General features: G+C 36.6%; 2 protein-coding genes across 3 annotated transcripts in view; both read left to right on the top strand.

Annotated features, from left to right (window-relative positions):
• The window catches only part of LOC149797324 (uncharacterized), a 10,347-nt gene extending 270 nt beyond the window's left edge, over positions 1-10,077 (top strand). Inside the window, exons 2-4 of one of the 2 annotated variants that reach the window (XM_089960393.1) lie at positions 3,613-3,726; positions 7,387-7,562; positions 8,322-10,077. In XM_089960393.1, the coding sequence (XP_089816519.1) occupies positions 3,613-3,726; positions 7,387-7,562; positions 8,322-8,339 (308 nt within the window). In that variant the 3' untranslated portion in view covers positions 8,340-10,077. Of the gene's footprint in view, positions 1-3,612; positions 3,727-7,386; positions 7,579-8,321 lie in introns of both variants that reach the window. The other variant, XM_089960391.1, reaches the window with a different exon arrangement.
• Positions 10,078-49,448: 39,371 nt separating this feature from the next.
• On the top strand, positions 49,449-118,782 carry LOC149797323 (uncharacterized). Its single transcript, XM_089960746.1, has 10 exons — positions 49,449-49,562; positions 51,524-51,578; positions 55,155-56,372; positions 58,442-58,659; positions 64,413-64,816; positions 65,572-65,817; positions 100,065-100,243; positions 104,106-104,219; positions 115,990-116,181; positions 116,924-118,782. Exons 1-10 carry the CDS (start codon positions 49,539-49,541, stop codon positions 116,953-116,955), a joined length of 2,682 nt encoding a protein of 893 aa, XP_089816872.1. The 5' UTR covers positions 49,449-49,538; the 3' UTR covers positions 116,956-118,782.
• The last annotated feature ends 25,397 nt before the right edge of the window (positions 118,783-144,179 follow it).

The following is a 144,179-nucleotide window of genomic DNA, read 5'->3' as shown; positions in this document are numbered from 1 at the left end:
TATGGAAATATTTACAATGTTGAACGTACCACCATCCTGGAGCCAATGTCTTTCACACTCCCCTCGTCGCAAACTTTACCATAATTCACAAAAATTATATAATTTAGAAAATGTATGTGTGTGTTGTGTGTGTGACTCAGAGTTTTAACGTAGCTTTAACAATTTTCCAGTCATATCGCTACGATATCTGCAGTGGCAGTTTAGAGTGATGTCTAGCACTGGGGCATTATGCCGCATGCATGTAGCATGATGCCCCACCCAGTCACATTAACCTGACCCCAGACCGACCAGTCCTAACACTAAACTCTTAATGCTGAGCGTCTAGCGACACAGCTGTTAGTACCATTTTGGTAAGTCTTTGGTATGACTTGGCCGGGGTTCGAACCCACGACTTCCCGCTTACGAAGTGGACACTGTAACCACTAGGCAACCGGAGCGGTTAATTTAGAAAAATATATTTTTATCAATAGAGAACTGGAAATATATTGTATATATGCGAGTGTGACTTGGATTTTTAACATAGCTTTAACAATGTTTCAGTCATATCACTACGATGCCTGCAATGTGACAGTTTATAGAGATGTCTAGCACTGGGGAATCATGCCGTAGACATGTAGCATAATGTCCCACCCAGTCACATTATCCTGACACCAGGCCGACCAGTCCTAATACTAACCTCTTAATGCTGAGCGCCGGGGATTGAACCCACGATCTCCGAGGCTGCAGCCCTAAAAACTAGGCCAACGGAGCGGTATATCTTGATATAAATTCGCCTACGTTGAAAACATCGTATATAATGTTAATAGCATCAAAACTTAGACATGATGGCAGACAGAGAAAGAGACAGAGACAGACAAACATAAAGAGACAGAGAGAACACTGGCGGGGGAAACTGTAGGAAATGTGTATACATGTTGTATAATGCATGCATGATACTATGTGCAAGTAGCTACGTAGATAGGTTGATACATGTAGGCCTATACATGTTGTATAATGCATTAATGATGCCATGCACAAGCAGATAGTTTGATGCATGTAAGCAGGTATAATATATACTTTAATAATAGTCTAAACAAACACTGCAATCGATTGTGGGTTTTTTAGTTCCAAAGATTTATTGCTCTACACCTTAAAATGAGTATTTGTATTTGAGAGCTAAACGGTCCATACATTTTTCATTCATATAGATACTGCGTGGAAATATTCGAGATACACAAGTACCGTACTAATCCTTTAGAAAGTAAGACTATGAAACCCAAACAATAATACATTATACTCCACATCTTTATATCGGATGATATAGTGTTTACAACTCAATGATATCAAAATATGGAACAGAAAGGTAGAAAACCAAGACGTTTTATAAAATTCAACAAATAATTTATTTCCCAGGAATACAAACTCAAAACTTTATAAAGAGCTTATAGCATTGTTAATTAAATCCCAAATAAACCTAAACGTTCTAGCACAAGTTAAACTGCACGAAGTTCCAATTAAATTGCAGTGGTAGTCCAAATAAATTCCGATACTGAAACTGTTGATCTGCCTGTAGTCTTGAACATGCTAATTTTCCAATGGCCTCTAATATGATTATGTGTTAAAAGTATTTTGATGTATCAGAATAATATAATCCAAAATGCCATCGTTTGAATAAATTATAATTCCAAAATGATGCTTTAGTCAATGAATAATATTGAGCACTTTGTAATTCCAGCGAATAATACTATGAATAAATATATCCACCCAAATTAAAAAATGGACACAACAATAACACTGATTCTGATTCAGATGTTAAGGACGAATTAATAATCCCAATGTAAATAAGATTATGTACCTTATACTTTACCTGGGTCACAGTTAACATTTTTTGAATACACTCCGACAAGTTAATAAGAAATTTCTATTCAGGAAGTTTATAAGGTCAGAATCAAGGTTTTATCTTTAATCCAAATTGAAGTTAACATTTTTACTACTAATAATGATCTAAATATTTATTATATAGACGTCGAGAAATATCAGCTATGTATTATGCTGTTAGCTAGATAATGTAATTGGTCAAGTACAATATGACCTTGGTTTTGGACGTGGTCAAGTACAAAATACCGATCTACATTACATATAAACACTGAAAAAATCCAACAAACAATACAAATTAAATGTACATAACAATATACATCAAAGATCTTGCTGGTTGTACGGTTAGATTATTTTTCTCGCCAGAATACGAACTGCTGGAAACGTTTGTTGACACGGAATAATTTGTATTCTTTTGCCTTAGTTTTCACTTATGCCTAAATGGATGTTATGTGGACACTTAAAAGAATCTGTTCAGAACCTTGCAGATTTTTAAGCATGTAAACGTTTCGGAAACCAGAGTGGTGATGCAGACAATTAAAAATAAAAAGATGATATTATCTTACCTGCACCACCCTCCCCCATCCTACACCAGTCCTTGAGTAAAAGGTAACTGGTGGGTAAGAATAAGGTATAGTCAAACATACTTTGGAATAGACAACCATTAAAGGTATTAGATGTATATAAGCTGAAATACTGAATTATACACAAATATAAGATTTTGCATGGGAAATAACGTTTCATGACTCGATAAGTGATACATCTTTATGCGCAGCTCTTCAAACAAATGGTAGCTGTAAATGTATCAAAATTTACTTTCTACACGAATAACAACCGGTAGATCATCTGTCTGCAATATGTATCGAAATTTCCATTCTACAGTAATAACAATGGGCAGGTTATCTGTCTGCAATATGTATTGAAATTTCCATTCTACAGTAATAACAATGGGCAGGTTATCTGTCTGCAATATGTATTGAAATTTCCATTCTACAGTAATAACAATGGGCAGGTTATCTGTCTGCAATATGTATTGAAATTTCCATTCTACAGTAATAACAATGGGCAGGTTATCTGTCTGCAATATGTATTGAAATTTCCATTCTACAGTAATAACAATGGGCAGGTTATCTGTCTGCAATATGTATTGAAATTTCCATTCTACAGTAATAACAATGGGCAGGTTATCTGTCTGCAATATGTATTGAAATGTACTTTCTACAACAATAACAATGGAAAGATCATCTGTCTGCAATATGCATTGAAATTTACTTTCTACAACAATAGCAATGGGCAGGTCACCTGTCTTCAATATGTATCGAAATTTACTTTCTACAGTAATAACAATGGAAACATCATGTAAGCAAAATGTATTGAAATTTACGTTCTACAAGAATAACAATGGGCGCAAAGCGTACGCAAATTGGATATATCATTAATCAATATAAGTAACTTCAGCTATATATGTTAAAGTTATTTATAGGCTATTGTATTACTGTAGTATTACTTTGTATTAGATTCAACTAAAGCAGGGAAGATATGTTCCAAATTTTGAAAAGATATTGAACTGGGGTTTTACATTGAATTAGCTATTTTTCTATACAATAGGGTCGAACGTTGATACACTATTTTTTAAAAATGTTTCTAAACTAATACGTTCTGTTTAGTTAACTGATTGTTCTGTAATTATTTCGAAGCATTTGGCAGCTTTGTTTTGTGTGTTTACCTTACAAATTGGACTTTTCCGTCATTTTTTAGGTTACGAGTATTGTGATATTAACCCGTGCAAGCATGGAAGTACGTGCATAAGTTACGGCAACAGCTACACCTGCATCTGTAAATCCGGGTATTTCGGCGTTAATTGTCATTTAGGTAAGACTAAAAAATCTTGCATTTGTCAACAGGTGGGGTCAATAAATACATGCTTTAAACTAAATCTACGTTAACATTTGGACCACCAGTTTAATGGGCCATAGTAGTGAAACGGACAATATTTTGTAAATCAACATATTTTCGCAAACAATAAATATTTATTCATTTTGAGAGAATTTAATTTACTGTAATCGCACTAAATATATTCAATATATGTCGAGCTAATAAGCGATAAAAAAATAATATGTTAAGAATGTAAATCTTTAATGACCCTAAAACAAAAAAGCCAATGAACTACAAAATATACTTTTAAACAATTTTCCAAGGGAACAAAACATGAAGACAAAGTTTGTTCAGGGAATATGGTTTTCCGGCACGAAATTTCAAGGCTTTTCAGGAACAGAAAGCATTGACTTCTTTACAAAATATACAAACAATATAATCAATAGCTTGAAGGCTTAACATAAGCTTAAAGACTGGAATGTGGAAAAATCTCACTCCAAAAGAAGCCGAAAAATGGATTGAACTCTACCAAGTTTTGATCAAGGGGATATAATAACAATAATCACAGATGAATACCCGTGGTTGATTCAAGTAAAGAATAAAATGTATCAATTTTATAAATCAATCTTACAGGTTACACAGCAGTATTTAAATAACTACTAACTGAAAACCGATGAAACGGTAAGAATTTATAAATATTAGATAATACGGCGACCTTCCAAACTTTACTGAGGTAATATTGTAAATCAGGAAAGAAATTTTATATGATTCAATCGTTTGTAAACTGGAAGCGCGACGGAAAAAGATACATATGGCATATTGTACGAACAGGATAAGATACCAAGTTCACAAGATTTTACAATCCCTAAAAACGAACTGTAACGTAACTACCTTTCAAATTGAGTGTATTTGACGAATCACTGAAAAGGTGGGAATACCATGATCTGATGTTTGACTATCTTAATTGGCTAGGACTGTACCGTGAATAGTATGGCAGCCTTTGGTGTTGAACATCAAGGACTACAAAAAATAAGGCATGGACCCCTCAATTAATGGTGATATCTTTAACTTGTAAAAATAAATCTACTTGGACACTATATTATTATCTACATCATCACAGATTATGTTGTGATCTGCTACTTTTTGTGTTGCATGAATGAAACGCAAACGTTGTTGGCCTGAAAGCATATTTTGGAATGTGATACTTCTTTAACTATCATGGGACCGATTTAGACAGAATGTTATTCCAACGTAATGGTTCATTTTATCGTCATCAACTAACATGTCAATCGTGTCAAACATCCGTATTTTAAATGTCCAAATATGGTATGCAGAAAAGACGTGTAAGCTTTCCATTATATTATCTATTTCGCCTCCACTTAATATATTTAGAGACGTGGTATGATGTCACACAAACAATTCTCCATCGTGTTTGGTTTCTTTATAAGTTTCGTCGTTAAGTATAATTAATGTTGAACAGAACAGAACTGATTAATTCTTTCACTGACCTTGCATTCAAGTGTTTTTGTCGTCATACAATCTTATATAAATTCATCCCTTTAATAAGAAATCTGTTTAATCTATGACTACTGCTACGGGTTTATTCACTTTTTCTATGGAGAAAATGTATCAAACTTGCATAAGCTACTGGTACGAAGCAATTTACCATTCAGATACGTGGTGTATTCGTCTACTTCAAACATCGAAACACTTATTTAGATTTCAATGCTTTGCCCATTTTATTTATATTTACTAACGTATTCCTAATACATTGCACCGAGACTGATACCTTTAATAAACTGGGACCCGTGTTATAACTTCTTAACATATAGCTAAAATAATACATTGCATGTCTTATGCCATGTTGTTCTCGTCAATTAATTTAAGACATTACTGTCCAATGCATTTGTATCAGTTCATAAATAATATTGCAGTTTTTACATTACTGTAACCAGTATATCTTGGATCATTACATGGTTGCCTTACCCAAAATTATCAAACATGTGTTATATGTTACTCCAGACGATATTCATATGTACATCATTTTTTATTCTTCTTTATTTTTGGAAAGAGAATTGTAAATATGTTTCTTGACCTTTTTTTTTGAAAGGTCTTTTCGCATTTGTAATATTTGCCCAAGGATTCTACACTCTTCTCGTGCTCAGAGATATTATCTAGTTATCCCTTAATTATCTTTTCTCCCTCGTTATCTGATTGTTCGGAATTTGTTTATTTGTGGTTTATTCCTTTCTAATCAAATTTGTTTCTTGTATACACTTTCCTTCAGAATTATATCAGTCACTTAGGAAAGTTCTTAAAATCTCCTGTTTGTTTCTTTTTTATAAGTATGTGTGACAGGGTCGTTAAATCTTGTTTTCATTCTCTTAAAACATGTTCTAAACATATAAATGATTCCTTATTGTTTTGTCTTATTCACTGAATCCGGAAGATACAAAAAAATTCTCATGCGTGAACTTCGCAATATATTAACACTGTTCTGGCTTGGGGGAAACGGTCACCTTGCATAGGAGATAAAAGTCTGTTGCCAAGGTGAACGCCGTATATTTTTCCTGGTTAGAGCAGACGATTCTCCATTCGGTGTGTATTATAACACGTCATCAATTAAATGGGAATTACTTGAATAACATTATATTTTACATGATAGTCTAACATTCTGGGAGAAATAAGCATTAACATATACACTCTATAAATGTTTCTAATTACTAACTGTATAATCAAGAAATAATAGTGGAAATAAATCGCTAACTGTGTCACTGAAATAAGATATGCAAAAAAAGCATAGTTAAGGTGCCAGGTGGCTGTCCGTAAGTGACAAATTCTGTTGATGAATTATTATGCTCTGCAAATGTTACAAATCGCTTAGCAAATCACAAAATTACTTAAATGCTGTGATAGATACAAGTTTAAGCATGAACTGCCTTACCGGTTAAAGTCCTTAAGTGTCAGTCTGAAATGTCCGGCATGATCATTTTTGTCTTCGCTAGAAAAAGTTAAATTCGTATATTGGTGTTGCTGTATACGAATGGGTTTAGTTATTAAAAAAACTATACATCCAGCTACACTCCAATATGATTGTACTAATTATCACTTTTTGCATCCAATCCGTGTGGCATGTGTGCAAAAAGGATGTAAATAACACAGGTTAGACTTGCCAGGTACATATTGTAGGTACTGATTATATATGTAGTTCCGCCAGCTAATAAAACTGATTGCTTATAATATTACATAATGGTAGTCATAATGAAAACGTGATAGATCATTTAGATCTAATGGTCAGATACTTATGTAATTGTTAGTCATTACTATTCAACACATTGATTTCCATTAGTTATAACGTTGATATTTTTCAACGCATTTTCACATATAAATTTATATGAATATCATGACGTCTTTAATTCTGATTTTCTAAACCTAGTATCACTCCATTGTCAGGTCATTAGAAACTCCATGCTTTCATAAAGAAGAGCCTGTGAATTATAATTAATTCTGTTATCGCATCATCTTGATCGAATACTTATTGAATTTTCTAGTCTCCGCAATGATTTTACAACTTTGATTGTACTGTTGTCTACTAATGTCTGTTAACATGTATCACTGGCATATATCATAGTAATCTACAAATAAATATATTCACAGATATAAACGAATGCGCGAGCAACCCATGCCAACATGGTGGAACATGCTTGGATCGAGAAAATGGCTATATCTGTGGATGTGAACGGGGATACAGTGGAATTTACTGTGAAAAGTTTACCTCTTGGCAATATGCACTTAAATACACACAAGCAGGTGCTCTATATTTTCCAAAACGGGTGAGAGTATGCAAAGGTACACATATATGTTCATTTAACACCATTATTGATAGAAATAATTAGTAAAGTAGACAGAATATGGGAACTTTTTCTCCAGACTTATACAAATTACACAATGAATATGGAGAACTAGGTTAAAATTAGGTTAACATTAGGTAAAAGATGTGTCCATAGCTCACGTGCACATATCAAACCCTCTTGTGGAGCGTATTTTTGAATAAACGATGAAAGAGACACAGTATAACTGATATAATGCAAGTAACAATAATGAAATATAGACAGGAAACAATAACTACAAATTATATATGTCATTTCTATTTTGAGACAATGCAGCACACGCATAATCTAATAACACACTAGCATTTAGTATGTCGTATCTCAACAACAATTGTGGCAAAATAACTTGTTATATTATAAACCTGATTTAATCACACAACGGAAATGTTTGGGACGCAAAGCAAGAACAATTTCATTCATACATGCGTAGTAGCTATGGCAGCGAAACTCGTTAACACTATACCAAGGTAATAAAGGATAAGTACACACAAAGTATATTAGTAGAAGCTTAGTAATTAAATTAATAATGCGGTGTATTCGCTACATTAATATACAACTCATTGTAGAGGAACTAATTGTAAGCACTTTAGAAAATATGTGTATACTAGTACTACTTCTACTAATACTGCTGCTGCTACTACTACTACTACTACTAATAATAATAATAATAATAATAACAATGACTTATACTTTACCTTTCAGATAATGTATGCAAAATAGAATATGTAAAGTAGTTACATCGACGAGTGTGAATTCCAGATGAGATTATTGCCTTTATGTGATTCAAACATTGCAGCTACAGATGTGTGTGCAAATATTCTAAAGAACACGAACTATTCGAGAGAAGACAACATTGGATTGGCAACAAGATAAAACGTGAAAAAAAACAAATTAGCAACTGTGGTGGGACTGTCGATTCTACTTTTTAGTGCTAGATTGAGCATTAGTAGGTAGGGAGTGCATTTTCGTTGATTTTTTATTAAGGAAGTTAGAAATATGTGAAAGACAGGTTATTCAATATGTATCATTAATTATATATAGTTAAAACTAAAGCACGTGCTGTTTTTGCTCTATTTTGAACATTTTCAATATGATACAAATTACTATATTAATGCGATTCAGGTAAGAATCTTAGATTCACATGGTGCTTTACTGCGAAACAGCTGAAATCAGCAGATATGATGAATGTAAATAAAAATTTCATTTTGTAATAAATATAATGTATTGCAGTACACTCTACTGTAAAATTAGAAATATCGAGGTAAATTTGCACCATTATTCTCGAAACCAAATAATATGCGTAATTTTGTATGGCAACCATTGTGCCCCAATAGAGACCCATTATGCCCGATAAACTATATTTTTTTTGTGCCACATTGGAGTACGTCGGTGGCTTATGCGTCATCTTCTTGGATGACATTTATGTTAAGATATTCATATTAAGTTATTAATAAATATTTATTTGCACCAGTCAACATACATTAACTCTCTCTCTCTCTCTCTCTCTCTCTCTCTCTCTCACACACACACACACACACACATATTTATATATATAATTTCAAGAAAAGGCTTTCAACTGGATTAAGATACCTCGGAACTCATTGTTGAATATTAATATCACAATTTATCTCGACAATGAAATCTTCTTAAGTAAAGCTACATATAGATATAATCTGAACGAATCATGATGTACTACTACCCGGCGTGTTAGATTATGCCACCCTATGTCTAACAATGACAATTTTAATTTATCTAGTAGGACTCTTAGTGTGACAGGATATCCCTAGCTAAATAACGGCTCTCACTGTGCCGTCACTGTACGGGAGTCGGCTGAGCACAAAACGGTGCGACTGGTGCTCACCCAGAGGATATTGCACTGTATTGTAAGTTTATGGCGGCATGGTTAACGCGACACTCAACTAAGATGTAGATATTGTGCTCAGATTTAAGTTTTACATTGCATCAAGATCTGCAATGAAAGTAATGAAAAGACTAATATCGAATTCAAGTAGCGGCATATTTAACTCGGGAAGAAAATGAAACTTGCTGATTTGGCTGTCATGAAACCAAAGCTTATATAAGCGAAAATGAAAAAAAATCTCTCAGGAAGATATTCTTATAGTTAGTGAATCATAAGCTTTACAGAACATGCAAAATAAAGAAATATATTTAGAAGGAAAGTAAGGTATATAAAATAAGTGTTCCATAACTATCATTAGAGGCATTAGAACACGCTGACACACAATGAAACTTGGGAATGAAATGTACGCTGCTTAAACATTTGCTTATCCCTACAATCAGTATCTTCTGAGATGATTTATTTATCTTGACTTGGCTTCTGGCTTAAAATGTTAAGAACAGAAGCAAAACTTCTGTGAAATATATTGCTGTTATGCAATGTCAGCTTTGTGTGAAATTAATTTTTTTAATTTTGTGTAACTTCATACGAAAAATAAACCAATGCAGATTTTGTTTTAACCTAGTTCAGTTTGTTGCATTCTTCTAGAGTGAATACGATATTCTGTAATTTCATTTACCTCCGTCGTGCTCTATTCCGTTATCCTTATATTTCTCAACGTGTCTATAAATATATACTGTATGTCTAAAGGTCATCTTGACTAAGAAATATGAAATATCATGCTAAGATATTATTGTTGGCTTTTGTACAAAATATGTTGCAAAATTTGGTTTAAAGCAATTATGAATGTATTTAGTAAGCGAATTTTAAGTCAATTATGTTTCTTTGAGAATACTTACCCAGTCACATTAGGTTAGAAATATTAGCCTGCTACATCGCGAATTCGCCAATTCCCCCCCCCCCCACTACAAGACGAAAAATCGTCTTTCCCTGTCTATATTAATCGACAAAAGGCAATATATCTTCCTTTGGCACACTTGCCAGTTATCTCCCCTTGACACCGCCAGGTGACGTTAGCTTTAAGTTGCGCGAGATACTTAGGATGCTCGCCTGGGAGAGGTGTTGTTTGGTTGGGAGGATTTTTTAGTAATGTCATTGGGTAAGTATTCTCGGAGAAACACAGTTTACCAAAACAATTTGTTTGCTTTCTCCTTCATATACGTTCCCCCAATCTCATTAAGAGAACAAGTAGTAGGAGAGGGATGCTGAGCATCCGACCTCTATCTTTGGTATCCTTCATGGGAAGAATAGTTGAATCCCCCTTCCCCTTGCGAACGTTAACCCGTTCTCCTAATTATATAAGAAACACAACCTGGGGTCAATTGACCTTTGACCCTAACAATCGTTTAAGAAGATGATTATTGAAATCTTTCCCGCAAAATGTCACCAGCGAAACGAGCAGTGTTGAGTGATCTAGTTGGGTCTTATTGCCATCTGTGGTTCCGCCACTGGACCTACCATATTCGAGATTGCCACTGCGAACCCAAAACTCAGAAATAGAGTATCGATAAGTTTGTCTCTGGATTGCAGCCAACATCATATAAGTTATATCTTGGAGCGTTCGAACCCGAGGATCGCAAAGATTGCTCAAAATCTCTGAGCAATAACATACATTAGGTGACTTTGTTTTGGTGATACGTTAGAGTACACTAAGTGTACGATCCACATCAGCCACGAACAAAGGGCTGGAAGCGTCATATCCCATGTTTCGGCTCCCTCCGGAAGGAAGATGCGTTTGTGCGTGCTACGACTTATCTCTGTGAACTTCAAGTTAGTGCTTGAGAGTGCAAAAGACCTTATATAGCTACTGTTCTCGACCTGACTATGGGAGCAATCGAGCGAGTGACGAGTCTTTGATTATCGACACATGGTAAACTATTTTGGTCTGCGAAGCCATATTGTTTCAAGAGAACCACGAAACCGCAGTCCTGAACGTAAAAGAGTTAGAGTAGACATAAAAGACATGCAGTTCTCTAACAGTGCATGTGGGAGCTAAAGCTATCAGTAAGCCTGACCTGTATGAAAGTGATCTTAGCGAAGTGTAGGCTAGAGATTCGAGTGGGTTCGAATGGAGCTATGTTAAACCCCAGGATTGGTTCCATTTGGAAACAAAATGATGGATTTATTTGTCGATTGTAACCAATATTATGTAAAAGATACGATAGGTTTGTATTTCACTAAAAAAAGCTGTTTACCTAACAAAGAGCAAGAGAAGAAGTCACGCAGAGGAACGATGTTGTTTATATGGCTTCATTTTCTGAAAACACGCAACTTTCCCTCACAATCTGTCTGAGTGGAGGGTCTTCATGCTCTCCAGATTCTCTCCACAATCGATTATTTGAAATTTGAGACTCGCAAGGCTGTCCGAGTAAGAGCAGAGCGTGTAGAAGAAGATGAGCTCCGGAAAGGTAAGGACCTCCCCATGACAGTGGATCCTAACGAAGGTTCGGGTTGGCCAGAATTTTTCTGGGCATATCTGTCTCTAGAAGGAGTAGAATTCTGACCCAGGATTTATCTCATCTGAAAGGGGCTATCAGAAACATCTTGCCATTCAGACCCCATACATTCTGGATTATTTTCGGATTCATCCCCTAGTGAGGGCAGGCAAATGTCCTCAACCTCTCCCGTTTGATTGGCGGTACATCCATGGCCAAAGCTTTTGGATCTTGAATTGGAGAGACGAAGTTGGTTTGCTTGTGATTTCAACTTGTCGCCAATAGGTCGATAATCAGACGTCCCCGAAGTTCAAAAGTCTGTCAGAAAACCGATTAATGGAGATACCATTCCGTCTGTAGGCCTTGAACACTTCTGGATAGAGAGTCAGCTAAGGCACTGAGTCTCCCCGAAATGTGTCTGATTTATGTGCTGTTATGGAGATTCTCGTAACAAAATTGAAACTGCCAGATCAGTACAAAACAGCTTGAGTGATTTAGTGCCTGCCTATTTGAGGAGATAGGTTATATGACAGAGGTGGAGGCCTTAATTAGGTCCTTTTTATCCACAGAGTTGATATTTTCATAAGTTAAAGGCGTTGATGACATCCTTCACTTCTAGGTTGTTGATGTATAGAGGCCATTCTCATAGCTCCCACGTGTCGCTGACGGTAGTGAACGTATTCAATAGGTTGGCAACCCCACCGTCCGTAATGTCGACGGTACCTACCATTATTTCAGCTAGGGGTTTCTCTAACAAGATTCCCATGGTCAGTCGATCTGGTTTGCTCCACTGGCGCATGAACGATCGAATCTCGGGCATGATCATAACTGTTTGATCAATAGTACTTGATAGAAAGCCCCGTTGGGTTGGCAAGGTCCGCATAAAATAGACTACCAAGCAGGGTCAAGTCCGCTGAAGCATTAAATAAAAATAGGAGCTGACAGAACTCTTTCGCTGAAATAGAAGTCTTGTTGGAAACGGACTCGACGAATTCGAAGATTTTGGTAACGCGAATAAGAATCCGCACCATAGTATGGTTGGTTAAGAACTTTATATCCATTTAGACCAGTTTCTTGGATGGACGTAGGTCTGAATTTCCAGTATTATAAAAACATGGAAGATCTAGAATAGAAAGAATATCGTTCCTGCCTGGAATATGATAGAACATGCCATATATGTCTAAAGAATGTCGAGGTATACTGCCGTCGTTGTCTTGAAGTCGACGGGAACAGGGCGCCGACTCAATCCATAATCTGAGTAAACACCCAAAGTCTTATGTTGAGGCCAAAGAGAAGAACGGTGAACGGATACACTGTGTCGCTGTAAGTAAAGAACGGAGAAAACGTTTGTGTCGAGGGGTGGATAGGGATGTAAAAAATATACGTCGTTCTGATCAAGACTGACTGACGGCATGCTCGTCCCATCGAACGGACAGTCGGGTTGAATTTGCCGTCTCCATCTTGAATTGGTTTTGGTGAGTTGAGTTGATGGTGGGTCTTAACTTGCTGTTTGTTTACCGAACAAGAAACAGACATGAGTAAAACACTGGATCGTGTGTGCTCAGGCATTTAACATCGTCATTACCAGCAACGTGCAGAGCCTGCAGACCACCGGTGAACTTTGTCAGTGGACGGTTGTTCACAATGTGTGACATTGTCTTTAGAGCTCCACAGCAACAGGAAGTGTCAACAGCCTAACCCCATCGGACAAGATTGACTGCACAACGATCCTGTCCTGTTCGGAAGCGGTTCAGCGTGGTTCACAGATGGGAGGAAGGGTGAAACCAGGAGGGCAAACAGATAGCTCAGGTACCAGGTTGGACGTCTTGAAGTCAAGCGGACTGCTCAATGTGAGGTGGTGTCCATGTGGTGTGGAGGTTTCTTAATAGCATAGACCTTAGCCAACACGTAGAGGAGGAATGTTTCTGAGTACCGGCAGCCAGTAGGACGTAGTGCTCAATATATTATGTACATTGTTGTTTTCAGCTTGACGTAGATGTGTAGGTGGAATGTTTCTGCGTACCGGCAGCCATCGTAAAGGGGTCGAAAGTAGCGTTCCGGTGATTATGTGCATTGTTGTGTTGAGCTGGACATCACTTAACTTGGTGTGGAATGATCGAGCCCAGACAGGAGCGCAATACTCGGCTGTCAAATAACAGAGGGCCTGTGCTAATGTCCTAGGTGTTCGTTCACTAGCGCCCCAGGTTTTATGAGCGATCGTATCTCCTGTTGAAGGATGTCATTCTTCTCTATATCTGACGGAGTCGTCGCTAATAGGGGAGAGAAGGAGGGCGTGTGATTGTTGATGAACGAAACTCGAAGCACCTCCGAGAGGCCTGGATCACCCAACAACCCCCTTCTGATGGATTATGGAGATCCATTGAGCGAAAAACCGTTTTCATACCGCTTCTGTACCTTAATTCCTCGAGATAGATGTTGGTATACATGTGATTTAAAAGATTCCTTGTCCAGAGACACCTTAACATCCTTTCACACTCATTGAGACTGAGTGGTTTTAAACGCCCGTGTGTGTTGAGCGGTGAGTTGGAGGTGGAATTCCTGAGCTGCTTGCCTTTTAACTTGTCTATTCTTCTTCCAAAGCAACGGGGACCGGAGCAAGGTCGTCTGTAAAGAAAGGGAGCGTATGATAAGATTTGAGCAATGTGGATCGCCGACATGTGACACATCATGCCATGCGTAACTTCTCCTAACCCATCAAAGTACTGGCCATGGTATTGTGAGCTGCAATGGTCATTGATCTTAGAAATCCTACCATTCTGCTCCCAAGCCATGCCGCTTCCACGTGTCTGCGACTATATCACTAATCAACTCTGACGAGCACGAGGCAGATTTGTTCGCCCTATAAAATAGACGAGCGTACTTATGAACAGATACTACGATCCTCTCAAGTGCTGAGAGTTGAGTTCTGAAGGAGTCTGTCGCCTTAGGTCTTTTTCTTCCTCCTCATCAAGATCTACCGATTTTTAGAGTATCAGTAAGTGTGGAGGATATCCTGAAGTAGCAAACACCCTACATATATCCTCAACGACGGTTTGACAGCTAAACTTTAGTCCATTCCATGGTCGGATCTGCATAAAATGTAAAGGGTGGTGGATTTGAAGGAGTTATGTCTCACTTACTGTGCGTCGAGGACCAAACTGGGTCAACTTGCTACTTGCAGCGCTAAAGTAAACATACCAAGTGTTACAAAGACAAAATTCCATCCCCATAGGAACTTCACAAGAACTCTCTATTTGTGGACAAACAATGAAAATATGGAAGTACGGCACTGGCGGCTGGTTTACCTGGCAAATGGTGAGCCTAAAAAATGGTGATTTAGAAGACTGTCAGGCTATTACCGGTACCAACCGCCCCAAAGGCCTGGCTGGATAGACAGAATTCTCACTGAAAGCTCCGTCATGGATTGGGCCTGTCGCCGACGGTACGTTTGGACTGAAGGACCTGTCACTAAGATCCCCGTACATGATAGTTTTCTGGACCTATTTGATGAAAATATCCTCATGTTAGAACGACTGTACCGGCGCCGAATGTGCATTAAATCCAATAGAACCCGTGTTAACGGCATGTTGTCTGCTCGGATGCTGGTGGTATATAAGAAGGACCATCAATTGACGGTACCGTCGCAACAAATGCCTGGCTGAACAGACCGATATATTCGGTATATGATATAGTAATGGTAAGATCTCGACAGCATTGATAGACGGACAGATCTTTCACTAAGATCCCCGTATGAACTATTTGGCTTCACCATTTCAACGAAAATGCCGCCATGCTTGGATGGCTTGAGTGCCGGTGTCGGCTGAACGGATGGCGATGTCTGACTTACAGGCCCGAAAACCATGCTTGGACAAGCGGGTGGACTTACCTATCGTGAGCTGCCTAAAATTGGGAAATAATCTCGAAAATGATTACATATCGCCAACAACGAATCGTAGGTAGTCTTTCTTAATTTATAACGTCTTTCCTCCACTTCAATGCCAAAAACGATTGCTTTGAACGTGCATTTCATGTGCATAGTTAACATTTCTTTGAAACGAAACAACAAGAGAAAACTAAGCATAGATTAGCAAATGTGTGACTAACTGGATACTAGCATAAACTGGCAAATCAATATATGACTAATTCGCTAAAACAGAAGCTGACTTCCACTGACTAAGTATTGCAGACGCTGCATATTATAAACTGTGCATATATATAATAAACTAAACAAGAGTTATGGTAGTCTTCCATGCTCTGAAGTTACATATAAATCATTTAAAATGACTTTCTGCTTTGAAGACGCAAAAACACAAAATAAGCTGAAAATAGTAATGTACGGAGATTAATAAGCCTCTAGTGTACTGTCATAACTAACAAAGCCGTGAAAGTATTGGATCAGAGACTATATCCAGTTATGAACACAATGCTTAGTTAGTAATTAAACCATAATTATAGCAAACCAGCGTGAACTACTTATGAACTAAGCATAAATTTCAAGCAGTACTTCAGAATGTCGCTAATAAGAGCTCTGTAACGGACGGACTAGGCTAACGTCGTCAAAGGTACCGTAACTCACAATGACCTTGAATAAAATCAATGACATCCTGGTGGGAAAGTGGTTTTAAAAGACGAAGTCCCGAAAGGTGACACAGACACTCCAAAATTGGCAGAAACTGTAACACTAATGCATACAACCTGCAGTAGATCGATAACCCCACACAATAAATCCAAAATAAATTTTGGATAGGACCATAGGAACACAACAACTGCTGTTGGAAGGTTAATTATACAGTGTATGGCTAGTACAACAGTGAAGCTAAACACTAACGACACCTGGCGGTGTCAAGGGGAGTTAATGGACAAGAGTTACAGCCTTTTGTCTATTAATACGAGTTTTGTCTTTTAGCAGGGGAGGATTTGCTAGGTAGCAGGCTAATATTCATAACTTAATGTGATTGGGGAACGTATTCGAAGGACAAACGTACTATTAGCCAGAAACTAATGATTTTTAACATAGAGTGCATGCATAGTCTATCGCATTATTTAATCCAGTGGTTGTAGAGACTGTTCATGACAAATGTGAAAGAACCAACTTGGGATGTACATAAGCACTATATTACAAGTGAAGATATTTCTAGTTCATTGCTCTTCAGAACATGATTCAAGGATAAAAAAGTGACAGAAATTTATGAATTTCTAAAGCAGACTATGTACATTTATTTAATGATAGGCCTTGAATTACAGTGTGTTTCAAGATAGGTAATTTTGATAAATTCACTGGAGCGGAATACAGGATATACCTTTTTCAAAACAAACACCCCCAAGTATCAACACATATGGATAAAATTAATACCAAGACATTAAAACTATTTTGATATGCTTGCTTGCTCAAGTGGTAAGTAGGGCCGCCTCACATCTAACCGAATAAAGTTCAAAGAGAGCAAAGTGCTTTTCCTTTCTCTTCAGTATTTGTATATACTGTTTTACCTTCAATTAGGGAGGATAATTATGTTACCACTGGTATTCTCTGCGCGATTTTATAAAAACATAGCGAACGTAAATAGTAAACCGGTATACTGGTATCGAATGCATTTGAGCACAATTTGTTTTCTTTAGATTTTGTTTGGTTCGTGTAAATAACGAATATATTTAATCTCGTGGGTCACAAGCTTCAGTATTTTTACCCTCTCAAAGACAAATGTTTGTTGTTCACTGTATCAAATAAAAAATCTCTTTATTCAAGTTTAAGTATTTAACATTGTTTCAAGATAGAGAAATAATATAAAGAAAACGTGTACATATATAATTATTTCCAAAGAGAGAATGTTGAAAGTAATATGCATAAATGCATATAGGTAAAAATCCATATGCAACTAAAGTATATTATTCCCCACCCCTTTTAAGTTACCCGGTATTTGAAAATTCTTGCATCATTTTATTTGTCTTTAAGTCTGAGTTTGTCTGTCCATAATTTCCTTCATCCATCCGTTCGTCAATTGCCCATCTATCAGTTTACTCTTTGCTTTACTTCCGTTTGTGCTCATCTCATCGTCTGTCTGTCCTTTCCCTTTGTGCTCATCTCATCGTCTGTCTGTCCTTTCCCTTTCCGTCGCTGTAGACCCAATTCTTTCCGTCCAAAATATATCCATTTGTTGTGGCATTTGTCTGCCAGTCTAGACAACTGCATGATTGTCTTGTCAAAACGTTCAATGATTCTGTCTACTTTAGATATTTCTGTTCAAATAGAACATGTATTATAAAATAAATGCACCACAAATGTTTGTCTTCTTTTCATGTTTGCACACCTCTTCCTTCTTCCCTTTTTCGCACTTTCAACGAGGATTGTTACACGTTTATTCAGATGAACGAATTTCAAAGATGAAGTTACAATGATTTCAAAGAAAGAGTTGTTTTTCTTTGCCGTGTGCACTCTTGCTTACCAACTGAACTACCTACCAACGTAAGCTAGCAATACATGCCTGAAGTGCCCATTTAAGGAGGGGTACAGGGGGACATGTCCCAGACCCCCTAATCAGGAAGACCCTCCGGCAAGTTGTCGTTGATAAAATTATATGTGTTTAACAAAAGAATATACAATTCTAAGCCGTCAAATAATCAGTCTAATATAGCTAAAATAATCATGCATATATGAAGGACATTGTAAGGACTGCTTTCAGGGTGTAATTGAATATCTATATCTTAAAGTGTCCAGCCCCCACCCCCAAAGCCTTAAGCGGCCAGTATATTTAGTGGAGCAAGAATCAGGAAAAGCTGGGATAAAACCATCCGACTCACACAAAGCTACTGGCTAGCTTCCTTATGTACCCACGTTGTTTGAAATAAGATTCGAGCTCACACAGATAGAGGTCAGATGTGCGAGTAATCTGTGAAAGCAAGCTCCTTCAACCAGTTGTATTTGGGTTTGAAACAAGATACATATTCAGTCATATCATATATGTTCCTGTGTGTGTTGGTGGGGAATATGACCAAATAAGTGCAGTTAATTGAAAGGATTAATACTAAACTTTATAAAGACGTGAACAGATTTGTGCTCAGTGATCTTAAAGTATTGGGTATTGTTCATATCTTCATCAAACGGGTGCACCCGTACCCTCAAAAGGGTGCACCCCACCCCCATTTCTCTCGGCATGTTCCCTCTTGCAGAACATGTACAATTATATATATTGTCGTGCATAACATAATGCAGATAATCAAAATCAAAATCTCAATTAATCAAAGACACAGCTTAGAGTTCTTTCTAGTTTTATTCATAAAAAAATCATTTGTCCAGATAAAAGCACGTGTACAAATTTTACTTTGCCTATATCAAATAAAAGAAGAATCATCCTGGTTCTAAGGGATATAACTCAATTTTCAAGTAACTTATATTCTTCTTTATTCTTCATAAAGGTGATATCGACAGAACAAAGCATATAAACTAAATTATTGCTTGCAAATGTATCAACTAAATGCCACATTAAATCCTTTGCCATGACAAGACCTTTATTTCCTTTAATGGAATTACTTTAGCTGTAAAAGAACCAATTACTATCAGCTTTCCAAGCCCGAAATCCCAAATACAGTCTAAGGGAGATGACTCAATTACCAAGTTTCACACGAAGAAAAGCATGTTAACTAAATTACTGCATGGCATTTTCTAGACTAAGTGCAACAATTAACCCATGTACATAACACGACCTTGACTTCTGTATTGACTTTTTATATCCGTTTCTGACATTGTACCTCACAAATTATTTAAAACATAACTTTCCTAATGCCAAACCGATATTTGTTTATTGTTGCTCAATAGGGAAATTTTCAAAAGAGCAGAGGAAAATAAAATTTAAAACATATCGGAATAAAGCTGTCACTGCAAGATATATCCGCTGAATTTGCATCAATATCTTGTGGTTTCTAATGAAAAATGGCATTTTTATTACTAATGTTCACCATAAGGAAATCAAAATTATCTTACTCGTTACTTTATGATTGCCTTTATTAGCGTTACTTTCTGTTTCTATGTGGAACCGCAATCTGTATGATCTGTAAAATGTACCGCCATCTTTAAACCATTTTTAATCTACAGAAACCCATTCAACTGAGCAGCACGCAAATGAGGAAAGTACGTAGTACCAGTAGATAACTGACATATACCATTAATATTAACCGAAAGCATGTCGATGTTTTTCAATATATTTTATAAAGACTCACTGACCCGGATTTACACAGATCACGTACGAAGTGAAATATAGTTGAGTATGTTTGAGAGATTTCGCTAGTATACCCTCATTAATTTACCAAAGTACCCAAGACAGCTTTGTTCATTTTTCTGACTAATTGTTTTTGGACCTTACTAATGCTACTTATAGCACAACGCAATGATACATTTAGACCTATGCCTTGAAAGATACGCTGGATCAAAGTACACAGTTACAAATGGAACCCAACTTATTTGTTAAACTTCAATGTTGCTATAGATACGCAGAGAAGCAATTATAACAATGGTGCAGCTTGTGTAATATGTTGACGACATCACCATACTGATTAAGTCTTTCATCTGTTATTGAACACTGATGTAGTCCCCAATAAAGTCTCTAGTGTTTTGTCTCTCCTGGAAAAGGAACGTTACTTAAATTCAACAGAAAGCAACACATTAAACATTATACCAAAAATAATATTTATTGTATTTAGTGTCAGGATGAAAATACAGTTAGGTGGCTGGCTTTGTAAATGTCACTTGAACTAAATCTGGTACAAACTTTATTCGGATAAAAACATTTTATTCAATAGTGTTTTAATCACCTTTGGGATTCTGCTACGGTACAAATAGAAACATGAAGTTGGATCCAGTTTTCTGTGTCTGTGTTGATACGGGAGTAACGCATAGTCTCTCTTCAAATGAATTATTACTGCAGATGTGTATTAACCTTTTCCTATAGAAAAGAGTTTGTTCTGTCCATTCAGGATGATAAGACAAATATTGGCGCTAACTCTGATGAATTTACTGATTTGTTACCTCTGAAGACAAAACCGTTTGGATACATACGGGAATAGAAATCAAGATTCGAAATGAATTTATAATACCTTTTCATAATACTACAGTAAGGCAACTATGGTGATATGTTAAACACTTAGAAATTGGCCACTGATCTCAAAACATTTTTTTATTTTGCTTACGTCCACATATGTCAAATACCTTCTTACGATCCATCAATTGGTAGATGAGAAATACAACGTAAAACGTTTGGGTCATTTTAGTTTAGACACACACACACACACACACACACACACACTTTAAATATATATCTAAATTAAATACAATTTGACTTCCCCATTATTTAGTAAAACTATCGAAACGACCCCTAAGGGAGCAGAGATGCCTCAATCTTTCATAAGCATTGGTTGTAAATTCATGTGTTTGGATCTGACCTTTGTCCTCTGTTGCATCAATCGACACTTTACATTATGTGTTTGAACCTTACATTTGTCCTCTATTGCATCACTTTACACTTTACATCATGTGTTGGGACCTTACTTTAGTCCTCTATTGCATCACTCGACACTTTACATCATGTGTTGGGACCTTACTTTAGTCCTCTATTGCATCACTCGACACTTTACATCATGTGCTGGGACCTTACCTGTTTCCTCTATTGCATCACTCAACACTTTACATCATGTGTTTGGACATTACCTTAGCCCTCTATTGCATCACTCGACACTTTACATCATGTGTTGGGACCTTACCTTTTTCCTCTATTGCATCCGTTTACACTTTACATCATGTGTTTGGAAATTTCCTTAGTCCTCTGTTGCATCACTTTACACTTTACATCATGTGTTTGGAAATTACCTTAGCCCTCTTTTGCATCAATTTACACTTTACATCATGTGTTTGGACATTACCTTAGTCCTCTATTACATCACTCGACATTTTACATCATTTGTTGGGAACTTACCGTATTCCTCTATTGCGTCACTCGACACCTTAGATTTTGTTTTTGGACTTTACCTTTGTCCTCTATTGCATCACTTGACACTCTACATCATGTGTTTGGACCATACCTTTGTCCTCTCTTGTATCACTCGACACTTAATATCATGTGTTGGGACCTGATCTTTATCCTATATTGCATCAGTCGACAATAACCTGGCGAACGACGGTAATTACCAAGCTTTAAGAGATTGGACTTTCCTAGAGCGAGGCACAATCCATTGATCAAGACCGACCTAGATGGCGGAAGACGACTGCAGCCTGATGTACCAGCCATGATGAATAGGACGAACTAAGTAACTAACTTTATTTATATCTAAAAGAGGGAAAAAAGAAAAGAAAACGGATGTTGACCAGTGCGCGTTTTGGTGTTGTGACTAGAAATCTAGCTTTCTCTTGATTGTGTTGTTCTTGTGTGCTGATGTCCCTTGGGTCACCTTCACTGTTTTGTTCTTGTGTGCTGATATCACTTGGTTAAGCTGGAAAGAAACGATTGATGTTACAACTGCAGCTGACCCATACTACCAAAGCGGTGTTTTAGGGTCGACCATATTCCTTGTCACAAGCGATAAATCACTACCCAGACGGAACTGTCGCTTTGAACTTTTACTGGAAGTAAGGATTAGATCACAAAAGAAAAAAAGTGTTCCTATCCATTGTCAGGGCCATTCTTTACTTAATTAGACTGCAGGCTCCTTATAGATGTATTACATTTGAAAACATTATCTAATGACATTAAGAACGCCCATACGAGTGAAATATAACGCAATAACATCTGAATCGACGATAGTTACAGTTGTTATTTACATTATTTTGCCTTAATCCAGTTCCAGACCTATCCCTTTTTCTACAATGATGGTTGTGTGAAATGTGAATGGCATATACATGTTTTTTTAACTAGCATGTGTGTCGCTGGTATAAATCCATCCACTTCTCTTTACACGTTTCTTTACGACATTATTCTGTCGTTCTTTCAAAATATCCACCACTACCCAACAATCCCCCAAAACCAAAATTTACTCCATTTTGGAGGTCATATATTCTAAAGAATCAATAAACTTTATACTCACGTGAAAATACTCCATTATGAGATTTTTTGTATGTTAAATCTGGTAGATGTTTGGACAGGAGTATCTGACAAAATGTTGTCGGAAGCTTTTTCCATTTGCTTCCAACAATGGTCAATTACTGCTGAGATGTTTGAGGTAAAGTTACCGTCACTGTTCTTCTATAGATACTTGTAACGACCATCACTGTTCTTCTACAGATAGTTGTAACGACCATATTTAATGGCGGATTGACACTAGTTCGATAATCTGAAAGGCCATGAAGCCATTCTCTCAGATTAGTTGGCATTGTCTTGTGCATTAATTCACAAACTATGATCGGTTTCCTTTATTTTCAGTAGTGTCGACAGTATTTGATAGAAAATTCATGTCATTTTGTACTCCTAACCGTCCTTTATACCAAAACGCATTCGTCTGATTTGAAAATTCTGTCTAGCGGCTTCTAAAAGAATGTGTTTAAATTATTTTCTACTTTTTATCAACTGTCACATGCTTGATCACGCCGAGTGGTCTAAAGCGCTCAATGTTACGGATCATTGCCATGTCATTTCTGTCTGCGTAGGTTCGAGTCTCGGGCTCAGCCAATGTGGGTATGTGGGAAAGCTTGCCGGTAGCTTATCTTGGGTCGGTGGTTCTTTCTGGGGTTTTCCCGGGTTCTTCCTCCACTATTTTTACTGGCCGCCATGCATATCATATCTTGTGCTGAAAACTCGTGTTAAATCCTATCACAACACAACAACAACAACATGCTTGATCGCGGATCACCATCAGTTATAAAGACTCGATTGCTCTTTATGATAGGATGCTGTACATTATTTGATGAAGTTCTATTTTACGTTTTCTTTTTAAATAAAAGAAGTCTGCAAAAAGTTACATATCTCTTGCGATTAAAGAGAACTTGTTTGCTCTGCCGTCATTTGCATTCTTGATTGTCCCAATTTCACCGTTCTCAATATTACTGTCATAGTCTCACCTGTCTCAACATTACTGTCCAGTCTCAGCTTTCTCAATATTACTGTATAATCTCACATTTCTCAACATCACTGCAATATAAAATCTGCATTCTTGAGAGTGTTGAACTGTTTTCAATAATGATGGCTTGAATTATTTACGTACTATCAAACAACTAAATGTAATCTTTAAGTCTAAGCTATCTTTTCAAATCAAAGATTATTCATCGTGTCTACAGGTTAAACGTACGAACACGATCTTAGCAATGTCAACAAGACGCCTACATTTCTAGACAAAACTGAAATGTCTTATCAGATCGGTCAAACTGTATTTTCAAGACAGTAAGATAAATATGATGGACACTTAGGAAATCCATTTACTAAGGTCACTTTGAGCAATAAACTACAAGGATTTCAATTCAGCGTCTTGCTTTGAAATTAAAAATAATTCTAATTATAATTTTAAATCAAACCTTATTCGCAAGTTCCTTTTTGTTTGCTTAATATAATGTTGACCATAACTAACCCTTTCATCAGTTGTGCAATACATTTCTTTCTCGTCCTAAACTTATATGAGGTCCCAGTGAGTCAGTGACCCATGCATTTTAAGGGAATGAAATATTCTTTGTTTGACACAAGTTGTAAATGGATAAAGTTACAATGAAAACTTCATTATAAATAATGTCACATGTTGTTCAATCAATGAACAAAGAAGAAAGTAATATAAAGCAAACAAATGAAACAGCGTATAGCCTTGTTTTATGTATTGATTATCTCCCCTGCATATGACTTGCACGAAACAACGACACAAGACTCATACAAATGTGATAAGTACGTCTCCATACGAAAGCATGGCGGTGCAAACAAAAGAGTATACACATATTAACTGGAGAAAAGGTTTCTGTTATATAAAGTGATTGTAAAAATAAAATTATTTGGGTTTTGTTTACTCTGAATTATAGTCAGAAATCTGCAAGTCACATGCACCCAGCGCTTGGAAACTTTCTCTACATACTTTTTTCGAGTCAGGTTGTGTGTTGTGCTCATAATATCCTCCGTATGTTTGTTTCAACTAAAATAGTTTTCAAAGTAATGTTTCTTATAGATGCTATAAGTTATAACAAATATTCATTATAAGTACCTTGATACTAATACAAACAACAATTATTAAGCAATTTAAAAAACTTACTTGAAATTAAACACTAATCAAATTAGAAAAACCTTGTGTATTTAATTAATAAATTATCGACAACCTTTGAACAATAGCACAACAACGAAAATATATGCTAAATATTTATTAGTATATAGTGTTCTAATGTGCAAATTTATACCTTTATTTGAGTATAATGAGTTGTGCAATTCGCATCTTTTTTATAGCAAAATGGTTAATGACGTTTTTATTTTCAATGGCATAGCTATAGAAAAGACAACTTTTATTGTAAAGCAGTTAAACATATGGTCTCTGTGAAGAATATCTCAATATCCGAAAGGTTTGGCTGAATCATATAAGTATTTGACATGGGGTTTATTTTCGCTTTTGGCACATGGAAAAGGTTTGCATTTCTATCTCCTACAACAATAATGCTTAATACAATCTAAACTTTAAGATCCAAATTTGTCAATATTTCCCTGTACGCACACACTCACCCCAATATATATGGCAACACACCAAATAATCTGAACATAATCTTTCAGACATGTTCACTGCATCAGAAGAAAATAATTTGTAAAGAATTTCTCAAATCTGTCTGATAAACCAAAAAGGAAAGTAGATTCACAGAAAATGTACATTCATCTGGTTTAATATTACACTCAATTTTTAATATTCTGCGCAGCTAGATCTTGCTTCTATGCTACAAATCCCATTAGCGGCGAAAAACTAAATCGACTGCATTGTCCGTGAGAGTCGATAAGTTTGAGACTATATGACCGGGGCATGTCATTTCTACACAATTTTCAATCATTTCTTTTGTGCATTTTTCACATAAGCCTATGATAGTTCGGTTATTAGCAAATATGTAGCTCTGTGCATTGTGGAGACAGTATAAATCCTTATTTAATGTTGTTGACGTTTGTTGAGGAAGGCTAAATTCCCTTAATCCTAACATTTTGGTTTCTACCTCTGTGACATCATAATCTTTGAAAATGAAGTTGGAATTGTTTTATCCTTCATTTCAGTGTTTAATTAACAGACCTTTATCTAATTTTTGAAAGTTCGCTTCAGATGAAGATTAAGATCCATACATGTGATAGTGTCACCTAAACCTAAGGGGATATACCTCTGGACAGCTATTCCTAAAAAAGGATCGAACTATTTATGTGTGGAACTTAATTCACCGGCAATGGGGACAATTCATTCTGAATGAAAACGCAAAGATGTGTATGACGATTCACAAGAACATTTACTAGCAGATGCACTCTGCAATATCAAGAACAACGAATGATAAAAATATGTGTATGACAATGTAAACAAAAATGAAAAATGTATGTGGCTCGAAGTTGATCACAACAACAACAAAAACAGAAACATACCTACAAAATTTATATATGCACACCATAGTAAATAATTGGATTATCACATATGTGTCACGTAATAGTTATAAAGAGTTTTTTACGTTTAACTGTCAAGAAAAGAGTCACGATAGTTTTCACTTGTTTATCGTCGCGTTAAAGATATGTCAGGGCCTGTCTGATTGGCTGGCTGGGCTTCAACGCCCACTTTACTAATATCGCTTTTTGAACTTCTGACCAGGCGTTCACTGCTGCGCTGACATGAGTGTGAAGATAATTTCCACTTACGAAAATATGCGGAACACACAATTCTGTTCTCTATATCCTACAGGTAATGCTAGCAAAGTGGCTGTCTGATATTGGTGTTCATAAAAAACTGAGCAGTCAATAAATGACGGACAACACAAAGGTGAATACAGTTTTCTGAGTTACCGAGATATAGATAAATACGGCAATTTTTGAGTTAAGTATACATTAGATGTATACGGCAGTTTATTAGTAACGTATAGATAGATGAATATGTCAGTTTCTGACAAGCTTATCGCCCCTCCTGCTGATAACGTATAGACAAATCAAGGGTAACTGACGACATTGCCGAATCGAGGGAGCGATGCTTGCAGACCTACTGTCCTGTGTTAATGCTGTCCTATACTTGCATACATCTGCTCTGGCAACATCAGCCAGGCTTGGTGAACAGTTTAATTTTAGCAACACAGATTATTACCTTGTCCTTGATACATATCTAGATATCTGGCTTTGATCTCTCGCTGCTCTTAAAGGATTCATGGTACTAATTCAGTTCACATAGTGAACCTGTGGAAACACCATGATAAAAAAATCAACAACTTTAAATTTCTGAGTGCTCATGATCAAACCTATATTTAACATTATAGATGAAACCAGATGACACCGTCCGTGTAGAGGAATACATATGAGCCGCGGTATTTTCTGGACCTACATGTGTTTGAAACATGTGCTTTCAATTCCGCACCAAAGTCTCATGTGCTAATTTCAGTAATGAGTGTTCCAAACTCAAGACTGTAAAAGGACTGAAATTCTATCAAGAAATCAATGTCTCTATTTTTCAAAAAGTTACTACTAGGATAAGGTCTCAAAAGACTCAACATGACATAGTGAAATCTACACACTCTGCACTCTGCATCCCCTCCTCCCTTCTGGGCAACACATGGTATAGCTAAATATGTGTTTAATATAACACTGAAAGTCATTCTGTGATTTACAAAAGGTAATAGGTTTTGCTTGTTATCCACAAAGATAACAACATGATTGCATTTCCTGTAACGTTAATTGAACGTGCATATGTGGAGTCACTGTATTGCTCTAGCTGTTCATAGTACTCGCGATATTAATTCAGTTCCCATATTAAACCTATGCAAACACATAAATATTACAAATTCAGTAACTTAAGATTTCTGAATGCTCATGATCTAACCTTTATTTATCAGTATCGATGTAACATGGATGACAGCTTCTGTGCATATAAATGCATATAAGCAGCGGCATTTTCTGGACCTACATTTGTTTGAAACATGGGCTTTCAATTCGGCACCAAAAAGCCAGGTGTCAATTTCAATAATGAGTGCTACAAACTGAAAACAATTAAAGGACTGAAATTCCATCAAGAAAACAATGTCTCTTCTGCCTGAAGTTACTACTAGAACAAGCACTCAAAACATTCTTTTTCCTACAAAATAACTTCCATTATCAACAAATCCTGGTCACCCTAACCGATACATACTCTATTTTATGTTCAACAATTTCCAGGCTGGTTCCCATTTTTCCATACAATTAGTACCGTGTGTCCTAAACTGGCTTAATATAGCATCAATCTTGAATTTCCTTCTTCTTCCAATAATGTGCTGGGTTCCTCTGGAACATACTCGTACACGGTGTCTATTATATATGTGGTGGCAGGTCTACGTGCAACTAAAACATCCCTGGTCTGAAATTTAGAGATCACCATGCCAACCCCAGCTCTGACAGCATCGATGGATTTTGAGTTGATGAGGGTGACTGATAAGAAATTCCAATGGCGGGTTCCTAATGGGAAGACTGAGTCTTTGTAAGCTTTGAAGGGGACGAGAAATCTGCAAAAATGTCTGTTGGAGATACGGTGCTGTTGGTTCGTCAACTAGCTGGTGAGCAATCCGGCAGATCATAACAGCGTTTGCTTGTTGGCGTTATACTATTGGTTCGTCAATATTCCCCAATAGTAAAACTTGCTGCCCTTCGTTGTACTGCTTCAAGTTCCGCAATGCTTGCTTTGGTAGATGGGTCCAAACGGTCGACACATATTCCAACTGTGGGCGTACTAAGGATTTATAAGCACGAAGCCTTTACTTGTTCGGGGCATGTAGATAGACTTCTACGAAGGAACGCAAGGGTGTTGTTTGCCTTCTTTCTAACAGAGTCAATGTGGCTGTTCCATGATAACGTGCTATCGATGATGACTCCAAAATATTTGGCCTTGGACGTCATCGCGAGTTTTGAACATGCACGGTATATATGTCTGGGACACTCAGTCACTTATCAATGAAACAGATGACCTCACATTTGCCAGTCTTTTTCCCATCGTTGTAGCCGGTCTATATCTGCTTGTAACAGTTCTTCATCCTGGTCCGAGTCGATTTCTCAGTACAACAAGCTATGTATTATATATAATAACTGTCCGACGTTTCTTCTAACATAACAAAGAATTCACTTCTTTCTATACGTTGGTATATCTTAGCTTCTGATCAATTGTTCATATACACTTCTAAATCCTTTCATTGTTAATAACAGTATCCTCAGCAATATTTGTGAATTTACATTTGAATATCTTTGCCGCTGTAAGTGTGCTCTGAACATCTATGAAAAAAATTTCAAAAATAATGTGACAGTACTTCAGCCACTTTTCAATAAGATAAGTGATGTACGCAATTCTAAATAATTATATTATGACAGTGTGGGATGAAACATCACACGTAAGGAAACAAGGAAGATTATATACTATTTTTGTTATCTATATACAAATTTTAGTAAGCATATTTAGCATGATGCGCCAGTGTTAGACATCATTCTAAACTGCCACACTGTACTTGATGTCAATAAGAAACAGGTTTAAAATTATCAAAATTTGTACAGCAACCATCCCCATGAAAAACACCATTCACAAATTAATGTCTTTCTGAAAACCTGGTTTTCAATGCACCATTTTTTCACATGTTCAAACATAAATATTAAATTATATCTCTGTTTCTAATAATTGTTCAGGTGTGACAATTCTGAAAAATCTGATTAATTATATAAATGTTTCAATAACCTCTTTCCAACACAATGAGATCCTTTGCTGACTGCATTAAACAAATACATTCAAAATGAAATATTTGATTCTGAAAATTGTACCAGACATTCCATTTAAAGTACTCAAACATCAATCTTATAAGCCGTGTAATACAAAACATTTAAGCACAGTTTAAACTATTAATCCTAATTAATAATCTCCCATGATAATTATTCATAGTAAGACTTTGTTCAATTGTTTTCATTGCCCAATGCCATACAACAATTGAAAATGAATGCATTGTGTTGATTAAGAACATCTATAGACGCATTTGGTAATGACAACACAAGATGATTAATTCTAGAGAGAGCTAAACATTTTATTACTGTTATCTTTCCAAATCAAATTTTAAACCTTTTCTTCCAATGAATTATTACGTAGTTCATTTGTACAGGTAACATTTTTATCTTTTCTTATCTTTTGGGCTAAAATCACATATTTGATAAAAATGTATGGAGAGAAAGGATCCATATGTATAATTTTGGTTAGCCCAGCTTTATTCTTCATTACAATACGTACAGAAGAAATTTTGTATAATACATTTAGAAGTGAATTGGGTCTCAATTTTAAGATACTGCTTTGATTTATCGCCTTTTTGTAAACATAATATTACTCTTTTCTTCGTGCAACATAATTTACCGATGTCATTACCACAATAGTGCTTACTAGAAATTGCCCAATATCCTTTCAAAAACATTAAAAAATTCAGAGATGAATTATTTCGATCCTGGAATTTTCTGAATATTGGTACATTTATTGAATGTTCCTGTAATCATTCAGTCATGTAATTTCAAAATCATTAAGTATCATTTCAAGTTCGACAAAATCAAGTGTTCGTTTTCTATTCTTTCTGGCTGTTAAATAATTATTGCTCTAACGATTATTACTGACGTAGTTTCTATTTTCTAAGTAATAGAAGTATCTGATCACTTTCTCTCCTTCTTCAGCTTGTATAGCTTTAGAGCTAATCATGACAGCATCCATCGTTGTTTTTCAATTATCTTTTAATGCTTTCTTTTTCACAGCTTTGGTGATTGATTTGCACTATTTCTCTCTTCCAAAGTGTATATAACAGAAATTAGTTGTTTATTTCTACGGTTTTGCAATTGTTTTTCTAATGCATGCATATGAAATCCATGTACCTCGAATTTCGAACGAAAGCTTTTGAAAGAAGCGTCCATAGTTTACAACTGGTCTGAAATCAGATATACGTATGTTTTAAACAATATATGTCTTCATAGCATACATAGTGAAGTTTAGCTGTTAAGATAGTTTCTTTAACTCCTTTAACATATTCAGGATATTCCAAATAAATGAAATAGCACCTTTTCAGAATGTTTTTCTTTCAATTTCCGTTTGGAAAACTGTCTTCTTTTGTACGAAAATGATCAGTCCTATATCCTGGTTCAACACTTACAATTTGAATACCTGCGAATATATTTTCTGATACAAGCAATATTTGCAGTTTTGTTTGCTTTTACTAGGTTACTTTTCCTACAGCTATATCTTTGTATCCCTATATTATCTTCTTTCCATACATCTACTATATTACATTATATACATATGTGGAAGACAGCTTATCTTGCTCTTGAGTTTTTTTTACAGTATTATAATTAAAGGTAACTATAACTTGATCCATCACAAGATTGGAATCCCCATTTAAAACAAAATTATTTTATAAATTCAAAATATCCTTTTTATCTCAAGGCAATATCTGGATAGTGTCTCTTTGGTCCATAAATATTAACTACTGTAAAGATGTTGTTTCCATCGGTTATGTCCGAGATAAGCTTATTACCAGTACTAACTATTTGTATTCCATGGAAGTTGAACTGAAGGTTTCTTATTCAATAATAATATATCTACACATCGGAAATTAGTTGAATAGAAACTAAAACGTACAATATGAAATTCTTCCATTTTAAATAAGTGGGTGTCTTGACGAAAATAAATGGAATACGTTTTATTCATGAGAAAAATAACTACATCTCTTCTTTTTATAAGATACCCAGTATCTGACAAAAGTCTGATAAGTCTAGAGTGTCCCTAGCCATGAAAATTGTCCAAGAGATCTGAACCACTCGCCTTTTCCGATCACTACCATCTCACCTATGTCTGCATGGGCCTGAGTCTCCTTGATCAGTCAATGATGCAATGTGAGAAAGCTTGCCAGTAGCTTCCCATGTGGCGGTGGTTCTTATTGGTGCGTCCCCGGGTGCAGAGAACATAACAATCTTGTGTGAAGTGGATTATGTAGATAAACCATGCTCACTGATGACGTTTAACAACGGTGCTATATAGTGGTCAATATCTAGAATACCGCCAAAATGGTTGATGAAGATGTAGTATACCAGTCAAGATTTAGATACATCATAACATCATGACTGTGGTGTGTATTAACATCATGGTATGTAGTACACCAACCAAGATTGAAGTATGTCAGAGCATCATGGTGATGTGTTATGGGAGCTAAAATTGAGGTGTGTCATGGCATCATGGTGATGTTGTATAGAAGCAAAGACTGAGGTGTGTCATAGCATCGTGGTGATGTGGTATAGGAGCTAAGACTGAGGGGTGTCATAGCATCATGGTGATGTGGTAACGGATCTAAGATTGATATCCGTCATATCATCATGGTGATGCGGTATAGAGCTAAGACTGAGGTGTGTCATAGCATCGTGGAGATGTGGTATAGGAGCTAAGACTAGTGTGTATCATATCATCATGGTGATGTGGTATATGAACTAAGACTGAGGTGTGTCATAGCATCATGGTGATTTGGTATAGGAACTAAGACTGAGGTGTGTTTTATATAATGGTGATGTGGTATAAGAACTAAGAATAAGGTGTGCCACAGCATCATGGAGATGTGGTATAGGAGCTAAGATTGAGATGTGTCTTAGCATCATGGTGATGTGGCATATGAGCTAAGATTGAGATGTGTCGAAGCATCATGGTGATGTGGTATAGGAGCTAAGACTATGGTGTGTCATAGCATAATGGTGATGTGGTATAGGAGCTAAGATTGAGATTTGTCGAAGCATCATGGTGGTTTGGTATAGGGGCTTACTCTGATGTGTGTGATACACCATGGTGATGTGGTATAGGAACTAATACTGAGGTGTGTCATAACATCATGGTGATGTGGTATAGGAACTAAGACTGAGGTGTGTCAGAGCATCATTATGATGTGGTATAGGAGCTAACATTGAGATGTGTCAAAGCATCATGGTGATGTGGTATATGACTTACTCTGAGGTGTGTTTGTATCATAGTGATGTGGTATAGGTACTAAGACTGAGGTGTGCCACAGCATCATGGAGATGTGGTATAGGAACTAAGAATGAGGAGTGTCAGAGCATCATCGTGATGTGGCATAGGAGCAAGGATTGATGTGTGTCAAAGCGTCATGGTTATATGGTAAAGGAGCTAAGATTGAGATGTGCCATCAGAACTAAGATTGGGGTGTGCCAAAGCATCAGTGAGACGTGGTAAAGGGACTAAGACTGAGGTGTGTCATATATCATGGTGATCTGGTATAGGAACTAAGACTGAGGTGTGCCACAGTATCATGGATATGTGGTAAAGGAGCTAAGACTGAAGTGTGTCATAGCATCATGGTGGTGTGGTATAGGAGCTAAGATTGCAGTGTGTCACAGCATTCTAGTGATGTGGCATATTAGCTTAGATTAAGGTGTGTCATAGAATCATGGTGATGTGGTATAGGAGCTACGACTGATGTGTGTCATACAATCATGGTGATGTGGTATAGGAGCTACGACTGATGTGTGTCATGCAATCATGGTGATGTGGTATAGGAGCTACGACTGATGTGTGTCATACAATCATGGTGATGTGATATAGAAGCTAAGATTAAGGTGTGTCATATATCATGGTGATGTGGTGTAAGAACTAAGATTGAGGTGTGTCATACAATCATGGTAATGTGGTATAAGAGCTTACTCTGAAGTGTGTCATATATCATCGTGATGTGTTATAGGAGCTAAGATTGATGTGTGTCATATAATCATGGTGGTGTGGTATAGGAGCTAAGATGTGAAAACATCATGGTGACGTGGTATAGGTGCTACGATTGAGATGTGTCATAGCATCATGGTGATGTGGTATAGGAGCTGAGACTGAGGTGAGTCATAGCAATATGGCGATGTGGTTTTAGAGCTAAGATTGAGGTGTTTCATAGCATCATGGTGATGCGGTATAGAAACTAAGATTGGTGTGTTTCATATTATCATGGGGATGTGGTATAGGAGCTAAGATTGAGGTGTTTCATAGGAACATGGGTGTTGTATATGAGCTAATACTGAGGTGTATCGTAACAGAATACGGTTCAAGACACCTACAGAAAGCACCTGACAAGAGATTGAAGAAATAATATGTTTAACATAAAGTAGATTGAAAATAAGATGAGAACAAACGACCATAATAACATACATTTAGAAGTACCTCGTTGAAAAGAACCAGTGATGACATGTAAAAGCTTACTGTAGAAAAAAGAACAAGTGATGACTTAACGAATCAGAAGGTGCAGCATGGTTGGCCTGGTGTCAGGATAATGTGACTAGTCAGGACATCATGCTACATGTCTGCGACATGATGCCCCAGTGCTAGACATCACTATAAACTGTCAAACTGAAGATTTCGTAACGATATGACTGATACATTTTTAGATCAAAGCTTCATGTTTTGGTAACGATGTTGCTTTTGATCAATATTATATTTTGGCTTTATTAGGTATAACCTTATCTAATGATGTAACACTGCTAGAAACATATCTTTGACAATTTCAAAATAGAAAAAATAAATAAATATATCCTCTGTTACCCTACATGTCCAATATGCGAGGAGTATACAAATTATATGGACAAGAATGCAAATATTACGATATATTGCAAGAAGAAAATGGCCACTGTTTAGCCACATATATATACATGCATTTGCATAAATTCTCTCTCTCTCTCTCTCTCTCTCTCTCTCTCAGACACACACACACACACACATGCAAATTCCTCTTTTTATACACCATATATCAACGAGTCGTCATGGACTTAAGATTTTACATTTAAAAATAAAACAGAGATATGAGTTGACTAAATTTTGGAAGTAACAAATTCCGTAATAAGAAACCAAAACTGCCTTAAAAAATCACGAAATGGTTTTTTTTTTTGATGATCCACATAAATAATGCTGAAACTTTGCTGCACTTTTATAGAATTATGTCATGCACTTGTAAACATGGAGATTTCATTTACTCCAAGTTTATTACTAATTTTCTAGCGTAGGCAACTTTACAAAGCTGACGCCTGATATCAATATGCAGACATTATCGTATAATAATTGCACCCATTCATCTGAGTAACAAAGATATATCAGTCGATTTTTGCAAACAGATAACGTGTACAGGAGCTCAAGCAGGTGATATTGCAGCGACCAACCAGAAAATATATAACAAAGGATGGTCCAACAAACCTGAGACACTATCCAAGGTCTAATGATTTCCATGATTCTTTTTTGATTGGTGGACAACTCAAAACATATTGTTCTGTTATAGTGAAACCACATAATCATACATGTATACATATTTATGATCAAAGCACAAGCCAAAGTGTATGTAAGATGTTGATATGAAAACCGTTACACAGTAGTTCAAAATATATTGAGATAAAATTCATATCGTCATGAGTTGCAAGTATACTGCGAAACACACAGATCCAATTAACAAATATACATTAACAGGTAGGATACTTTGAAAGAATTGTATGCGTTCCATGCTTGTCCAGCCAAAGTCTGAAGTATTTGTTATATCTTCAAACATCTTGTCTATTCCTGCAAAATAAATTATATCGACAATAAATAGTTTATTAAATTTGACCGCAGCAAACTCTAATAGGATTGGGCTGTTCTTTGGGAGATATATACATGGACTTTCTTCTCTTCTAGTAGAATTAAGCTTGCGTCCTTCTTTTGATGATCACCGTTAGGTGAAATGTCATTATTTTCATCTGTATTAAACTCAGTCAAAAACGAAACCAAAGCAGTCCGTACAACTTTTGACTTTGTGCACTAAGGTATGACAACAGCTTCACAAGTATTTATCTCTGATGTGGCATGCGCGTTGACGTTTTCATGCTTCAGCAGGATTTTGTTGCTTTTTTCTTGTTTTGCAGTTACATCCGTCTTCTGACGTTTAAAGTTTGCACGTGTGATGGTAACACTCTTTCCAGATTTCACAAGTTGCTGTAGAACCTTGGGCGCATCAATATTGTCCAGGCTTGGCATTTCGTTCTCAGTAAGAGAAAATAAGCTCTGTTGTCACAATGATCTCATGATGAGATAGTTTCCTATTCGCAACGTTTTTCAGTTCAAGACGCAGTCAGACAAAGGCATGATTTCATATATATTCTGTGGTACCTGTTCTTCATTTGTCGGTAGGGCGCCTCTTATAGTTGGTATTACATGTTGTATATCTCTCTCAGTCACATATTTTCCTGGAAACTGCTTATATAATGCATCGTCCTCATTGACTGGACATATTTTTGTGTTACTTTCTGAAACCGATTATTTTTCCACTTACTATCTCTATCACTTACATTCTTGGAGCAAAAGTTTTTTAAGCCGCTGCTAGTCTGAATGCTTTCATGGCATCGCCATGATCCATTTCATGTTGCGAATCCGGACTGATGTTGATATCACTTCCACGATGTGGTGTTGAGAAAAGTGAGGCTTTGAGTGAAGATATCCAGCACTAAAATGCTCACATAGAAGATGGATAGAAAATTGGCTAAATGACAAAGCAGCATTTACAAATGCAAATGGCAAGGATGTTTTGACGTTGGAAAGTAGCAGAATATATCCCTGATTTCTACTAATTCTCTGAACTATCGACAGTCCAACAATTTCATCACAACACATCATTACTTGTACCTGAATCAGGAAGATTCCATGGCTACCACAACATGCATCAATGAATTCAAAATATTTGCCACCCATTTGCTTCAAGAGCATCCGATGACATCACTGCCATGTGATGTATCAGACTTTTTGCTGTTGGTAGCTCAAGACATTCAACAAATCCAACGAATATTGCAACATGGAGAGTTAAAGATAGTCTTCGGATATTTCTTATTTCTGTTTCAATATGTGTTATGGTAACTAATTCAGTCCTCTATGTTTCGTCCTCATCGTCCAGAAGAAATTTCAGGAGATGGAATAAGCCACGTCTTATAAGCCCTAAACAAGCAGGTAATCTTGGATTTCATGAGGTGTAGAACAGGAAATTAGGGAAGGAATTTCCCGTACTTCACATGAATGAACAAATTTGATGCAATTTTCATATCTGGAGCAGGTAAAATACGGTCTTTTTTACTTTGTTCTTGATCAATCTGTCCACGTTTTACAAGAAAGTCATCAAGTATTTCTTTTAGTTTACAGTTATCGTCATCTTTTCCGATTACTGGAGGTGGCTGTTTGCAGAGAATGCATGGTGGGTGATATTTCTTAAATAGCAGGGGTTTAATTGACTTTGATGGCTCGTTACTTTCTTCCGCTAAATTGCTATCTTCGTTTACTTCAGAGAGACTGTGATCTTGGTCACATGTTTTGCTGCCTTCAGCAGATATTGCATGATTTTCTAAAAGGTTCAGGCAAGAAATTGTTGAAATATTCGATTGTCTTCATAGCGAACCATCTAAATGAACTGTCCAATCTTCTTCAGGTTGCGTAGTTGACGTTTGTGGCATGATGTAAAAAGATCTACTTGCCTGAGAGGAACTGCTCGTGTTTGTTAAATGAATTCTTTTAAATATCAAAACGTATGCATTCAAAAGTTCTTCTCATTCTAGTTTATCAATATCATCTTTAGTGGTGTTTGTAGAGAACAAAGAACTCTTTGTGGCAGCGAAGAAACATCTACAGCTGAGCTACACTATGAGCAAATATATCCGAGAGTTCATGTGAATATTTTTTAAGTCATACAATTCAGCGTTCTCTTCATCACTACATGACTGATGTACTCCTTTGGTGGCTGAGTATAAGGGATCTTCCGTAATACTTAGATCTTGGAATGAGTTCTATATTGAAGAGATCTCATTGCCTTTGATGGCAATGGTAGATCGTTCTAATTCATCATTAAGTAGTTATTCCAATGTAGATGAAGCTGTGATGATAAATCCAAAAATATATTTTTGGTGAACAAAGACTGCATGGCTGTTTCTTCCTCAGATAGATTGAACATGCATCTCGCCATATCATTCTTGTTCAGTACTATCCGATCTTTGCAACCACATTTCGGATCACATTCGCATTCTTCCAGATGCCAATCTAATGGTACCTCGTTGTCTTTTGGAAGCCTTTTCATTGTAATCGGTAGTGTGCATATCTGTGTTTAATGGCTTTCATTATAATCGGTAGTGTGCATATCTGTGTCGTATGGCTTGAGCCACGATCAGGGTCTGCTCTTTTCTGCAGGCTGACAAGGTTGTCAAGGAGCAAACTCAAGTGGCATTCGTGTAAGCTGACCAGATGCAGACCAGACGCAGCACTAGTCATTGATTTGTATAGCAAGAGATGTTTTCGTATAAAACATTCAAATTAACATTTCTTTGGTTCAGCCATATTATTTAACTACTTTTCAGCTGCATGAATAAAAAGAGTGATGTCACAGTCCTGTGTTATGCCAAGTACACATGCTGCATTATGATGACTGTTAGAATTGATGTATTTATCTCCTGCGTAATACCAACCTGCTTCTTATTGTAGGTGTTCTATATAATATCATAAATTGTTTGAAGGTGTATAATCTTTCAGGCAATGAAACTGGTCTGATTGTTCTATTGCCTGATACTATCAGCGTTGACAACTCCATATTCAAGAAGATAGAATGGCAAGAGTACGTTCAATTGCCATTCTTGTAAAGGATCATATCCCTTCACTCTTAATGAATTATCTATGTTCTTTTCATATGCCTAGAAACAGATTTTGCAATGTTTTCCATCTAATGTGTCGTTTAAAATATCTTCATCGTAAGAACATTTCGTATACATAAATTATTGTATTGTATATTTCCTTTGTAATGTAGAGATCTCTGAGAATATGACGAGGTGTTTCCCCTAAGCTAGCTCTAGAAATAGTGCCATGTTCCAGCCAGACAATTTCAGGTAAATAGACATGATCTTTAAAGGAAGTTTGCACAATGAGGGAAATATCAGAAAGCAGTGTTCGTGGGGTTTACACACCTTCTACTTTACAAAATACATGAACTCCCATTGAATGTCTGCACAGTTCGCAGCATCCCGCACAAAATATAGTTTTGTACACGAAGTTCACTTTTTGTGTGATCTTATTTCTTCAAGAGCAGAATATAAACAGTTCTTAAGATACTCAGTAAGATGATTGATGTCTGTTTCTACAACAACACCATCTATTGCAGTAGCAACACCTTTCCGGTTCTTTATCGAAGAACAACATGTTCTGTCCAGGCTTTCCCAGTATTTTCCAAGATTTCAAGATAGAACACATACATTAACAAATATAAGTTTCTGCTTAAGCAAGTTACTGGTATGTCTGTTCAGCCCTGTTTCGCTCTTCACCAATGTTGGCCTGAAATTATTTTTCAAATTCACATATTCTGAGCCACTGCTCCTCTGAGAAAAGACCTCGAATGGATGGTAAATATAGCGACGTCTAGTTTTTTCAACATGATGGATATTTTAGGATTTTGATGGTATCGAAAAATCTGTTTTAGCTATGTCTTGATACAAGCCCAGCAGAAAGTCCTTACCATGTGTTCTGTACAAAGAAAATAGATCCACATGTTTGTACCGAAAGTAAAGTGTAAGCTTCACGGGGTTAGCCATTTTGCTCCCTTTACAATACAGTCCAATGCTCTCATGATTATTTCAAGGTTTCAGCAATTTTATCAAAGTGAGGAAAGTATTTATATATCTACTTCTTTGTCTTAAAAACAGGGCGCAAACCGAACATTTCTTGCAAGATATAAAGGTGAACATGTGTATAAATGGGGGGAGTGTGCCAGTTCAAAATCAAACTCTCTTAATTTCAGTTGCATTTCCCTTTCTTCACTCTCCGTATGCCTCTGTCTCTCTCCTTTATATTTCTCTCCCTCTGAATTTGCATTTCATTCACTCTGTCTTTACCTCTCCATTTTCACTGAATTTGTATTTCTCTGTCTCTGTCTCTGTCTGTCTGTCTCACTCACTCTCTCCACCCCCACCGCATCTCTCTCTCTCTCTCTCTCTCTCTCTCTCTCTCTCTCTCTGCAATGGCATTTGCCTCTCCTTTTCCTTATTCTGAATTTTCATTTCTATCACTTCTTTTGGAAGCAGCAGTTTTGATCATTGCAATTTCAGCTGAGTAATACCGTTAGTTTCCTATAAACATCAGAGACAGATTTACTAATCAAACCCAATGCATTTTTATCAAACATTCCTTTTCCAAGAAATATTGTACCAAAATATTTTTCAATTTATACGTTGCCAAATATTCTTTTACTTCCAAAATATTGAAATGCCTGGCAAGCTCAAGCAACTCGTCCGTTTTCATAGACTCTAAACCTTCCAGTGTAGGATTCGAAACAAAGTTCACTGCCTCCGATGATCTTGTGAATCCTCGTTGGTTGCACTAAAGCTTTCTAAAAATTATGTGAAATTAAAACCAATACTAAGGTACTAAGATAATTACGAAACAATGTCAATTTAAATTTCAAACGCAATTTTACTTTCTCTACAATATTTTAATGAAATTCAGATCCCGGAAACTAAATCACATGAAAAGGAAATTCAAGACCTTTAGTAAAATTCAAGAAATAATATAATTCAGATATAAAATGGAAATGTAAGAGGAATTACAGTATAGTGAATTAAATCCCAAATAAACCTACAAATTACCTCACAAGTCCGAAAGTACAGAGTGTTCAGAATTAATTATAATATTGTCTAATGTGCTGATGTGCCACATGATGTAATCGAGAATGTTTTTGAATGAATTCACAATAATAATGTTAGTCCAGTCAATGAGCGCTTTAGTAAATCCAATAATAGTAAATAAGCCCACAGATTGTTCGTAAGATACGAATGAATAACGTTTGTGTACCTCTACTTTATATGAAACCCTTTGGCAGAATGATATGACCTGGATGTGTTTCATAATGTTGCTAACAGAGCATTCTAAAGTCAAATGGTTATATCAACACTTTTGCTAATTACATAATCTTAAAGTACATTATATAATCATAGACAAACGTTAGCTATCTAAAAGTACTGTTTACAAATGACCATTAACTTAAACTTCAACATACAGTCATGATTCAAACTTAAGCATACGGCATCGATATGCATAACACTTATGCAGTAATTCCCTGATGGTATGGGCTTATAACCACTTCATATGATTGGGTATATGACATGTCAACGGGTTTGCATGTTATCCAACCTCCAATGGTTGTCACCATGTTGAGCTAGTAATTATGGTTTGGACGTAGGACCATCTCAGTAGTTTAATAAATTGTGTGGCAGTTCAGTGGGTTTATTTCCAATATTTATCGCCTTGTGTAGCGAGTTCAGAAGTTCTGGGCTTTGGACCACATTATTCTGTTTTATTTCGGTGAACAGGCTGTGTGTTATATTGTATTGGTTCAGAATGTAGACATCATTTATTTCCGCGTTAAACTAGAATGGAATTTAGCTGATCTTATATTGTTAATTTGACTATCACCAGTGAAATAATATGCATTTTGGGAGCCATTATGCCTGTGTTTATGTTGATTTGCAAGCAAATACCTTGATATTTTGGTGGTTAATTTAAGATCACTAACATGTACATTTTTATTTGTAATACTTTTCAGATCAATCCAGTTGTAATAGGCGTCAGTTTACTAACTGTTGACACACACATTCCTCATTATATGTGCTTTATTTATTCATCGAAGGCATACGTAGTGGCTTTATAAACTGTTGTCTCAATCGAAAATCCAGATAATAAACCATATCATATGATGTGCATGATTTTTTATCTTGTTTGTTATAAATCGTGTATTTTCTGATCTGTTAAATCATTCAACTATCTGTCAGTTTTTGTGTTGCAATCATTCATGCGTTTATTAATCTTTTATCGTATTGCTGAATTTCGTTAATCGCATCCCTATGGGAAACGGTTCTAGTTTTGACAATAAAGTGCCATTTCCACCAGTGCTGTTTCACTTTTGCCAGCGTCACTTCCAATGGCATCTATTCCACTGTTTACCTTATGTTCAATCACTTTTTGTTTGAAACAGTGCCAACAATACCTAAATCCTCTGCTCTTTCGCTGACAATTTTAACTCATTTTGAACAGGTACTGAGCTTCTAAAATGTTTTCTATCTCCATCAATATTTGTTGTGGCTCTGAGCATTGTCTAGCTCTTTCAATGCCACTCAGTTTGTTTATTGTCGGTTCGTTCCCCGCACGTCTTAGTGTCTTTACGGTTATTCCCACTGCATGCGATTTTGTGCCCAGTTATTAACTCATCTCATTACAAATCTTTATTTATCAGTCATTCAAATTGACTATAGAGTTATTACTGAGGATTAATGCACTGTTATTTATTTGATCTTGTTTTGCGTCTTTTTCATTTGTCTTAAACCTTAAAGAGCCACATGAATCTTAAAACCATGCTTATCCAAGATTTGTATTCATTTAACACGAGAAGAATACGTCACATGTATACCGTGAAAACCTATTTCTTTGCTATGGTCATTCTTGATCCCGATTCTCAATCTGTTGATGGTGCCCATCGGTAATTTCAAGTACTGATCCAGGAAACATTTTTTCTTTAAACAATTTCTCAGCTCCGCTTATCCGTTTTCTTAGTATATAAATAACGAAAAATGACTGAATGTGCTGGAGATTTTGAACTTAAGGAAATTTGAAGATCATGCTTAAGAAGATGACAGTGTTGTGTATACACACTAATAGATGTTGATAATACCCAAATTCTATCAAGTGACTTTTGAACAGCAGTTTATCGATTAATTGGTTGCTTAGAAATGATTTTACCCGGACCAATTGGAATTTAAAGTAAACGATGATCAATATGAATTGATTTGCGATGACATTATCAAAACATATCAATATGACCCTCTATGATGTAAACTACTTTTATGTATACTACTTCAAACATCGATGAAAGGGGACATTAGAACAGCACACGCTCCTAGAGCCAAGTCTAATAACAGTGATGGGTTTACAGTGGGTGTTGGATTGGTTTAGTTGTTTAATCATATTATTTAGGGCAGGGCCTCACGCAAATATTGGTGTTACCTATGGAGAATAAGATGAGCCAACCAAACTGTCATATTGAACCATCATGTGCCAGTAGGCAAACAAAGCTGGTGCATGTGACCATCGACATGGAAACAATAGACACAAAAAAAGATTTTCAGAACAGTTTATGCAAGTAAAGAGCAGCTTTCCTCGTGGAAAGGAAAAAGAATGCACGCTGGAAGAGTACATGGTGTAGAACGAAACTTGATTTTAAAATATGGAAAAAACATATTGAAAGTTGAAAATGAGTATCAGTAAGGAAAAAGACCCAAAAGAAAACCCTTATGACAAGAACAGTTGCAAAGGCTTGAACACAAAAGCCTACTTTACGCAGAGAGAATATCGTGAAAGAACGAAACAAACGTAAAGAGCAAAAACATGGAAATTAGGTAATATGTGCCGTTTTTCTTTCTTCTACTCCGACAATTTGCATCTACTCTTCATCTTTATACTCGAACTATTCCTGCTCTCCAATTTCACCTCCCCTTCCTCCTGCCCAAATTCCACCTTCTGTCTCTTCCTTACCCCTCGTCTCGTCCAGTTCCAGGTGAATTACTGTCTGACATGATCAAATAGTGCTTGCGAAATGTTATGCATTATTTGATTGCGATAGCAGAATCAGAAACCAGATATTTGATTGGAACTATTGATAGGCACTAAGTGTGAAAGGCTTGTCAAATTATGTCCATTAGGCTGAAGGTGTTACGCTACTTGTTTTAAACATTACTGGGTTTATTACATGCATTTGTGGTCAGAGGTATAAACAAATCACAAGAGGTAAATAATAGATTTGAAAGGCAGCCCATAGCAAATCCAGATGTGAGTATCAAAATAAAAGAGTGCCGATTACGTCGCGATCGATGTTGGTTTTTTTTTTTTTGGGGGGGGGGGGCGTTACTAAATTGTACTTTGTCCCCACTTCATAATCATGCTCTGCATGGACTTTATTATACTGTAATAAATTTGGAGTATGCTCATTTGGTTATAGCGCCCAATTTTATGGTATTCTTAGAGTTGTGAGGATTAATTGTCTGATTTTTGGAATTCGGTGCAATAGAAATATTCCTTTGTCCGACAAAATTAGCCAGTTACTAGGAGTAAAGTCTTAGTGAGTTTATATGATGCCATGGTTCAGTAGTACTGGATTCAGGTCCAAACTGAATGAGTGTTCATGGAATAATAAAGTCCCTACTAACATCTAGTGGTGTACATTGGTAGTGTGACTGCAGTGGTAGTATTTACGGTAGGAAACCGGTAAATTACATAATGAAATCAATAAGAAGGGGCTCGACAGATACCGTTTATGTCGCATTGGTGGCAAATGTAGTGCATTTATACTGTCGGAAAGTGCCTGGAAACCATAGTTTGACTGGCTTTAGGTGGCGTAGTTAAAATAGTTCCCTGTGTTAAGGGACAGTTGCATAGTTTCTACGACGAGAACTGCTGAGGGTAATGAAACCTAACGAAGAGAGGCCGTGCGGAGATGTCGTTGGTGGATATTTGGTACGTTGTGAGATCTGTGGTCTTGCATTGATTAGAGTAAAATTTATGTATATAATAGACACGTCGGGCTTTCTAATTTACAACTTAAGTTGAATGGAAGTCTTTGGAAATTTGGAGTAAACTTATGACTTCTAGCGGGAATCGTGCCAGGGTTTGACACCGTTCGGTCAAGTAAAGAACCCTGGCTTGTAACAATACCAATGCGTCACAGAGTCAGAGGCAACTTGTGTTTGAGAAACATTAGAAACGAGGTCAATCCGTGGAGAGGCTTGTGTAACAGAAATATAGTCATCATAACCCCTAATGTATTACAAACATGCATCCCCTTTATCTTCATGTTTGTTCTAAACTGTTTTTGTCGCTTTGGTGAAAGCATAATTGTGTAGTGATATTCATATTTGACAATGTATTTAACTTTTCTTTAAACACACACAAAAATATAGAAAGCTAACCGGAAGCTTTCGTCCTTACGCTAAGGACTTCTTCAGCAGACTGGTGTGATCTCTACCGACTGTCAACATCCATCGATGGATTGGTAAGCGATGTTAACAGGCCAAGTTCAAGCTCGTATGAGGTATCACGGCACATCTACAGTATTTGCCATGGCCATGCTATAACTTGGAACTAAGTTAAAATCCTAGATCGAGAACAAGCCTTGTTCGATCGGTGGGTCTAGGAATCGATTTACTTCCATGCGTACAAACCGACCCTGAACAGGTACGGGGGCCGTTACAACCTGTCTCATATCTGGAACAATCTGTTAACATCGCTCACCATTCCATCGAGCTTCTAGCAGACGCCTGCACATGGGTGAGACCAGAGAGGTATTCTGAACCAGAGGCAGCCAACGAAATGTAACATAGTTAAGCTATTTTGCGTTTGATCCTAATAGGGACAGGTCATTCATGGGGTTTGTACAGAAGTGAGGCGGGATGGTTAGTTCATGGCGCGCTAAGAATAATCCCTGCTGCAGTGTTTTGGATTATTGGAATTTTTTTCAAACGATAGAGTGCTACAGTAGTCTTGTCTAGACAGTACTAATGAAGACACAATGGCTTTGTGATATCAACTGTGAGAAGATTGCGAATAGTGCTGATGCGTCTCATCTCCAGAGTATGCGACTCAACGTGTGTCCAAGACATGCTGCTGCGGTGGGTGGGTGGGGGGATAGAGAGAGTTATCAAAAGGAGCACTAAAATTCTAAGTGATTTTCTAAATTTAATTGGAATGTCACTGATATTAATTGATTCTGCGAAATTATTTGGGAAGCAGCAATCATGGCTTTTTCAGTTTTATCATCGTTCATTTGGAGCTTATTGCACCTCATATATGACATAACATCTGAGATGCACTTCTCTATGCTACAGCAGTACTGTGGATGCCAAAAAGTGCAGCAGTCGGTGAATTAAGATATCGTGGCCATTTGACTCAAAGGCTTCGGATAAATCATAGAGTGTGAGACCTGCAATCTTACCATCATCCATAGGAGAAAGAGTGTCATTAGTAACGTTTAGGAGAGCAGTTTCCACGCTGTCACAGGGCGATAAGCCAACTGAAAATTAATGAATAGATTATATAAATTTAAGGGAGATGATATTTGAGACAGAAAAACATACATCCATCTTCCTCTTCCATTAATAATTACCATTCATATACATTTGCATATAGCTTCGAATTCTAACTAAAGGCATATCCGGTCATGATGTGTGCTAGTTTTCATTTTTTAATATAAATGTTGTTCTAATAAATTTTAGTCCATCATCATGGGGTAAAATTATTTTACATTCAGCTAGCAGTTTATTCATCTGGAATTAAATTGATCTAATTTTGTTGATATTTTATTTAAGCTTTCATGCCACGTCTATATCTTTTCGCTGATTAATTACTATCCAGTATTTGTTAAATTGTTCAGTGGCTAGAATGGGAAATATTTAGTTTCAGTGTTGTACATCTTTATCTCGTTAACTTCCTTTGCTATGTTAACCAGGCTAAGATGAGCTAACCAATTTAATGCAATAAACTGAGTCAATTAAACATGGGTTAAGTGCTGTACTGGTTAGGTCTTGAATCTGAAATCAATATATCTAGGATAAGCCTACACGTATTTGTAAATTATACTGCCTTTTTGTACAGCATTGATCCTATCTTTGCTGTTTTATTTTCACATTCTCGTGTAATTTTCTTTCTATTTTTGACCTTAATCTGCTCATTTTCTCACCGTAATATTATAATAATCTCATTTGTTTAAACAACCATTGCATGTCATATTTTCGGAAGTTCTTTCCTTCAATGCTTATAGTTGCTTTACTATGTGGCATTTATGACATTTTACTATGTTCGTCCTATTGCTATTATATTCATCGTCCTCTTTTTTGTTCAAAATCACCTATACCAACTTATTGTCGGTTACCTTGGATTTGGCATTTAGCTGTTTTGAAATATAGTTTGTATCAGCTTCATATGCTGTAATGTTATCTCTTAATTTCTAATTTGATGTCATGTATTACCAGCTAGTAAATTGTTAATAATCTGGCAGCCTTATTAAAGTTTTCATAAATAGCACTTTGTTGTTTAACTGATGTGTTTTTTTTTTCGACGTATTTTCTTGTTCCCCTCTGGTTTCGTGACCAACACAATTTCTTATGACGTACATGTTTTAACTCCATCAATTTCTAATGTGCTGTTTTACTACATCTTTAACATTCCGCTAGTTCCCAACTGTTAAACAATTTATCATATCCCTTTCATTTTATCAGGACATCCTTTTCTCTTTCAGTATCATGTTCATTAAAATTCGTTCAGCTCCGCATATGTCCTCCTTTCGTCATACATATATAAATATGTTTCGTAGAACATTATGTCAGTTATCATATAAATGCAAATAAATGATCGATAATTTTGACCTTTTTTTCTTTGCTTGTTTCAATTGGAGTCAATTCTATTGATATATGAACGATTTTATTGTGTCATTGAATTTTCTTGGCTATTTCCTAGTTTACTGTTGTGTGAAAAACTTTTATTTTCTAGTTTAAACTACTTTATATTATCTTTTCATTACTTACTTTTTCTTCGCCGAGTAAAGTACTGTGTTTTTCTTGTTCGTTAAATTCTTGACTTTTTTGTATCTAGTCGATTTTTTCTAATTTAACATATATGTAAAAGTGTCATGGTTGTCATCTCCCTTTTTGTTTGATTTTAATGTTTTAGCCCATCTGTATTTGAAAATACATCAGTCACTGTCAATATGAATTTGTCTCCATTATTATATATTTGATTCGCCTACATTTCAATAGTGTCTGCTTGACACTAGTTATCCATTTGAATAACACAGACCCTACATTACGGGATCTTATTTTACATTCTCCGGTTAACCGTTCTGTAAATTAGTCATATTTCATTTTAATTTTGTGCCGCTTAATTTTTTGCCACAAATTATTGATTATTGTGGAAGCAAATGGACTTTCAGGACATGATTTTAGTAAATATACCTTCTTTACTTTTTTCTTGTGTCTGCAAAGTCCACAATTGATATAATTCTGCCTTGTACGACGTCATTTATATTAAACGATATAAAGTTATCCAGAAAGTACTTTAGGCTTTACAAATTGTCTTTTGGCGTCATGAACAGTCCAAACAGAACTTTTATGTTTAGCAACGTGCAGCATTATGTCAATAGCTGCAAACATATGAATGATTTCAGAGCCCTGTCCAATATTGGTCGATTCAAAATCAGTAACTTTATTGACTGAGTCACCATGTGCTGCTTTATGTCTGACTTTATTTTTGAGAAATTCAGTCTTTTTTTTAGCATATCGTTGTAGATTGTCCTGGTAAAGTCTATCAGATCTTCGAGATGTGCCATACATTTAGCCGGATGTAAAGTTAAGCATTTATGTACAATAAATGCTTAAATTATTTTCACAATCCACAGGATTGTTTCGTTGATGCTTAGGGGTCGGTATTTCTAGTCTAAATGTTTTCATCATCAAATGAAATCCTTTCCTTAAACATTACAGTGCATCTTTTTCCCTTGAAATAGGACACAAATCAAAATTTTTGATTTTCTTTGGCATACAATTAACTTTGAACACACATGGATCTCATCCAAACTTACAAGCAAGTATGCATTGTATGTTGATACTAAGATTGTTGTTTTCATGTTGAACTCATTGAAAACGTTTACCACTTCTCTAAACTTTTATTAGTTCGTCACAATGTATATTTGCTGCATCGTTTATCTTGTCCAATAACTTTCAAATTAGTTTGTGTTTTGATTTTAATGTACCACAGTAAAAGCATTATATCAATTCCATTTAATCTAGTAGTAAGATCTGAATATCACATTAGATTGGAAGTATTTCAGCAGTGTCTCAAACAATTCAATAATAATGATAAGGATCCATGGGAAAGGTCTCGGAAGATTCTGATAGTTTTTATCTTCATGCAATAGTAAAGAAAGTTGTCCAGCACGAAGTATATGACTAATGGGAGATCGTTGGATTCATTTGTTGTGTGTGAGCACAGCACACGACAAGAAATGTTTACTAATATACCTTTTAACGGTGGTCCATATTGAAACTAGCCAACTACTGCAGCTTGTCTAGATGGAGAAATTACACGCCGAATTATTATCTACACATACGAAAATTCCGAAGTCGCTAGAAACTTAAACTTTGCCTCAATGATAAAAAGAATATATTTGTTACGCTGAGATAAATCACCACATCGTTCAAGTAGTTATTTAAAGAAATCATAGCGTTGTAAAATCGTCAAGATGAGAGCACCAACCAGGTATAAATCTCCGTGTATTTTATCACACAAGGCAAAATCCACGAGTATTCCACCGATGCTAAACATTTCATAATGGGGACCATAAATGTGTTTGCGGTAAGTTCATAGAGAATTCTAGTTTGTTATGTAATAGTGTAATGTTTCCTGAGTTGATGTTGTAGAATTTTTGTGAATCACTTTTGTTATTTTTTTATCCTCGAGTAAAATTAGAATGTTATTATAAATTGGAAAAGGATCAGTAACCAGAAGAAGTTGCTGAAGGTAACTTTGATTCTTCTATTAGTTACATCAGGCATGGACTGGTCTATAAAAAGTAACATTTTATAACTTTTATAGAAGGGTTTAATTTGATATTACACATATAACATTGTAACAGATTCTTCTATAGGTTATATTTCATGCATGTTTTGTATGAACTTTTCTGTATGATCAATATTCCAAAGTCACATATTTTAAATATAATTTGTCAGCATCATTTCTGCTTTCATAACATTCATTTTAACATTGTATCTGAAATAATATCAAATGTATATTTTATAACAAATATGTATCTGGGTTTTCATGTATGTTTGTGTGTGTGCCTGTGTGTGTGTGTGCGTGTAATTGAAAATGTTTTCAATCATGAATGTTGTTGTACACAATGCTGTTTTGCTGAATTCATACTTGATTGCTCTTGTGAACACCAATCCATTATACCATTTTGTATTATGATTGTTTCCCAGCAGTATTATGTATTTTTCTGCTCTTTTCTGGAAGATAATTTACAAAAATATCTACAAGAGGATCGGATAACCAATCATTCAACCTTTCATCATGTGCGTAGAAAAATACCCAACACGATTTATCTTTTGTCTGGTAAACGTCACGACCTTCATTCAATTTTCTGATTGTTCCTTTAGGAACTTTGAGACAACTTTCAGCATAGTACATCCAGTTGAATTTCCTGATCATTTTTTTTGTTAGATTGAAACATATAGTTCTTATATGTTTACCACCAATAGCCTCAAGCCAACCGCATAACCAAGGTTCTGGAACTGCTACGCCTGAATCAAATACGTTTTCGTCAAAACAATCATCATCAGACATTTTGTTATAATATTTTATATCTAAAAATAAAATCAGAACGATGAAGATTCATCCTAACAAAACCTCTAGTTTTCTATCATGATTATTTTTTATGTCCGAAAAAACAGATCTGTAATCTCCCTGATGATATACGCTGAAAGAAATATTATAATTTAACAAAAACAGGAGCAGCAGAGGGGGTGAACATCCGGTTAAAAAAAAAATCTTGTGAGTAAACAATGATACTAACAAAAGTTCGGTAGGAAAAAAGTGACTTAATTAGAGAAAAAAGGAGAGAAATTCTCTAAATAGTTCAAGTTTTTTTAATGTCTCTCGAATGAGGTTTCAGTTTAGGCAAATGACATTTCAAACAAGTGGTATGTTCGCCCCTCTGCTGCTAAGGGATTTAACTCTTAATTCTCATCATTATGGTAATTTAGGGAATTATCTGGCTGTTACCTAATAGGATGAACTACGTCACTCTGTTGACTGAATAAGATCAACTCGTCCATAGTGTACGCAATATGGCGCCGTGTTATTATGTAAAGTCCGTTTAGCATGAAGGGTGAACAGGATACCAGTGTTATGGCCACTCCCGTCACAGTCGGGTTAGAAACTGAAAATCAATGAATGAATTAACTAAGTTCTGTGCAGTTTTTATCACATTAAAGATTTTGGTTATTGAAATTAGTAAGGAGCTGGTACATACAAACGGGGAGGTATATTCATACTATATTGATCTAAATTTTCTAAACATATCATCTTGAAGCTAGAAAGAAAAACAAATAAGATGGTACAAGACAATATTAAAATATTAAAATCCCAATCTTAAGCTTTCAAATTCCCAAAGACATTTTAGATTCATGTACGAAAATGGAAAATTATGTAAATACTGATTAAAAAGTCACAGTAAAATAAGAATTATTGAAAGGTATCGCGTAATTTGATTTTTTTATACTTATTATCATAAATATTTATATTTTTACACCTAGGTCTTCGCCAGCTGCATCTTTATCTCTGCTAATGGTGTATCGATGGATCCTAGAAGTGAGTATCATCAGTATCATTGGCTCTGCACTTGAATCGTTGCATATAACATACATTGTCAAGATAGTTGGGATTTTTTAATAAAATTGCTTAATATTGTATGCGATGAAAAAAGATGAATGGGCGAGATTGTCACCTCACATCAGTGGTTTCTATTTTCCGCAAGAACTGGGACAATGTTGTTCGACATAAGACTATTTTTTTACACGAGCAGGTGAGTGTGTGTGTGTGTGTGTGTGATTTGAAGGGTGAACAGGATACCAGTGTTAGGGCCACTCCCGTCACAGTCGGTTTAGAAGCTGAAAATCAATGATTATGTCTCTTGATTAACGTAGCTTTGACAATTTTTTAGTCATATCGCTACGATTTCTGCAGTGTGACAGTTTATAGTGATGTCTCGTACTAGGGCATCATGCCGCAGACATGTAGCATGGTGTCCCACCCAGGCACATTATCCTGACACTAGGCTGACCAGTCCTAACACTAACCTCTTAATGTTGAGCGCCAAGCGAGGCAGCTGTTAGTACCATTTTTGTAAGTCTTTGGTATGACCCGACCGTGGATTGAACCTACGACCTCCCGCATCCGAGGCGGACGCTCTAACCACTAGGCCACCGGAGTAGTACGAGCATGTGATCATCGTAAGGCAATCCTTTGCATTGAAACCAAACAGTTAGAAGCGAACATGTACAGAAGTAAACATATAATGTGATTATAACATTAGACCTTAAAACGAAATATGTGATCTGATTTTACGCAGAAACTATTCTTAAAAAAAACATTTTGAAAAGTTTAAAAAAAATTGTTAAAAATGCAGACCATCCTAGATATCTCTTTAGAAGATGAGACATCGTGACCTGTAATAAATATCAATAAATTTATATCTCGAAAAATGGCCTGTATGTCACAATAGTGATGAAACTGTTGACTTTGTTTATTTCAGACTTTTAACTATATAGATGTTTTTAAAGGCAGCTAACGTGTAACACGAAACAAAAGCAAACCAAAGCGACATGTACATTTTATTGTCTCACGACTGTTGATTACGTAAATAAAGCTATATTATTCAAACAAGAAGGCAGAAGATTATCAATAACTATAGTAATCAGGTGTCTTTTTATCTCCCTTGGGACTGTTATACTGAAATACAGACTATAACTTAGAGGTTACTTCAATTTCTTATTGTCAAAGAAGCATATATTTATTAATTGAAAATAATGAGACTCTTGTCTCTTGATAAATAAGCAATAAATAAATGTATTACACCAATGATCGTTCACCGTGGCCATAGGTATTTACATTCATGGTCCATGTATCAGAGGGATATACAATTAAATCCGTGACTAGCTAGCTGGCTTCTAGTGCATTTTATTATAAGGGTTTTTCTCATTAAGTATTTCTGGCCGAACATACAAAGTATCGAGGGAAGACTGTAAGTTATGTAGCTCATGCAAAGCAGTAGTCCGTATTAACCGCATGCAACGGAGGCGGGGTTGATACTTAAATAGGGCTAACCAGGAAAATGTTCCCTATATTGTGAACATATAATTGTTTTAGACCCATGTAACCCCCTTTGAATAATGTGTTTAAGACAGAATCAGTAGCTGATAGCTGAGCAATTGCAGCTTTATACCTTGTCAGCTTATTTTAAATAATGGTAGATTTAAATTTCAAACTTTTCATTACCTTAGGTATATATAAATTTGGTGATATTTTCTTATTTTTTCAAAGTTGTTTTTCTTTACACCTTTAAAACATCATGAGATATTTTTTTAAATTCTTTTCTATGGCTTTTCGTCGGACATGGTAATGCTCAACGAGGGTCACATGTCTTTTCAAAAATGTGCAGCTTTACTGAAACATTTTAAAGTCAAAAGCGAAGATGTAAGAATAATTTTGTCTATGTTATTTTTCAAGAGAAAACCAGTCGATAACTTTCATTAGAAAGAAGAATTTCAAACGTTTCTGTTGATTTTCACGAGGCTTTCTGGCACATAGGAGGAAGAACAGTTATTGGCCAAGACTATGGAAAGATCATTTCGTCCTGACTTAACTTAATTTCTACCAATCAGCTGTTGTCTCGACATGTCCATTTTATCTTTTGTCACATCGAGTATTGTTCATCGCGTTCTTTTGTTATCTCAGAATTATGTAGCGTCGATCTTTTGTCTTCGATCATGTGCAAGGTATCGACTATTTTTATTTTTCACGTGTTTTTATTATAATATTCTAAATATTTATTTGGAGTCTGAATCTTTCTAGAACTATAGCAAATGGAAACATGGGCAATAATCACTAGGAAAATTCAAACATTGCTCTTTTTGAAATTCATGACTTAGAGTTTTCTAGCTCGGACTTGTTGTATATGCAGTCAGACTTATTATTTTCTTTTTTTATTGTATTATATGCTTTATTTTTAAGAGCATTTGACGAATGAAAGAAGTTTTCATAATTTGATAATTATATCTCTTTAAATACTCTTTCGCAGTGATTTGTATATATTCTAATGTTGTATATCAGGAAGAAAACATAGTTCTAAGTTTGCTCGTGGAAAACATAAACTTCATATTGATATTTACATTTTCATTCAAATAAATGCACTAAATGGATCAAACAACGATTCGCTGTTGCCTACATGATAATAAAGATTGTTTGATGCATTTAGTTCACTGTCTGCTGAATATGAATGCATTTTATATTAGTAGGTATGATACAATTTATACTATGAGTACCCAAAATGTATTATCATTCCTGGCTATTTTGAACATATTTTAAAAATATTTAAACTACATGGCTAAAATTAATAATTGTACATTGTGATTTGATGGATGGTGTGTTTAAAGACTATCTGATTTTGTATGCAGACTTTTAATCTGCCCTCAACGGCTTTTAGATTATATACAGTTATGAATTCGAGCAAAAAACATTTCTCTCAAGCTTAGTTTTTTGTTGTCAAAAGAATAAGGATTTAAAAGGTAGATTGTATTTTTACACAGTCTTATATTTTGAAAGACCACAACTTGACCGTTTACTGGCTTTGAAAAGAGTTAACGACATTAAATGTTTTCTTTCATCATTAGTCCGTAATATAAATCGTCTTTTCTTTCAAGATGGAGACAACTATTTGTTTCTCTTTCTATTATATCAAAGACATTTAATATTTTCACTGTACATGTGATAGACAAATTTCACAACGTTTTCACGCACTTCACTCTATCGTTGTGTTACACAATATATTCTTATCAAGTACACACTAAAATGTAATAAATGTGCTGTTATAGTGAGGTTTGTATGCAAAATTATATTTAAAAAAAAAAAACACAATTCAAACTTTTGTAGCATCCGGTCACCATGGGTCTATAAGTCACTCGAAACAAATATCACATCAATATGTTCTCGGTACAAAATGATTAAATAAACAAACCTTTAAATTTTCAATCAAAGATTGAGCACTTTATTCAAGTTTCATTTTCTCAATGTGTGAATATTTTACTGATGGAAGAGAATAACCGGGCTTCATGGATGTTATATAATCCTTTTAATTACAATTTTTTTCTTGCTTTTGTTTTTGTGCAGGTAGTTGGGGGAAGGAGTTCATACTTGCACTCATGGAGAGTGCTTATCCTGCTCAGGAGACTTTCATGAACGTGGCAACAGAGGAAGATACAAAAGTCAACGTATATGCGCCTGCAGTCCACATGAACAAGACCATCTATATCAGGTCAAGGTCACAGAAAGTATCTCTTGATACACTATTGCGAAACAATGGCACTGGACTGGGTAGAAATGGAATACACGTGACAGCTGATAGGCCAATTTCCATTTACGTCATCGATGCTTATTTTTCATCTTCTGTGGAAGGCTACCTGGCATTGCCTTTGTCAGCACTATCTAAAGAATATGTGATTGGTTCTGATTATACGGACGCAGCTAGTGATTTATTATATGGAAGTGAATTTGTCATAACAGCCCCAGAGAGCAACACTAGTGTCAGTATAACATTCAAAACACTCGGCAGTGTGGATATTAAAGGACTGCGCCACTTCTCAGGAGACAAGTATAACCTAGAAATGTCATCATTAGACACACTACAGATCCAGCATGCATACGATCTGACGGGAACAATGATTCACAGCAACAAGCCAATAGCGGTGTTTGCTGGAAACAGGTGTGGCTTTGCTTTAGGTTCTGGGTGTAATTATGAAATAGAACAAATGGTGCCAGTAGAAGCATTAGGACAAGAGTACATTACAGTACCTCTGTATCCAGCAAACAATTACCGATACAGGATCATATCTCCACACAATAATACTGTTGTAGATGTACAGGGCAACAACTTCACACTTGGAAGTGGAGATTACATAGAAAGAAATGGGACGTTACCAGATTTTATTCACTCTTCAAAGCCTGTAATGATTACTGAATATGGCACAGATTCAGATTTTTCTGGTGGGAATCCTTCTATGATTATTATACCGCCGATTTCTAATTACTCAATGAATTACACGTTTTGTACGTTGACGGTACCTGGATTATCTAATCTTAATGACTTCATATCAGTCATCATCAATAAAAACAATGCTGATGGCCTGATGCTTGATAACACTTTGTTTAATCAGACAAAAAATGAGTCGGTAACATCCATGAGTGGAGAACAATACACTGTTATGTTTGCCAGAGTTGGAAATGGAAGTCACACACTTCACCATTCTGATCAAACAGTGAGATACGGGGCAATATACTATGGCAGAGATGGTGTTATAAGTTATGGATATCCGCTCGGATTTATGACAGGTATGCCTCTTTATCAGATTATCTTCGTAAGCTAATGTGAACTATTAAATTGAATCAGCTCCCAATATATGCTTTATGTATGATAATGATAGGTCTTTTGAATACATTATATTTTACATATTGTCCAGCAACGAACATTTAGCAATGTCTTACAGATCCAGCAGCGTTAAAATACTAATGTTTCCCTCATCACCTGTCAACTCATTAATAGCATGATGTTTTAATAGTAAGCAACAAGCAGTCGTTCAGGTTGCTTCCATGTAATAATGGAAAATTATATTATTGGGCAGTATTTTATCTTTAATATTTAGCAGTATTGTAAACTATTATCTACCATTATTAAAATTCGCAATATAATGACAAAAATATTGATAATACTTCAATCTATGTAGTATTATCAGTTATATCAAGTTTGGATGATACTGGGTGATCCGTATTATAGAAAGTATTGTCCATTTTTTGAGAAAGGGGCTGTTTTTCGTCGTTGATAATACTGGGTGCAACTAGTATTATCAATAACCCATACTAGATTTACAGATTTCATAATAATAATACAGGTTTAATATACTATCAACGATACTAGTATACCAGTAGCCAGGTCGCGAACTACATTAAAACTACACTAACTCCCAAACATGATGAGGTCGATATATGTGCAGAGAGCGTACCTCAACACACTGACTAGAACGGTTCCTTTATCATTATGATATAATGTTAACTTTACGATATGGACGGTTTTTATTGAAAGTGAACATAATTTATAATTCTATATTTACCCCCTCTCACAAATTTTGGGATTTCATTCTCATTCTGGAATCAGACCAATTAAATAATGAACAAGCTTTCTTGCGAATAAGTTTCTATCCCAAAAATATGAGCAGCTGGAAAGCTGATAAAATCAGAGACATACCAAACAGATGGACATACTACGTAAATGTCAATCGTTGAGAAAATCTTCAAATTTTAAGAGCATCGTTCTTTTTGAAAAACATGATCAATCGATTAACAATCTGTTTCTCTGACAAAATTATTCTAACCAAATTTTAGAAATTTACAAAAATAATTAATGAAATGTTACATTGTCCAAAACTGAGGATGGATTAGCTGTTGTGTTACGTCATTCTTGAACAAGCTGATCAGCCACTAATTGCGATCATGCAAGTAAACTGTATCTATTGTGTGCAGTATACGTCACACATTGTAATGAAACATGCACACATACTTTGATAAAACAGAAATAGAACTATTGTTTGTCTTTTGTAAATTCCAACATGAAGAAAGATGCAGCAAATATTGCTCTTTGGATTTTACGGTTTCAAACCTAGAAATATTATGAAAAATTTTCAAAGCAAGTTTTGCTGCTCCTCAATTGTTTTCAAGGCATTTTACAAGCAATCAAATCGTCACAAATCCTTCTAAATACGTTTCAGAAGTAATTAAACTTATCAGTTAGGCAAAATGATTGAACAGCCGGCGATCAAGAAAGATAGGCAGAGAAAAAAGTATAGAAAAGTCACATTTGATAGTATTTACAAGTATAAACTAAATATAAAATAGCCTGCTTTATTAGATAAGGAACAAGAGATAATTTAAAAATAGGATAGCGAAAAACAAGAGAATCCTTGTCAGTGCGACTAATAGCCATTCCATAAAATCGAAGTATGCCGATACTTTTGTGGAAATACCTTAAAGCATTTGTCGTAAGCATCAGATAAATTTACTTTCGCCAACTTCAGCTGAAAGAGTATTTACCTGCCTCGTTAGACTTGATTAAACAAGTTCACTGTCATGGAAGGTGTCATAACGGGAATTAAAACAATTATGCGACGATTATGCCCCTATGTGGAGCACAAAAAGCGATTTTCAATCAAACAAGCAAATGTGTAACTTTATATTATTCAGGAAACTTTCTAATCTGGGCTGGTGAGGATGATAAATCTCCGCCAGAAGTATATCAAAACCAGACGTTCACTGTTATCCTCAGCAAGATTTATGCAGATTACAGGGGGTTTGTTTTAAGCATTCCCTTTCAAAATAAAAACCAAATTGACCCAAACATTTACTTTCAGTAATTAAGGACGTAGAATCCAAGCCGATGAAATATCTCAAGGCAAATTGTAGCGCAGGAGGCTGGAATGTGTCTATCAACATCACACTTCTGCAGAAATCTTACCCCAAATCATCTCCAAGTTCCATTATTCTCGGAGACAACTCGTGTACAGGAAATTTGATAGGAGATACCCTTCTCTTCTTCTATGATCTGAATGCGTGCAACACTGAAAAAATTGTAAGTTCCTCTAATTTGCTAAAGCTACACCCTGGAATACCAGGTGGACGCATTTTTTCGTCAGTGTAGTGCATGTCTCACCTTGTGAATGAAAAATAGTTCACATATTTTAAGTGTGTATATATAGGAATGATTTAATATACATAACACATTGACGATGTGTGCAGTAATATTTGAAGTACGATGATTATAGAGTACAGTATATAACCAGAGTCTCGTTTGGACGTATACTTGCAATATGTTGATGAACGAAATATCAGAATTTATAAAACATCAGAATTTTTCGTCATGTTATCCATAAATAATGATCATGATTGAATAGTACAAAAGATCTATATTAGACCAAGGTAATATGAGATTAGCAACGCCATTACGATATGTAGTTTAAAAGATTTGAATTTTTTTTAAAAATGGACTTTCGAGTATAGGGGATTTATACTAAGGTATAAGGTTATACATTATGTCTACTTTCAGCTGTCTCCTATACTGCTAAATTTGAATTACCACTGTATATAAGGCTCGTTTATATTAATTATGAGGCTTCATCTTTGATGCTGGAATATATAGTCTAACTTCATTTTCTTATAATTTTAAAAATACCATACGCTTTTGTAAACTGTGAAATAGATTACATTAGAAATTCATAACATGAGTTTTCAATGCATGTTTCATGACTGATGTATGTATACTGTAACACAGTCATCACATGAACATCATAACATGATTTTGTTTCAAATACCTGTCTTAATCGTAATAAGAACATCTTACAATGATATTCACATGCCTTTATTATCACGGTTTATATGCAGCTTGTCGTAGTCATCTTGAAAAAATGTATGCCACGATTTTCAAATATTTACGTCATCACCGTATGTGTGACATAGCATAAAGTAATATTTATTCTCCTTATAGCTATACCAGCAATCAAAATGTGTTTTTCGGACAGAATATTTTTTACGAGTTGACCCATTAATTACATATAAGATGAAAAATAATCTCAAAAATTTAAACGTTATAATTAAAAAAAAAAATAATTTCAGCTGCCTCCCGACAATTAAAGGAATCATCATATCCTTTTTATTTCCTAATTAAATATCGTTTGCCGTTTGCGTTTGTTTTGCTTTCAGTTTGTATTCATTCTTGCATAAATTGACTTCCTTTTGACGTATATCGAAAACTCCCCATTGTTAATTGTTCCACTAATATTTGTCTCTTTCAGTCTTCAGATATGTAAGCTTCTGAATCACCTTAGATAACATTCTAATTTCAGAAATATCTTCTTCGAAAATAGGTCTGGATTCATGTAAAAGAATAGATTTCTATTTAACCGTTTCACCAATTTTAAATTTAGGCGTTCTAAATGTATCAGTTGTTATGTAACCAAACACATTAATGCTAACCTTATATCTATTAGTCTATGAGGAGTGTTATTATATCAATAGATCAGTTTAGAATTGACTCATTTTCCGGTTCCATATGGTCTTAAATAGTTTCATATTCTGGCTTTCAAATATCTATTAGACCTCTCTGGCACAGAGTTCTCATATCAAATTACGTAGGAAATATTTTAAAATGTTCCCTTTTTCAAGCAGCTCATAATCCTTTCTATTATAAAATTATTTCCTTTCTTATAACTGCATGTCCGATGGTTTTCGATCTTTAATTATACATGTAAATACATCATATACAACGTCATCCCTCTTTCCGACTTCCCGCTTTGATAACCTCTTTTCGACTTCGTACTTTTATATTTGGAGAATTTTTTTTGTCACATTCAAAATGTATTTTTGTTAATCATCATCCTTTCCAAATGCATACTGATTGAATATATCTGACTGCCAATAGGAATTAACGCAATTTACCTTAAATCTCTTCTATGGAAATAGCTTTCTGTTTTTCCTCGCTTATGACGCGCAGGTAGATGTTTATGTTAACCATTCTTTACATTCAATATCTTTGTTTTATTTATATCATGTTTAATTCGTTCCAACAGTTCACTGACATTTTCAGTAAGCAACTGAATATTCGTGATACTATACTAAAGATGCTGATCATTTGTCATTTATTGTAAAACAAAGTATTGACTTACAAATAAAATTATTCGTTCATAGAGATCGCAAATACAGAACATAAAAAATTAACTTCTACAGACATAAGATTGGTTCACTAGTACCATCAAATATAATAACTACTGATGTATTTGAAAATGAATTAACTGTTTTAGTTAATATTAATGGTATATGAAAGAAAGAAGCAAACACCTTAAATAAACTGATGAGGGAAACAACATAATATCGATAAGAATTAAAGCAAAATAAAGAGACTTCCTCGTTGACATTCTCCTTTTATTATATGGTAAAAATGTAAAATTATTGTGAGGATTAATCATTTATCAAGTTTGATTTCAACGCAGATAAATAAATGCAAAGCTAAAATTAGATCTAACTTTGGTTTTTAATATGAGTAATGAGTGAACATAAGAGACTGTGCAATCTGGTAAATTTTTAAATTGACATCATCTCCTTGAAAATTTACTGTTATAAAATAAAGGAAATATAGTCATAAATTAAATGTACAGTTTGTGATTTATTATAGCTAAAAGATAAAACAAAACCACAAATTAATGTTTGACCCACAACAGTTATATCCTATGCATTTATTCCACGGATTTAAGACCTATTTCAAAGGGATATCTTAATACTATTTCTGCCATTTGTGGTCAAGCTATTTACTTACCGTGATAAAAGTATTGTCATAGACTCGGTGTTAACCAGATGTGCATCATAATGGGGTTGGAGTGGACATTTAATACAGCTTGTGAAATCTCCATGTGATATGACAGATGTTTGTTTTAAGATGACAGTGTTACATGTTTAGTTCATTGGATCTTGGGTAGTGCAAGGAAACGTAGTTGTGGAGAATTAGTTGCTCCTTGGTTACATTAATTTTAACGTATGGATTCTCCCTAGTTTCGATAACACGCCACTTCATAGACATGTTCTCAGTCTTCCCGTGATCCAAAGAGTCAAATTATACTGAATTACTAGTTGACTAATGCCATATTTATTATGCCTGTGGGAAAACGTTATCAATGAGTTTTATCTATTACCATGTTGATCATTATATCACACTTGGCTTGTCAAGGTTTGACATTTTACATTCAGCACCATTTCTTGAACAAAGTACATGCCTGTTTTACCCCATTTAATACCAAATGTGTTTCCTTCATTATGTGGTTCCTTGATGGGAACATCACGATACGTGTATTAAACATGAAGTTTCAGGTTGTTCGTGTTTCGCGGTAAACGAACTTTTTATTGATCGTGTCAAGCTCTTATAGACGCCATTTTTGTTCGTTTGTGACCCGTGACATCAATGGTTAGATAATACTGGTATGTGCTTCATATATATTTACGCTCATATGAAGTCACAGTGAACTTACTGCCGCCATAAATATCTGAAATATAATGACTTTATATATAAAAAAAAAATGTTAGATTCATTGAGTAATTCAATTTATGTTGTGCATAGTTGCAACCTCCCTAGCAACCGCAATTCTTTAGTACTATTATACCCTGTCATTGGTTAAAGTATGCAGAGGCAAGCATTTTGGTAATTACGTAGGAAATACTTGAGCAAGTAAATTCATCTTCGAAATTGTCATGCACTTATCTCCCGCCACGTAGGTAACCTGGGTTAAAACGAATACAAAGCAAATCTTCAACTCTTATCTGTTGGCGTCATTCTATGATTTCCATTCGTTATTTAATTTTTATTTGAACATTAAAAAAGACTATTTTGTTCTGCGACATTTTACTGAAATGATCCAGCAACAAGTCATCGAAAATTAACTTCAGCATCTAATTCTTATGATACAAGAGTGCAGCCAATGAGTGTTTCCTTGCATGAGTAGGTATGTCTTATCTAAGTAAATGTTTTGTACTGATGACAGATTTCCAGTTTATTACTTGTATTTACTCTCATTAATAAATTTTGTTGACTTTACGTTTGAGTAGCAGTAGAGTTCGCTTACAGTATGTTACATCCATTTCGTGAAAGTCTAAGACTTCTATCTGCTTATTTTTATTAATATTTATCATGTTTATTGAACACCTTTGTAATTGTTTCCAATAAACATTAACAATGTACGAAGCTAAGTCAGTGTAGAACGTTTAATAGGTAGATAAATAATTGGATTTCAAAACCTCACCAACTATAACATATTCAGGAAATATCTCTATAGTCTTCTTCTAACTGTTGACACCAAATAGTTTAGACATAAAGTTGGTTGTGTGCATTGTGCACTTATCAGATGGAATAACTAGAAGATCTGATCTGTGTTTCAAACAATCTTCAGTACTTTTTAATTGTCTGTATTTCATGTTATGCTTTGACTTTTTCATATGCATTTCAAGGTTCTACACCCCAAAATGTTTTGTTTCATTCTAGTGCCTGATGTGATTGAAGATTTTCATTGGAAATATTATAAAGACAAACAATACAATATATCCTCTGCAATAAAAATAATAGTTTAATATATCTATTATCAAATGGTTTATTACATAAACTTCTTTGTCATGTTGTTCTAAAGTAGTATTATATTTTTGCATTATTATGAGTATTTCTGCTTACAGTAAGCTTCTCGCTTCTTTTATTTCAGTCAAATGTCTTTTTCAGCACCCCGGTGTTTAGTATATCATCGTTTCCTCCCGCTTTTGTATTCTTTACATGTGTGCATATGTCATATTTGTTGACTAAAACATTAAATTCCTTTTTACTAACCTCGTTTTTTGTAACTAATACTTTGCTTATCATTATTACATTGTCGTGTATGTTTTCTAGGTTACTAACGGCTAAAGTTACTATCTCATCATGTTCCATAACATCGATACTGATCAACATTACCTCCACCGCTTTGGCAACAATGTTACGTTGCACCAAATCCGGTTAGAGCTATTAGAATAATTATTTCCTGTTTTTATTTTCCAACTCTAAAACAAGTAGCTATTAGACCCATACATTAAACATTATAACATACAACAGGTTTAAAGCATCTTAAACATTCTCGAAATGTACAAATTTAACCTTTTGGTTGATCAGAATAGTTTCGAATAAGATTTTATGACAGGTGATCCTGGTGACCATGGAGAGCTTCAGAGAGAGTGCCGAATTGTCAAGGCCAACTACTGACTCAACGCTGGACAAGTGACTCGTGAATGGTGTGCTGGATAGCATATTTATCAAATGTTATAGATCTACACCAGACTTTAATATTTAGGAGAAAAAAGAAATGAAAACGTGTATTTACTTTTTTAATTTAATGTTACTGAGTAAAGTATTAATATTGTAAATCCTAAGAACACACAAATTTTACAGTTTACATAACACAAGTGGAAGAGTTTGAACGTCGAGCTTTACAGTAAGGTTTAAAGTCTTCCGTCAAGTTTGGGCAAATCTATGAAGTTTCCAAAACCATTTATAATTTCTATATCATTGGAGAAGTTGGTTTAGCTGTTTCCTACTAGTAAATATGGGGTTACAAATTATTTCACCCTATAAATGTTAAACATAGAATCACACATGCAAACATATCTAACGAGGTGGTCCATTTTGCAAACTGAATTAATGTTATTCTTTCGTTGGTTCATCAACCTAATGTTTCGGATATATCGAGGTATCACTTAATTCAGCCGCAAGTCTTGTTTTCTCGAGTCAGCTTCTTCAATACTAAAATGTTTTAAACTGTGTTTCAGGAAACAGCGAACTCGCTCCGGTACAGCAACTCCCTGTTGTATCCCTTCCATGACCCTGATCATCCTTTTGTCATTAGAGGTTATAACTGGACAATTGATCTTGTATGTGACCTTGACAATGCCGGCTCCCTGACAGCAGGCATTTCGCACAGTATCCAGCATGGACAGAACTCACAGCTTAACATTAGAAATCACTATAACCTCAATATTTCCTTCTTCAGTGATCCAAATTTTATGCATGAACTCCCAGGAAGCCCTCTCCAAGTGAATGTGGGCACAGACGTATACGTCAAGGTCTTCACAGACGCTGGCGACTGGGACGTTAAAATGAGGCTCCATACATGCTACGTTAAGCCTTACAAAAACTCTTCCGACTCCCAGCTATTCTATCTCCTGCAAAATGGGTAAGTGTCTTTGAATCAAAATAGAAATGACGAATCTGGCAAATGTATAACAATGATTATACCCTATTAGAATGGTTATTGCGACAACAAATCGCCATTTGCATGAGTCCAGTTCTAGAAACCATTAATAACACGATTATGAATACATTGGTAAATATAATTATAAAAAGTAAATACATTAATACTAAGTAGACACGGAAACATATTTTCAATTCACTGCGTGTTTCAAATAAACTGTCCAAAATGTCCGTGAAAAGTCGTCTAGATCAGGAAGGGAAGGCCACATACTTACATGTTGTCGCTGAACATATCTTGTTGGGGAAAACAGTTTCAATAGCTGTGGCTGCAAAGAGAAACATCCGTGATTTACAATGCGAATCTAATCATTGTTTAACTATACATGCCTTTTTGTCCAGAAGATATTTTGTATAACATTTTATGTCGTGTTCATCATATAGTTAGATTGGATCAGAATTTGTAGTTTCAACTCTTTCAGAAAACTTTTTCTTAAAATAAATCTTTCCTGCCGACTACACGGATCTCTTCTTGCAAACGAACAAGATTATCTGTGTTTACGTGAGGACTTTGTTATAGTATGGACTTTCATTAAATAGGCGGAAATGTCTGCCCTTTAATCAAATTGAGAGGGTATCGTTACAAATATGGGCTAACATATATAACAGAGTATAAGGCTGGTATCAATACGTATTGAACGTTTGTGGAATAACCACTTGTGTATCTTTTTTTCTCTGCAGGTGCGAGGTAGATGTAAATACCCATATCATCTCTCAATCAACGCACGAGACGAAGTTTGTATTCCGAGACTTCGAGTTATCTGCGAACCACAATGGCCTGCATCTATTTTGCGAGGCCAATTTCTGTCCGGCTACAAACTACACTCCCCACTGCCAACAGGTGTGTACGCCGGGCACTACACGCCGGATCAGACGGAATACTGGCATGATACATGCCCAAGTCTGCAAGGAGATAATCTTCAAACATTAATTTTAACTCAAGTGTTAATAATCTTGCTTGTGACCATATATTTAATCAGAGCTTTCAATGAATAACTGCAACTTGATTCAATTTGAAAATAAATTTACGACGTAGAGAGAAATGTAGTTTCTTTGTTCAATCTCTTTTATATGTTTCAGTCGAAATCGGACTTTTCGCACATATATTGGTCATTATTGGAGGGCAACATCTGAGATTATCAATTAATATTAATTCTGATATCAAAGGAGGGCTAATGTAGCTATAACAGGAATAAAAATCAAAGTCAAGCATTGTTTTAACAGTATCGATGTATACAATAAAGAGCAAGCATCTAATTGCAGGTAGAATGGTCGTTTATTTAGGTATCGCGGAGTTTATTGCATTACAGATAAACACCTATCATTAATAGGTAAAACTCACTTATCAGAAAACAGTTATGCAGAAAAACACGTAACATCTTTTTGTGCAAGTTACATTCACTACTTGTGGTTTTTATTGCTACTTAAATGTTCATACATGATATAGATGCTGCAATTACACACACGTGATAGATAGATAGAGAGATAGTCTTTATAACAATGTTATATTGGTCTAAATAATATTTTTTTCTATCGTAAACATTTTATTTATTTTTTGTAACTTGTTTTCTCAATTCTTCACCTTAAATTTCGTTATTTTTTTATTTATTGAATTGAAGTATTTTTTGTTTTGTTTTTGTTGCGTTCTTAGCCATACGTTCGTAACAAAACGCCTTCTGGGAAACTGAACAATTAATATACTTACAAACTATATATATATATATATATATATATATATATATATACAGAGAGAGAGAAAGAGACAGACAGACAGAGAGAGACACAGAGAGAGACAGAGAGAACGTGAACATATAATTACTTTTTGCATACAAATATCAGATTACATGCTAAATATGTATATACATGATAGATCACGACTAGCGTAAAACATAAAATGCCTGTGCAACACCTGTTGTTCAGTTATAAGGGAGATTAATTTCATGATCTGGTAAAGCATATGCGATCGCGCCTCACTAAGCAAATGGGTGTAGCCGGAAGGATTACAATCACTTTGGACACATACTGATTGATTGTGATTTCTTTATTAATGCTGTTTCAGTGGCAGGTGCCGACATATTTCTGAGTATTATTTAGGCTTTTCACACCCTTACGCTGACGTCCTCACTCAGGGTCATCCACCTCTAGGCGTGTTGGTTGTTTCAATGACACTTGGATGTGATCGATATATTATTAATTACCGAAATATGTACACGAAAGACATATGCAACTTATTCATACAGCCTAAGAAGGAATAACTGCACGGTGATCGTTAACCATCGTCCTTCTCTTACACAGAGAAACTGCTGTGGGAATTGCGGTTTTCAAACCGCTTCACATAATTTTTTATCAAACAAAGACTTAGAGGTGTAAATTAATAAACTAAACTGCCTCACTAAGCGATTCGCGACTGCATTCTAGAAAATACTCACATTTTTGGCTCGATTCAGTCTGGTCAGTATAGATTGATCGTATCTCACACGGGAACCGCTCCGGTGGCCTAGTGGTTAGAGCGTCCGCCTCGGATGCGGGAGGTCGTGGGTTTGATCCCCGGCCGAGTCATACCAAAGACTTACAAAAATGGTACTAACAGCTGCCTCGCTTGGCGCTCAGCATTAAGAGGTTAGTGTTAGGACTGGTCGGCCCGGTGTCAGGATAATGTGAATGGATGGGACATCATGCTACATGTCTGCGGCATGATGCCCCAGTGCTAGACATCACTATAAACTGCCACATTGCAGACATCGTAGCGATCTGACTGAAAAATTGTTAAAACTAGTTAAAAATCAAAATCACATCACACATATCTCACACGGAAGTCAGTAAGATATTTAATTTAGAACTCAAGTTTATTAAACATTTCAGATGTTTTACTTCATACAAACATATCAGAAAAAGAAAGAAATCCTGGGTTTATGACTGGTACACAAAACTAAAAAGTGATGCAATTATATCGTTATCTTGCTTACACTGTACAGCAATAATAGCGGATTAAGAATTGTATCCTAAAAATCAATTCTTAGTAATAAAATCATATACTTTTTGCAAAACCTCTTAATAAGATACTTGTGTCCGCTGTTTCCATTTATATCACCGTATTATAGTGCATGCAGATAACATATCTTTAAAACAATAATGATAATAAAAATCTCCAATATTTAGATATATCGTTTTGTATATGCATGTATCTGTCCATAAGAAAGAAACGTTACTTTTCTGATGTGATCAGAAATTTACATGTCCTATCAAATACCAGACTAAATATTATTCATGTAATTTGGAATCCATTTGTCATGTTTCATGCTGACAACAAATGTCCTATTACACATGCAGAACGTATTGTTGTGTATTAAAAATGCAACAGTTTTGAACGCTTTAGAGGAAACTTAACATAAAATGTGAGAATCCTTTTGTGTGCGTGATACTGAATAAAGGCTTAACCAAATATATGTGTAAATAGACCCTTAAGATCATATGACTAGCAAGGCATGTGCAAGTACTTACATTACCTTCACTCCTAAAAATTATGTTCTGTGATGTATTAGGGTATTTAAAAAGTTCTGAATATTAGTTAGTTGTGCAATTAAGTTCAATATTAGTAAACATTATGTTCAGTGCATCCTCTTGAAATACTCCCCTTGCACCTCTACGCACTTTCTCGGTCTCTTAATCAAATTATTACTATCATTTTGTATACACTTTTTGTTGTGTTGTATATATATACTAAAAAAACTGCACTTCCAACCTCATAACCGCTTTCAAATCGTCGGCCTCTCAATGAATCTTTGATAATGGGATCAAGTCGAAATTACTTGGGGCTGAATGTTAAATCGGGGCGAAATAAGGATGCTGTGTTCATTCAGGAAGTATGTTAGTAGATCGATACCCAGAGTACTGAAGCGTGGATGAGTGGTTGGGTTGTGCTCTAAAACCTTTAGCAACACTTTGGAGGCACAGTGACACTAGCAGTCAGAGACTGGATCTTCAACGACAGGTTTTTCTTTTCTCATCGAAAAAAATGCATATCAACCTCTCTTGAAAGTACGACTACGCCGCGCGATTTGTGATCTCTACTGTTTTCTATGATCCTAACTTTATTAGTTTCTTTTGAGTAGCGTTCAAAAAGTAACCCCATGTTTCAACACCTGTTTTAACCAGCCGTCAACAAATGTGCATCGAGCATCTTCGCCAAATTACCCCTTCACACCAGACCCTTGTCAGTGAGAGTACTCGAAGAACGTCCGAATTGGCGGTGAGCTCTTTGCTCCAGGGCAGAATTATTATTATTATCTTTCTAGTATGCTTAGTATATATATATATATATATATATATATATATATATATATATATATATATATATATATTAGTATGCTTAGTATATATATATATATATATATATATATATATATATATATATATATATATATATATATATATATATATATGTATATATATATGTATATATATATATATATATATATATATATATATATATATATATATATATATATATATATATATAGAGAGAGAGAGAGAGAGAGAGAGAGAGAGAGAGAGAGAGAGAGAGAGAGAGAGAGAGAGTCCCAAACTTTGACAACTTTCATAGTTCGTATGTTTTTGGGAAGAAGTCATCGTCCGTAACTCAAAAATATTGTTTCTAAAAAAATAAAAGCAAGGAAAACATAAAAACATAAGTCTAATTAACACAATGGCTTTTAAGAAAGCTTTACTACTACGGGATACACGATACTAATTTTAAAGTTTTTCCAGAGTGCAATTTTTAATATTAATAAGAACTCATTATTACATACGTATGTCTCTATTTACAAAAGTTTTATTTACAAAATTTAATTGTTTTGAGGAATGTCCGTCTAGACAAATTTTGTAACTGATGCAAATGATTATGAAAATAACAATGACCAGGTTTTTTTTCTTTTGTTAAATTTGTACCTTTGTTGAAACGAGAAAGATATTTATTGCAGAATCTTAAACCAGTGTCGTATTAAAGGATTTTTCTAAATGGCCCCAGCTTTATTACATTAAGGACAATATTCAATCTTCTGCCTTATGTTTCTGTTAGTATGCTGGTTATAAAATACACAAATAAACAATGACTAAATCAAAATATCAATAAGATAATTAAACTGAGTTTTGTGTGTTTTATAACTCTAGATGTGAATGATTTAATCGGGTACGTTGGGTAACGAATACTACTCAGAGTTCAGTAAAACTTAATATTAGTTGAGGGTGAAACTTGTTTTAGTTATCTCTACAAGTGTAAGTAACGTGATGGAAGAGGAACATCTTATTGTTACATATATCTGATTTAATTGATATTTATTTTAATTTAATTGTTTGTCATTTTAAAAAAAAAATTATTCTATTATATGCGATTATAATGTAAATTTATTCACTAGAGATGATACTTTTTCAGAAAATAGATTGATCTTGACTGTTAGTTTATAAACACCAGGTGTTGATCTAAATCCTGACCTTGTTTCAGAAATTGTAGCAACCTTTGTAAACAAGTTCTATTTTATTTTAAAACGATTGGTTGTTTACAAGGTCATGACGGAACTTTATCTTTAAGATGTAAACAATTTTTTAATTTTTTATTTCTTGGAGTAAAAATGGTTGGCTTTCGTTAGGGTCACAATGGGTAAACGTGATCTGTAACAACTATTCCCTTCTATAAACTTCCAGAAGATGATCACGTGACCCTTGTTTATGTTTTAGAAAGCCCATATAACCCATGTTTTGGATAATAAATCTCAGCAGAAGTTGGGCCGTTAAAGTGTTCGTTCTATGTTGTGCTGTTTGGAGTTATTTCAAATTACTTGGTTTGGAGATATTTCAAATTACTTGGATTCAAAAGGATTAATTTTGTTATTTTGCTGGAAAATACGTGTGCTCATGTGAAATTGATGAACAAAGACAGTTTTTTTATAAAAATGTATTCAGCTATCAGCAACTGGAATAATCCTTTTTAATTCTACAAGGAACTGAAGACTTCAACACTACAGATTGTAGCATACGTCATCGTCTTCCATCTTGGATTCTTCGTCGGGATTCGAACGTGAAATCAGTAGAATATTTTGTTATTAGGACTACTAAAATTTTATTCTCGGATTATTTTAGGATTATTTTTGGATTTGATTCTATACAACCGTAAGTTCAATTTTTTTCATTTTTCCAAACGTTTTCCAGGGAAATAAATTATTGTATTTTTAAACGCTTGTTGTTTTCACTCTTTCTTGTGTTACTGTTTATTCGATCCTAAACAAGTGACATAAGAAATTTGGGAGCTCGTCCGAAGAATAATTTTGAATTTTGGATAGAATATTTCAGAAAACTTTGTTTTGTTTTATGTGGAAATTTGAATTCACCTAGTTTTTGAAACTTTTTGTGACATCGGCAAGCATTTTCTAAGATGTCATCAAAAGTAGAAATCTTTCTTTCAAATCCTACCGAGGAACAACTAGGTCTTTTCAGAAAAGATGATTTGATTCAACTTGCCAGAAAATACTATCTTTCTGAAGTAAAGGCTTCTTTGACGAAACAAGAAATAAGAACTAGGTTGGTTCAGTATTTGGTAGAAAAGAATGTTTTGGATAAAAGTGCTTTGGTTTCAGTCAGTAGGTCTGTATCAGACTCTGACACAAAATGAAGGAATTAGAATTAAAATACAAGACGGAATTGGAGTTGAGGAAGCTGGAGCTTCAGAAAGATAAAGAAGAAATACAAATTCAGATGCAGTTGCAATTGCAACTGGAAAAAGAAAACGAACAAATGAAAGTGGAAAAAGAGAAAGAACAAATGAAATTGGAGAAAGAAAAAGAACAAATGCAATTACAAGAAAAACAAATGCAGTTACAATAAGAGAAAGAGGAGAGAGAGAGAGAGACAGGAAAGAGAGAAAGAAAAACTAATGTATTTCCAAGCAGAAGAAAGAGAAAAAGAAGGACAAATACTGTTACAAAAAGTACAAATATAAATGGAAGAAAGAGAGAAATGAAGGAAATGAAACTGGGAAGTGCACAGCACATTCATACTTCAAATTCAAATTTAAGTTTTGATCTTGCGAAGAATATTAGATTAGTGCTCCCTTTCAGAGACAAAGAAGTAGACAAATATTTTACTCGTTTTGAAAAAGTTGCTGAAAATTTGAAATGGCCAAGGAAGCAGTGGGCTAAGTTATTACAATGTGTACTCACTGGCAAGACTAGTGATATTTACAATTCACTGTCAGTTCACCAAAGTCGTAACTATAATGTGGTTAAAGAATGCATCCTAATGGGTTATGGGTTAGTCCCTGAAGCTTATAGGCAAAACTTCAGAAACTATAGAAAAGAAGCTGGACAAACTCATATCGAATTTGCTAGAGAAAAAGAGCAGTTATTTGATAATTGGTGCTTAGCCAAGAAAGTTGAACGAGATTATGAAAGTCTCGAACAACTTGTATTACTTGAAGATTTAAAAAACTGTGTCCATAGTGACATTAAGATTTATCTTGACGAGCATCTAATTGAAACTTGGAAAATGCTGCTCCTGCTGCTGATGAGTATTCTTTAACTCATAAAGTTCATTTTGTAAATAAGACTTCTACTCAACAGTCTTTTGGCAGAAAAGTATTTCAGCCTAATACAAGCCCTTCTAAAACTCAGACTGGCACATCTAAAAATCAAACTTCGGAGAAGCTTCATTCAAGATCCTTGTCTCTTCTTACGTGTACCTATTGCAAGAAAAAAGACACGTTTTTCTGATCGCTACAAATTGAAAAATAGGCATCAGAATCAAGACAGACCTATTCCAAATGCTCTTATATCTAAAAGGTCAAGTCACTTTCATGTATTGAAAGTAATACATTTGTTGGGTCTAATAAACCCCAGTCTGATTTTATTATGGAGAATTATGAATCATTCATATCGAAGAGTTCTATATCACTCTTGAGTGATTCGGACAATCCTATCCCTATTAAAAGTGTAAGGCACACAGGAGCTTCTCATATATTTTATTGTCAGGTTGTTTGCCTTTTTCTGAGAAGTCTTCTTCTAATGAGAGTGTTTTTATTCAGGGAGTCAGCTGCGGCTTTGTTAATGTTCCTCTCCATTGTGTAAATTTGTCATCAGATTTAGTCTCAGGACCAGTGGCAGTCAGAACAGTGTCTGTTTTACCCGTTATTGGCATTCATTGATTACTAGGCAACGACCTAACTGGCGACAAGGTTGTGGTTAATCCACTTGTAACTGACAAGCCTTGCTTGGATGAGAAAGTCGATCCAATTGAAGAGTAATTCCCTGGTGTAATTCCAGCTTGTGCAGTTACCAGAGCTATGGCAAAGAAAACTCTTGAGAATGATGTAGATACGGAAAGTTCCTGTCTGTTATTTCATTAAAACTGGAATTCTTATGAGAAAAGGAGAAATCCCAGGTACATGCTGATGACGAATAGTCAGTGAACTATCAAATTGTAGTTCCAAAACCTTACAGACAGGAAATACTTAGTTTGGCCCATGAAACGTCATTGGCTGGTCATTTAGAGATCAATAAAACTTAAAACAAGATCTTAACTCACTTCTATTGGTCGAAAATCAAACATGATTGTGGTAAATACTGTATAACTTGTCATACCTGTCAAATGGTAGGCAAACCAAATCAGAAAATTCCAAAGGCTCATCTACAACATATTCCTGTCTTTGGCGAACTATTCAGTAGAATTATGGTAGATTGTGTTGGTTCCTTACATAAGACCAAGTAAGGTAACGAATACCTGTCGATCTGTGTTGGCTCTTCCATCTTTCTTGAACAATTGAACGTTAAATGAATACTTTGAATGAAGACACTGAACCTCTCTATATCTTACATTGATTTATAGGGGACCATGGTGTTTAAAATTTAGTCATTTTACATTTTAGCAATCAAGATAAAACGATCGCACAATTTCGTGGAGAAAGGATAAGAAATTAAGAGGCAAAAACGTGACCTATCGCCTCGCAGAGTAATTGAAGTCTTGGCTCAAATCTATACCAGCGATTTCGAAGATAACATAAGTGAGTCAGAATCCACACATGCTTTCAGAACTAGAGAGTCTTTGCCAAATCAAAGTCCACCACCAGTAACGCCTGAAACGTATTACAACATTCGAAAGGCGGATAAACGCTTCTCTATAAAATTTAGAACCACAGCTTACACGTACACACTGAAATTAAAAAAATTTCAAGTCCGACTTACCGGTGAAGAAAACAGAGGGGTTCATCACCGATGTGTGGGATTCTTTGTTAACCACACTGAAACGACAATGTCAAGCCAAAGAATACGATCGCTTGAGACTCCACATTTATCACGACAGTTTGAAGTCACCTGTTTGGATCGAATTTAGCATCCCAGCAGAACTGGCACCTTCCAAAGTCATTGACAAGATTCAACACCTGCAGCAGTCCAACGACAAGTTTCATATCACCGATGGAAAAGCGACACTGTACATGACCCACGTTTCTCTTCCCAAAGTGACCGGACAAACAAAGTGTTATTGGTGGACAACCTTCGCAGCACCAAAATGAGCCTCGTTCAAATGTACAACACTCAAAACAAGATGTCATCGTCGTGGGACGAATGTATGTTGACAAGAACGACACCGCAGAATAAAAAAGAGCCTGGTACAACATTCGAAAATCGAACCGAGCCAAACAACGAAGTGAAGCAAAACTCCTGTTACGGCAAGCGGGACTATGCGTAGACACACCCTGTGCCATTCCTGAAATGCAAAAATTGCAAGACGTCTTAGCCACACGCTACACGTTGAAAGTGCACCCCCAAGCAGTGCGGGTCTTCTTTGGGTTCGAGGTGACAATTTCAGAGACGGGAAATACATTCACGTCTACCATCACAATGAACATTTAGATGCCATTACCATTATCACCGGATTCCTGGGATACAGTTATTATTGTGAGAAATTTGACTATGGCTATAACAACCGAGAGCAACACAAACGTCTGGTTTGACGAAGGACAAAAACGGGTGCATTGCTTAGCTTTTCAGCTAATTTTTGTCAGCCCTACTTGTTTCCAAAAACATATGAAGACGCATTGTTCACAGCGGAAAACTGCTTGTGCCCTACTTGTGTACACGGCATCCGTGCGAATAGTGCCAAGGCGTATGTATGTTCAAGAAAGAGACGATGTCACATTTGAAACCAAATATCGTGGACTTGGAACACGAATGCTACATTAAAAAATACCAGCCCCAACAGGAGGAGGAAGAGGATGACCAAAAGAAGAAAGGGAATTTCATCTTTTTCGAGTTCGAATGCATGCAAGAGACTGTCATTCACACTCCCAATTAATGCATGGCTCATGCAGCGTGCGAGAAGTGCATCCATGAACTTATTTTAGTCATTTCCCTCATTGTAGCAAGATTTCTGGAGGTCGTGAAAAATCTTTCTCGAGATCAGATGAACAATTGCTTCTGAAATACTATAACTTGAACGGAGCCAAGCTCATTTCCATGCATGTGGGACAAGTACAGTTTAAAGATTCGATGAGTTACTTGACCAGGCCGCTGAGCCAAAAGCCTAAAACGTTTGGAATGACAGAAATGGCCAAAGGCTATTTCCGCACTTTTTCAATAACGAAGCCGTTCTACCACATTTACCTGATCAACGAGAAGCTTTCTTCTCTTAGCACGAAACTCACGCATCGGACCCCTTCGACTTACATGAAAAAGATTTAAGGTATTGTCATTCCCACGTTGACGTTTTACAGCGTCGCTGTGGAAAATTTCGAGAATTGTTCATGGAGAACAGAGGGATCGATCCTTTGAAAAGCCTACACCATTGCCAAAGCGTGTTCCTTAGTGTACCGCAAACGATTCATTCCAGAGAAGACCCTGGCTGTCATCCGTCCTCAAAAGACGAACATTGTTAAACGTCAATACTCGGTCAAAGCTCTTCTCTGGCTACATTACTTGTGCGAAAATGAAGACAAATCGATCCAAAGTGCCCTAAAGGGAGGTTGCGAAAAGACCATCTGAGCGTATTCAGTGGATGGCTGAGAGTTAGAAAACCCTACGATCGTGTACAAGTTTAACGGTTGTTTGTTTCCCGGATGTCAGATCTGCTACCCTCAACGGTACACCAAACATCAGTTTTTCCTACGTACCATGGAAGATTTGTACGAGGCCACTTGTCAGCGACGTTTAAAGTTAGAATAGTAAGGAAACTAGCGGTGGAAATGTGGGAACACGAGGACAATCACCGTTTGAAAACTGATCCCTAGTGAAAACGCGTCGTGGAAAGTTACAAACCGGTATACCCTCTTCATCTGAGGAATTGTTTGTATGGAGGACGCATGAATGCCATATATTTGCTGTACCACACCGACGAGGAGAAAGGAGAAGAAATCAAATGCTTGGACGTGTGTTTGCTGTATCCTTACGTGTGCGAATATCGCTACTTTTCCGCATGGCACCCGCAATTGCTGAAGAAACACATTGACGTGGAATATATTCAACAATACGAAGGATTGATCAAGTGCAATGTCTTGCCTCCCATAGACTTGTATCATCCCGTTTTACCGCACCCTGGCCAGAGAAAACTGATGCTTCCTTCATGTCGTACCTGTGCAAAACACGCAACCAAGATCAACCTTGCCCTCATACTCAGCAAGAACGCGCATTTACGGGAACTTAGAATTGTTTCAAGCTCTGGACATGGGATACCAACTGTTAGACGTGTACAAAGTTTACCACTTTCCCAAGACAGAACAGTACCACAAGGGTGACGAGATTTAGAAAGACATTTTCTCAGACTACGTAAATGCCTTTTTGAAACTGAAAGAAGAAGGCAGCGGTTTTCCTTCCTTCTGACAAACTTCCGAAAACCACAAGAAATTCAAAGAGAAATACTTTGAGCAGGAAGGCATCACTTTAGACCACATCGAAAAAAACAAGGAAGGTGATCGTTTGTTAAAGTGATGTTGACTTGTTTGTGGGGGGAAATGGCACACCAACCGTGTTTACCAAAGACGTAGTATTTGACAGAACCTTCTCGTTACTTTTAGATGATTTATGACACAACCAAATACATGAAACACGTGGACGTCATTGTGATAATTTGATCTTAGTCAATTACGAAGAAGAACTTCAGATTGCACAAGCCAACAAATTTGGAAATGTCATCATTGCAGCCTACGTGACAGCCCATGCTCGTTTAAAATTGTACGAAGCTTTAGAACTGTTAGGATATCGTGTGATGTGCTTTGATACGGACAGTTGCTTTTACATCGATCGCCTTGGTCACCATCACCCTGAAATCGAAGGAGACCGTTTAGGAGCCTGGAAGGACGAGAACCCCGACGACAATATGTTGTGCTAGAGGCCATCCTAAACAGTACGGTTATGAATACCGGAACCGACGAGGATAGATGCACACCGAACGCAGTGTGAAAGGAGTGACTCTAAAATATCGCACCAGTCAAGTGGTAAACTTTGGCGTGTTGAAAGAAGTCTTGCAATCTGGAGAAGATCAACATTTTAAAGTGACCACCTACAAACCGCACACCAAATAGTCAGTGGACATTTGAAAAAACTGTATCAAATCGTGTACCAAAAGCGATTGTGGCTTTCCAACCATTTTACTTTACCGTACGGACATGTCGATATTGGTCAGCATATAAAAAGGGATGACGTCCAAGCCTAATAGTTTATTGTAACTATCGACGTCTTGCGAGAAAGATGAATCCTTTCAGACAGGTACACTTCAAGTTCAGTCATTCTCAAGACAAGTACGATGATGTGCCTTGCGATGGCAGTGATGCCGTACGCTGCGACTTCAGCGATTCAGCACGATATCATTGGAACTTCGCTCTGACTCCTACTGCACCTACCATGCAAAGTGATGCTGTGAAGTGCAAAGTGCAAAGTGAACCTGACGGAATGCGATGCCACTCGTTTCATTACACTTTATCAATTTACTGGTTTTTATCCTCATCGTCATGCTACTGTACAGCTACCACCCTGCGAATGTCATCCATGCCTGAGCTAACTGCTGCGGATATCATCACCGTTTCATCGAAATGAACCTGTGAAAGAAGAATATCCTTCACCTGTGTACTTGTCTGGATACTGTAACTTTGAAAGTCGATTCCAAACGTTCAAAGGAAAGTGGATCAAACAGCTGGGAGGACCTACCCCCGAAGAATTAGCCAGAGCTGGATTTGTCTACTTGGGCGAAGGTGAAAAAGTCAAAGGCTTCCGTTGCGTTGTATCACTTCACGAATGGGAGCAGAAGGACTCGGCTTACCTGGAACATGCTCAATGATCTCCCTACTGTCACTAACTTCTTTTTGTGGGACCCCAGTAAATGAAGTTTCTACGGGAAGTGGCATACCATGTTGTTTAAGTAACCAGCCTTGTTTGGAATCAAACGTTGGTCAACACCGAGACAAATATTGCCAAACAAACTGCAAGAGAAGATCTACAATGAAGTTTGGCAGGGACTTGCCAGGGCAAAATCTCAATTGGTGACTGTTAAACTTTATCAGTAGTGATATAACAAATTAGGTAGAAGGAAGTCAATGAAACTATTCAGACTATAGAGGATTACCAATACTTTTTACGAGAAATGTACCCATTGAATTAGGGTGGTGTGCGTATTAGTGACTTCCTTTCTGGGATTTCATTTACCGACTGATTCCTTCCTTGTGGACTCTTTACGAACAGTACCTACCACCGAACAATCATGAGGATGGTACCTTTAAATGTACACGAGAGACTCATTCAGTTAAAAGCGTTTCGCTTTCATCTCGATACTTCTTTACCTGTACGGGAAAAAAAGATTCGTCAACTTTTAGTCAGTGAGGATGTTTACCAAGATATGTGTGCAGCTTGTGACTTACACTCTCACTCGCAAGATGTACGTGACTAGAAAAGTTTTGTTTCGAGGCTTGGACGAAAGAAGTGGCTCAGTATGCTCAGTATGCCAAAGATTTGCATTTATGAATCTAAACGTCCAGGTAACCTTTAAACCCGTGTTAGCCTCAGTGTCAGAAGAAGAACCCGACACCGAGGAAAACCACTCCATTCAGGACAGTACCATCGTCGACATGGACACCGCCGGATGGCCATTCCGGAAGGGCACCTGTGAAACTGTGTCTGTTGGTGTAGAGACTCAAAGAACATTACCAAGTGTCCCTTGGACACCACACCTTCGTCCAAAAAATGCTGTACAGAGACTTGTGTATATTCCACTTTGAACGTTTCAATGTGTATTTTATCAATATACATATCCATTTGGCTCTTACGCATTATTGTCGTTCGTGTCCATTTTTAATATATTTTGTATAAACGTGCCCTGACAAAGTAGAAAAACTCTTGCCTTGTCTGTGTTCGTTTCAAAACTGTGAAAACCTTCACTATGGCTACCACCGCTGTCTCTTCTACCTCCTCCTCGACTTTCAAAGTCATCGACAAGATATTATATAGTTCCAGTAAGGATGTCTTGCATCTTCGCCATCACATTAACATGTTAGTTGCTGGACCTAGTGGTTCAAGCAAACCCAAATTTGTCAAACGTTTGAACGAACCTAAAATTTATTTTCCTCAGTTTGATTATTTCGGTTTTTGCTGCAAAATATGTTCCAAAATGAAGATCATGATAAGAATAAGAACACCTTTAAGGGATGCTCATTTTTTGTATGTCATTTTGTCTATAAACATATTCGTTATGTTCTACTGATGTTGCTCTGAAATATTTTATTTTCGTGGTAGCTTATGTACAAGAGTATCACAGGAAAGGTGCGTCAAAATGCGTGACGTACAACACAATCCTTACAACCAGGGTTCGTCTGATGAAAGCTCGTTAAGAAGAGTACGAGGGAATATATCATTGTCATTTCTGATCCTTACTAAACTAACTAATGTTTCCAAAGCAATTAGAGATATCACTAAGAAACTGATTTTTTAAACGGTGAAGGTAAATACTTAAGTGCGTCAAAACTAGGGTTGAAAAAGATGGACCACCTTGCTGAACTGTATGAGTTTTTGTTTTCGTTAGATGCTATAAGGTGGCGCTATACAGTTTCGAATTTTGCATAGGGTTAGGAATTTAAAGAAAAAGAATGTCCCCGACTTTCCTCACTGGTTATACTGGCTATTTAAAAAAGACCTTGTATATCTTAGGTATAATGCAAAGAACCTTTAATTCCCTTTATTTTGGTGTATGATTGATGGGTGTACTATGGGTTATAGAGTATACAGCTTGGCCTTACTTCAAATGTGCACCTTTCAAAAAAGTGCTAGCTCTACTTGGTCATTTTCACTTCCTGAACTTCAGAGGTCAGTTGTATAAAAAAGAGCCGATAACTTTTTTTACATTTTATATATTTGGTAATTCATTCATTGCACTTTCAGAAGCTGGTATTGTCTAGTCTGGCAAAATTCATTTTCCCTATTTTAATAGCTGCTATGTATAGTGTACTTTAGACTAATTCAGACTGATTTTTTAACACAAGGGAGCAGTCATTTTAGTTAGCAGTGTGCTTAAATCGTGTAAAATTTCCAAAAGTACAATATCCAAAAGAAATATCATCCACATTACATTAATGTAGCATAGAGATATGCAAACATTCTCTCCACTGTGCATGTTTTAAATGCGAACTACTTCACCTTACATACGTCACTCTCTCAAAAGTACATATTATCTGGTGAGCGCCACCATAAAGAAGATGTAGGTATTATTTTTGTGTGATTTAATTATGTTTATATGGCTGAAACATTTAAGTCGCAAGCATCAAAACAATCCTTATGAATTATTCTCCTGCATTTTTCCCCACAGAACAGTATTTATGAGTGTCAGAGTCTCTAACAAGTCCATCCTCCCCCCCCCCCATGATAAAAGTGAGCTATTTTAAGAATGCACATTACATTTTGTAAACATAGCAACCAATGTTATGCTGAATGACAGGAACATGAAACTAGCCAGAATTATTTCTGAGATATCAACAATGAATTTTACAATTAGAAAAGGGAGGTAACTCATCAGCTTCATAAAGGTCAAAGGTCAAAGTGTAAAATATTTGCCTATTGTTTAATATGGAAGAAGCGAATTCACTTTCTCTTCATTTATTTTTTTATTTCATTGCAAATAAATGAAAAGAAACATTTTCAACATATATTTCTGTCACTTATTGCAACAGTTTTAAATTTAAGTTGACTCTATTCCTATATTCTAAGTCTTCTAATTTCCCCATAATTAAGGTCACTACTCACACAAACATACCTCATGGCAAATCATGTAAGCAAGAGAAAAATGATCATAATTAGCTTATTTTCATGCTTAAATGCAATATGAATGTACCATTTTATTCAGAACATCATACATAATTATATGAAAATAAAAAAAAATAATTGCAAACATTTTTTCATTTTCTTTAAGGTGGCGCTATACAGTTTCGAATTTTGCATAGGGTTAGGAATTTAAAGAAAAAGAATGTCCCCGGCTTTCCTCACTGGTTATACTGGCTATTTAAAAAAGACCTTGTATATCTTAGGTATAATGCAAAGAACCTTTAATTCCCTTTATTTTGGTGTATGATTGATGGGTGTACTATGGGTTATAGAGTATACAGCTTGGCCTTACTTCAAATGTGCACCTTTCAAAAAAGTGCTAGCTCTACTTGGTCATTTTCACTTCCTGAACTTCAGAGGTCAGTTGTATAAAAAAGAGCCGATAACTTTTTTTACATTTTATATATTTGGTAATTCATTCATTGCACTTTCAGAAGCTGGTATTGTCTAGTCTGGCAAAATTCATTTTCCCTATTTTAATAGCTGCTATGTATAGTGTACTTTAGACTAATTCAGACTGATTTTTTAACACAAGGGAGCAGTCATTTTAGTTAGCAGTGTGCTTAAATCGTGTAAAATTTCCAAAAGTACAATATCCAAAAGAAATATCATCCACATTACATTAATGTAGCATAGAGATATGCAAACATTCTCTCCACTGTGCATGTTTTAAATGCGAACTACTTCACCTTACATACGTCACTCTCTCAAAAGTACATATTATCTGGTGAGCGCCACCATAAAGAAGATGTAGGTATTATTTTTGTGTGATTTAATTATGTTTATATGGCTGAAACATTTAAGTCGCAAGCATCAAAACAATCCTTATGAATTATTCTCCTGCATTTTTCCCCACAGAACAGTATTTATGAGTGTCAGAGTCTCTAACAAGTCCATCCTCCCCCCCCCCATGATAAAAGTGAGCTATTTTAAGAATGCACATTACATTTTGTAAACATAGCAACCAATGTTATGCTGAATGACAGGAACATGAAACTAGCCAGAATTATTTCTGAGATATCAACAATGAATTTTACAATTAGAAAAGGGAGGTAACTCATCAGCTTCATAAAGGTCAAAGGTCAAAGTGTAAAATATTTGCCTATTGTTTAATATGGAAGAAGCGAATTCACTTTCTCTTCATTTATTTTTTTATTTCATTGCAAATAAATGAAAAGAAACATTTTCAACATATATTTCTGTCACTTATTGCAACAGTTTTAAATTTAAGTTGACTCTATTCCTATATTCTAAGTCTTCTAATTTCCCCATAATTAAGGTCACTACTCACACAAACATACCTCATTGCAAATCATGTAAGCAAGAGAAAAATGATCATAATTAGCTTATTTTCATGCTTAAATGCAATATGAATGTACCATTTTATTCAGAACATCATACATAATTATATGAAAATAAAAAAAAATAATTGCAAACATTTTTTCATTTTCTTTAAGGTGGCGCTATACAGTTTCGAATTTTGCATAGGGTTAGGAATTTAAAGAAAAAGAATGTCCCCGGCTTTCCTCACTGGTTATACTGGCTATTTAAAAAAGACCTTGTATATCTTAGGTATAATGCAAAGAACCTTTAATTCCCTTTATTTTGGTGTATGATTGATGGGTGTACTATGGGTTATAGAGTATACAGCTTGGCCTTACTTCAAATGTGCACCTTTCAAAAAAGTGCTAGCTCTACTTGGTCATTTTCACTTCCTGAACTTCAGAGGTCAGTTGTATAAAAAAGAGCCGATAACTTTTTTTACATTTTATATATTTGGTAATTCATTCATTGCACTTTCAGAAGCTGGTATTGTCTAGTCTGGCAAAATTCATTTTCCCTATTTTAATAGCTGCTATGTATAGTGTACTTTAGACTAATTCAGACTGATTTTTTAACACAAGGGAGCAGTCATTTTAGTTAGCAGTGTGCTTAAATCGTGTAAAATTTCCAAAAGTACAATATCCAAAAGAAATATCATCCACATTACATTAATGTAGCATAGAGATATGCAAACATTCTCTCCACTGTGCATGTTTTAAATGCGAACTACTTCACCTTACATACGTCACTCTCTCAAAAGTACATATTATCTGGTGAGCGCCACCTAAATCACTTAGATCTTCGAGAAAGCATACGGTTTTAGAGACGATTAAAACTTTGTTGCTAACGTACACGTTAAAAAAGGGACTGAAAGAGTTATGAAAACAAAATGAATGTCGTAAAGGTCCGTGGGGAACATTCATTGCTTTTGGGAAAGGAAAAACTTTAGAAATTTAGAGCGCCGTATGTTGTCATAATGCCATCCTATTCTCTGGTATGCCATTATGACTACAGATGGGGACACAACTTGGACAACAAAGACGATTCTGGTTAAACTTAGTATTTACATTGTTGCAATGCCAAATCTGTATGAAAAAAATAGTTGGAATGATGTAATTGTAAAGTTTTTAAACAGAATATACAAAACTTGTAATAACTGGTTTCGTTTGTCATACGTTTGTCATACGACAAACTACAGAATCAATTCAGTAGTTGGCAAATCGCTAGATACAGTGACGCAGAAGGAAATTAGATCGAAAAACTTGCAAGCAACCATTTACAATGAAAACTAACAAATTCATGACTAGAATTATAAATGTAACACTTGCAAGCAGTCATTTACAATAATGCAGAAGGAAAGTAGCACTTGCAAACTGCCACGTCCAATTTGCATCAATGAAAATACAATATACATTGATAGAATTATGAAAGTAGCACTTGCAAGAAGCCATTTACAATAATGCATCAAGGAATATTGGGAAATACACGCATATAATTATGGCGGTAATCCCCCTCCATAGACCAGTCCTAACACTAACCTCTTAATGCTGAGCGCCTAGCGAGGCTGGTGTTAGTACCATTTTCATGTCTTGTTAGGACTCGGCTGGGGTTCAAACCCGTGACCTCCCGCATCCGAGGCGGACGGTCTAACCACTCTTCGACTAATATGACTTTTCTACGTTTGCATTATTTTATCAATCTTTTTAGATGCTTAACATATATGCACACCAAATGTCCATAGTTCTTTTATTTTTCTGGAAAAATCGATATGGTTTTAGCTATTTTCAGTTATGCAACTCAGATTCGAAACCTCCGTCAATATACCTCAAATACCAACTCATAACCCTTTAAGATAAAAATCCTTGACTAAATCATAATCAGCACTTACCTTTATTGACAGTGAACTATGCATTTCACCAGCTTTACCAATAAATACAGTATTTGATAACATAGCCGTTTTAAACCTTTCAATTTTGTTTTTCTCTCAAAATGAAGAAAATCTGTATATGCATCTTTTTCTTTAAAAGGGAGTACTAACCTAATATTATTGGTAACATAAACTGAACTTTGGCTTTCCTTCTGGTTGACAATTCTAATTCTTTTAATTTAATTGCATTTCTCTTTCTTGCTTTTTCTGTCTGTATTTCCGTCTCTCTTTCTTCGTTTTGTAATTGCAGCTTAATTTCATCTGTCTTTTTTCTTTTGCAATCTCATCTGCATTTCCATTTTCCTCTCATCTCATTCTCTTTCTTCCTCATTAATCTGACATTCTCTTTCTTCTTTCTGAATTTGAATTTGAATTTGAATTACTTTTTCACTTTCTGATTTTATCTCTCAATTTTTCCTCATTTTGGTTTTCTATTACCATTTCTTGTTTAAGCTGACGTTTCCTTGATTATACTTCCGTCTGGTTTTTTAATTTATTTTTTATTTTCACGCAGGAGACCACTAGAGAGGTAAAGAGAATAATACCCTAAGGGAAAAGATAAGGGAGGTGATTGAAATCATGGTGGGGGGAGCCAGTGTTGAATCATGACTCTGGATCGGAACTTCCGCCTTTCTACATAAGGATTTTGTCACTCCATCAATATTTAAATGATCATGTGACTCTGTTACTGACGTTATTCCTCTATTCGTTTGCTACATCAAGGAATATATTGCGGTTCATTAACAATATACTTTTATTTGAACTGAAATGGAAGAAATAAGTTAGAAATAAACACTTTAGGCATATGGTCCATTTGCTATAATATTCCGGAAAAACAAGTCAGTTTGAAATGTATTTGTGTTTTCACATACGTATGGGGTTTATTTCTTAATTTTAGAAGAGTTTCTTGTTTCTGAGAGCTCCACGCAACATATGGCAGAATACTACGATACAAAAACAAAATGTTAGAGAAGTGCAACAAAATATACTAATATAAATGTTCACAGATGTAACATCTCTTAAAGACTTTTTTCATGTGTTTCTGCACCAAAAGATGTATTCCATAAATACAAGCAATAATGTTCTCATTTTGAAATAAAAACATTGCAAACTATTATTCAGATGTTGCTAGAAAAGGTGGGTAACCTAATGGATACTTTATAAACACTAGGGTTTTGAGGATAGATGTGATACCAATATTAAAGTTACAAAATATTTTAGAATCTTGTGTCATAACATTTCTGTTCACCACAGTTTTGTAGGAAACGTGAAACATAAATATAATTACTGAACCAGACATCCTTGAAAAGTGCAAAGAATGTAAACTTTTAAGTAAAACAACCTTCCAGTTCATAATTCTAGATTTAGTTTATTTGGTAAAAAAAAGATTCTCAGAAGAAACTATTTGCAATTTTCACGAAAAGAAAAAGAAATTGAATTGATCTTTGGATTGAAAAGTAGCTACCTGTAACAGTCGATTAAACTTACCAACATAAGTAGAAAACATCTTACTCCAGTAATTTTGACGCAGTTCATATTTTTTTCTTGTACTACCTCTATTCAATATAGGCTTACGTGTACATTCATTGGAAATGTGGATGAATGGACTGAAATATACCTAAGATATAAAGGAACACAGTAATGGTACAACATATAAGAAAGAACATGCAAAGCAAAAATGATCCAAACAAATTATAGCAGAGGTCAATTTCTAATCAGAACTATGGATTTTTTCAAAGTGAGTCTGCTCTCTGAGTCAGTATGTTCCTAATATATTGGTAGTGGTATTAACACTGACTTTGATATTTTGTGACTTGTGACAGAAAACTGCCAGACATTATCTTATGTACATTTGGCAATTAACCTTTCTCATATTCAAAAGCTAATAAGACTGGTAAACGCCTGACTGCCAAGAAAATTAGGGTATATGCATTTACATGATAATATAAAATTTCGGTTCTATTACTTTGACCAGAAAATCAGTACAAAAAATTATTATTTATTTTAGATATACGGATTGATATTGCTTGATATTGGTACTGCTTGACATAAACCACGTTCGTTGTTCATTTTACGATTCTTCATCAACCACTCCCTCGTAACTGAGCCATCTGTCTGCCCTTCCTGGATTCAACCTTCCACGTCATATGTGGACCACGCTGAACAACTTATGGACAGGATAGGGTCGTTGTGCAGTCAACCGTGTCCGATAGGGCCAGACCACTGACTCTTAATGTTGCTGTCGAACTCCACAGACCATGTCACACATTGTGAACAACATTTCACACATGAAATTATTCTACAATCAAATAACATTTCACACATGAAATTCTTATACAATCAAACAACATTTCACACAAGAAATTTTTATACAATCAAATAACACTTCACACATGAACTTCTTATACAATCAAACAACGCTTCACACAATAAATTCTTATACAATCAAACAACTCTTCACACATGAAATTCTTCTACAATCAAAAAATACTTCACACATTAAATTCTTATACAATCAAACAACAATTCACACAAGAAATTCTTATACAAACAAATAATATTTCACACATGAAATTCTTCTACAATCAAATAACACTTCACACATGAAATTCTTATACAATCAATGTATGCAACGACTATAACTTCCGAATGCGGTTCAACTAGGATCTCGATTAGGTAATAACTAAACAGTCGTATGATTGGACGTCATTTAGATATAAACGTATCCTAATGTGTGTGTATATATATATATATATATATATATATATATATATATATATATATATATATATATATATATATATATATATATATATATTGGCTTGTATGGAGTGAATAACGGATATATTTCGTAGTGTGCTGAAAATATTATTTGTACCCACGAGATGAAATAGATCTGTCATTCAATCGGTAATAGGCAATTTTTTTTTTAATTTTATGCTCCAGCGTGTTGACAAGCTCTAGAGTATAACAGACTGACCAGCAGATTTCTTACGGTAATGTCCTCTCTTTGGAGTTGATACTCAAGGTGTTTTGTGCATATTTGCAGTTGATACTCAAGGTGTTTTTTGTGCATATTTGCAGTTGATACTCAAGGTGTTTTGTGCATATTTGCAGTTGATACTCAAGGTGTTTTTTGTGCATATTTGCAGTTGATACTCAAGGTGTTTTGTGCATATTTGCAGTTGATACTCAAGGTGTTTTGTGCATATTTGCAGTTGATACTCAAGGTGTTTTGTGCATATTTGCACAGACCATATGAGTAAATATGAGTAGTGACCTAACTCTTTCCTATGTCAAGGTTAGAAAACACATACCTGGAAATTTTTAAAATTCATAGGTTGACAGAGATTGTTTATGTATTTTCATAGAGGAGTTGAAAGAAAACTTAACTATTTTTTAAAAGAAATAAAATGTTGTATATTGTTATCATTTGCTATCTTTCATTGAGTCACATATCAAATAAATTCACGCATTGCACCAGTGGTTGTTGAAACGTACGTGATACAAATATCAAAGCCATTCTTATTTTCAAAAAGTTATAGCCTAACAAAATTCTGAACACCATCATTACTTTCAAATTGTTTGATGTTGACTGGTAAATGTTTAAATCATCAAATAATGTGTTAGACGGCAAATTAAAACACAATTTACCCAAAGGGTTATCAAGACCGATCAAACGCAAATAAATGATATAACCATCTGACTTGGTAAAACTTTGTACTTAACTTCATTTCACAAATAATCCTGTAATCATATGATTGAGAGTGTGGTGCGACCTATTATCGGTTTCCAAGTGTTTGATCTTGACTGGCAAAGTAATCAATCTCCATGTTTTCCCACTACGATATTTTTGCTTTATTTAGCTCAATAAAAAATCACTGGAAATGCTGTATGAACCAAGCTATATGATAAAAATCAAAATATATGTAACTATAGGTAGCTAACAGTACAATCATTAACGAGTCGTTACAGCTTGAAAGCTTCTTGTTTGTGCGAAGTCACGTTGGTATCTATCGGTTTCTGCCTGGGCATTATATTATATGTAAGAGTTTGCATTTATATTCAAGTATGAGTTTCAATATTATATACAATAAATAAGGGGTGACGAAAGAATTATTTTGTCTAGTAACAACCCAAGCAAATAGTATTTCAAAAGATATAGGTTATTTCATTCTAATTGCAACTAATACGAATATTGTATTTCACGGCTAATTTATTTGGTCGAAATAGTATCGTTTGACCAAGATAATGCTTTATAATTTGTTCGATGGACTACTACCGTAAAACCTAAAACCTTTAAACAAAGATTTAGACACAAATGTCTATGGTCAATTTGACTCAATAGTAATATGTTGAGAGGAATATAGTTATTATTTAAATGTACTAAATAAGTCATTTTATTTTCTTGGACATTTTTACCATGTCGACCACATGTCTTTGGGGACATGTAAAACATTGCAATGCCAACAACCTGAAATTACTTTTCAAAATCTACCAAAACTAAATGTTATTCGAGAATATTACACTTCAAAGATAACATATCAAGATAGATGAAAGTGGCGTCAAAGTGGCAACATGATTTACTGCCAATTGAAGAATCGGCAATTTAAGCCCACTTGTCCACAAATAATAATAATAATAATAATAATAATAACTGCGAAACAACTATAATTCATATTTATTCAGCTTTGTGGATTCTTCTTGTACATGCAGGTGCTTTTCCGCATTGAATGAGTCGATTGTAATTCAGTCAAAATGTTGTAAAACTACGGCAGTTTAAATCTAGGAGATCTAAAAGATGGATAAGAAAAATAAAGCAACACGTAACAAGGAACAAAACAGATCTTAGCGAATAAAGCGCTAGTTCCTACCTGTCATAGTATCTTTAGGGTAGGGTATTATTAAGACATTAGGTTTGGTGATAAAGTTCGTTCTTGTTTCCAAAGTTGGGCAAGAATTTATTTTCTTTGTTACTTTGTTAATTTTTGCCTTGGCCTGGAATGCAGTAAATATTTCTCGGAAAACGTAGTAGTAGGGATGGCTAAAACTGACACTCAGCTTGGATAATGTTAATAAATATATTTGCGATAAGGAGCGTGACATAATATATTTCAAGATTCGTTTCGTCGTATGATGAATTTTCCTTACTTTAAGATGTTATTGGCTTCTTTGACAAGATCGCCCTGGTATGTGTATCTTTATGTGACATTAGTCTTATCATCAGACTGAATGACACATTTTAGGATGACAGTTAAATAAAGATACCTAAAATGTGTATTTGGCATAACCATTTTTTAAACTTGACAAACACAGACCAACAAGTGCAGGGTATATAATCTGCAGTACACGTTTCCAGGTGTACAAATCAATGGTATGTTTCAATTACTTTGCTTTTGCTTTCAGTTAAGTTTTTTAAAACACATTCCATTCTCCCAAGAGATCAGAGCGCGACTTTAAACCGCTAGTGACCCTTTGTTTAAAAGTACAGTTATATTCAGCTTTATATCCTATGGCAGAAAACACGACTTTCGTGAAAGTCTGATAAGTTAATCGGAATACATCATCAGTATTTTTAAAAAATGTCCTAAGATATGCTATAATTGCAAATCAGGAACTTTCACTTTCATAAAATGTGCCTGTGGAACAGAGAATACGAAATTAGCTGTGCATTCTACTGATGAGGTTGACATGAACTTGCATACAACTGTCGGTGTGGGTCTGTAGCGTTTATGCTCCCAGTGCTCAATTCAGTAATATTTTTACCTTCATATTGGCTCGTGTAGCATTATATGACGTACAAGATGATTGAATTGACAGGAGACATATACCCAAAACCTAAATCTTTCCAGGTCCAACAACCATAAAGGCATATATATTGAAATTAATTGATATAGATATGTCCGGTGCGGCAGAAACCACAAACATAGGCTTTGGCCTGAAACCAGAAGACTGTAAAAGAATATGAGTATGTGCTTGAACATGCTTAGCATTTAGATACGCCAGTATCCCAGCTCTTTATTCTTGCAAATACCTTATCAGCTGCACGTGACAATACAAAATCAGAACATTCAGCGGAGAATATGTTCCTATGTAGTATAAAATATCGCACAATTGCTGAGAAGAAAGTGAAGCTTACTGAAGTTTAAAGCAATAAATTAGACGGAAAATAAATTGTGGCAACATAAGAGATGCATTTGCTACATTTATTGATATTTGGTAGAATTTGTAAAGCCACCGAGAAAACAGAATTTAGAAAGCTGACAAATAATGTTACTATTGTCTCGATATTTAAAGTATCGTCTTTGCTTCATGGACAGCAATATGAGAATATTTCCAGACAAATTATATACATGTAACTGGCCATAAAGTATGATAATATTTTCAAACAAATTATATACATGTAACTGGCCATACAGCATGAGAATATTCCCAGACAAATTATATGCATGTAACTAGCCATACAGCATGAGAATATTCCCAGGCAAATTATAGACATGTAACTGGCTACACAGTGTGAGAAAATTGCCTTGATGAATTATATACATGTAACTGGCCATACAGTATGAGAATATTCCCAGACAAATTATATACATGTAACTGGCCAAACAGCATGAGAATATTCCCAGACAAATTATATACATGTAACTGGCCATACAGTATGAGAATATTCTCAAACAAATTATATACATGTAAATGGCCATACAGTAAGAGAATATTCTCAAACAAATTACAGACATGTAACTGGCTGCACAGTATGAGAAAATTGCCTTGATGAATTATATACATGTAACTGGCCATACAGTATGAGAATATTTTCAAACAAATTATAGACATGTAACTGGCTACACAGTATGAGAAAATTGCCTTGATGAATTATATACATGTAACTGGTCATACAGTATGAGAATATTCCCAGACAAATTATATACATGTAATTTGCCATACAGTATGAGAATATTCACAGTCAAATTATAGACATGTAACTGGCTACACAGTATGTGAAAATTGGCTTGATGAATTATATGCATGTAACTGGCCACACAGTATGAGAGTATTGCCTTGACAAAGTATATACATGTTACTGGCTATACATTATGAGAATATTGCCTTGATAAATTATATACATGTCACAGGCCATAGATTATGAGAATATTGCCTTGATAAATTATATACATGTTACTGGCAATACAGTATGAGAATATTGCCTTGATAAGTTATATACATGTAACTGGCCACACAGTATGCAAATATTATGTTGAGATGTGTATGTAAATGGCCATTAAGTATGGAAAATAGCCTTGAGAAAGTTTATACAAAATACTGGCAACAAAGTATGAGAATATAACCTTGACAGGTTATATGCATTGTCCGCCCATATATTATTTGAATATAGCCTAGAGAAATAATGTGCATGTAACTACCCAAAAGTATGAGATTACAGTATTGACAAAGAGTATCCAAGTAATTGCCCATTCATTATGAGAATATAGCCGTTACAAATTATATTCATGTAACTGGCATACAGTTAGAATATGTGGTCTCCAAAAAATGCATATCTGGAATGTTCGCGTTATGGCTAGACCACATTGATTAATTAAGTGAAGTGGCATAATTCATCGAAAGATAAAACAATTACACTGGTTACCAAGCATATGCAAACAATAAGTGATGTACTCTACCATGCCACAGCCTATGATTACTATCAAATTTAGGGTCACTTACATTCCTCAGGAAGAAACTAATATGACCTTTTTATTTGTGTGGACAATTTTTGGATCTCCTAGTAATGGTTAGCTAGTAGGCCTTTGAGTTGGCCCAAATTAGAAAATTAAAGGTTTTTTATATCTATACGCCCACTCCCAGTCCCGGTTTTATCAAATGTTTCAATAAAATTTCCGTATTTATTTAGGTTTATTTGAATCTGGTTCCTCTTCCTTTTTGATAGTGACGTACGTGTTTATCTTTGTCAATATCTAAGTTTTGTTTCAGCGACAAGTCGGCCTAGTGCTACTTACCCATAAAGATTCAAACGTGTCAGGGTGTCCAAGGATATTATATTTATTTGAAAAAAGAATAGACAAAACTTGATGACGTTTCAATATGTATTGATGGCATAGCTTGCTAAAAGCATTTATTTCTACTGAACGTTATATAGGATAAAGTATCATCATCCAGAATTTCAATTGAATACAAAGAGAATGTATCACCAAGCATGAAATGGGTGGTATATCTCGATGTGTGTGTGTGTGTGTGTGTGTGTGTGTGTGATTTGTTCGTCTGATTCAATTTAAGCTCATACAGAAAGTAGCTTTGGGACTGATCATTCTTTCTATGTTATAGAAATCGGGGGTATATAAATTCTACAGAGGTAAAATGAGCTTGTATTGAGAGTTTTAAGAATCAAACTCAAGATTCAATCGCACTAACACATGCCTTACCCAATTATAAATGAAATGATGAAATGACTATTAAACATGTTGAAACTTATATGCTTGTGTATTTTCTCCTTTACATACAATTACACATCCCCCAAATGCTTTATGATCATTGATCATTTCTTAAAGTCAGAGCTGAATCTGAAAATCATAATACTTCAAGAAGGACTGTGAGCAAAACTAGATATTTTTAATTATTGATTATTGGAAACAAGGAAAGTGACTTTGTCGTTATCTTCATACAAGGCAATACAAAATTTAACCAAGCAATGGCTTTTTAAATTGTGAAGTGGACTACATGTGGGATAGGAAAATACATTTTATGATATGGAAATTGTCTTTAATAAATACATATACACATTTAGAATGGTTATATATTTCAATCACATATAATAAGAGTTTTGAAAAACAATATAACCAAGTTCATAATTGAGAGTACATCAGTTAATAACGATTTCTTTCTTTAGCATGCATTATTTCTTTTTAAAGAAAAGAAAGCCTTTAAGTAAAACATTAAAATGCCACATCCTTTTGTTACTGAAGAGGTCAGTATCCACGTTTCAACAAAGCGTATTGCTATGCATATTGTCAATACATATAAGGTAATACATCAGAGAAACATTGTGTTACAAAGCAAGCTCTAATCATAATACGGTACCTCACATTACATAAGGTACAACGAATACATACATATATACATACATACATACATACATACATACATAAATACATGCATACATACTAACGTATATTTAATTTAATTGTTTGTTTGTTAGTTATATATATATATATATATATATATATATATATATATATATATATATATATATATTAGTTTATTACATGCTATTGTAATGTAACATTGCATGATGGACTTGACCTTGTTCAAAACAGTTCGTTTCTGTTTGGCCTGATTGATTTTTTTGGGTTTCATTTTATGTAAACAACTAATACATAGCTAAATTATTCTCTTTGTGTATGGGCTTAATATTAGGATCTATATTAATAGAAGAAGTAAGTATGTGTATTTGGGTAAGGGTTTTTGACTTCCCTAAAAGTCTTTTAAAGGTTATGGTGTCTTTTTTTTTTTTTTTTTTTTTTGTAAACATCAGGATCATTCTTGAAGGTTATTTCCAATTTGGAAAAGGGTTTTTTATATTGAAAATGCTAACTGTAACCTGAGGTCAAGTAAAGAACTATGTAATCGTACGATTGTGAGGACTTGGTTCTTCGTGCTGCTACATATAGCACATCAAGTTCTATTATGTTGTGACCAGTTGGGCTGCATGTTTTTGTTCAAATTATTGAATTAAAGTGCAAGTGCTTATTTTCTCTGGAAATACAAAAGTGCCCTGATAAAATTCTTCAATAAAGACATTCACTGGAATTTGTATTGAATTCAAACCTAGAATCATATTTCTGTGATTCAACAAAAGACTGTTGACACGTCAACACTTTAACCGCCACTACATACACGTCATCGACTCAGTTTTGGGATTTTTTTTCTACACTGAAATGTATTCTGTAATTCTTGGATTATTTTGGGATTTAATTTACAAGACCGTAATTTTTTTTCCTGATCATTTTCACTTTGTATTATTAGGAAATAAATATGTTTATTAATTTTGCAAAGCTTATTGTTTTTCATTCTATTATGTTACTTAATTTCTGAGCATAGGCTCGTAACAATACATACATACATACATGCATACATGCGTGCGTGCGTGCGTGCGTGCATGCATGCATGCATACATACATACATACATACATACGTGCATGCATATCTGTATTGTGGGCTTAAGATTGTCCGTAACTGAACGTTGTAGGTTTTTCCCACCTGATTTGTAATATGTTTTTAAGAAGTAACACAATTGTACTTGAATTTTGAGTTCAAGATCGTTGGAAATCGACGACTGACTGACTATGAATTATAGTCAATTGCACCCATTCGGGTATGTGCGATTGGTTATTGTCTACACCGTGGACTCCTTATTTTATCGTACCAGAGGGATTTCGAGCCACACTCACGTACGCGTATGCTACTTAATAATGCCGTATATTTGGGGCAATTAATCCCCCAGAGACTGGGATGTATAAGTAGGCACACACACACACACACACACACACACACACACATAATGATACTGTATTCATTGCATTATGAGACGTCAGGAGTGATTGGGCAGAGCCCTTATGACGTTACCCCGGTTCCGTGCGTACACGCTATTCGGGGCACCTAATTCCTAGACGAGTGGGAACCGGCCCACATGCTCGTCTTTCATAGTCCAGCTCGGGATGGGAGGGAGGGGGCTCTGCGGGAGGCTCCAAGCGCCACCTGGAACGCAATCTGAAACAGGAAGACGTGCATTTAGCCAAATCCAGCCCATGTTTTCATTAGTATGGGCAACCCTGCAACGTATTCTCTGTAGCCACAATCGTAATTAGAGTCACGCATGAAACCTGTTAAAAAAATTCTACTTCAAAAATTTATAAATTGTGCGTGCAAGTGCACATAAATTACCACAAAAAAAATAGAAGGAAAAAGGTAAATGTGACCAGGTGACCTTTAATCATCTAATTAGACTAAGATAGTTTAAATTTAGAATGGTTATAAAAAGGATCAAGATCATTATTATTCTTGGTTAATTGAAACTGGATTCAATGCCAAACTGGACTTTCTAACATATGAGGCAATTTTGATTAGAGCCCTTAAAAAGGGCTGTTATATCGCAAATTTTTCATAATGCAATTCCGGGAGTGCCTCAAACCCAAAAATCCCAGAGAGATATTCTACAGCTTCTACCAAAGTTGGGTTTACATCTGCGTTTTTAGAGTGGTCACATATCTGTTGTAAAATTGCCTTCATCCTTTTTCTCCGTTTCTGTATTTCCTCGCTTTCAGCATTCATCCAACATCCTGCAGTATCATTATCGTCGATAGGCACATTAGGTTCATCTCTCAAGCTCCATCTAGTAGCTAGCGCGTTGGCTTTAGTCCTAATGGCCCGTAATGCTGGAGTCAGGATTATAGCAGTAGCTGGCAGCCGGAATGGCGCCTAGCCTAGATTGTCTAATCTGCTTACTTCCATCGCTGAATATGTATACTCACTAGCCCCACTAGACCCGACTAATGATTGGAGATCTGACTGACTTTGAATTATTGTCGTATTCGCCCAGTAAGGCATGTACGACTCGTTAACTCCCACACCGTGGGATTTTCAGCTACTCGTACGGGAGGAAATAAGAGCATCAAGCTTTAATGCATACACCGTGTTTGTCCGATTTCAGGGCAACTAAGCACCCCGGGACATGGTATGAGTGGGAATTGAACCAACACACATTCTTTGTAATTATGTATATTATACTGTGGTATAAGACTTCGGGTGAGATTGGTCACACCTTTGTGACGTCAACCCGGTACCGTGCGTTCACGCTCTTCGGAACACCTGATTTTTAGACGAGTGTGAATCGGTCCACACACTTGTCCTTGCATGTTCGTCGGGAAGGAGAGAAAGAGGTCCTGCAGAAGACTCCAAACATCAACCGTAATGTTCCTGAATCAAACCAATAGCTCACAAAGGTCAAATTTAGTCGAGCTGATTTATTAGGGGTCCAAAACATCCAATTTTGTGCAAACCACATTTGTAATAAGAGTCACGCTCAATGGTTGTAAATTTGCCCCTAAGTATAATTTTGAATTTTGTGTTCAAGTGTGCTTTTGATTAAGAAAACTGTAGATCTAGGTAACCAATTGAATTTATTCGCCGATATTAGGGTGAATAGGTCGACCTTTGGAACGCTGGATAAAGGATCATAACAGGTACTAAGATTTATCGAATGAGGTTCCCAAGCCAATAAGGGAACCTGTTAGGCAATAGGCTGGTAACCCTTACCCTAAAATGGGCTGTTTGTGAAGAGTCCAGCTGCTATCTATGGAAGTATCTATGTAGTTCTGGTGTGATTAACCAGCCCCATCTTCTTTTGTTCCTTGGGAATTCTTCCTTAAATACCTCGATTACTGTGAGGTCATATTTTCTTTGTCCAAACTGTGGTAGTTGAGTAGACCCCTACACAATTGATCAAGCGAGAGGTATCGAGCATTCGAGGTATTTATCTCCCACATCTTTCATGTTGTTAACAGCTATTCTCTATCTGGCCTTGACTGTTTTGTTTTGGAGTGGCTAGATGTCACTTATAAATCTATGATCGTCAATATACTAGATTGCTCATTCTTTATCATGGTATGTATCTGAGATTCCTATGGTGCGAACTTGGTCAGAAATGTGTTGAAAGACAGCCCGGCGTTCCTTGTAACGTTCTTCTTCCTTCTCTCAATCCGATTTTGATTTTTCCATCTCCTTCTCCACCACACAAGAGGAGGTGGGATTGAGGTTTTGTGATGAAATGTCGTGGGTCAAGGGCGGGGTGGGTGTTCCTACCTCTAAATCACACGTTTTATTTTTTGGGGTATTTTTTCGTAGGGCTTCTCTTACATTGCTGCCTTGTTATCCTCTGCTGGGATTCTTTTGGCGACGACTAATACAACGTTTCAACTGGTGGAGGAGGAGACAGCGGGATTAACTGATGTTGCTGCTTTGGTGGCATCCATCTGGGTGTTTGTTCCATCTCGGGGCTGTCTTCTATACAACTTCGGTTCCCTTCGTTTCTGCGCTCTTTGCATCCGTTCATTCGTTCTCTCCTATTTCATACCTCCTCTGTTGTCGTTTTCCTTTCCAATATCAGGAGAAGAGTGGCTCTTTTCTCCTGAGCTCTTAGACTCCAACCTGGTGCGAGCTTCAACCTTAGCTCATATATTGCATCCAAGCCTGTTTCCGGGATCAGACATTCTATCGCTCACTTCTTGCCGATACGTCCTTCTTGTTGATACGTTAGCTGAGAATTTGGAAATCTGTTGCGTCGAGGTCTGTAGATGCTGGAGGAGCGGACGTGAAGGATTACTATGATTACCAGAGAAGACAGAACACATGTCAGGATGATTTACTCTTGCGTGAATAAAATTATTCTCTCAGAGAGTCAAGTTAGATCGAAGAAACAGAATGAAAGAGCATCCAAGAATTAAAAACATGAAACATAAAAAAACATAAGCATACATTTCTTAGAAATCAAAATCAGGGTTGTTTGGGTTTCTGTTAACAATACCTAAAGTTTCATCAGAAACAAAATGATGGCTGAGGATTAGATCAGTCATCCGTCTTATTTCACAGCATTCACCCAGACCAAACATATTTAATAAAAGCAGAAAATGTGTGTACAAATGAACTTATTAACAGTGTTGGGATTGTTAATGACTGAGACCTTGGTTCCAGTTATTTCGTATGATTTCATCTTGCCATTGCCAGAAAATACCATAGACAAGACAAGATTAAGAAGCGGTGAAACACAGAAAGAGAACTTAATATTTCGTATTGGTAAATTATATCTAAACAGATAGAAAAATGCTCCAAAACATAATTAGATCTGTTTGCCATGCCACCCAAGATGCTGCTGATATATATATATATATATATATATATATATATATATATATATATATATATATATATATATATATATATATATTCAAGTTGTTTATTATTATTTTTATTATTACGCACATACATCTGTAATCTTACATAGTTGATATAGGTGTTTATTTATGTATTTCCTTATTGTTCAAGCAGTCGGAAAGTATTCCGGTTTTATCACTGATATCCGTTTGTCGATATTCTTTGGTCTACCAAACTCGTCTGATTTCATACCAAATTTTAAGGTACATTAACAATATTTATTTAAAAGTATTCAGAAAAACATGGGTATATAATAAATACGAAAGTACAGTCGCGTTTGGTTCCAAGTAAATGGAAATAATACATTTCATACAGCGCAGGAATACCTTATAAAATGCATTTCACTTGCCCTTGATGTGGATATCACATTTTAAGACGGGATTTAAATGAAAAAGTTTCACATGACAAGGAGCTCTTCAAATCTTTATATTGATCTTATCAGACACACGGACGCGAGCGCACGCGCACAAGCGCATCTATGTATACATGCACATGCGCGCACACACAAATATTTCGATTACTATTTAAATGACCGTCATTCTTTATCATTTATAACGGCTTTGTCGTGGGAAGACAATACTAATATCAATGAACGGACACAATTTCATATAGTCATCTAACACCTGTAAGCACATAGGCCACGCATGCCATTGTTTTAAAATTACATTTTATTTTTTACTTCGTAAAACCATGTCTCTCACATACATCTTTACACGTGATACAAAAGTTTCAGCCTACCCCTCCCCCCCTGCAGTTTGTAACCTTACCAGCACCTATTTTAAAAATCGAAAAGCAGTAAGGTTATTTATAAAACAAAATCACAAATCTTTCTCATTTAATTCATTGATTAATAATCTTAACTCGACTGCCACCAAGCGGTCAATAACACTGTCCCCTGACGGCTTTGGTGGCCTAAAAGGTTAAAGCGTCTGCCTCGGAGGGAGGAGGAGGTCGCGGGTTCGAACCCCTGCGAGGTCATACCAAAGACATAAAAATGGTACTAGCAGCTGCCACATTTGGCGCTCAGCATTAAGGTTTCCCTAAAGTTGGGATTAAGTTCATATTTTCCTCTCTTTTTTTTTTTGTTAAATATTAATATTAGACATTTCATATATTTGATAATGACGAAATCTGTGAATGGATATGATGTTAAAGAACCCATTTCGTGAAAATGGACTCTTCCAACTTTCGGAAAATGGCATTGAGCAGGCTCCTTGTTAACAATGGAAACTTCCATTTAGTTCAAAACCCGATGAAGATGATAAAGTTAGGGACCGCTAGGCGACAGTCGAGTTAAAAATGATGAATCAATGAACTAAATGAGTAAAGTTTTGTATATTTGTTATATGTTTACCTTTTTCGATTTTAAAATCAGTGGCTTGGAGGGTACAAACTGCTGGGGGTGTAGGTTGAAACTGTATGGTTCACTGTACCAGAAGGATTCGTTGTATGGCTTATCTTGTTCTGTGAATAATACTGAAAATAATGTCACGAGGCAAAAAGCCCTTGAACCCTTCACCTGGCCCTTTTCAATCTGATACGTGACCCGCCATATCTATGGTTGACATTATCTCTATACTCAGTTTGTACAACACCCATGCACATTTGATGTCCGATTTAATCAGGACAATAGATATACTAATTCAAAGAAAACACACAAGAAGACGCCTTAAAGCTGTTATCATGCTAATATGTCTCTGCTTGTTTGCCGGACTATTTCTCTTAGTGAACAATAACAGAGCTTCAGAACTCGCTCAAGCTGGTATGTAACTATATCTTAACGACTATAATGTCCGTAAGATTAGTACACTATTATGTCTAGTCATGTCGGCATTTTAAATTTGTTTATGACATTATAGAAATGTATACAATGTTGAACTTACGACCATCCTGGAGCCAATGTCTTTCACACTCCCCTTGTCGCAAACTTTACCATGATTCACAAAATATATAATTTAGAAAATGTGTGTGTGTGTGTGTGTGTGTGTTAAGATTTTTAACGTAGCTTTAACAATTTTTCAGTCATATCGCATCGATGTCTGCAGTGGCAGTTTATAGTGATGTCTAGCATTGGGGCATCATGCCGCATACATGTAGCATGATGTCCCACCCAGTCACATTATCCTGACCCCAGGTCGACCAGTCCTAAAACTAACCTCTTAATGCTGAGCGTCTAGCGAGGCAGCTGTTAGTACCTTTTTGTAAGTCTTTGGTATGACTCGGCCTGGGTTCGAACCCACGACATCCCGCTTAAGAAACGGAAACTCTATGCACCTGAACAGTTAATTTAGAAAATATCTTTTCATCAAAAGAGAATTGGAAATATGTTGTATATATATGTGTGTGTGACTTTGGATTTTTAACATAGCTTTAACAATGTTTCAGTCATATCGCTACGATGCCTGCCGTGTGACAGTTTATAGCGATGTCTAGCACTGGGGAATCATGCCGCAGACATGTAGCATAATGTCCCACCCAGTCACATTATCCTGGCCCAAGGCCGACCAGTCCTAACACAAACCTCTTAATGCTGAGCACCAAGTGCGGGAGCTGTTTGTATCATTTTTTAAGTCTTTGGCATGACTCGGCCGGGGATCGAACCCACGACCTCCCGCATCCGAGGCGGACGATCTAACCACTAGGCTACCGGAGCGGTATATCTTGATATAAGTTCGCCTACGCTGAAAACATCGTATATAATGTTAATAGCATCGAAACTAGGAAATGATGGCAGACAGAGAAAGAGACAGAGACAGACAAACATACAGAGACAGAGAGAACACTGGCGGGGGAAACTGTAGGAAATGTGTATACATGTATAATGCATGCATGATACTATGTGCAAATATCTACGTAGATATGTTGATACATGTAGGCGTATACATGTTGTATAATGCATGCATGATGCCATGCACAAGCAGATAGTTTGATGCATGTAAGCAGGTATAATATATACTTTAATAAATGTCTAAAACACTGCAATCGATTGTGAGTTTTTTAGTTCCAAAGATTTATTGCTCTACACCTGAAAGTGAGTATTGGTATTTGACAGCTAAACGGTCCATACATTTTTCATTCATATAGATATTGCGTGGAAAAAGTTCGAGATACACAAGTACCGTACTAATCCTTCAGAAAGTAAGACTATGAAAACCAAACAATAATACATTATACTCCACATCTTTATATCTGATGATATAGTGTTACAACTCAATGATATCAAAATATGCAACAGAGAAGTCGAAAACCAAGACGTTTTATAAAATTAAACAAATAATTTATTTCCCAGGAATACAAACTCAGAACTTTAAAAAGAGCTTATAGCATTGTTAATTAAATCCCAAATAAACCGAAAAGCTCTAGAACAAGTCCAAATACATGAAGGTCCAATTGAATTACAGTGGCAGTCCAAATAAATCCCGATATTGAAACTGTTGATGTGCCGTCTCGAATATACAAATTTTCCAATGTCCTGTAATATGATGATGTGTTAAAAGTATTTTGATGTATCAGAATATAATCCAAAATGCCCTCGTTTGAATTAACTATAATTCCAAAGTGATGCTTTAGTCAATGAATAACACTGAGCACTTTGTAATTCCAGTGAATAACACTATGAATAAATATATCCAACCAAAATTAAAAACTGAATACAACAAAAACAAAAATAAGATTATGTGCCTTATACTTTACCTGGGTCGCAGTTAACGTTTTTTGAATACACTCCGACAAGTTAATAAGAAAGTTCTATTCTGGAAGTTTATAAGGTCAGACTCAAGGCTGTATCCTTAACCCAGATTGAAGTTAACATTTTTACTACTAATAATGATCTAAATATTTATTATATAGTCGTCTAGAAATATTAGCTGTGTATTATGCTGTTAGCTAAATAATATCATTGATCAAGTACAATATGACCTTGGTTTTGGACGTGGTCAAGTACAAAATACCGATCTGAATTACATATAATCTCTGAAAAAAAATCCAACAAACAATACAAATTAAATATACATAACAATATACATCAAAGATCTTGCTGGTTGTACGGTTAGATTATTTTTCCCACCAGAATACGAATTGCTGGAAACATCTGTTTACATAGAATAATTTGTGTTATTTTTCTATAGTTTTCGCTAATGCCTAAATGGATGTTATGTGGACACTTAAAAAATCTTTTCCAATGTATATCTACTAGGTAGACGGAAGATGATATGAAACAAATATTAAATGAATAAATATAAAAATACAATGTCATTCACCGCATCCAGAACCTTGCAGATTTTTAAGCATGTAACCGTTTCGGAAACCAAAGTGCTGATGCAGACAATCGAAAATAAAAAGATGATATTATCTTACCTGCACCACCCTCCCCCATCCTACACCAGTCCTTTAGTGAAAGGTAACTGGTGGGTAAGAATGAGGTATAGGCAAACATACTTTGGAATAGACAACCATTAAAGATTTTAGATGTATATAAGCTGAAATACTGAATTATACACAGATATAAGATTTTGCATGGGAAATAACGTTTCATGCTTCGATAAGTGATACATCTGTATGCGCAGCTCTTCAAATAAATGGCAGCTCTAAATGTATCAAAATTTACTTTCTACACGAATAACAACTGGTAGATCATCTATCTGCAATATGTATCAAAATTTACCTTTTGCAATAACAATTCGCCGATCATCTGACTTCAATATGTATCTACATTTTCATTCTACAATAATAACAACTGCCAGATCACCTGTCCGCAATATGTATCGAAATTTCCATTCTACAATAATAACAATGGGCGGGTCATGTCTGCAATATTTATCGAAATTTACTTTTTACAATAATAACAACTGGCATATCATCTGTCTACAATATGTATTGAAATTTACTTTCTACAACAATAGCAATGGGCAGGTCACCTGTCTTCAATATGTATCGAAATTTACTTTCTACAGTAATAACAATGGAAACATCATCTGTCTGCAAAATGTATCGAAATTTACTTTCTACAGTAATAACAATGGAAAGATCATGTAAGCAAAATGTATTGAAATTTACGTTCTACGAGAATAACAATGGGTGCAAAGCGTACGCACATTGGACATCATTGAAAATTTAGAATCTTTTAAGTTTATGGTTATAATTTAACATCTTTTAAATGGCAATGTACACCATTGATCGAATAGCTTCTTTGTTATCTTTGCCTCCGTTTTCCTAAAAGTTCCCTCGTTTAGCCTCAAGCAAATAGAAAAATGAAGTAAAGAATCCTTCTGTTTTGGTGCAGATCACTAACACAAGATATATTATTAATCAATATAAGTAACTCCAGCTAAATCTGTTAAAGTCTTTTATTGGATATTGTACTGCTGTAGTATTACTTTGTATTAGATTCAACTAAAGCAGGGAAGATATGTTCCAAATTTTGAAGAGATTTAACTGGGGTTTTACATTCAATTAGCTATTTTTCTATACAATAGGGTCGAACGTTGATACACTGTTTGTTTTAAATGTGCCTAAAATATTATGTTCTTTTCCGTTAAGCAATTGTTCTATAATAATTTCGAAGCGCTTCGCAGCTTCGTTTAGTGTGTTTACCTTAAAAATGGGACTTTTCCGTCATTCTGTAGGTTACGAGTATTGTGCTATTAACCCGTGCAAGCGTGGAGGTACATGCATAAGTTACGGCAACAGCTACACCTGCATCTGTAAATCCGGGTATTTCGGCGTTAATTGTCATTTAGGTAAGACTAAAATAATCTTGCATTTATCAACAGATGTGGGTCAACAAATACATGCTTTAAAATAAACCTACGTTAACATTTGGATCACCAGTTTCATGGGCCATAGTAGCAAAACGGACAATGTTTTACAGATCAAAATATTCTCGCAAACAATAAATATTTGCTCATTTTGCGAGAATTTAATTTACAGTAATCGCACTAAATTTATTCAATATATGTTGAGCTAATAAGCAATAAAAGAAAATAATATGTTAAGAATGTAAAGTTTTAATGACCCTAAAACACTGATGTACAAGAGCTTTTTACCGATAATTTCCCATATGCCTAACTAAGCAATTATAGTAAATCATAGAAAGAGGCAATGCATTTGCGATGATCAAATCGTACCTTTTCCCTTTCAAACTTTTCATGATCTTTATGTGCGGCATATTTCGCAATAAGCAGATAAGAAAACTATATATTTCTCGTGAGATGGTCTACTTTATTTCAGTTATACTTAGTGCACGAGAGATAACAAAAACAAATAACGTTAAACGTTCTAGCGAGTAGTAGTAGTTCCTTAAATCAAGTCAGTCGTGTTGGAATACAACAATACTAATACGAAAATAAGTGAATTCTCAATCAAAGACAAAATTATTTTCAGATTATTTTACAAAATATCAAAGATAAATGGCAAAAGCTGTGCTGCATTGAATTCAACATTTTTATACAGTTCATAAATCAACATATTTTCGCAAACAATAAATATTTATTCATTTTGCGAGAATTTAATTTACTGTAATCGCACTAAATATATTCAATATATGTCGAGCTAATAAGCAATAAAAAAATAATAAGTTAAGAATGTAAATTTTTAATGACCCTAAAACACTGATGTACAAGAGCTTTTTACCTATAATTTCCCATATGTCTAACTAAGCAATTATAGTAAATCATAGTAAGAGGCAAAACATTTGTGATGATCAAATCGTACCTTTCCCGTTTAAAACTTTTCATGATCTTTATATGCGGCATATTTCACAAGAAGTTGATAAAAAAAAACTATATATATATCTGGTGAGATGGCCTACTTTATTTTACTTTTTCTTAGTGCACGAGAGATAACAAAAACAAATAATGTTAAACGTTCAAGCGATGAGTAGTTCATTAAATCAAGTCACTCGTTTTGGAATACAACAATACTAATACGAAAATAAGTGAATTCTCAATTAAAAAGAAACAAAATTATTTTCAGATTATTTTACAAAATATCAGAGATAAATGGTAAAAGCTGTGCTGTATTGAATTCAACATTTTTATACAGTTCACTGAAATATTTAATGAGTTAAATAAAACGACTATTATCAGTATAGGGAGGAAACTGCTTATCTGTTTGCATGCCTGGAAGGGATAAAACTGTTTTCAAAGCTAGCTATTTTACATCATCACAATCAAAAGAATAATAGGTTAATTTGGTGACTTAAATTAAGTACTTGAAGCAGGTAAACCCACACATTCACAGTTCACATCTAGTAAATTTTACCGGAACAATCTACAACAATTTGGCAAAATCAGATATAGAGTTTCCGGACAACAACGCAGATTTAATCAAACAAATGGTGGCTCTTTAAATAAAGCAGCTAAAAGCAGCTCCTTTAGAATGAACCCAAAGAATGGTGAAATGTGTAATAGATCTGAAATAATCATAAATTTTAGAGAATTGAAAAAATGGTTAACTGAACATTCTACTTGTACATTCAAAAAACAAGAAAGAACATATTTCCATACAAACGATTTCTGTTAGTTACGTGGATCGCACACGCCAGACAGAAATAGATGTCAAGTAATAATTTGAAGAAAAACAAAACAAGAATGCATGCATATACTTTTTGACAGTGTTATATACTTTCTTAAAATACTCTTGAGCTGGAAACAAAAAAGCCAATGAACTACAAAATATACTTTTAAATAATTTTCCAAGGCAACAAAACATGAAGACAAAGTTTGTTCAGGGAATATGGTTTTCCGGCACGAAATTTCAAGGCTTTTCAGGAACTGAAAACATTTACTTCTTTACAAAATATACAAACAATAAAACCAATAGCTTAAAGGCTTAACATAAGCTTAAAGATTGGAATGTGGAAAATTCTCACTCCAAAAGAAGCCAAAAAATGGATTGAACTCTATCAAGTTTTGATCAAGGGGATACAATAATAATAATAATCACAGATGAACACCCGTGGTTGATTCAAGTAAAGAATAAAATGTATCAATTTTATCAATGAATCTTCTAGGTTGCCCAGCAGTATTTGACTAACCACTAACTGTAAAACCTGTGAAACGGTAAGAATTTTAAATATTAGATAATCCGGCGACCTTCCAAACTTTATTGAGGTAATATTGTAAATCAGGAAAGAACTTTTATATGATTCAGTCGTTTGTAAACTGGAAACGTGAAGGAAAAAGATACATATGGCATATTGTACGAACAAGATAAGATACCAAGTTCACAAGATTTTACAATCCCTAAAAACGAACTGTAACGTAACTACCTTTCAAATTCAGTGTATTTGACGAATCACTGAAAAGGTGGGAATACCATGATCTGATGTTTGACTATCTTAATTGGCTCGGACTGCACCCTGAAGAGTGTGGTCGCCTTTGGTGTTGAACATCAAGGACTACAAAAAATAAGGCATAGAACCTTTAATTAATGGTGATATCTTTAACTTTTAAAAATGAGTCTACTTGGACACTATATTATTATCTACGTCATCATAGATTCTGTTGTAATCTGCTACTTTTTGTTTTGCATAAATGAAACTCAAACGTTGTTGACCTAAAAGCATATTTTGGAATGTGATACTTATTTAACTATCATGGGATCGATTTAGACAGAATGTTATTCCAACGTAATAGTTCATTTTATCGTCGTTAATTGAAATGTAAATCGTGTCAAACATCCGTCTTGTACATGTCCAAATATGGTATGCACAAATGACGTGTAAGCGTTCCATTCAATTATCTGTTTCGCCTCCACTTGATATATTTAGAGACGTGGTAAGATGTCACACAAACAATTATCCATCTGGTTTCTTTATAAGTTTCGTCGTTATGGATAATTAATGTTGAACAGAACCGAAATGATTAATTTGTTTTGTCTTAGTCACAGAATCAGGAAGATACAAAAAATTTCTCATGCGTGAACTTCGCAATATATCACACTGTTCTAATTTGGTGGGAAACGGTCACCTTGCATAGGAGATAAAAGTCTGTTGCCAAGGTGTACGACGTATATTCTTCCTGGTTAGAGCAGACGATTCCCCATCCGGTGTGTATTATAACACGTCATCAATTAAGTGGGAATTACTTGAATAACATTATATTTTACCTGATGGTCTAACATTCTGGGAGAAATAAGCATTAACATATACACTCTATAAATGTTTCTATTAATTAACTTTGTAATCAAGAAATAATAATGGAAATAAATCGCTAACTGTGTCACTGAAATAGGTTATGCAAAATAACCATAGTTAAGGTGCAACGTGGCTGTCCGTAAGTGACAAAGTCTGTTAATGAATTCTATAACATTATGCCCTGCAAATGTTACGAAAAGGTTAGCAAATCACAAAATTACTTAAATGTTGTGATAGATACAAGTTTAAGCATCAACTGCCTTACCGATTAATGCCCTTAAGTGTTAGTCTGAAATGTCCGGCATCATCATTTTTGTCTTTGCTAGAAAAAGTTAAATTCGTATATTGGTGTTGTTGTGTTTCTATACGAATGGGTTTATTTTTTTTTTTTTTTAAAAAAAAAAAACTTTGCATCCCGCTACACTCCAATATGATTGTACTCATTATCACTTTTTGCATCCCATCCGTGTGCTTTGTGTGCAAAAAGGATGAAAATAACACAGGTTAAGCAGCAGGGAGGGCAAGCAGACCTAGGGGTTCCGACAAAAAATAAAACCTCCAGAGAAATCTAATCCGGAGAAAGGTTCTATTTACCGAATAGAGGCTTCCTGGAAGAGTTATATCTTTATTGACCCTCAATCCGAAAATAAAACCTTAGTTCGAAGATCTAGCTGCAGAATAACCTGTTCATGATTTTTCATTTATCTCTGATTACATTTTGTCGACCGACCTGAGGTAGACGCCCTCCCTGCTGCTGTCGTGTTTAAATGGATTTTTAAGATTTTCACTGTTAAAAGATTCTATCTAGGCCGACTCGATATCTGGTTCGTGGATCACATAAATTCACTGTCACAAATCCATATGGTGTGGATTGAGCTCGTCCAAAAAAAATTTTTGAATTTATTTATGTCCATGTCGCCGCTACACCACGTTTGATGAATGTTTCTCAGAGTATGCGTATCCACACCGTTAAAGATCGCTAACATGTTACAATTATCTCTGATCACTTTAGGTATTTGTGTATATCTTTGAGTTACATAAATGACGTCAGTATTTTGTATGTCGTCCACGAGAGAAAATTCTAGCAGGATTCGATTGTTTATCTAACATAACATCATCGTAGACCACCAAATTATTTATCGAACCATCTAGAGCATCAACCGAAGGAGCTTCTTCTACATCAGTGATAAAATCAATTATATTTTCACCGTTATTCAACAACGCCGCATTTTCATTAAACTCTTTCAATACCTGATAGCATCGTTGATCATCCACAGATGGTGCAACTGGCGCGATTTTTCAATTTTTCACACTGCAACACGCAGATCATTTTTTCTCAGAGATCGATCTCACGTTGAATAATCCACGGCGAGGTAATCGCATATTGAATGTTTTATGACGAACCGAGGATTCTTCGGGGATATCTTCGGTAGATATTTTTAGTTCGTACTGTTTCGCTGGTATATTTATTTTGATCGTCATTTTTTCGTCGTCGCAATTTACATGTATATTCATCTTATATTGATATTGATATCTTTAAAAAGAAAATTTAAATTTTACTGAAGGGTCTGGGAGGGGAAACAAGATATATTTTTTCACTGGGTCATGGTGCAAGTATCATGAATAAAATTTTAGTTTAAAAAAAAGTGATAGTTCCACCACATCGTAAAATACTCTGAATGTCAAATGATTTTTCGTCCTCGGTAGATATGGTGCAAGTATCATGAATAAAATTTTAGTTTAAAAAAAGTGATAGTTGCACCACATCGCAAAATCATCCTCGATATCCTCGATGTCATGGTGCAAGTATCATGAATAAAATTTTAAACTAAGAAAAGTGATAGTTGCACCACAAGGTCATATCTTTGTGTTTCTTTCGATATATTCATCTAGTGTGATTGGATGTTGTCGTTGTATGTAAGTGGGAGATCTTTTCTTGTAGTAATTGTTCAACGATCTAAAGTTTTCTTCGCCACAATCAGCGCATAACGGTGTTGTTCCCTTGACGCCCTTCCCGCATATCTCGCATGGATTAGGACCGTATTTGCCTTTTCTAATGAATTTGTTGTGATACCAACAATAATCGCCGAAGCAATTCCTTCCACATTTTCTGTCGAATTCATGATCAGCCAAGAGCAATTGTTCATGATTATATATCTTAAAGATACTAATTGAAATTGTCTTAATTAGAGATATAATTTTCCTTATAGGATATATATAATGAAGCGAAAAATCAACGAGGCTGGCGAGATCAATAAAACTATTGATGTTACAAACAAAAATTTAAATGAATAAAACCATTATAACAGATATCTTTGATCCGCAGCACGTAAAAATCATCAGAATAGTTTTTGTAGCTGAATTTTACATCCGCCTTAGGATTCTTCACGACGTCGTTATCCGCGGCAAGGAATTCCTTAGCGTCGATCATTTATATTGATATATATGATTTTAAAACAAACATCAAGGGATGTGGTGCAACTATCATTTTTCTTAATTTAAAATTTTATTCATTGATAGTTGCACCATATCATAAAGGTCATCCAGGGAAAAATTCAATTCGGAAAGGTCAAAAAGGTCACTCAGAATAAAGGTCATCCAGGGAAAAATTCATTCGGAAAAGGTCATCCAGGGAAAATATTCTTTCGGAAAGGTCATCGATGACGTCCATCTTATTTGTGATGTGGTGCAACTATCATTTTTCTTAATTTAAAATTTTATTCATTGATAGTTGCACCATATCTATTGAGGATCAAATATCTTGAACCATCCGTTGACGGACCATACGTGAAGTTTCATTAGCTCAGATGATCTATTCCTTATATTGATATCGCTGCCGGCCAATCCTATTTGTGTTAGGAATGATTCTCTCCAGTGAATATCTGTCAAAAACTCAGACTCTGGCCAATCTGGATATATCAACGTAAAATTGTTTCGGTTGGAATGACGATCACCAGATGACGTTAACGTCGCACCAAATTCCTTGTAGATTAGTTTGATCTTCTCGATTATATTTTTCATTGATATTGTTTTTGATTGAAATCTCGCGTCTGGCAGAATGTCGTTCCAGTATTTGATGATTTTATTGTATTTGGCAAGATCAGGACTCGATATCATTTTCTCGATGTTCGCCTTGAGTTCGTTTCGTGATACGATTATTGCTCGTCGAGATAGATCATCAGGGACGATGTCAGGCAAATTCAATTTCGTTAAAAGATCTCTAACGATGTCGATCTTTTCTCGAGGGGATATTTTGTCTGATCTGTATTTTGTGTTGTCGATGGTGGTACCGCCATTGAATTTGTCCACGATGACTCGCTAAGATTGTAGCATGTTTCTAGAATTCTTGTGTAGCGATTCTATTCTGATCGTATCGAGTTTACTGATATCAGTCTGAAAGATATGATCCAGATATCTTTTCTTGGCCAAATACGGTGGTAGATTGTCATCTGGGTCATATCGGTGATAAATCGCGCTGGATTTGGTCGGTTCTTCCGGCGTGATATTTTCCTGTGTAGATTTCATGATTGTTCCTCTCATGATGTCATCATCGGTCTCTATTTCAATCTCTGATGATTGTATTCGCTCTCCGATGGTCGTGTTGAGAAATTCGTCAATGCTGCAAGTACCACGTTGGATCTTTGTTTTCTGTTTCGTCATGAATGTTTCAAAGTCATCTGGTGGTTTCTTTATGACCTCGTATCCAGATTCCGCCATCGACGTCATTAGTTTGTGAGTGAAAAAATGTTTAGATAGATTTTCATCAACGATCTCGATCATAAAATTTAAACCACAATCATTGTGAAGCTCATCCGTGGATGGCGATCGCGTCAGTGTTTCTTTATTCGATATAATCAGTTTTCTCAGATCAGATACGGTTAATGGCAGATTGTTGTTGCAGCCGCGTCTTATTGTTGAATAGTGAATCTCACTGACGTATCTGAATCTATGAAGGGCTTGTTTCGTTGCCTCTGTAGATCCTATCTCGTACGAGAAACAGAATAACGTCTTGAATTTTTCGTTAACGATGCTAACGCCAGCCTCTAGCGTATGGTTAAATATGACAGCGCCGTATTCGTCAATGGCGTTGTTGATGTCGGCGAAATCTTTATTCTTTTCTTCGGGGTTAGTATCAGCATGATAGTATTTTACTCGATAATCACGTGATTGGAGCATCCTAGCTAATCCTTCGACGGAATAGTCTGTGTTGATTTTATTATGAGAGAATATAACGATCTTCTCGGATTTTATTTTCTCCAGTAGCAATTCTAGATTATCTTTTGTGATTATTTTCCAGAATGAATTTTTTATCGTGATCAGGTTTATATGTGTTCTTGACAAATTTCGTGTTTGGCCGAATCAATTTGTCAATGTTTACGGCGTAATCATTGATGTCTGCGTCTAGAACAATCACTCTACCAGCAGTGTTTATCAGCGACAATAGACTCGAGTAGTATTTTTTATATCGATAGATGCTACTGAATATCTGTCGCCGAACTCCATGCCATTCGTCGATGATCAATACATCTACGTTACCTTTGATTCTACCGAGTGATTCGACTTGGACTATGATTTTTCTGTTGCCGCTGATGACGATCTCGCCACGAATATCTCTATAGGATTCGATTTTGTAGTCTGATTTGATTTTTTCTGTCAGAGATTTTCCATAGCTGATATAAACGACAGACTGATCATCTTTGACTGATCTCCACGCTGCTTCGGTTTTTCCCAATCCACATGCTGATCCATCGAGATAATCACCTGCGATGACCTCACAGCCAGTGCCAGACTCATGCTGCGGTTTGTTCGTGTAGTTATAATCAGGATTTACCGGCGTGGAATAGTCTCTCGCTGGATCGTATTTGTATTGCAATAGGCATTTGATGTATTTGGCGTTTTTGTGTTGCTGCAGCAATTTCTCGATGATATCACTCAACACAGGATTATTGATTTTCTTTCCCGATAAGAGATCTTCGATCTCGCTCGTGATAGAATTTTCACAGCGATCTATAACGATCTTTTTTTGCATCTCGCTGGGACAAATAACAATATACTGATAAGCTTTAGAGACAACAATAGCGTTGTTACATTTTGCTTCGATGCTACCGTGAATACTGACACCATGCTGACGATCGCGTATGTTGCAATGATGTCCAGATCGACGTCGTATATTGTAATAGTTTCTCGTCTGAGAAACTATTCCTAACAGAGTATCTGGTTTGCCAGTCAGCGCCATTGATATCTTTGTGAAATCATTCTCGTTGATGTCAGCATTGGGAAAATCCTCGTTGCTATTCTCCTGCGGTTTGGTGTATTTGACTTCACAAGGTTGAATGTAAGTCGGACAACAAAGCAAATCACGCGGAGTGGTTATTTGGTCCGATATCATTTTTTTGCAGATTGAATTCGGCTTATTTGATTTCGTTCCCGATAGTTTGATGCTGTGGAGACCAGCCAGAGTATCAATCTTCCATGTGGGATTATCGTCTTTGGCTCGTCTTGCTAATTCCTGATGTTTATCAAAAGATACAGGTGTAGATTTACACAGTATGTGATATCCACTCGTCGTTGTGAATAGATATACATCTTTATGATCACATCCACATAATCGAGAAAAATATTCAATAATCTCGTTTGTGACCAATTTTTCTTTTGATTCGTCCATTGTACCTTTCTTCTCAAGAAAATCAGCATAGTTGTCGTAGTGTTTGTAATACGAGTCTATATCGAATATTGGATATCTCAATCTGAATTTCGGAATAATTTCAGTCACAGAAGCCTGACCGATGAATCTATCAGCAACGGACTCAAAATCCTCATCAGACGCAAAAACATAAAAAATTTTAAAATGTTGGATTATAATGCCGCGCAGGTAAAAATCACCTAGAGACGCACTCGACAATACCTTTATGGCTGATTCTTTCGTTGCTGTCGAAACACACTGATCCAACGACGACACTGGAAAGATTTTGTAATAATCGCGCAACATGAGATAATTGATCTCACACAAAGATTTCGCTTCTTCATCAGTGATGTCATCGAATAAATTTTCTAGAATAAACGTAGGATCGTTTTCGAGACAGTTATATTCTTCATTTAAATTTTTGTTTGTAACATCAATAGTTTTATTGATCTCGCCAGCCTCGTTGATTTTTCGCTTCATTATATATATCCTATAAGGAAAATTATATCTCTAATTAAGACAATTTCAATTAGTATCTTTAAGATATATAATCATGAACAATTGCTCTTGGCTGATCATGAATTCGACAGAAAAATGTGGAAGGAATTGCTTCGGCGATTATTGTTGGTATCACAACAAATTCATTAGAAAAGGCAAATACGGTCCTAATCCATGCGAGATATGCGGGAAGGGCGTCAAGGGAACAACACCGTTATGCGCTGATTGTGGCGAAGAAAACTTTAGATCGTTGAACAATTACTACAAGAAAAGATCTCCCACTTACATACGACGACAGCATCCAATCACACTAGATGAATATATCGAAAGAAACACAAAGATATGACCTTGGGATGTGGTGCAACTATCACTTTTCTTAATTTAAAATTTTATTCATGATACTTGCACCATGACATCGAGGATATCGAGGATGATTTTGCGATGTGGTGCAACTATCACTTTTTTAAAACTAAAATTTTATTCATGATACTTGCACCATATCTACCGAGGACGAAAAATCATTTGACATTCAGAGTATTTTACGATGTGGTGGAACTATCACTTTTTTTTAAACTAAAATTTTATTCATGATACTTGCACCATGACCCAGTGAAAAAATATATCTTGTTTCCCCTCCCAGACCCTTCAGTAAAATTTAAATTTTCTTTTTAAAGATATCAATATCAATATAAGATGAATATACATGTAAATTGCGACGACGAAAAAATGACGATCAAAATAAATATACCAGCGAAACAGTACGAACTAAAAATATCTACCGAAGATATCCCCGAAGAATCCTCGGTTCGTCATAAAACATTCAATATGCGATTACCTCGCCGTGGATTATTCAACGTGAGATCGATCTCTGAGAAAAAATGATCTGCGTGTTGCAGTGTGAAAAATTTAAAAATCGCGCCAGTTGCACCATCTGTGGATGATCAACGATGCTATCAGGTATTGAAAGAGTTTAATGAAAATGCGGCGTTGTTGAATAACGGTGAAAATATAATTGATTTTATCACTGATGTAGAAGAAGCTCCTTCGGTTGATGCTCTAGATGGTTCGATAAATAATTTGGTGGTCTACGATGATGTTATGTTAGATAAACAATCGAATCCTGCTAGAATTTTCTCTCGTGGACGACATACAAAATACTGACGTCATTTATGTAACTCAAAGATATACACAAATACCTAAAGTGATCAGAGATAATTGTAACATGTTAGCGATCTTTAACGGTGTGGATACGCATACTCTGAGAAACATTCATCAAACGTGGTGTAGCGGCGGCATGGACATAAATAAATTCAAAATTTTTTTTGGACGAGCTCAATCCACACCATATGGATTTGTGACAGTGAATTTATGTGATCCACGAACCAGATATCGAGTCGGCCTAGATAGAATCTTTTAACAGTGAAAATCTTAAAAATCCATTTAAACACGACAGCAGCAGGGAGGGCGTCTACCTCAGGTCGGTCGACAAAATGTAATCAGAGATAAATGAAAAATCATGAACAGGTTATTCTGCAGCTAGATCTTCGAACTAAGGTTTTATTTTCGGATTGAGGGTCAATTAAGATATAACTCTTCCAGGAAGCCTCTATTCGGTAAATAGAACCTTTCTCCGGATTAGATTTCTCTGGAGGTTTTATTTTTTGTCGGAACCCCTAGGTCTGTTCGCCCTCCCTGATGCTCAGGTTAGACTTGCCAGGTATATATTGTAGGTACTGATTATATATGTAGTTCCGCCAGCTAATAAAACTGATTGCTTATAATATTATATGATGGTAGTCATCATGCAAACGTGATAGATCATTTAGATATAATGGTCAGATACATATGTAATTGTTAGTCATTACTGTTTAATATATTCACTTCAGTTAGTCATAACGTCGATATTTTTCAACGCATTTTCGCATATAAATTTACATGAATATCATGACGTATTTAATTCTGATTTTCTAAACCTAGAATCACTCCATTGTCAGGTCATTAGAAACCAGATGCTTGCATAAAGAAGAGTTTGCGAATTATAATTAAGTCATTTATCACATCATCTTGATCGAATACTTATTGAATTTTCGAGTCTCCGCAATGATTTTACAACTTTGATTGTACAGTTGTCTACTAAAGTTTGTTAGCATGTATCACTGTCATATATCATAGTAAATAAATATATTCATAGATATAAACGAATGCGCCAGCAACCCATGCCAACATGGTGGAACATGCTTGGATCGAGAAAATGGCTATATCTGTGGATGTGAACGGGAATTCAGTGGAATTTACTGTGAAAGGTTTACCTCTTGGCAATATGCACTTAAATACACACAAGCAGGTGCTCTACATTTTCCAAAACGGGTGAGAGTATGCAAAGGTACATATACGTACATTTAACACCATTATTGATAGTCATAATTAGTAAAGTAGACAGAATATGGGAACTTTATCTCCAGACTTATACAAATTACACAGTGAATATGGAGAACTAGGTTAACATTAGGTAAAAGATGTGTCCATAGCTCACGTACATATATCAAACCCTCTTGTGGAGCGTATTTCTGAATATACGATGAAAGAGACACAGAATAGCTCATATAATGTATGTAACAAAAATGAAATATAGACAAGAAACATTAACTACAAATTATATATGTCATGTCTATTTGAGACAATGCAGCACACTTATAATCTAATAACACACTAGCATTTAGTATGTCGTATCTCAACAACAATTGTGACAAAATAACTGTTATATTATAAACCTGATTTAATGACACAACGGAAATGTTTGGGACGTAAAGCAATAACAGTTTCATTCATACATGCGTAGTAGCTATGGCAGCGAAAGTCGTTAACACTATACCAAGGTAATAAAGGATAAGTACACACAAAGTATATTAGTAGATGCTTAGTAATTAATTATAGAATGCGTTGTATTTGCTACATTAATATACATCTCATTGTATAGGAACTAATTGTAAGCACGTTAAGAAAATATGTGTATACTCCTCCTACTACTACTACTTCTACTACTACTACTACTACTACTAATAATAATAATAATAATAATAATAACAATAATAATAATAATAATGACATATCCTTTTACCTTTCAGATAATGTATGCAAAATAGAATATGTAAAGTAGATACAGATGTGTGTGCAAATATACTGAAGAACACGAACCATTCGACAGAAAACAACATTGGATTGGCAACAACATAAAACGTGAAGAAAAAAAAACTTCGCAACTTTGGTGGGACTGTCGATTCTATTTTTTAAGGCTAGATTGAGTATTAGTAGGTAGGGAGTGCATTTTCATGGACATTTTTATTAAGGACGTTAGAAATATGTGAGAGCAGGTCATTAAACATGTGTCATTGATTTTATGTAGTTAAAACTAAATCACTTGCTGTTTTTGCTATATTTTGAACATTTTCAATATGATAAAAATTACACTATTAATGAGATTCAGGTAAGAATCTCAGAGTCACATGGTGCTTTACTGCGAAACAGCTGAAATCAGCAGATATGATGAAGGTAAATAAAAATTTCATTTTGTAATAAATATAATGTATTGCAGTACACTCTACTGTAAAATTAGAAATATCCAGGTAAATTTGCACCATTATTCTCGAAACCATATACTATGCCTAATTTTGTATGGCAACCATTGTGCCCCAATAGAGACCCATTATGCCCGAGAAACTAATTTTTTTGCCACATTGGAGTAAGTCGGTGGCTTGCGCGTCGTCTTCTTAGATGACATTTATGTTAAGATATTCATATTAAGTTAATAATAAATATATATTTGCACCAGTCAGACACACATTAAACTCACTCTCTCTCTCTCTCTCTCTCTCTCTTTCTCTCTCTCTCTGACACACACACACACACACACACACACACACACACACACACACACATGAACTCATTGTTTAATATTGATAGCACTATTTTTCTCGACAATAAATTCTTCCTACGTAAAGCTACATATCGATATAATCCGGATGAATCATGATTTACTACCAGGTGGGTTAGATTATGCCACCCTATGTCTAACAATGACAATTTTAATTTACCTAGCAGGACTCAGTGTGACAAGATATCCCTAGTTAAATCACTGCTCTCACTGTGCCATCATTGTACGGGAGTCGGCTGAGCACAAAACTGTGCGACTGCTGATCAGCCAGAGGCTATTGCACTGTATTTATGTTTATGGCGGCATGGTTACCGCGACACTCAGCTACGATGTAGAGATTGATCTCAGATTTGAGTTTTACACTGCATCAAAATCTCAGTAATAAAAAGGCTAATATCGAATTCAAGTAGGGGCAGATCTAACTCGGGGGAAAAAAAAGAAACTTGCTGATTTGACTGTCATGAAACCAAAGCTTATATAAGCGAAAATGAAAAAGTCTCTCAGGAAGATATTCTTATAGTTAGTGAATCATAAGCTTAAAATAACATGCAAAATGAAGAAATCTATTTAGAAGGGAAGTAAGATATATAAAATAAGTGTTCCATAACTATCATTAGAGACATTAGAACACGCTGACACACAATGAAATTTGAGCATGAACTGTACGCTGCTTAAACATTTGCTTATCCGTACAGAGGGACTATCCAGTGTATATATATATGATAGATAGATAGATAGATAGATAGATAATTTCACCAGGAAGTCAGACATATTGCTCTTGCATTTCAGGTGCAATTTACTTTAATATTGTCAGATTAGGAAAATAAAATTAATGAATTACCGTACTATTTACAATAGACCTGAAACTTTGAGTAACGAGTCACATCACTGTCCACCATCAGCATCTACTGAGATGGTTTATTTATCTTGACTTGGCTTCTGGCTTGAAATGTTAAGAACAGAACTAAAACTTCCTTAAAATATATTGCTGTTATGCAATGGCAGCTTTGTGTGAAATTAATTTCTTGAATTTTGTGTAACTTCATATGAAAAATAAAGCAAGGCATATGTGTTTTTTAAAACCTTGTTTAGTTTGTTTTATTCTTCTAGAGTGAATACGGTATTCTGTAATTTAATTTAACTCCGTAGTGCTTTTTTCCGTTATCGTTATATTTCTCAACGCGCCTATAAATATATGCTGTATGTCTAAAGGTCATCTTGACTAAAAAATATAATGCTAAGATATTTTTGTTGGCTTTTGTACAGAATCTGTTGCAAAATTGTGTTTAAAGCAATCATTAACGTATTTAGAAAGCAAAGTTTAAGCAAATGATGTTTCTTTGAGAATACTTACCCAGTCACATTAGGTTAGGAATATTAGCCTGCTACATCGCTAATCCCCCCATACTAAAAGACGAAAAATAGTCTTTCTCTGTCTATATCAATCGACAAAGAGCAATAACTCTTGCCCGTTATCTCCTCTAAGCACACTTGCCAGTTATCTCCCCTTGGCACCGCCAGGTGTCGTTAGCTTTAAGTTGAGCGAGATACTATTCGGATCTTCGCCTGGGGGAGGGGTTGGTTGGTTGGGAGGATTTTTTAGTAATGTGATTGGGTAAGTATTCTCGGAGAAACACAATTTACTGAAACAATTTGCTTTCTCCTTCATATACGTTCCCCCAATCACATTAGGAGAATAAGTAATAGGAGAGGGATGCTGAGCATCCAACCTCTACCTTGGGTATCCTTATAGGGAAGAATAGTTTAATCACCCTTCCCCTTGCAAACTTTAACACGTTCTCCTAATTATATAAGAAACAACTCCTGGGATCACTTGACCTTTGACCCTAACAATCGGTTAAGAAGATGATTATTTAAATCTTACCTGCAAAATTTCACCAGCGAAACGAGCGAAGGTAACAAGCTCTTTTGAGTGATCCAAATGGGTCTTATGACCGTCTGTGCTTCTACCCCTGGACCTGCCAGATTCGATGTTGCCTCTGCGATCCCAAAACTCTGAAATGGAGGCTCGAGAAGTTTGTATCTGGATTCCAGCCAACAGCTTATATTACATCTCGGAGGGGAAGGTTGCGTTCGAACGTGAGGATTGCAGAGATTGATCAAAACCTCTGAGCAGTAACATACATCAGGTGACTTTGTTTTGGAGATACGTCAGGGTACACCAAGTTTACGACTCACTTCAGCCACGAACAAAGAGCAGGAAGCGTTATATCCCGTGTTTCGGCTCACTCCGGAAGGAAGATGCGTTTACGCGTGCACGACGTATCTCTGTGAACCTCATGTTAGTGCCTGAGAGTGCAAAAGACCTTGTATAGCTGCTGTTGTCGACCTCACTATGGAAGCAATCGAGCGAGTGACGAGTCTTTGATTATCGACATATGGTAACCTATTTTGGGCTACTTAGATCGATTGTTTCGAAAGAACCACGGAACCCCGGTCCTGAACTGAAGATAATTCGGGTAGACATAAAGGACATGCAGTTCTCTTACAGTGCATGTGGGAGCTAAAACCTGACCTGTATGATAGTGATCTTAACGAAGCGTAAGCTAGAGATTCGAATGGAGCTATTTTAAACCCCAGTATTGGTTCCATTTGGAGACAAAATGAGGGATTGTTTTGTCGATTGTAACCAATATTATCTAAAAGATACGATAGGTCTATATTTCGCTCAAAAACATGTCTACCATGATATCGGAATGTGTAAAGTATCACGGTGGTTGTCGCCTTTGGTAGAGATTGGGGCCCAACTGTTTATCTAACAAAGAGCAGGAGAAGAAGTCACGCAGAGGGACGATGTTTTTTATATGGCTACGTTGTCTGAAAACACGCAACTTTCCGTCATAAGTGGAGGGTCTTCTCTTCACAATCGAAGGTTTGAAATTTGTGATTCGCAAGGCTGTCCAGGTAAGAGCCGAGCGTGTAGAAGAAGAGGAGGTCCGGGAAGGTAAGGACCGCCCATGACAGTGGATCCTGGCGAAGATTAGGGTTGGCCAGAATTAACCTGGGCATATCTATCTCTAGAAGAAGTAGATCGGTGGCCCAGGACTTATACCATCTGAAAGGGGCTATCAGAATCATCTTGCCATTCAGACCCGATAAATTCTGGATTATTTTCGGATTCAACCCCTAGAGAGGGGAGGCAAATGCCCTTAACCTCTCCTGAATGATTGGCAGTGCATCCACGGCCGAAGCTTTTGGATATTGAATTGGAGAGACGAAGGTCGTTAACTTATGATTTCGACTTGTCGCCAAGAGGTCGATAATCAGACGTCCCCGAAGTTCAAAAATCCGAGTGAAGACCGATAAATGGAGATACCATTCCGTGTGAAGGCCTTGAACACTTCTGGATAGAGTGTCAGCTAAGGCACTGAGTCTCACTGAAATGTGTCTGATTTGCGTGCTGTTATGGAAATTCTGATAACAAAATAGAAACTGCCAAATCAGAGCAAAAGAGCTTGAATGATTTGGTGCCTGCCTATTTGGGGAGATAGGTCATATCACAGAGGTGGCTGACCTAATTAGGACTTTTTTCTCCTCAGAGTCGATATTTTCATAAGTGAAAGGCGTTGATGACAGCCTTCACTTTTAGGTTGTTGACGTGTCGAGGCCATTCCCATAGCTCCTACGTGTCGCTTACGGTAGTGAACGTTAGCAACAGGTGGGCACCCCACCGTGCGTACTGACGTCGGTACCTACCATTATTTCCGCTTGGGGTTTCTCTGGCGAGATTCCAATGGTCAGTCGATCTGGTTTGCTCCACTGGCGCAGAAATGATAGAATCTCGGACATGATCATAACTGTTTGATCAATAGTACTTGATCAGGGGCCCCATTGGGTTGGCAAGGTCCGCATAAAATAGACTGCCAAGCAGGGTCAAGTCCGCTGCAGCATTAAATAAAAATATGAGTGACAGAACTCTTTTACTGAAATAGAAGTCTTGTTGGAAACGGACTCGACGAATTCGATGATTCTGGTAACTCGAATCAGAAGCCGCACCAGATTCTGGTTGGTTAAGAACTTTATATCCATATAGACGAATTTCTGGGATGGACGCAGGTCTGAATTTCTAGTATTATAAAAGCGTGGATGATCTAGAATGGAAATAAAATCGTTCCTGCTTGGAAAAGGATAGAACTTGCTATATATGTCTGAATGATGTCCATATATACTGCCGTCATTGTGGATGAAGTCGAACGGAACAGGGAGCCGACTCAATCCATAATCTGAGTAAATACTGAAGTCTGATGTTGAGGCCAAAGGGAAGAACGGTGAACGGTTTCAATGTGTCGCCGTAAGTACAGAACGGAGAAAACGTTTGTGTCGTGGGGTGGATAGCAATGTGAAAAATATACGTCGGTCAGATCAAGGCTGACGGCATGCTCGTCCCATCGAACGGACAGGCGGGTTGAATTTTCAGTCTCCATCTTGAACTGGTTTTGGCGACTCGAGTTGATGGTGGGTCTTAACTTGCTGTTTTTTTACCGAACAAGAAACAGCCTTGAGTAAAACGCTGCATCGTGGCTTTGCGCAAGCTCCACCGATTATTTATTTATGTATCGTGTGCAGTGTGTGCTCAGACATTTAACAGCGTCATTATCAGCAAAGTGCAGAGCCTGCAGTCCACCGGTGAACTTTGTCAGTGGATAGTTGTTCACTATGTGTGACATTGTAGAGCTCCACAGCAACAGGAAGTGTCAATAGACTAGACCCATAGGACAAGATTGACTGTACAACGATTCTGTCCTGTTCGGAAGCGGTTCAGCGTGGTCCACAGATGACGTGGGAGGTTGAAACCAGGAGGGAAAACAGATAGCTCAGTGACCAGGTTTACATTATCTGTTGAAGACCGCTCGACATTCCATGCCGAAATACCTGTCATATCCTCCGGGAACTAACCTAGCCAGATTGGACGTCTCGAAGTCAAGCGGACTGCTGCATGTGAGGTGGTGTCCATGTGGTGTGGAGGTTTCTCAGTAGCATAGACCTTAGCCAACACGTTCGTGTTTGCTTCCTGGCGACGCAGATGTTAAGGAGGAATGTTTCTGAGTATCGGCAGCCATTGTAAAGGTGTAAAACGTAGTGTTCCACAGATTATGTACATTGTTGTGTTGAACTTGAAGCAGATGTGGAGGAGGAATGTTTCTGAGTACCGGAAACCACGGTAAATGGGTAGGACGTAGTGTTCCAGAGATTATGTAAATGTTGTGTTGAGCTGGACATCAATTAACTTGATGTGGAATGATTGAGCCCAGACAGGAGCGCAATACTCGGCTGTCGAATAACAGAGGGCCGGTGCTAATGTCTTATTTGTTCGAGCACTAGCGCCCCAGGTTTTATGAGCCAAAGTATCTCCAGCTGTAGAATGTCATTCTTCTCCCTATCTGACGGCGTCGTCGTGAATAGGGGAGAGAATGAGGGGCAGGTGATTGTTGACGAACGAAACTCGACGCGAAGCACCTCCAAGTGGCCTGGATCACCCACCAACCCCCTTCTGCCGGATTGGGAGATCCATTGAGCTAAAAATCGGTTTCATACCGCTTCTGTACATTACTTCCTAGGGATAGATGTTGGTTCACATGTAATTGAAAAGATTCCCTGTCCAGACACCCCTTAAAATCTCTTCACACTGACTGAGATTGAGTGGTTGCAAACTCCCGTGTTGGTTGAGCGGTGGTGTAATTCCTGAGTTGCCTGCCTCTTAACTTCTCTATTCTTCTTCCAAAGCAACCGGGGCCAGAGCAGGGTCGTCTGTAAGGGAGCGTATGATACGATGTGAGCAATGTGGATCGCAGACATGTGACACATCATATCGGAAGTAAATTGTCCTAACCCGTCAAAGTATTGGCCATGGTATTGTGAGCGGCCATGGTCATTGATCCTAGCAATCCTGCCATTCTGCTCCCAAGCGTAGCTGTTTCCGATTGTCTGCGACGACATTACTAATCAGGTCTGACGAGCATGAGGTAGATTCGTCCGCCCTATAAAATAGACATATGAACAGCTACTACGATCTTGTCAAGTGCTGAGAGGTGAGTTCTGAAGCAGTCTGTCGCCTTAGGTCTTTTTCTTCCTCCTCATCAGGATCTACCGATTTTTAGAGTAGCAGTAAGGGTGGAGGATAACCTGAAGTAGCAAACACCCAAAAGATATTTTCGACGATGGTTTGACAGCTAAACTTCAGTCCATTCCATGGTCGGATCTGCATAAGATGTGAAGGGTGGTGGATTTGAAGGAGTTTTGTCTCACTTACTGTGTATCGAGGACCAAACTGGGTCTACCTGCTACTTGCAGCGCTAGAGTAAACATACCAAGTGTTATAAAGACAAAATTCCATCCCCATAGAAACGCCACTAGCTCTCCACTTGTGGACAAACAGTGAACATATGGAAGTCCGCCAAGGCTGGCTAGCTTGCCTGGCAAATGGTCAGCCTCAAAATTGGTGATTTAGAAGACTGTCCGGCTATTATCGGTACCGACCGCTCCAAAGGCCTCAATGATATCTTCGTCATAGATTGGGCCTGTCGCCGACGGTACGTTTGGACGGACGGACCGGTCACTAACATCCGGGACTATATCCCAGTTATGAACACAATGCTTAGTTAGTAATTAAACCATAATTCTAGCAAAGTAACTTCGAATAAACTAAGCATAAATATCAAGCAATACTTCAGAATGTCGCTAATAAGAGCTCCGTAACTGTCGGACTAAGCGAACGACGTCAAAGATACCGTAACTCATAATGAGTTTGTATAAAGTAAATTACATCGTGGTGGGAAAGTGGTTTTAAAAGCCGAAGTCCCGAAAGGTGACACGGTCACTCCTAAATTGGCAGAAATTGTAAACTAATGCATACAACCTGCAGTAGATTGATAACCCCACACAATAAATCCAAAATAGACGTTGGACAGGACCATAGGAACACAACAACAGCAGCAAGGGGGGCGAATCGGACATTTTGTCCAATCGTTTTTTTGCTTAATTATTACTTCTGCACTCAGCGGATCCGGTGTAATCAGCGCTGGTAAAAAAAAAACGACGTCGGTCCATCTTACACGATGGTGACGTCATTTGGTTTAATTAATACCTTCTGCGCGCCGATCCCCAGCGTCGTCAGCGTCCGGTAAGCACAGCGACGACCGCGTCGATGTCATTCCCCCCCTGCTGCTTACAATGATCTTACAAACAGAGTAACCACTAACTCCTCCTCTTGTAGATCAATTAGGTTATTTGACTGATCGTTAAAAACCGATTATGGCATCGCATATAGACCGGATTAATCGGGCTCTCAACGATTAAGAATCCGGGAGAGCTGTTGGTGAAAATGAATAAAGGATATACCCCTGTTGAGCTTGATTTGATTGATTGGTATCTACCTGGTAACTCCCTTCGATAACATCACACACTAGATTGATTGCTATCACCGATGCGATATTTACGTTGTATGGAGCAATATGCCTACCACCATCTCCGTTATCGTGTCTGAGGATATAAGTTGATGGACTGAGAAAATCATTAAGAGACTTTCTTAGTTCTGGCGCGTTGTATCCTGGAAACTTGAAATCGGGTAAATCGGCTTCTGTGATATTATACCCGGTTAGGAATTTTTGTTTATTATCATCGCTGCTATCGGATATTGTCTTAACGATTCGCTCATTAATATATTCCATGTCTGATATAAGTTGATTTAACACCTCAACGTGTTTTCGTGCTTTTGTTTTCCGTAGCTGTTCTAGTTGTGATTGGTAATTACGATTAATCTCGGCAAACGCACCAGTGATATCATCTAAACGAACTGTGACCTTGGCTGACAATTCAGGAGTTTTCTTATACGGAAAAAACCATTGCATGGTATTCCTGTCTTGAAATATAAACTCGCTGGGTAATAACGTGTTTCTTATAATAGACAAATCATCCAGATAACTGGGATTAATCTCATGATACGATTGCGCATTCGTGTGCAAATACGCGGGGATTTCATTAGGTGGATTCTCGGGCCAACCTAGTATGGTTCTTATTGAACTGTTATAAATATCAACCATATACCCCGGTGTGCTTATTTCAATCGTCGACGATAACGTCGGTTCATGAACCGTAATATCGATTTTTGATTCTTTTCCTGTGATCGATTTTATCCTGCGTTGAAATTCTTTATTGATTTGTTCTACTTGGTATGACCCAGTTGGTATTGTAACCTCATTCCAGTCTGGGGTCCCATCGGGTTTATTTGTCCATGCAAAAACCAGCGAGTTATTAGGTTGTTGTCCGTTAAATGCTTCCGCTCGGATATTAGGCCAACTGTGATATATTCGCAATTTTGCCAGCGCTATTTCCTTTACTGGAATCGGAGAAGGGAAGTTTACATTGAATTCTGGCTTCGTTGACGTTATCGATATCATACTTGTTTGTACCGGAGTGGTGTTCTCCGCGATCCGTTGAAGCAATTGAAACCCTTCGGGGTTCAGCGACATTATTATTATTCGTCGTTTCTAGTGTTTAATTTCAACACCGAATATTAACAACCTGCTTGTTTTAAGCCCATTGAAGTTGTTTCAGGAGAATGTTTTAAGCCCATTCAAGTTGTTTCAGCCACGTGGTTTCCAGCTTCCAGTTGAAAATCCTCGATTTTTGACATCGCGGAGTCATACAACTGGACCATCGTGGAGAATTCAGCATCGGATATAAACGAATTATCTATCGCCAACGAGATCAACCCGGATAATTTCGAGTACGCGTCGGATACTATTTGATGTTTTACTGTATACTCGTTGAGTTTTTTTTGAGAACACGATGATATCTTTCTAGTGATTGCGTTGGCGACTCCAGCAATTGTTGTCGCCGCGGAGATAGCGATTGGAACAGCGATCGGGGCTATCATGGTCACCGTGGATAAAATAACACCGGTACCGGCTACTATACCTGACACCGAGTACACGACCGCGTCGATGGTGGTTATTTTTCGACGGTATTTTTTTTATTTTTACACGGTATTGTTCGGAAAGCGTTTTCAAATTCGCGGAGAATTCTTTTACGGTATTGAATCGATATTGATGTGACGTCGGTGATACCTCTGATTCAATTACCTTGGTGGTCATTTTTATTTTAAAAGAGCTAGTGTTTTTAATTACTTAGATCCGTTACAAATTCCGCATACCATGTAATGTTTGCCTCGGTTAAATGTCTATCGGCGGCATAAATTGTAAACTGTTCAGTTGCGTCCTTGTCTATAATTGTTGATATTATATTGTTAAACCCGGATGAACTCGACGATAATATATTAAAATGCATAATTGAAACCAGTGTCAATCGATAAATACCCTTAACAGTTGCGGTGATTTCTACTTTATTCTGTGTAGAAGTCCAAACGAATGATCCATGATGAATCGTGTATACTGTGTTGATGGTGTTTTCATGAGGGATTTTTATTTTTGTCAGTCTGTCTTTAATCGCTGTAACATCAGCTCTGATTGTTCCTATTTCCTGTGTATGCGCGTCTATACTCCTTTTGTTCGCTATAATATTAACGCTGAATGCTTTTATGAGAACTTCATGCGCGTTTACAGCAAATTTGTTCTCTTTAACATCATCTTTGATTGTTTCTATTTCCTGTGTATGCGTTTCTATACCCCCTTTGTTCGCTTCAATATCAGTTTTGATTGTTTCTATTTCCTGTGTATGCGCGTCTACACTCCCTTTGTTCGCTGCAACATTAACGCTGAATGCTTTTATGAGAACTTCACGCGCGTTTACACTCTTTTTGATCGTTTCAACATCAGTTTTGATTGTTTCTATTTCCTGTGTATGCGCGTTTATATTATTTTTGTTCGCTGCAACATTAGTTTTGACTGTTCCTATTTCCTGTATATGAACGTATAACCCCGCTTTGTTCGTTGCAACATCAGTTTTGATTGTTCCTATTTCCTGTCCATACGCAGTGATATCATTTATAGTTGTTGTAATTTCTTCCGGTCTGGTATTTTTTTTACCAAAGAATTTATCAATGGTGTTATCAGCCCTGTTAAAATTTTTTCGTAACGTGTAAAATTGGCCCGACAGCGTTGTAAACTCCGAAATAGTATTTTTTAACAAATTCGACACGGATATATAATTGCTGTCAAGTGTACTTATTTTTCCATTTATCGTCAAGATGGATTCACCTGATTTAAGTCGTCCGTCGCCGGTATACAGCGCGATAGTGTCCTCGGAGGCATCATTATTTCGTGTTAAAACGTCATTCAGCGACACATTACTGGATTTCAGTTTACCCTGGCGGTCTTGATATACAACTATTTCGCCCGGGTCAACACTGGTTAAATTTAACGTATCAGCGATTTCATCCTCGATTAGTTTTTTTATGTCATCGGTGGCGAGCGTTTCCGTGGATTCTTTCAGCGCCGAAACCGGTCGTCCCCAGATATCAATCATTATTATTGTAAAAAAAAACAGCGTTTCTAATTAACCCGCCGGGCCTCTACGACCCCACTAGTGTATTCGTTTACAAGCACATGAGGTGGTTTCCGCGATGATGAAATCGCCGCGAGTACGTTCAATACCTCACGGCCGCATATCGGTGGGTCACTTAATTGTTGTGTTGGCAGCGTGGAATAAAAAACCGGGGCTGAACACGCCCGGATATACCGCATGAACTCGTTTGGCGGGGCTAACCCGTATGAATCAAAATAGACGATCGCACGCGGATCAATTGCGTATGCAACCCAATGAGTTCCCGCTCCGGAGGACCCATCGAGGTTAATTATACCGGTTTCAATATTCCTTGGTTTTGTCGGTAATTGATCCCTCATGAAAACACCTCTGAAGTTTTTTATCGCTAACGCGTTTGCGGCATCTATTAAATCAAAATTAGACATTGGAGTCATAGACTCTTGCGTTAATAAACGGTTCCCGGTAGTCTTAGACCCTTCCCCGAGTACCATGAATACGGGGTTCCCGGTAGTCTTAGACCCTTTCCGGCTACGGGTCGTTTTTTTTTATAGCCTTTCCCGGTTGCCTTCTTCAATGCCATTCCCGCCGCGGTATCAACGGCTCCTAACGCCGCCGCCTTCGCCACTGCTGGGGCCGCCGCGGCAATCAACGCTGGAATCGCAGCTAACAGCGGAAATATCCCACCGGTCTTTTCCATGTTTTTAATCGCTGCGGCCGAAAAATCTATTTGAACACCCTTTTTATTCTTCATCGCATTATTGAAATGTTTTATTTGACGCGCCGTCAACGATATCTTATGATTACCACCTGCCATCTGTGACGGCTTCAGCGTTATTGTGGTTCCACATTGTTTAGCCGACTTTGATCTTAATTTCTTGACTTGACCATCAGTCAACTCTACACTGACGACACTATACGACATTTTATTGTAAACGCGTTTATGTTTTCAATTACATGTTTTCCACCGCATCAACGATTCTCATTCGTCCACCAACGCCTTCCAACAGCATTGATTTATCGCTGAGAATGACAGCAACCGCTCTGTAATTAACACCACCCGGGGCTATACGAGCTCGGAAGTGTATATCAACGACGGATTGTCTCGTTAAATCAAGATGTTCCAGCGAAAAATAATAAATCGGATACAGCTTTTTAAAATCAAGTTGTGATATTTGCAAACCAGTGTCGACGTTTTGATCACGACCCATATATGACAGCAATCGATGATACACACGTGCGACATGGTTGTCGCCGTAATTAAGCTGTTTATCCTCGGATGGTTCCTGTTGTCCGTTTATTCTCAGCGAAACATCCCTGACTCCTAATTGATCAAATATCATATGGCTGCGTTCTTGATTACCCAATCGTTCCCTATTCTGTAGCGCTATGAATATATGACGCGGGGCTGAAACACCCTGTTTTGATGCCAGGTGCCATGTAAACGTATCGGCGACGTTATCCTCTTTAGCATCAGTTGTTACCGCTAGCCAACTCAACAACGATTTTCCTCCCTGTTCCATAAATGCTAACAATCGTGCTTCCGTGGTAACTGATGGAGTCAACACCGGCATCCACAATGCCATTTTAGTTAAAACGACTTTACCGGCAGCGACGCCAGCAGCATGCCATATTGCATTGTTATCATCGCCCCTTCGCGTCAGCGCGATTGTATGCTTAGCCCCATAGATAACTTTTCTAACATTTCTGCAGAATCCAAATATGTGATGGAGTGGAATCGCGCATGAAAACTGCCGGTGTGGTCTTTGCAACATCCCTACTCGTGTTGCGAATCCTAGATTGTAATCATTGTTGATACTCTTTATAATATTGAAATTATCGCCTGGTCTTGCTCTGCGGTCTGGGTTATTTGCTTCAGCCTGTGGGTCAACTGCGGTATCTCTTTCCACTAGCACGTTAACGTACTGAAGATGATCAGCGTTATTAGTGGTGTCCTTTGCGAACATCATAGATGGGCCCGCCGATCTTGTATAATCATCTGAATACCTCGCTAACCCAATTATCGTCGTTGCAACATCAACCTCGCGTTCTATTGATTCAATTTCTCGCCCGTCAATAAGATATCTGGCGCTCTCAAATAACGCCATGATACTGTTGTTAACGAAGCCAACTCGAACACGATCGTCATCTGCGTATGGTGCATTATCGGCAGCATTTGTCACGAGTTCTCCCTCAATTTCGATAAACGCTTCACACGGCAAAAAATATTTACTGGTATCTTGGACTTGAAGTTCAATTCGCGATCGTAGGTCAGGTTGCGCTGCATAATAAGAATAATATTGATAATCACGGACAGAATCATCCCTGCGCACTGGGGCATCCATATCAAACGCGGGATCAGCGGTTCGCGCAAACATTTATATTATTATTCATGTCGGTGTTTTCAATTGAAATCCATCAACGTCGTTTTCGTCGTAGACCACTCCCCGCTATCGCGTTAATGATCGCGTTGGTTGACGCATCGGCGGATGGCGAAGTCGCCGCCAACGACTCTAATTTTTCTTCCACGGCGTTATTTATTACTTTACTGACATTCGCAGGCATCACTGTCGTTGATGGCATCTGTTTTTTCCTCCTCACCAACGACATTAGTTTGTTCCGCGCGGCTGAAAGCGCCTTTCCGGCAACATCGATTCCCTTATCACGAATAACATCAATAGCCTTCATTCCTAATTGTTTGGCTAACGGCGCTACTTTTGGAGCCATTCTTGTAAATAACCCCGCAATGGTGCTACCGAGACCATCTCCATAGTACGCGCGGTAAACAGGCAATCGCGAGTTTACCACGTAGACGAGTACTGGTTTATCATGGTTGTAGTGTATGATCATCTTTATTATAAAAACACCAGTGTTTTCCAATTAGTGATTGATCACCAGTGATTGATCACCAGTGATTGGTCAATCGCTGTAATGACCGTGGTCCACGAGTTCGTCTATGAGCGTTCGATATGCATTAATGTCCATGATACCACCGGCAAATAACCGCCTGCAAATATCAGCGGCCTCATTGATTATTTCCGGAGAGTTATTTCCGGCTCGTTTTCCTCCGATTAGTATTTCCAGCCGTGATATATCACTGAGAACACTACCAGGACAGGTAACGCCGTAGGATACTTTACCAACAGAGTATCCTTTTCCTTTTTTTGGTGTTCTACTCTTAACTTCCTTGTGGAATGTGTCGTAATCGGGATCACCACGTGGTACCGCATCTTTGTGTTTACTTGCTAAATACACTATTCTTGTCCAATCCTTTAACGTCTTTATATTTTTCTCGTAACCGCTATTGATATGCTCATCTCGTATGCTCTTAGCAAAATTAGAGACAATAAAATCAACTAATTCTTCCCTGTTGCTGAAGCCTCTAATTTTATCTATTGTGCTCTTCTTGAGTACATTACGGGGTATATTCTCCTTTTTCTCTATTTCTTCCGGTATTTCTTCCAGTAGTTCTTCCGGTATTTCTTCTTCTGGTTCTCTTGCGGTGACGCCTGGTTCTTCCTCGTCGGCCATTGTAACATAAGGTTCTTGTGGGTCCGTTATAGCGAGTGGTGGCGGCCTCCGTGTTGTAGCAGCCGCTATTTTCGCAGGGAGTGTTTCCAGAGACTTTTTTGTTTGCTCGGTCTGAGCCGCTATCTTTTCAAGCGCACCGAGGACGGGCACAGTTGCCGCCGTAACATCTTTAGTTACCGGAGCAAAGAGCTGTTCGCTTCCAACAGCAAAATCAGTTTGTAGTTGTTGCCACGTTTGTAGTTGTTTTCGAACCCTGTCTCGTAACGGTATGAACTTTTTAAGCGCTACTAGCCGCTCTCTGGCTAGCCGAGTAGTAAGTGATTCGCCTACCATTATTGCAATTGCTCCGTAATTTCTAATTTCCCGCCGAGTGTGTCGGGGATATGTCTTAGGGGCTCCACGGAGTTTTCGTCTATAATCCTTCTAATGTTTTTAATTTTATTAGAGATTTCTCGACGTCGTTCAAAAGCCTGTCCGAGTTTTTTTCGTACTGTCTCAACGGCAGTAAATAGTCCAATAAATGCATTTACGTCATTGACATACAAGTTTTCATTGATCGTATATTGTAATCGCTTTATAAAAGAATACTCGCGTGGCAAGGTATATCGACCTTTCTTTGATTGCTCGTTAATAATTTCATAATCGGACAATATTTTTTGGTTATCAAGCTTATCAGATAATTCAATTCCTTGATTTTTTAATTTTAAAATCTCGGTTAATATATTATTGATGTCTTCGATATTCATATTCTTATAAAACATCTTATTTCTAATATCAAAAAAAAAATGAAACCCCGCGTATCAATCCCGAGGTGTGTTAACCGTAGGATAATTTATTTTCTTCCGGAACAGATGTGACCTTGTCACGGTGACTTCGTATCTATATACGAAAATCGAATTCTGTGACCCGTCTTTTTTGAGATCGCTGTTTGATATACTCGTTCTGCAACAAATTGTATTGAGGCTCTACAAATATCGAAATATTTTCCTGCCTCATTCATCGACTGAAATATTTTTTCCTCGTGAGTTGTTGTATCAAACGATTTGACACCCTTTGCTTTTTTTGCGTGTTTACCAGTTCCTCCTTTTTTACTGTTTTCACTCCGAGAGATAGCTTGTAGGTTTATAAGAGAATTATTTTGAGGACATCCATCAATATGATCAATAACGAGACCGTCCTCGATTAATCCGTTAAACGCTTCATATACCACCCTGTGAACAAGATATTTCTTCTTTCCGGCACCAAACATCAAATACCCCTGATTATTTTTCCATCCAACTGGTTTTTTTAGTCTACAATTTCTAACAACGCCATCGCGAGATGCCTCGTAATTAACGAGCACGGGATGCGGTTGAAATTCTTGGTTCATTTGTATAATAATACTACTTGTCTAATTCATTATTTGGTTTAATTATAAACCTTGCAATGTAGTCCTGAGGAGTTTTGATGACGAAGTCTGCGGTGGGGTCAATGACGGCATTTTTTATTCGTTTATCATAATAACGTTTTAACTCTCTGTATCGCTTTCCGCCACAATTGATACACAACTGCGATTTTCCTCTTACACCAACGTGGCAAACCAAGCACGGGAGGGGGCCAAGAGAACCATTACGAACGCTTTGTAAATGATACCCGCAGAATTCACCTCTACATGATTTATTGCACGGGGTTATCGACCCAATCATCAACCATTTGCAGTGATTCATTATACTATATTCTTTCATTTAAATACTTGTTTTAATTATATGGATGAATTCGAGAGATTAGCAGCAATTAAGCCCTGGAAAAATATTAAGTTCAATCTCGATAGAGTCCTCAAGGACGCACCAAAAGCGTTCATAAACGATAGAACCCTGTTGAATAAAATACGCGACTCTATCAATGAATTCAAGCGTGATGGTGCATCTCATAGTTGGTCAACATTTCGAATTGATGGTGTTGTTGATGCTACCATGAACGACAACCGCGCAGCAACGATAATATCACAACTTGACGGTAAAAGATATTTCTTCAGAGTAAAATTCATTGTCCGGGTGGAATCAGGTAATTGGATCATACGTGATAAATTTGAACCGGTTCTCAGCGATAAGAAAACAGTCATTGTTAGCCGCGACTCCAAGCCAGGGCTGTTAACCGGAGTTGACAGACCATACTATGAACGAGCGTATCCTGAAACAGCAGTTGTCTATGGAATATACCCGTTAAATAAGAAACCTGATATCGGAAAACTAGCGCCGATGAAACAGTCAACGGGGATAAATTGTGTAGCAGAACGAATAATAGAGCATTTTACAAATGCGTGTCGAGGAAACAAACTGACCGATTTACGACGTAGCAAAATAAACCAATGGGAGAAGACAGTGCGCGAGCGAGGAGCAACCATCAGCGACATAGCGAAATTAGAAACGTCGCTGAGATTTCCAATAACCGTTACAACGATAACCGGTGAAGTATTATATGAATCAAAGTATAAATCAAAGGGAGCCCCAATCAAAATTATTGATCATAACGAACACGCGTGGACGCCCGCGGTCACAATATTTCCACGGGATAGAACAGTAAAGTATATCCCGGGGGAATTTATACAGGATGGTTTTCTCGCAGAGAGGAAACTATTTGATGCTATTGCCTGCTTGTGTAAAAACGACCCTGTATCAGTGTGGTTACTTCGCAGCGCTGAAAACGACATGGATACCTTTGATCAGTTTGTAAGACCAAACGGTGAATTATATCGCACTGAAGCGTTTCACAACAAGATGAAAAAAACCGCCATGGAATTTGAAGAGCATGATGAACAACTGCTAACAAATTGTTTTACGATTCCATCGGTTGCGGCTCATGTTGCAGCAAGGAAAAATGCGTGGAGACCAACGCGCAAGGAATTTCTACCGGATGTACAATCCAGTTGTTTGGAATACTATCACGGTGGACTATGGAACACTGAATACAACCGCGACGCTATGATTTCCGTTGATATGGTTGCCTGTTATCCAGCGAGTTTTCTCGGGTATGGATCCGCCGCTGAGTATTTCAAACGATTTGGACACCCCAGACATGAAATGACTCGTGTTGCTATTAATGGACCACTGCCTGATTTTGATTTAACCGGATTCGCTCGCATAGTGTCATTTGAATTCGCAGCAGGACTTCATCGCTGTTGCTATATTTGGATCGGTAGACACATGGCTGAAAAGAAGTGGCTGCCAATAGCGCTGCTACGGTATATGATTGATTGTAGCATGCTTGTATCGTTGATTGTCAGTGACGCGATTATATCATACCGGGCGCAGACTGAAGTCTGGTTACCAGAACCAGAGCGTCTAGATAGCATAATTGACGAATCCAGAAAACAGATTGATGCCGACGAGGAATATATCATCGAATGGTCCAGGAGGATATTCAACCAACGAAACAGAGAGGCAAAAGATCTCGGTAGAAGAATAATCGGTAAGTTCACACAAGGTGGAAAAAACCACGACTACAAACGATATTGCTCACGGCTGATTATAGATGACGCAGAATATGATTTCGTAATCAAGGACGCAGTGGCAAAAAATAGATACGTGAACTGCAAAACAGCTTTCTTGTCCAATGGAACAAGGTTGGGTACAGTTGTTACCTACTTTGATGGAGACAGCCCCGCGTATCCGCATTTGAGGGCGTCTATGCTGGGTTACGCCGCTATCAATTTATTCTCGATGATAAATAGATTCCCCGACACCGCGGTTAGAGTAGCCGTTGATTCATTTTATATAGACGTAAAGTACAAGGAGAACATAGCCGAGTTTACTAGTCCGGACGAGAGTTGGGGTATATGGAGAATTAAAAATGAAATACGACGCGATTATTCCCCTTCAGCAAATGTCACCGTTGAAAATAATTACTTACGCGGTGATAATCTATCAGAATGGTCTAATGCACCACCGTGTTCTGATCCAATTTGTAGATATAAAACAGTTTATTAAAGCGGCTGTGGCGGGTCAGGAAAGACGACTCGGGCAATTGAATTATTTCGAACGCGGGCAAGTACAATCGTGCTTACACCGACCCACAGACTAGCGCGAGAGATAAAACAACGAAATGTTGACGCCGTTACTTATCACAGCTTTTTTCGATACAGCGGCGGTGAGTGGACTCCTGATCGAATGGGGGAAAAATTTATTCCTGAGGTTATCATCTGGGATGAGATATGTACTGTTTCGTTAGATACTTTACAAATGTTTCTTGAGTGGTTGCTGCGCGCGAATACAGCGGTAATCATGTGTGGCGACCATGGCCAACCACCACCATTTGTCGGCGAGGGTCCACATGATTGGTTAAAGAATTTTGTGGACTATTATGAAGAAACCGATGCTGATTACCGAGCACTTGATGAACAACTGCGCGAGGTTAAAAAATTAATCAGATTACAGCCGGATAGAGTTCAATGTGAAATAATCCGCGAGGTGATTCCGGAAACGCCGTTAAATGAATTCTGGGAAACATGGAAACCAAACGATTTGATTGTAGCGAGTAGAAAGATAGTCAGAGACACACTTCAGCGGAAGTTGTTTGCGTTGCATAAGGAAAAGTTTCCAACGCGTCCAGTGCCGTTATGTTATAGACCCGCGGACACACGGCGGCAGAACATTGAAGTTGAAATCCCGGGCCCGACAGCGTCAGGAATAAAAAAACAAATTCTTGTGCTGAATGATATTGTGCTCGTTGATATCAGCGTCGTCGAGGACGCGCTACGTGCTGATAAATCCCCGTGGACGCTAGGATACGCAACGACAATACATTCCTCACAAGGATTGACTATCACGGATACAATTGTTTGGATGGTTGATAATCGCATCGAATGGTCAAATCTAGTCTATCTTGTAGTATCCAGAGTACGGAGAATGAATCAGCTTCGAAGAATTGTTATTGACGAAGCCGGCGACAACGATGACATTATTGATGCAAGCGTCATTGATAGAAAACTCTCGGGTTACCGCCAACAGGATAAAAAAAAACAGCGGCGTTTTGATATTGATGCCGAATTAATAATTGCGTTACGACAACAACAGAATAATCACTGCGCGAGTTGCAATTGTGTAATGCGCTGGCGTTATTCGGATAAAAACGCTCGCCAATTTACCGTGGACAGGATCGATAACAGTCTCGGTCATGTCAAAAACAATGTGAGGTTAACTTGTCTTGAGTGCAATAGACGCAACGGCGCTAGTTAAGACCACGCGGGGGCAATTGAGTATCGTCAGGTATCACTTGTAGTTGCTCGCGTGTAAACCCCCGCTGTGGGGCAGTTGAATCCAGTCTATAGATCGGTGGTCTACCAGTTGATCGTGTTATCGTTGATATGTTATGTGTGGTAACACTCCAAATAGGATCAGTAGCTCTTTTTTTACCGCCTTCAAGCTCTCCTGGTTCATACAGATATCTAACAGTGACATCGCCGAGAATCGGCTTGGAAACGCTATCTATTTTTGATCTTCCGGGTATGTACTCGTATTTAATCGCGTCGCTGGGCTTCATGTTGATTGCTCGGGTAATCTCGTTATTTAACGCTGCAATTACGCCTGGTAATCTTTTGACCCATTCACGAGATCGTTTTTCTTGGATGAATTCCTTCGCGTATTGATACCCAAATAACCGTTCAGCAAGAGTCCGATTGAATCGTTCAACAATTGCCTGATCACGATGTAGCGCAGTATGACCTCGTCGTATCGCGACGCTATGATGTTTCAGCGTTGATAAAACAGCGCCGCGAAATTCATTGCCAGGATCAACTTGTAATAGATTTGGCCAGCGCAGAGGACCCCTTCGGTAAATCCGCTCAAACGCATCGGATACTTCAGTTGCTGACTTTGTTTTTAACGGCTCCGCTTGTTTGTATCGACTCGCAACATCAACTACGGTTAGCGCGTATTTGTAACCGTTGTCATGCGGCAGAAATAGTATATCAGCTTGATGAACTTCATTAGGTACGCTGACATCAAAGCGCGAAAAGTTGATTTGTTTAGGCGGTGGTAGATAGATTTGCCATATAGCCTGTTTGGATAACCAATTAGCCGCAGTGGCCTTTGTTACCTTTGCAGCGCTTGCGAGTTTACCAATTGCGGCCTTTCCTTTCCAGTATCCTCTCGGAGAATAATAGATGGATTCCATGTTGTTATTATAAACGCTAGCGTATTCAATTACCAGCGCGAGAAGCTCCGCTTCCAATCATTAATTTACCTTTCATAGCCGATTTTACCAACCATGAGGCCAATTTTTCTTTGACGGATTTATCAGGAATAGCATTTAACGCGTGAATTAATTTTACATCCGCGATATGACGCTGTTGCAGATCACCGCTACGATAAGCTATATCATGTATCCGACACGCCTTATCGATAGCGTTTATTGGATACTCACCGGGTTTGGGCTGATTTTGATCATCGAGTCTGATATCTAATCGTGTTCCGGGGCCACAGTAGCTATATCCTGGGAGGTGCTTTTCTCCTGGATACTTTGCCCACGGTGTTCCGGGGAGTTTTGATAACTTGGCTGCAATATCACCTCCTCGCTTTTTTTTAAAGCATCCCCGGGTCTAGCAGAAATAAATCTAAATTTCTTTGCACCGCATTGTACACACTTACCAGTAAGCGCTGATCTATTATTTCTTGTTGTAACGGTTGTCATATCATTTGTGCCAGTACGCACTCTACACTTCACACAATATAGATCCATAATTTATGTATAGAGATATGGATATAATTGATTTTTCGGCGACTAAAACGAGAGAACCAGTTAAGCATGTTGCAGCGTTACCAAACTCGATCCGGATGATTATCATCGGACCATCTGGATCCGGCAAGACGCAATTGTTACTCAATTTAATAATGAGATGGATGAAGTGGGATAAGTTGTATTTAGTTGCTCCTAGCGTGGATGATCAACGATGCTACGAGGTGTTAAAAGATTTTAACGAGAATGCATCAGCGATCGCTGAAAAAAATGTTATTGAGTTTATTACAGATATCAATGATGCACCAGGTATTGATGATATTGATGGCGACGTTAACAATCTAGTCGTGTACGATGATGTTATGTTAGACAATCAAAAAAACCCAGCTAGGATATTTTCCAGAGGCAGGCATAAAAACACCGACGTGATATATGTCACTCAACGATACACTCAGATTCCAAAAGTAATCAGAGACAACTGTAATATTCTTGCTGTATTCAACGGCGTTGATACACACACGCTACGAAATATCTGGCAAACTTGGTGTGGCGGTGACATGGACTTTAATGGTTTTCGAAACTTTTTTAGTCATGCTCAGTCAACCCCACATGGATTTGTAACGATACATTTACATGATCCTCGGACACGATATCGTATCGGACTTGACCAAATATTCGGTTAAATTGTAAATAATTTTCATTGTAAATAACCCCTTAGCAGCAGGGGGGGGGGGAATGACATCGACGCGGTCGTCGCTGTGCTTACCGGACGCTGACGACGCTGGGGATCGGCGCACAGAAGGTATTAATTAAACCAAATGACGTCACCATCGTGTAAGATGGACCGACGTCGTTTTTTTTTTACCAGCGCTGATTACACCGGATCCGCTGAGTGCAGAAGTAATAATTAAGCAAAATAACGATTGGACAAAATGTCCGATTCGCCCCCCCCCCCCCCGCTGCTACAACGGCTGTTTTAGGGTGAATCATACTACGTGTGGCCTGTACAACAGTGAAGCTAAAAACTAACGACACCTTGCAGTGTCAAGGGGAAATAATGGGCAAGAGTTATAGCCTTTTGTCTATTTATATAGACAGGGAAAGACGATTTTTATCTTTCCCTCGCTGTCGACCCAATTCTTTCCGTCCAAAATATATCCATCTGTTGTTGCATTTGTCTGCCAGTCTAGACAACTGCATGTTTGTCTTGTCAAAACGTTCAATAATTCTGTCTACTTCAGATATTTATGTTCAAATAGAACATGTATTATAAACCAAATACACCACAAATGTGTTGGTCTTCTTTTCATGTTTGCAACCCTCTTCCTTCTTTCCATTTTGTGCACTTTCAACGAGGATTGGTATACGTTTATTCAAATGAACGAATTTCAAAGATAAAGTTATAAAGATTTCAAAGAAAGAGTTGTTTTTCTTCGCCGTGTGCACATTTGCTTACCAACTTAACTACCTACCGACGCAAGCTAGTTATATGCTATATATGCCTCCAGTGTCCACTTAAGGAGGACTTGCAGGGAGGACATGTCCCACATCCCCTAATCAGGAAGACCCTCCGGCAAGTTGTCGTTGATAAAATTATATGTGTTTAACAGAAGAATATACAATTCTAAGCCGTCAAATAATCAGTCTAATATAGCTAAAATAAGCATGCATATATGAAGGACATTGTAAGGACTGCTTTCAGGGTGTAATTGAATATCTATATCTTAAAGTGTCCAGCCCCCACCCCCAAAGCCTTAAGCGGCCAGTATATTTAGTGGAGGAAGAATCATGAAAAATTGGAGTAAAACCACAGACTCACATGAAGCTACTGGAAAGCTTCCTTATGTACCCACATTGTTTGAAATAAGATTCGAACTCATACGGATAGAGGTCAGATGTGCGAGTAATCTGTGAACGCGAACTCCTTCAACCAGTTGTAGTTGGGCTTGAAACAAGGTACATGTTCAGTCATATCATATATGTTCCTGTGGGTGTTGATGGGGAATATAACCAAATAAGTGCAATTAATTGAAAGGATTAATACTAAACTTTATTAAGACGTGAAAAGATTTGTGCTCAGTGATCTTAAAGTATTCGGTATTGTTCTTATCTTCATCAAACGGGTGCACCCGTACCCCAAAAGGATGCACCCACCCCCCATTTCTCTCGGCATGGTTCCCTCTTCGATATATTGTCGTGCAAAACATAATGCAGATAATCTAAATCAAAATCGCAACTAATTAAACAAGGAGCTTAGAGTTCTTTCTAGTTTGAGTCATAAAAATAATGTGTCCAGATAAAAGCACGTGTACAAATTTTACTTTGCCTACAACAAATAAAAGAAGAATCATCCTGGTTCTAAGGGATATAACTCAATTTTCAAGTAGCTTATATTCTTCTTTATTCTTCTAAAAGGTTATCTCGGCAGAACAAAGCAAATCATTGCTTGTAAATTTATCATCTAAATGCCACATTAAATCCTTTGCCATGACAAGACCTTTATATTTCTTTTTATGGAGTTTCATTAGCTGAAAAAGAACCAGTTACTATCAGCTTTCCAAGCCCGAAATCACCAAATACAGTCAAAGGGAGATGACTCAATTACCAAGTTTTTGTTTCTTCTTAAAAATCCACTTCACTCGAAGAAAAGCAAGTTAACTAAATTACTGCATGACATTTTCTGCACTAAGTGCAACAATTAACCCATGTACATAACACGACCTTGACTTCTGTATTGACTTTTTATATCTGTTTCTGAGATTGTAGCTCTTACAAATTATTTAAAACATAAATTTCCTAATGCCAAACCGATATTTGTTTCTTGTTGCTCAATAGGGAAATTTTCAAAAGAGCAGAGGAAATTAAATTTAAAATATATCGGAATAAGGCTGTCACTGCAAGAAATCTCTACTGAATTTGCATCAATATCTTGTGGCTTATAATGAAAAATGTCATTTTTATTACTAATGTTCACCATAAGGAAATCAAAAATTATTTTACTCGTTATTTTATATTGCCTTTATTAGCGTTACTTTCTGTTTCTATGGAGAACCGCAATCTGTATGATCTGTAAAATGTACCGCCGTCTTTAAACCATTTTTAATCTACAGAGACCCCTTTGAGTGTGCAGCACTCAAATGAGGAAAGAACGTAGTGCCAGTAAATAAGTGATACATACCATTATTATTTACTGAAAGCATGTCGATGTTTTTCAATATATTTTATAAAGACACATTGACCGGGATTTACACAGATCACGTACGAAGTGAAATATATTTTAGTATTTTTGAGAGATTTCGCTAGGGTACCCTCATTAATCTACCAAAGTACCCAAAACAGTTTTGTTATTTTTTCTGACTAAGTGTTTTTGTACCTTACTAATGCTACCTATAGCACAACGCAATAATATATGTAGACATATGCCTTGAAAGATACGCTGGAGCAAAGTACACTGTAACAAATGGAACCAAACTTATTTGTTAAACTTCAATGTTGCTATAGATACGCAGAGAAGCAATTATTACAATAGTGCAACTTGTGTAATCTGCTGACGATATCACTATACTGATTAAGTCTTTCATCTGTTATTCAACCCTGATGTAGTCCACAATAAAATCATCAGTGTTTTGTCTCACCTGGAAAAGGAACGTTACTTGCATTCAACAGAAAGCAACACATTAAACATTATAACAAAAGGTAAATATTTATTGTATTCAGTTACAGGATGAAAATACAGGCAGGTGTGATTCGTCTGACTCTCGAAATGTCACTTGAAACAAATTTGGTGCAATCTTTTTTCTGATACAAACATTTTATTCAATAGTGTTTTCCTCACCCTTCGGGTTCTGTTACGGTGCAAATAGAAACAAGAAGTTGGATCCAGTTTGATGGGTCTATGTTGATGTGTAAAGGCCCTGACCCAATTACTGGAGTAATGAATAATCTCTCTTGAAATTAATTATAACTGCAGATGTGTATTAACCTTTCCCTATAGAAAAGAGTTTGTTCTGACCATTCAGGGTGACAACAAACATTGGCGCTAATTCTGGTGAATTTAATGATGTATTTCCTCTGAAGACAAAACCGTTTGGATACATCCGGGAATGGAAATCAAGATTCGAATGAATATATTATATGTTTACATAATCCTACAGTAAGGCAACTAAAATGATATTTTGTACACTTGGAAATACGTCATTGATCTCAAAACACTCCTTTCTTTTGCTTACGTCCACATATGTCAAATACCTTCTTATGATCCTTCTGTTGGTAGATGAGAAAAAACCTTAAAACGTTTGGGTCGTTTTACTTCACACACACACACTTTAAATATATATCTAAATTAAATACAATTTGTCTTCCCCATTATTTAGTTAAACTATCTGAACGACCCCTATAGGAACAGAAGTATCAGTCTTTGTTAAGCATCGGATGTGAATTCATGTGTTTGGACCTTACATTTTTCCTCTGTTGCATCAATCGACACTTTACATCATGTGTTTGGACCTTACGTTTTTCCTCTGTTCCAGCACTCGACACTTCACATCATGTGTTTGAACCTTACCTTTGTCTTCTGTTCCTACACTCGACACTTCACATCATGTGTTTGAACCTTACCTTTGTCCTCTGTTCCAGCACCCGACACTTTACATCATGTGTTTGAACCTTACCTTTGTCCTCTGTTACAGCACTCGACACTTCACATCATGTGTTTGAACCTTACGTTTTTCCTCTGTTCCAGCACTCGACACTTCACATCATGTATTTGAACCTTACCTTTGTCTTCTGTTACAGCACCCGATGTGAAGTGTCGAGTGCTGGAACAGAGGAAAAACGTAAGGTTCAAACACATGTCCTCTGTTACAGCACCCGACACCTTACATCATGTGTTTGGACCTTACGTTTTTCCTCTGTTCCAGCACTCGACACTTCACATCATGTGTTTGAACCTTACCTTTGTCCTCTGTTCCAGCACTCGACACTTCACATCATGCGTTTGGACCTTACCTTTGTCCTCTGTTACAGCACCCGACACTTTACATCATGTGTTTGAACCTTACCTTTGTCCTCTGTTACAGCACTCGACACTTTACATCATGTGTTTGGACCTTACGTTTTTCCTCTGTTCCAGCACTCGACACTTCACATCATGTGTTTGGACCTTACCTTTGTCCTCTGTCCCAGCACTCGACACTTCACATCATGCGTTTGGACCTTACCTTTGTCCTCTGTTACAGCACTCGACACTTTACATCATGTGTTTGGACCTTACGTTTTTCCTCTGTTCCAGCACTCGACACTTCACATCATGTGTTTGGACCTTACCTTTGTCCTCTGTTACAGCACTCGACACTTTACATCATGTGTTTGAACCTTACGTTTTTCCTCTGTTCCAGCACTCGACACTTTACATCATGTGTTTGAACCTTATGTTTTTCCTCTGTTCCAGCACTCGACACTTCACATCATGTATTTGAACCTTACCTATGTCTTCTGTTCCAGCACTCGACACTTCACTTCATGTGTTTGGACCTTACCTTTGTCCTCTGTTTCAGCACTCGACACTTCACATCATGCGTTTGAACCTTACCTTTGTCCTCTGTTACAGCACCCGACACTTTACATCATGTGTTTGGACCTTCCCTTTGTCCTCTGTTACAGCACCCGACACTTTACATCATGTGTTTGGACCTTACGTTTTTCCTCTGTTCCAGCACTCGACACTTCACATCATGTGTTTGAACCTTACC

The sequence above is a fragment of the Sinohyriopsis cumingii genome, chromosome 6, assembly GCF_028554795.1.
Source record: "Sinohyriopsis cumingii isolate HCF-2022 chromosome 6, ASM2855479v2, whole genome shotgun sequence".
NCBI lineage: Eukaryota > Metazoa > Mollusca > Bivalvia > Unionida > Unionidae > Sinohyriopsis > Sinohyriopsis cumingii.
The sequence above is the reverse complement of the archived record's forward strand: the minus strand, read 5'-3'. Positions and strand labels throughout refer to the sequence as shown.

What these genes read in the sequence shown, in the direction of transcription:
- LOC149797323 (XM_089960746.1), top strand. Translation starts at nt 49,539, where the DNA reads ATGGGGACCATAAATGTGTTTGCG. An exon ending in TTCTATCTCCTGCAAAATGG is followed by an intron (nt 64,817 to 65,571) that starts GTAAGTGTCTTT and finishes TTTTCTCTGCAG; the next exon opens with GTGCGAGGTAGATGTAAATA. An exon ending in ACGGGTGAGAGTATGCAAAG is followed by an intron (nt 116,182 to 116,923) that starts GTACATATACGT and finishes TTTACCTTTCAG; the next exon opens with ATAATGTATGCAAAATAGAA.